This window comes from Haliotis cracherodii, unplaced genomic scaffold, assembly GCF_022045235.1.
Source record: "Haliotis cracherodii isolate W230 unplaced genomic scaffold, xgHalCrac1.p SCAF_16, whole genome shotgun sequence".
Lineage (NCBI taxonomy): Eukaryota > Metazoa > Mollusca > Gastropoda > Lepetellida > Haliotidae > Haliotis > Haliotis cracherodii.
The window spans coordinates 17,909,954-18,054,132 of NW_027266271.1; the positions used below are offsets into that span (position 1 = coordinate 17,909,954).

Below are 144,179 nucleotides of genomic sequence, written 5' to 3' on the forward strand. Positions count from 1 at the left end.
AGTGCAAACAACTTGACGTCACAAATGTTATATTTGGGATAACACTTTCTTAGTAAAGTACAGATTCTCGTACATTTTTTGGATTGAGTCCCATCCGTTCTAAATGGCATTGTGTATTCATAGCTTTCGGCCATGGGAGCCGTGCCAATTTACACTTGTCAGAGGGGTACTCAAAGTACGTGATCTAGACTACCATTTGTCGGACTTTCATTTTTCTGGAAGCCTCGGTGGCTGAGTGGGTTAGATCGCTGACTTTGTGTGCTGGCGATTAGGTGCCTGACTCTGGCAAGTGTGGGTTCGAATCCCGGACGGGACTCAACCTAAAAAAAGTACCAGAATCTTTACTAAGAAAGTGTTATCCCAAATGTAACATTTGTTACATTTGACCACTTTCTAAATGGTATTCATCACTTTACGTTACATCGATACATGTTTTGCTTCTGATCTTTCGTAAAACAAAGAAATTTAATAAAAATGTAATAAAATGGATATTGTCGGTTGACATCAGTCTTTCAAAGGTTTCAGTTATTGGTGGGTTTATGATTGGCTAAACATTCTCTTCTCGGTTTTGCAGCTGTCACATATCAATAATACATGTAGTTCCTCCTCAACTTAACCAATGCCTATGACCCACGAGCACCCCCCCCCCCCCCCCCCCACCCCCCCACCCCCCACCACCACCACCCTCCAAACCCCACTTAATTTTTTTAAAGCCCATAAACATACTAAACATGATTTTGAATGTTAAGAAAAAAGTTGGGACGAACTTGTTGTTACAGCCTTTCAAAGTATGGTACCCCATATCGCGTTTTCGCCCGGTTTTGCCGTATATCACTTGGGGGTATGATTACGTTTTGGGTTGTCATCTCACTAGTGATCCACTGATCTTCAAGTGTGATATACTACTGGAATCCATATATAAATACCTCTCCAATGAGGTATCAATAATTGGTATTGAGTGAATATGGACCAACCCATGGCAAATCGAACGTCATACATCCCGACGAAACTAAATTCTTCTCGCAGAAACCTTTAATCCGGTATATGTTCTAGGTACGTGTGCCTGATTCCACTATAATCTTCTAACACATGTTCCAGTACATCTCTTGAAGTACTTCTTAACATGTGATGTTACCAGGTGAAATGTTTTTGCACAATTTGGAACAAATTTACTCTTATAGTGTCAGAGTAGGATACCTAATATTGCATTCTCGGATTAGCTACATCGGAACAACGCTTGGATGTATGCTCAGGATTTGGCTTGTCATCTTGTATGTTATTCCCCGACCTTGATGTGTTATATGCCATAGGAAACCATATATAAACACCATAATTTGATGTAGGCTGATTATTGATCTACTTTTGGACAATCGTATAGAATACTTCTTGACAAATCTGATATCACTCACTTTTGTATGCATATAAGAGGTTCACAGCATAATGCTCGAGTCGATTTCAGAACTTTGAATGAAATGGACCTATGTGTAACATATTCAAGATGGCAACCATAAAGCTGTGCAAAAAAACTGTTCATAATGTAAATGTTATTTATTTCAGCAAATATACAAATCAATTTCTTGGAGGCAGGCTTGATATTTTGAAAAAATTTGCCATTTCAAGTTGAGTTTCAGATGTTTTAGTACAGCTACTAGTTAAGGTGATTTTGCAGGGGGCACCACCGAAGGTAAAAGACGAATTCACTTACTAACATTTAATTCATACATCACTTAGCTACTTAAGTTTCCAATTTACAGAAAATGTCCAAATGTGAATCGTCCAAATCGTATATGAATGGCTTGAAATGAACAGGGACTATAACAGAAATAAATCATATTCCAATTACATACTTAAGCCATATAAATCCAAAGCCGTACCTAAAAAAATTCTTATATAAGATGCCCATGTGCCATCCAAGGTTTTATTCGTTTTATATGCATAGTGGTGAATTCTTTACTGAGGTAGCTTAATCAGTTTGCACCAGGGCCCACTTGCACAAAGCGATGTTAGCACTAAGATGATGGTAACTGCAATATTTTAACATACGCTTACAATAGTTGTGGCGCTAAGATCGCTTTGTGCAACTGGGCCCAGGACATAACTGCTCTGGATGTATGATGATAGCGCATGGAGGCTATAGATTACCGATGTGAATAATCTTCTCAGAGAATCATAATGCGTTATGTACAAAATATATAAAAGGTTATCAGTGTTGCCAAGGATTCGACAAGATATGTTTGAGAGTAACTTAATTCAGGCATCACCGTTGGATATTATAAATGGCTGATATCACAAAATGATGTCGTAGGTTGGGACTATGTGGCTTCAGATATCCAGTCATATTGACCATGTAATTTCATACGTGTCAGCAGATGATTTATCTGCTATGAGATTGGTTGTAAATATCATTTACCCAGTTTCGGAGCACGAATGATTCATGATTGTACCTGTTGCCATGAGGGCGACCTTTCTTCCGAGTGTCCACTCGGTTTCATTTTGCAGGAGGGTTCGAATCTCGTTTGGCCCCGATTATGTTTCTAGGTATGTTTCCCGTGCTCGTGGGTTTCACCGAAGTGGTCTGAAACCTTTCCTCACACATTAAGCTGACACGCCGCTATATAACTGGCATACTGTTAAAAGCCAACTCACTCACTCATTTTGCAACACAACGTCCAATAGTGAGTGAGTGGGTGAGCGTGGTTTTACGCCGCTTTTAGCAATATTACAGCAATATCACGGCGGGGGACGCCAGAAATGGGCTTCACACATTCTAACCATGTCGGGAATCGAACCCGGGTCTTCGGCGTGACGAGCGAAGGCTTATTAGAACAAGTTTATTAGAACGACATGTCGGTGAGGAATGCCAGTCCTGTTCATATCATCTCCCCGAGGCAAGAGCATTAACTGACTTTTAAAGACCCGTTTCCACCCTTGCCGAACTATGCTGGAATTCCTGGGCCCGATCGTAGCGCCACCAGTGGCTATTACGAGTTATGTCCCTTCTACCTGGAAACTGGACTTTTATAGTCAGTTAACTCACTTGCCTCGGGAAGATGTGTTCATATATACATTTCAGTTGTATCATAAACCCTGTCATAAGACTATCAATAGATTGTGTCTGCTGTTGTTCCCAAATTTCAGCCAAACAACTTTTTGAGTTTTGAAGCCCAATTAGTTTTACCCTAGGACATGTCTATTGTACCGGAACGGCCTAAGACTGGTCGATAATAACTTGTGGGTAAACTACTATAATATGTATGCTGCCACCAGTCACAAAATGTGACAAATAAATACCAGAGCTTGGAGACGAGGTTTAGCGACAATATATCACAAGGATCAACAAAATTACCTTTGTCGAAACTAGCGAAATTCAGAAGGCTCACACAACAAGTAGGTAAAGTTCAATAACGAGTTTATTTATTAATCAATGAACTGAAAAATCTTGCACATGGTCTCGAGGTCGCGTGTCGCGATACGGCCTCAGACCACAGTTATCCCCCCTAAGTTTTACCAAGAACCGGAAGGAAAATAGGAGAATATAGTACCCTGTTTAAATGGGCTGTTCAGCCTGTGGCAATTTTTTTGGAGTGATTTGTGATAGCTGAAATGAAAGATAAGACATTGTAGTTTGCTCAGTTTTTGTTAGCCCCTATCTGTGACGGTATTGATTCCAGCTTCCCATGGTTTGACCCCAAGTTGAAGGCCGTTGTGTGTGTTTCGGCTCGAAACTTCCGGTGAGCATTGTTGACAGTGGTTACTGCGAAAGTAAGGTGGTAAATGCTGGCCGAAACTTGGCGTTTTAAGTGACAAGTGGCAGGCTGGTCAGCATGCAACAGGAGAACAGTCTACGACTGATAATAATTATGGTGGGCTGTCATGTCACTGTAGATAGCAAAGAAGGAAATTAATTGTGGTCTGAGGCCATACCGGCTGTCAACTGTACTGGAAACAGCCGTCGCTCGGCACTGTCTGTCACATCGTGGCTCTAGAATCCGGTACTTGTCTGTATCCATCCTACGATTAGTTTTTCTGAACTGTTAAAACAATTAAACTGTACAATAAACTTTGAAACTTGAAAGTGTACGAACTCTGCTGCAACCGGAACTGGATCCATGTCATGTAAACAATATATACCGGAAGTCACGTGACCCGGGATGAATGACAATGAGGTCACACCTCCAAGAGCTGTCAAAGTGCAATATATCAAAGTCAGCATGAAGTCAAATCCTAATTAAACCATGGAATTAAATTATCGGATGGATTCTAGAACTATCACCGTCAACATCGTTAGATAAAAAACCTTGACTAACGGCATCATCTCGCAACTTGGTAATGTGAACATTCCGGTCGGAATGACCTCAGACATCTACATGTATTGAAATACAACCAATAGCAATGCCCCACACCCCAGCACCATACATTAAAATTGGCAGTACTTTGATTTAAAAAAAATTGAAGAAAACATCATATGGGATAGGTTTAAGTCTTGATAAACTTCCTAAAATACCAAATAAAGCTCTTTTGGATTGCAATATAGCACTATCAAAGTACATATTCCAAGGGAATATTCAGCTGGAATGTTTCTTTAAACAAAAAACAAACAAACAAACAAACAAACAAAATATATTCCAAGACATATTTCCAGAGAAGGCCATGCTTAAATATGTATACGCGGTAACACATTCGATAGGAGTTTTCCTAAACTACCACTTCTCCCTTTTAGAAAGGACACCTCCATTTTTGAATACATCAGTCTTACTTTTATCTAGATTAACACTAAGATTATATTCATTACAATATTCCCGTAAGGGCTTTGCGGTCAACCCAGTACCTTTGAGAGATAAAGGTTTATCGAGGGACGCTGTAGCCAGTGTGAGATAATGGTTTGCGAGGGATGCTGTAACGAGTGTGAGATAATGGTTTGCGAGGGATGCTGTAACGAGTGTTAGATAATGGTTTGTCGAGGGATGCTGTAGCGAGTGTGAGATAATGGTTTGTCGAGGGATGCTGTAGCGAGATCGAGATAATGGTTTGTCGAGGGATGCTGTAGCGAGTGTGAGATAATGGTTTATCGAGGGATGCTGTAGCGAGTGTGAGATAATGGTTTGTCGAGGGATGCTGTAGCGAGTGTGAGATAATGGTTTGTCGAGGGATGCTGTAGCGAGTGTGAGATAATGGTTTATCGAGGGATGCTGTAGCGAGTGTGAGATAAAGGTTTATCGAGGGATGCTGTAGCGAGTGTGAGATAATGGTTTCTCGAGGGATGCTGTAGCGAGTGTGAGATAATGGTTTGTCGAGGGATGCTGTAGCGAGTGTGAGATAATGGTTTCTCGAGGGATGCTGTAGCGAGTGTGAGATAATGGTTTGTCGAGGGATGCTGTAGCGAGTGTGAGATAATGGTTTGTCGAGGGATGCTGTAGCGAGTGTGAGATAATGGTTTGTCGAGGGATGCTGTAGCGAGTGTGAGATAATGGTTTGTCGAGGGATGCTGTAGCGAGTGTGAGATAATGGTTTGTCGAGGGATGCTGTAGCGAGTGTGAGATAATGGTTTATCGAGGGATGCTGTAGCGAGTGTGAGATAATGGTTTGTCGAGGGATGCTGTAGCGAGTGTGAGATAATGGTTTGTCGAGGGATGCTGTAGCGAGTGTGAGATAATGGTTTCTCGAGGGATGCTGTAGCGAGTGTGAGATAATGGTTTGTCGAGGGATGATGTAGCGAGTGTGAGATAATGGTTTGTCGAGGGATGCTGTAGCGAGTGTGAATGCTTCAGCGACTGAGAGATAATGGTTTGCCAAGGCATACTTCAACTTCATGTTGACTGTATAGTGTATATGTATATGGAATTTATTGCGTTTGTTTGATGTTTAACGCCGCACTCAGCAATATTCCAGCTATATTACGGTCACATTACTTATCAAGAGACAGGCAATGTTACTTATCCATTAACAACAAGGAGTGGGCTAGTGCTTGAGAGACTATCTACCTGTTAATATAATTTCTCTAACCAGAATAAGCTTACTAGACTGTGACATAGAGACAGTAATGCTTGTTTTATTTGTTGTTTATCTCCACACCCAACAATCTTACAACTACATGACCGCAACCTGCAAATAATTGAGACTGATCAGACAAAAATAGTGATCGATATTTTGAGCAACGATCCAAGTAAGATGACACGCAAATCAACCAAGTCACCGAGCCTGACCACAAGATACTTTAAGTCGCCTCCTACAATCAACATAGGTTGCTGGGACCTATTCGAACCTTGAATCCCCACGTGGTTTATTGACGTATGAGCACGTGGGTGATTTGTACTACTGTTGCATCCTGTAACTTGATACTCTTAATACACGTTTTATGGCTATGATGAAATTATACATCACGTTTTTCACACTGCACACTGTTAAAGCAATATATTCGTTAATTAAATCGTAAATGTCATTCATAAATTTCATAATTTCAAAGAACGTCATTACCTTTTAGTTTACGGTGAACGGTGTCATTAGGAAAATCAATATTTGGTCACGTTATAGACCTGTTGGTGTGGAAGGCAGGTCGATAATAAGTGAAATAAATTTAGTCAAACTTCGTTATCCTGAACTTGATTATTGAGATAATGGGAGACTTGCACCAAATCCATTTTTTTTGGAAGGCCGCGATGTTCCAGGAGCGACTGAGAGAAATAAGCGAAGCTGCTTTCCTCGCCATCTTTCCTATGGAGCTCTGGGCCCCGTTCCACAAAGCGATCTTAGCGCTACGATTGTCGTAAGTCAGTGTTAAAGTGAGAGTGGGAGGTACGATCGACATAGCGCTAAGATCACATTGTGGAATGGAGCCCTGATGTACATGATAAACAGGGGCAATAAACAAAAGAAACAGATTCAGATTTTTGGAGGCTGGAGTGATGCTGTAATATGAGAGGCACGGTCTGGTAGTTTGAGTGAGTTAGTGAGTGAGTGAGTTGGGTTTAACGCGGCTTTTACCAGTATTCCAGTTATATCGCGGCGTGTCAGCTTAATGTGGGAGGAAAGCCCGAAGTGATGCAGATCTCAGACGTTCGGTGAAACCTTCGAGCACGGGTATGGTGCTGACAAACCTAGAAACATAATCGGGGCGAACCGGGACCATTGGTGCTGCCCTTCTTGTTGATCTATTTCTTTGTGCATTAGGGTCTCGGATTGGCAAAAGCTAAACAAGGGACAAGTTTAAGATACATTTCGGGTATATCGATGATCTGACATCTTTCAATAATGGTCAGTTAGCCAATTCCCTGTACCCATCTGTACTAGAAATATATAAGTGACCACTGAGACCGCCGATTTTTGTTTCATATTTAGATCTATGCATAAAGGTTCAGAGTGACAAAAATCTCTCCACAAGACTGCATGCCAAGAGGGATGACTTAAACTTTCCGATAGTCAACTTTCCCTTCATATGGTGCGAGATTTCATCAGCTCAAGCCTTTGGTGTTTACATTTCGCAACTTTTGAAGTACAATGTTCTATTCCACGAAAATTTCAAAACGCATCATTTTTTAATATTCTTGTTATATATTTTTTTATAGTTATTATTATTATTTTTTATATATTTTTTTGTGTGTGTGTGGAAAAAGCACTGTACGACTTTTGCCCAAACGTCGTTTGATCAGGGGTTCAGTAAAGCTTTAAAATTATGTCCGATGCAATCTCCTATTTTGATTTGTACCATGTTTACCATTTTGACGCGGTTTGTCAGGTGAACACTTGACTTGCCTCTGCATGTGTTTGTGACGCATGTCACTTATGGAGCAGGATGTTCTCACACTTTCACATTCGTGAACGCCTGGTATCATAACTTTTTGACAGTGAACACCGTTTGAAAGTGATTAATAAACATATGCTCGAGATATCGTTGGAATCGTATAATTGACTCTTTTTATGATGTTTACCAAAATACTTCAAAATGCCTGTACCATATGTTCATGTGTTTTTTTTCAGGTGAACAATTAACTTGCCTTTCCATGTATTTGTAACGTGAGTCACAGGATACGCTCACCTTTTCACGAACATCTGGTATTATCACTTTTTGACAGTGAGTCATAAACAGGTGCTCATGATATAGTCGGAATCGTACAATCGACTCTGTTTTTAGCAGAGATTTCTGTTGAATATGGAAAGGGTTTTGTCGCTTTAATTATTGTCTAACTTGAAATTCATTTACAGCGCTCTAAAATATGTTTCATATTATTTTACATTTTTATAATCTCGAATGGATTCTGATTATCATTAATTATGGATTTATTTCATTCCCCCCAGTTAGTGTATTGTGTTTGTTGTTTAAGACCGCACTTAGCAATATTCCAGCTACATGACGGCGGTCTGTAAATAATAGAGTCTGGACCAGACAATCCAGTGACTGATATCATGAGCATCGATCCGTGCAATGGGGATGACATGCATCAACCGAGTCAGCCAGCCTGACCACCCGATCCCGTTAGTCGCCAAATACGACAAGCATAGTCCCCTTTTGGGGTTGCTGAAGACCTATTCTACCCCGGATCTTCAAGGGTCTAGTGTATTGCCCTGAGGTTAGCAATACATCTAATGTATTGTGAGGCTAGATGTATTGCCAGGTGAAAACTAGTGGTCACATGTTTCTGGAAGTGTGACCAATATCGTGGATTTACGAACCTGCCAATGTCATAAATCAAGGTATTAACATGGACAGGGATATACCCGTGTAAGTTTACCAGATCGGTCCGATCTCTATATAAATGACACTGAATTAGTGGACCTTTATCAGATATAGTCATATTCTCAGCACTGACTATATTCCGCCGTCGCATCCTGAGATGAACCGATACTACATCTGCGCTTTGATGCTGGTGATTTCGGGTATGTATAAAGGTTTACCTACACTAACATAGGGTATATACTGTTCCTACATTTACATGTTTATATTCATTCGGTTTTGCTAAAGGTGAGCTGTGGTGAAAAGGGGGGAATCGAACTAGTGTCTTCGGCGTGACCAGCGACTTTAACCACTAGACTACCCGACCGCCCCTTTCATAGTTAAAGGTACGCATGTACTCACCATTTAAAATAACAGCGTAAAAGATTATCTTTCGCCATTTCTTGAAAATGATTAAGAGAACTAACATCCGACGGATAAAGTGTTAATGTGTTTGCCGTCTGCGAGCGGGGGTAGTCGACTGTAAATATAAAATGTCATCGCCAGAGCATAATAACAGTCTCGATTATCCACCGAAAAAGATTCCATTGCTAGACTTGTTTCAACCACATATAGCCGACAAGTAGACTCTTCCATTGAAGGGGGCACGGGTGGCCCAGTCGTCTAAGGCGCCGCATTTCGCTGTGCAGAGTTGCGTCCCTTGGGCAGAAACCTATGATTGCGGGTTCGAATACCGGTTCGCCCCGATTATGCTTCTAGGTTTGTCAGCACCATACCCGTGCTCGTGGGTTTCACCAAAGTGGTAAACGTCTGAGACCTGCATCACTTCGGGCTTTCCCCCCACATTTAGCTGACACGCCGTGGTAATACTGGAATACTGTGAAAAGCGGCGTGAAACCCAACTCACTCACTCTTCCATTTGAATGTTTGTTTGTTTTGTATGTTTTTTTGTTGTAAAACGCCGCCTTCGGTAATATTCCAACTTTATGACGACGGTGTGTAAATAATCGAGTCTGGAGAAGACAATCCAGTGAGCATCGATGCACGCAATTTGGATACGATGACATGCATCAACCAAGTCAGCGAGCCTGACCACCCGATCCCGTTTTAGTCGCCACTTACGACAAGCATGGGTTGCTGAAGACCTATTCTTCCCCGGATCTTCACGGGTCTCAATTGGAATGGTAGATATTGCAATATACATACAAAAAGCAAAACAAAAATTTCTGTTTATTACCTCGTAATACAGTGATGATGTTATTTACATATTTGACACTTTGGTCAGTCTTCCCAACACACAAAGGGTACCAACGCCCGCTTCCAAGGCGCATCTCCTTGTTTAAAAGATATACTTTTAAAAGAACGCAAAAAGAGTTAACGCTCGGGAGCTATACCACTCTAAATGGACGGGCGATTTCTGACACGAAACGTCTTTTAAAGGTGGCTTTTGTAAATTCATACATGCTGATACTTTTGTACAAAACATCAAGTATTTTCTACACATAAACATCCATTAATGATTTTACTGACAGAGACTTAGTGAAAAGGTCAAGGTCAACGGGATCCCAAGACGTGAAAGTCACTGCTCGAGATGAATTGATCATTATAAAACCATTGTCGGAGAATCGACCTGGGACTCGATAGGCATCCAGCCAAACATACGGGGCGATATGATCGGCCACAAGCATCAGTTGAAATTCTGTCTCAGACAGTCTAGTCACACCGGCTATCTGAAAAAAAAAACCACAAGAAAATACCAAATAATTAATTGGTTATCACATGGTTAAGGTATTAGGGGCCGACGCTCATGTTCCTGAGAAGAGAAAACAGCTGGGATTTTATCGAAAAAGAAATGTGTATAAAAGATTGCCTCAAAAACACAATTGTGCTTCTGAATTTTGTAAATGAAATAAATTAGCAGCAACAAAAATACATTGTTGCAAGAGACCCGTGGAGATCCGGGGTAAAATTGGTCTTCAGCAACCCATGCTTGCCGTAAAAGACGGCTAAGCTTGTCGTAAGAGGCGACTAATGGGATCGGGTGGTCAGGCTTGCTGACTTGGTTGATGCATATCATTGTATCCCATTTGCGTGGATCGATGCTCATGATGTGAATTACTGGACTGTCTGGTCCAGACTCGATTATTTACACACCGCCGTCATATAGCTGGAATATAGCCGAGTGCGGCGTTAAACAAGCATTTAGGCTCAAAAGTTTTGATTAAAAAATATCTGCAGCTGAAGATGGGTAGTCTCCATACAAATAGTGAAGGGCTGGTGATTACCGGCTAATAAACTAGTAACTCGTGTTATGAAACGAGCACACTAAACAACAATCTATTGTTTCCGTGACATGATTCCTTCATCTTTCCCTCTGTCTCTCAATCCTCAAAGGTTCAGCACAAGTTGTTTAAAATAAAAGCATATGTCATCTGAAGTTTACGGATAAAACAATATATGAAATGCTGGACTTTAATATTTGACAGCATGTGTAAGATTTGTGTTAATAGTCTTACTCGTGTTACTAGTACAGTAAACTACGGTTATAACGAACACGCTTATAACGAACTAACGGATATAACGAACTAACTTTTTAGTCCCGACTGTATGCTGTAGTTATGCTGTATATATGCTTATAACGAATTACGGTTATAACGAACTAACATTAGTAGTCCCTTTGAGTTCGTTATAACCGTAGTTTACTGTATATGGAAAGAGCACAATAAACAACAAGCAGTTATATTACAAATACATGCCCACATTCGTGAACATCTTGTATCATTACTATTTGATAGTGATTCATGAACATATGCTCATCCTGGAGCCGGACTTTGGCAATGTTTGTGGCAGATATTTCCTATGATTATGGAAAGGGTTTCGTCGCTTTTATTTATCTGTGAGAGATATTTGCTAAGACCAATAAGCCGATGGTCTAAATCTCATGAGTAAGGGATCTCAGTTTGTAGGGATTAACATCAAAATGTTAGAGAATGAATAAACCTTGATAGATAGTATCCACTGATTTTCACTCATGTTTCTCAGTTCACAGAACGTAAGATACCTTCAGTTGAGCTTTGGCAAGTCCCTTGGCATCGAAGTAATTGCAGATAGGTGTGAGCATGAAGAATTTGTTGATGTCACTGCTAGGGTTGTTCAGATAAATGTAGACAAAACAGCTGTGGTCATCCGGACAGTTGGCCTCCGTCATCATGGAGTAGACATCTTGCCTGAAGACTGACTGCGAGGACTGTGTCAACTGCAAAGAGTGAGTGAGTGAGTGAGTGAGTGAGTTGGGTTTTAACGCCGCTTTTAACAGTATTCCAGTTGTATCACTGCATGTCAGTCTAATGTGGGAGGAAAGCCGGAAGTGATGCAGGTCTCAGACATTTACCACTTCGGTGAAACCCACGAGCACGGGTATGGTGCTGACAAACATAGAAACATAATCGGGGCCATCCGAGATTCGAACCCACAATCATAGGTTTCTGGCGTACCCAAGGGACTCAACTCTGCACAGCGAATCGCGGCGCCTGTGACGACTGGGCCACCCGTGCCCCCCCCTCCCAACTGCAAAGAAAAGTAATCAGGTAAATAACAATCTTGTTCAGTCCACCACACAGCTAGGAGAATAGTGTATACATTAATATAGTGTATTTCTACTACAGTCGTTAAATTGCGCAGATATGGTGATTTTAGTGATTTTTAAGGTTTAAAAAATGTAATCATCTTCCGAGCCAAATTATAAAATAAAATGTCAAGGCCTGAGAATAACCATCCTCGATTATCTGACTCAGAAGGCAAAACACCTGTGTAAACCACATGAATTGATCACTGAAAATCAGTGATGACACCAGGTGCTCGCCGAAAGGGCAAGCACAAGGCATAATTTGCAAAAATAATGTCAATCTCATCTAAATCAGATCTTAGATCTCGCTACCGCTAAACAAAGATCTGAGGACATCCCATTGGGGGTCACGTCAGAACGACCTTTCATCCGACCAATCAGAGCGTCGCTTACCAGATCATGAAAGTGACAGTTGGAATGTGATTCCCGATCATGCAGCCTCGAAAACTTTAATACGGGGTATTCCGAACGATAGTTACGGGCATTACGACTGAATCCATACAAACTTGACCTTCTATTAGCCATCCCAGATGTTCTTCTTAACAGTTTTAATTTTTTTAATCGGGAATAAGTCAAAATTTGTTTCGAATCGTCGTCGCTAGTTGAAACTAGTTTCGTAAAGCTCCAGAAAGCTGCCTTCTGATTGGCTAATGTCGATTTCTTGTCTGTCATTTCATTGGTCGGTCGTCAGCACCATACCCGTGCTCGTGGGTTTCAACCGAAGTGGTAAACGTCTGAGACCTGCATCACTTCGGGCTTTCCTCCCTCATTAAGCTGACACGCCGCGATATAACTGGAATACTGTTAAAAGCGGCGTTAATCCTAACTCACTCACTCACTCATTGGTCGGTCAAAATTCGCGAAAGGTCGTTCTGACGTGACCCGTAATGGGATGTCCTCAGATCTTTGTTCAGCGGCAGCGAAAACTAAGATCTGATTTGAATGAGATTGAAATAATGACATGGATGTTGCCTGACGACGCACAGCAGTACTGCTTAACCTATGTTTACATACGTGTAGCCATTACTGTGTTCTACAGTCAACATTACACATTAGGTTCTAAGCCTACGTTGAACCACGTTTAATCTTTAATATTTGTGAGTGAAGTGTAGAGTTTTCAGAACAACCTCTTCCTACCTTCAATGTTATGTTCCATGTCTTGAGAGGGGTGAAGCTGTCCCATCGGTACATCTGGATGTACAGTATTCCTGAGGTGGCTTCAGTTGTCTTCTTCATCAGATGCACGGCCTCGTGGTTGGGGAAGCTGGACTGGAGGAGGCTGGTGGTCGCAGGGATGAAGACGTTCATGCCGGTCTTGGTGTCCTTGTCCTCGGTCAGGGGGATCTCGTCCACCACCATGTAGATGTTGAGGAAGTTGCCGTCCATGAAGGGGGAGATGAGAATTGGGGCAAAGAACTTCCGAGCATAGTAGTGCAGCATCTTCCATTTGCCTTTGTAGTCTTAAGTTTAAAATAGAACTTTACTCGACTTCTACTCGTGTTGTAATCCCGAAGCTTAGGGTATATATAACACCTACGAGAGAGTATGTTCTTTATAGGTACCATAATAACTACACACTGGCTGTAATATGTTATGGGATCTTCAGAAAACAACCAAGTTGCTGGTAGTTTCGTAGCATTGCACTATAACACTGATATTTGTTCGAGTTGTATCTTACATTGAAGCTTTTGTCTTTGTCACATCGAATTATGTAAGTATTGTGCACTGGGGATATGTCATAAGGATGTTAGAATACAAACCATATAATTTATATAAATCCATCCGCTTAGATACTGGTAAACATACAGGACTATCAAAGGATCTTCTTTCATAAATGTCACAATAACACGTCCTGACATCTGGGGATGTAGTTCCTAAGTGGAACAATGTAAACGTATAGAATGTGTATGTTGAACGCAAAACCCACCAATACCAGCCCATGTTGGTGCCTGCCAGATGTCATTGAGCTGCCAGTAGAGGGCGCCCATAGTCTGTCCCCGCCCATCTGACGTCATGTCATTCTGCCAGCGCCTGAAATGTTCTGTGGCAGTCTGCACTGAAACTGCCTGGTTGATCTGAAGTTGAAAACGGACCCAACATAATTCACTGACCGACAGGGAGCTCGAGTTTGTAACTAAATGTAGTCATAGCACTGACAGCTATATCCACCACAGTTCAGGTGTGTATTGTCACGACACTGATAATTTAATGTGAGCCATTCCCTGGAACCATTCGAATCTTTCCACAACAGGTATTCATATAACAATGATTACACCTCGAGACATCGGTACTTCCTGAGCTTTGTTGAACAGTGATGCCTGTTTGTCACGTGCACCAATAATTCCTGCATGTCTGTATGTTCCAGTGATGCCTGTTCATAAATATAAACCAATATACCCGTTTGTATGTACTAATTATGCCTGCTCGTCTGTATGTACCAATAATGCCTCTTTGTCTGTATGTGCCAATAATTCCTGCTGTCTGTATGTCCCAATAATGCCTCTTTGTCTGTATGTGCCAATAATTCCTGTTGTCTGTATGTGCCAATAATGCCCCTTTGTATATGCCAATAATACCTGTTTTCTGTATGTGCCAATAATGCCTCTGTCTGCATGTGCCAATAGTGCCTGTTTTCTGTATGTCCCAATAATGGCTGCTCGTCTGTATGTACCAATAGTGCCTCTTTGTCTGTATGTGCCAATAATGCCTGTTGTCTGTAGGTGCCAATAATGCCCCTTTGTATATGCCAATAATACCTGTTTTCTGTGTGTGCCAATAATGCCTCTGTCTGCATGTGCCAATAGTGCCTGTTGTCTGTATGTCCCAATAATGGGTGCTCGTCTGTATGTACCAATAATGCATCTTTGTCTGTATGTGCCAATAATGCCTGTTGTCTGTAGGTGCCAATAATGCCCCTTTGTATATGCCAATAATACCTGTTTTCTGTATGTGCCAATAATGCCTGTTTTTCTGTATGTCCCAATAATGGCTGCTCGTCTGTATGTCCAAATAATGGCTGCTCGTCTGTATGTTCCAATGATGCCTCTTTGTCTGTATGTACCAATAATGCCTGTTGTCTGTATGTTCCAATGATGGATCTTTGTCTGTATGTACCAATAATGCCTGTTCATCAATATGAACAATAATGCCTGTGAGTCTGTATGTGCCAATAATGCCCGTTGTCTGTATGTACCAATAATGCCTGTTGTCTGTATGTACCAATAATGCCTGTTCATCAATATGAACAATAATACCTGTGTGTCTGTATGTGCCAATAATGCCCGTTGTCTGTATGTACCAATAATGCCTGTTGTCTGTATGTACCAATAATGCCTGTTCATCAATATGAACAATAATGCCTGTGTGTCTGTATGTGACAATAATGCCTGTTGTCTGTATGTACCAATAATGCCTGTTCATCAATATGAACAATAAAAGCCTGTTTGTCTGTATGTGCAAATAATGCCAGCGCGTCTGTATGTACCAAATTGTCTGAATATACCATTAATGCCTCTTAATCTGTTTGTGTATACACGACTGATGGTACGTTCAAAACATGACTGATGAAATGTAACACAGTGTTTTTTTTAGATATATAGAGCATAGTGTATACAACACGTGTGACAAAACCTGTATTGAATAAATATTTATATTCAATATCAATCCACCAAACATCCCACCTGGGTCATATAGATCATGTCCTTGAACCTCTGCTTTGTATCTGGGTTGTTTGGCAACTGGAAATGATATTTTATTTCATTCACCATCTGTTGATTTCCTAGAGAGAGAAATATTTTCGAGCAACACTTTGAAGTGATTTCATGGCTTTTCATTGGATAACCAAGCAATTTTGTGTGTGGCTATGTTTCCATAAATCTAGAAAAGGTGAAGGTCATAGCCTTTTAAGGACTACTGTTTCCAGATTGGCTGATAAAAGAGTGGGCGGGGTTTGTGTTACAATGTTGACCTGGTCGATAGCACGGAATTTGTATCGTTACCTTCAGAGATTTTAAGTTAATGATTAAATAAACAGAGAGTGAAGTTAATTTTGTTGCCTTATTTATTTAATAGAAGTGACTTCAATGTTACAGATGAGTACGCGGATTTCCACAGTGTGGACACCGTTCTTTCACATGTATACCTCTATTAGCGCAAAATAGATTGAAGACAATTTCTTAAATACATTAATGACAGCATCACAATACATGTTAGTTTACAATAATGTACCACCAAATGTACCACCAAGTTTCTGTACCAAAGAATAATTATGATCCTTAAAGCAACCAAGGAAGGACATGCTTACCCTTTTTAAGAACACCTGGTGTCATCACTGATTTTGAGTGATCCATTCGTGTAATATTCTGGGGTGCTAACGGCAATACATTTATGACAGCATCACAATACAGGTTAGTTTACAATAATGTACCACCAAATGTACCACCAAGTTTCTGTACCAAAGAATAATTATGATCCTTAAATCAACCAAGGAAGGACATGCTTACCCTTTTTAAGAACACCTGGTGTCATCACTGATTTTGAGTGATCCATTCGTGTAATATTCTGGGGTGCTAACGGCAATACATTTATGACAGCATCACAATACAGGTTAGTTTACAATAATGTACCACCAAATGTATTATCCATTCATTTAATACCTTGAGGTGCTACCGGCAAAGAGGGGTTGGGGGTTGGGTGTATGTCTACCCTTTTTAAGAACACCTGGTGTCATCACTGATTTTGAGTGATCCATTCATATATTTTTCAGAGCTATTTTGTCCTTTGCGCCAAACGGAATATGTTTTGATGGATAATCTAGACTGGTTATTCTCTTGCATTGACAATTTATATTTTATTCACAGAAAGTATTTAAGACAAGTTGAATTAAGAACACATGCTGAAGACGGAATCGTACCATGGGTTGCTTTTAACTACTCAAAATCAGTGATGACACCAGGTGTCCTTAAAAAGGGTAAGCATATAAACCCCCAACCCCCTTGCCGGTAGCAGCCCAGAGTATTTTGCCGCTTTTAGTTAGACGTGGGTCTAAGATTCCCGGGACGTTGCAACTCGCTGTGCACATTTGCTGCTTCTCTCGTGGTTGCTAGCATCTGCTAATTATGAGTTTGAATCCAATGTTACACTTGATTTAATCTGTGTGTCAGCACCATGCCCTTGCTCGTGGGTTCTACCAAAGTGGTATACGTCTATGAGTTCAGGTTCATATTCTATATACCTTGAAGTGACTCACAGCCACTTATTGTCGCTGTTAATGACTGACTTACAATAAATTTTGCAATACTGAGTCATTTGTACACACCCATTTGGCGCCAATGAATAACGGTTGAATTTACAATGTTACAGTCCTGAGCCTCGTATCACAAAACGATCTTAGCGCTACGGCGATCGTAACTCTCATACTTTAACACAGACTTTGTGGGACCCTGGAATGATCGGGTCTTGTTTATGTTACTTATAATTCCTTTATGTTAAGAAAACATGCATTTTGTTTGTAAATATGGATGTGAGTACGCCCTATAATTGTTACTCCTAATAACTGGACGTTTACCTTCATGATTTGCATGATATATCTGCAGAACAGCATGTATTGATCGGGGGCAAGGGTGGCCCAGTCGTCAAGTTGCGTCCCTTGGGCACGCCAGAAACCTATGATTGTGGGTTCTAGTCCCGGTTCGCCCCGATTATGTTTCTAGGTTTGTCAGCACCATACCCGTGCTCGTGGGTTTAACCGAAGTGGTAAATGTCTGAGACCTGCATCACTTCAGGCTTTCCTCCCACATTAATCTGACACGCCGTGATATAACTGGAATACTGTTAAAAGCGGCGTTAAACCCAACTCACTCACTATAGTATGGATCACGTTCGAATGAGGCATCAAGAGAAAGGTGGCTTGATACGAGGGTATCATCTGATCAGATCCTAAAATGTTGCAAGGTCTCTGATCATGGTCTTGGCAGTAAATTGAAGATGGAATGTTGCTATCATTTGCCCTATTCAAATTTCCAGATGGTACGTCTTCAGTGACAACATCAATGTAATACTCACCATCAGGGTGATGGTTTCTATACAACACCATCTGCCCCGAGTAATCAAAGTCGGATGGGTAAAAGACATCCTCCAATGTCTCAATGTCACACAAAGCCTCGGTACCATACTCTGAGGCCAGCCTGGGGATAGGGAATGGCTCCACGCTCCATAGATCGGCAGTGTAGTTGTAATAGTGGACTTGGAATGGACAAAAAGACATTCAAAGCGTTTTAGAAAAGTGTTTTCAGTGTGTGTGTGGAATGTTTATTTATTTACACTTATCCTGATGAGGAACATGTCCTGGCTTAATACTTGGACAGGGAAGGGAGAATTCATTATCCTTTCCCGAACACCTGGTGTCATCACTGATTTTCAGTGATCCATTCATACAATTTCACCGCTGCTTTGCCTTTTCCGCCCAGTGGAACCTATTGAATGTATATAGGATTGTTGAGAAACCCTTTCATTCTCCTCGACAGGAGTACTGCTTTGCAGCGTCAGCCAACAAACATACATTTACTTTTTTGTGCAAATTGTGTAAGTGGCGATGCTACCGATAGGGCAGGACATGCTCACCCTTTTCGCGAACACATGATGTCGCCATTGATTTTCATTGATCCGGGGGCACGGATGGCCCAGTCGTCATAGGCGCCGTGATTCGCTGTGCAGAGTTGCATCCCTTAGTCACGCCAGAAACCTATGATTGTGGGTTCGAGTCCCAGTTCGCCCCGATTATGTTTCTAGGTTTGTCAGCACCATACCCGTGCTCGTGGGTTTCACCGAAGTGGTAAACGTCTGAGACCTGCATCACTTCGGGCTTTCCTCCAACATTAAGCTGACACGCCGTGATATAACTGGAATACTGTTAAAAGCGGCGTTAAACCCAACTCACTCACACACTTCAGTGATCCATTCATATAATTTTCAGCGCTTTTTTGCCCTTTACACCCAGTGGAATCTGTTCCTGAGAGTAATCGATACTGATTGTTCTATGGCGTTGACGTTTCAGATTGTTACCTTCAGTGATCTTCCATTTTCTGAAGTTTTATGCTTTACCTTAAGCCGATAGGCCTTGAAATAACTGTAATACTGTTCTACTCTTCAAAATGACATTTAACTCACTTAATCTGTCTCCAGTAGGTGGACGATTCGTCTGAAGGGTCTCAATGAGCCGTGCAACGTTCCGTCCTTAAGGCGTGCCAGAACCTACTGATCCTTGGTATGACAGCACCATAAGTGTTAAACGTCTATGGCCTGAATCACTTTGGGCTTACCTCCCGATTTATATGTCAAATCCTTTTATAACTGAAATATTTTTCAAAGCGGTGTTAAACCCAACTCACTCACCATCCCCAAAGTGCTCATCTTGAGGGTTTTTAGCCACCCATCCTTCTCGCTGTGACTCTTTCCCATCACTGGGACACGAGGTAACGTATCCTCGAGAAGGATCCTCATGGTCTACAATCGCCTTTATTGTCGTTACATACAATGTGACATAGTCCTTGAGGTACCTCTCCAGGTTCTTTAGACGATACCTTTTAATGCAACAAAACAGAATGTAGGTCGTCTATTCAATTCTTGCTTGGCCATCTGTCTTTTGGACTATGCTAATAGGAAGATTTCGTAGATTTAATTCTTCAAATGGACACCTCATATCATCCCATTCTTTCCTATTTCCTTCCATCTCACAAAAGGTTTGATTATCAAACTGCCTACAAATACTAAATTGGGTGTGAATGTTATCATTTTAAAACATCAAGATAATGAATACCATCTAGTACCTTCCTACACTTACAATACTGAGTGAAAGAGGTGAGGTGAAATGGGGTTTAACGTCGCGTTAAGATTATTGCACTTATATAGCGACGTGCATGCACGTGTGTGTGTGGCTGCTTGCACCAGTCCGGACTACTGCCGAGTTTTTAGTGCTAGCCCACTGAAATACTGAGTTTTAACATGAATACCCCATTCAGACACAGTATACTGACTCCAAGCCCACCATTCCTTGTTTTAGCCCCATAATGCCAAGCATCAGGCAGGGTAACAATAAGAACCATCTTTTGATGACGCAGCCGGGGATCGAACTCCCGACCTTCCGCTCTCCGGTGGGACGTTCTACCACTAGACCACGGAGGCGGCCTCACCGAGTGAAAGAACAAGATCTCACCAGTTAAACCTGACACCTTCCTCGCTTTCATTGTTGCCCGACCATTGGATAATACATGGGTGGTGTTTCAGGCGCCGGATCTGCAATTGAACACAATCAATTTCATAGGGACCATGCTTTGGTGGGGTTGGGGTTGGGGTTGGGGTTGGGGGTGGTGATGGGGATGGGGATTGTTACACTTTATGCAAATGGCGTGTGAGGCGGGGTTACCGGTAGAGCAGGACATGCTTACATTTTCGCGAACACCTATTACGCCAAATGGACAGATAATTGAGACTAATAATTTTCTAGCGTTCACGTTTCATATTATCATGATTATAGGGGCCTGAACTATTTTTAAATAATAACATGTTCTAGAAAACACCAAATATATTTGGCTGGAGGAAATGAACAAAACTGAAGAAACGACCGTAAAATTGTTGTTTCTAAAAAGGCACACCTGCCTTCCGAATATTAAATTGTCGGTCCTTTAATAGACATAAAATATGTGAGTAACTCAGACTTCATATGAATATAGGCCATGATAGGGTAGCCTTGCTTTGTTAAAAGGCGCCGAAGGCTGGGTTAGTACAATACTTGAAGCCCTTTCTCTGTGTCCTCTGTCTAACGATAGCATGATATGACCTAGAAACATGCTGGGAGAGTTAGTTCGGAAAGACACTCTATGTTACACGTATAAGTTAATGAGTCTAGTTTTACGCCGTTTTTAGCAATTTTCCAGCATTATCACGGCGGAGGACTCCAGAAATGGCCTCGCATTTAAGTAAGTGTTTTAGCAGCATGCCATGATGCTTTATGAATATTAACCTGTTATGTATTCTAAGTTTGGCTACCTGGTGGGTGATCTCGTGTGACACGGTATCAAGGAATCCTGGAGTGGCAGGGTATGGGACGTCACTAAACATCAGGTCATGCCAGATCAAGATCCCAAACTCGTCGGCCAGGTCGTAAAAATCATCTGATTCATATATCTGAAAATCAAATGTAAAACATAATCTGTGTCATAATCATAGTATATCTGAAACACTTGATATTATGCGTTAATGTTAAGCAGGGAAGATCGTGAATCTATTGGTGAGTTTCATGTCTCATTACATCAGTATGTTTCACTGTTTACCTGTGAAAAACTTACCCCAATACCATTGATTCTGATTGCGTTCATGTGTACTTCTGCTGCCGACTGGAGAAGACGTCGTAACCTTTCTCTGGTAACAGTTTCCAGAAAACTATCAGCAGGAATCCAGTTTGACCCCTTGAGGAAGACTGGTAGGCCATTAATCCTGAAGTAGAATGTTAAACCTGAAAACAGAAACCAAACAGCAATCAACCCTTTCTGATTTTAAAAATCCTAATAGATAAGTATGTCCTGCCCTACCCGTATAAATCTGAACAGATCAAGTATTGTCCTTTTAGACCTCGACGTCAAGCTACGTTAGGTATTTGACTACATTGGCATCATGGACATCACCTTTCAGTTGATACATACTCCACTCTATATACGTGTTGCGAATATGATTATATGTTTCTGACTGAGTTTAACAGTTGCCTAGACATAACTCACCCTAGATATTGTTGGCATTTGATCCAGTGTCTTGTCAATATGTATCATACATAACGTCAACGCCAGAGAATAACCAGTCTCGATTATCTGCCGAAACAGTTTCTATTGGGCGTAAAAGGGAAAATAATGGTGAAAATTATATGAATGGATCACCGAAAATCAGTGATGACACCAGGTGTTCGCGAAAAGGGTAAGCATGTCGACGTCCTGCTCTACCAGTAGCGCCCGCCACTCACACAATTTGACTAAAAAGGTATAGTACGTGTTTGTTGCCTGACGCCACACATCATCACTCCTGCCATGTGACAACTCCACAGGGCCAATGATATTCTCATTGACCTAACTTCTTTTTAACACATTCCACTAATTCAACCTCAATTGGTTGTTATTTTATGTCTCAACTTTGTACACAACTATCCCACACGACAAACTTAAGGAAAATCGAATTTTCTCATCTTCCCGAGGCAAGGGAGTTAACTGACTATAAACGTCCAGTCGAGAAACTCGACTTGTATAGTCAGTGAACACCCTTGCCTCGGGAAGATGTAATTTCGTGACCCATGGGGCCCTTTGTTATTGAAGGTGGGGATCAGAATTACCCACCAGAACAAGAAACAAGGAGACCGGTGAGACCGCCTGGTCTGTTTCATGTTTAGATCTTTGCATAAAGATTACAGAGAGGGAAGAGGATGACTTTCCCATAGTCAACTTTCCCTTTATGTCGAGCAATATCCCACCAGCTCCAGCATTTGGTGTCTCAATCTCATCACTTTTGAAGTCAATCAAACAAAGATTTCAAAGAGCGACATACGACACTTGCTCAAAAGTTGTTTGATGAAGGTTACAACCTTCAAGGCCCCAGTAAAGCTTTCAAAACGTTTTGTACTAGAAATTTCAGTTCCAAATTTGACACTGACAAGAATAACGTCCGATGCCATTCCCTCTTTTGGCGTGTATCACAAGTAGTTACATCTCTCTCTTTAAAGGTTCTCAACACTTATTCTGAGAAAATATTATATGAAATATGGTACTTCCCCAATGATAACATCTATGTGAAATTGGGTGATAAAACATGTACACAATAAGGGGCATCACTATAGGCACCAGGTGTGCTCTCCTTCTTGTTAGGATTTCTGCTCGGATTATCTGGTGTCCCCCGCCGTGATATTGCTGGAATATTGCTAAAAGCGGCGTAAGACCATACTCACTCACTCACTCACTCTGCTCGGATTTGCAAAATCAAAACAAGGGAGTTTAACTTAATCTTCAGGTATATTAATGATCTGATATCGTTCAGTAATGGTCAAATAGCCAAATCCCTTCCATTGATTTACCTCCCTGAACTAGAATTAAAGATTCCTGTGAGACTACCTCATCTGTTTGATATATATATATATATATTGAGATCTCTGCATAAAGATTCAGAGAGGCAAATAACACTCCACAAAAGTGCATGACAAGAGGGATGACTTCAACTTTCAATATTCAACATTCTCGTTTTGTCGAGCAATATTCCAGCAGCTCCCGCCTTTGGTGTAAACTGTTCACAACCTTTGAAATATAATCTAACATGCTCTTCCTACCTTGGTTGTTGCCAACGCATTCCCCACCCACCTTGTTTCTTGGCATTACATTCCCACCCACCTTGGTTGTTGCCAACAGGATCCTGCACCAGCTCTACAGTACGGAATCCAACCCGACGTTGTTTGTTGGACACCTCGTTGTTGCTGGTGAAGGTGACGTTGACGGTGTAGAGAGGCTGGCTCCCATAACCATTTGGCCACCATGTGTCTATACTGTAACTCTGGAATTGTGGAAAAGAAGTCATAGTGATGCCGGCATCGTACGAATGATTTTTTTAATAAATTGATTGATTGTTGTTTCTTACAGTTGGTTGGTTGATTTGATTTGATTTGATTTTTTGATTTTTTCTAAAAAGAATTCTAATTTTTAAAAAAAAAAAAAATTTTTTTTGGGGGGGGGGGGGGGGGGGGGGAGGGGGTATGTTTAATGCCGCTTTGAACTAGCATCATATGAAGTAATACCGCTCTTAAGTATCGTCTTGGTGTTGAGTGAGAGAATGTGATTATGTGATTTATAGAGTAAAGAATATATATGGGCGACCTTTGACGGAATGTATTGACGGAATGAACATGTTATTGTATTCTGATGATATTCAAAATCAACCAGAGTGTTAATATGTACGACGTGAAGTTGCCATGTAGGTAAATCTGTTTTCCTATGCGCTGACCTCAAACATTCTTAGGATATTCCCTCACTTCGTTAATGTGTTTCTTGCAAAGCAACCAAACCATTATTACTTATTCGCTAAGAATTTTGTGGTGAAAAATAGTATTTTGACAGGGCAATCATATCACAGAATATTCAGTGGAATGATTTTAGCAATACGGCGTTTAATAATAATATGGCTATTTGTTAAGCGCAAAATCCACACCACCGAGGGACATGCTCACTGCGCAAATTCAGCATATGTACATTTATAACAGAGAGGGGATAGTAGGATAATAAAAACATAGCGTTCCAAAAGGTACGTGTTGAATCCGGACCTAAACACAGTTTGGCTAAGTGATACTAGGTGCACTTTGAGGCTGAAGGAAAGGGAGTTCCATAGAGAGGCACCAGAGAAGGATGGAGCACCAAAGGTCTTTAGTCTGTATTTTGGTACAGACAGGAGAAGATGGTCATTGGATCAGAGATTTCTGGTAGATCTGTATCGGAGAAACATTTCAAGATAGTATGTTAACCATTCCTTGCAAATGCCCTTTGCCATTTTACTCACTGGTGGAATCCTTATGCTGTATGAGACAGAACAGTTGCTGGGAGTGAGGGTCAACGTCTGTGACATCGTGAAAGACGTGGCGGCGATGCTGGTGTCCAGCCTCCCGGTCACTGAACCTCCACTCACATCAAAGTACACAGACATGTTCACTGTCCACTCTCCGGTTGATTCTAGATGTGTCCAGTTTCAATGTAATGGGTGAATGTTAGAAAATAACTACATTGTTCTACATTGTATTCAGCCATATTGTACCATCATTACACAGTGGGATATGTGAAGCTCTTACGATGTATCCAGACTATTCATTGGATAAAAACTTGACAGTATATCACTAAACGTCTTTCATCTAACAATTTTCTCATTTCATGTTCATCGTTTTTTCTATGGAATCCTAGGGTGGACATCGTCGCCCTTCGAGAAACCAAAGCGCGACTACGCGACAGTGTCCCTTCCAGCATTCCATAGTTTTCATTTTTTGTTTGCAAGTTGAAAATAAGATTTAATTGAGTCTTTTTTCTGGATTCAATTGCCTAAAATCGTATCTCAACAGTAACATTCAAATGAAATTATACCCATACTCATTGCAAGATTTACAGATTAACAATGCAGAAAATTGTTTCAATTTGAAAATTAACAGCATCTATCTCACCCATTGCCTACAGCCGTATACTGATTGCTGTATGAACAGATTGGAACAATATCTATTTACCTCTAACAGGTGGGATGATGGCTAGCTCCCTGATAACAGCTGTGTTGTATGCCTGGATATAAATGTTTCGCCTGGAATACACACAGCTTACCATTAATTTCCAAATTTAAAAAACAGCCGCAGATGAATTCGCCCATACAGCTTTCTTAACAACAGCAGCGTTCGTTCTGGCAATCTTTGGGCACATCAGTTAGGAATATATTAGAAATATGTATGTCCAAAAGGAGATGAAAATGTTTTTATTCACAACAGTGAATCTGCGAGCATCGTCTCCATAAGGAATGAGTGTGTATTGTTTTACACCGCTTTCAGAAATATTCCAGCAATTTCACGGCGGATGACACAATGTCTTCACTCATTGTATCCATGTCCGGAATAGAATCCGAGTTTAAGGCGTGCCGGGCGAACACTTTAACCACTAGGCTACCCCGCCAGCCCTCTCCATAAAGAGATGAACAGACGTGAAGCTGTTTGAATCCCTAATCGGTATACATGAAGTCAATACATGGCTATTAACCAACCAATGAAAATATATATAATTCATTCCAATCAATCGCACAAGACGACGTACATCTGATACATACTTAACATAAAAGATTTTCTAACAGAATATTTATATTCCCCAAAAACACTTTCTCCTTAGACCGAACTTTAACACGGCTTCTCTAGTATGGGTGAGTGAGTGAGTATGGGTTTTACGCCGGTTTTAACAGTATTCCAGTTATATCACGGCGTGTCAGCTTGTGTGAGGAAAACCCGAAGTGATGCAGGTCTCAGACATTTAACACTTCGGTGAAACCCACGAGCACGGGTATGGTGCTGACAAACCTAGAAACATAATCGGGGCGAACCGGGATTCGAACCCACAATCATAGGTTTCTGGCGTGCCCAAGGGACGCAACTCTGCACAGCGAATCACGGCGCCTTAGACGACTGGGCCACCCGTGCCCCCTCTCTAGTATGAACAGATCTGGATCGGACAAATATTTTCGATAGGTCAAAGTCGTCATCGTATGATTAATAACACAGTATTGCAAGGCCTTTTGACAGTTACAGTTTTGAGTGCGAGCATATACTTTACCACTCACCATATTCCCTGTGTCGGGAAACAAGGTCCGAAATCCCATCCGAAGGACAACTGAGCCTTCCTGATAAAGTTGACATGACATTCTCCACGTGAGGTGACCGGGCAGTTGTTTGGGATTAAATAGGAAGACGCATTGGCCCTCTCTTTAGCCGCCAACACAGCTGACTTAAAGTCGATCCTAATGGTATTGCTATTTTCCTAAAAATCAAGAAATTGGGCATCCTTTAAACAATTATGTCCAATTGTTGGACATTTTAACATCACACTTTTGTTAATATATGCAAGGTGCTTTGAAGAAGGTAAGGTGAAATGGGTTTAACGAACGTTCAAGATTATCGTACCTTTATTGCGACGTGTGTGTGTGTTTGTGTGTGTGTGTGTGCGTGCGCGTGCGTGTGCGTGTGCGTGTGCGTGTGCGTGTGTGTGTGTGTGTGTGCTTGTACTAGTCCGGACTAATGCCGATTTATTTTGTAGTGCTAGCCGACTGTGATACCATACCGCACTCCATAACATGGATACCCCAGACACAGTATACTCCGAGCCGACCAGTCCTTGTTTTAACCCCTTAATGCCGAGCGTCAGACAGGGTAACAACAAGTACCGACTTTTAATATCTTTTGGTATGACGCGGCCGACGCTCTACCACTAGACCACGGAGGCGGTCTGCTTCGGAAGGAGTAGATTGTTGAAGTAATATTATGTTTTAATGGGATCTTAAATTTGCTGCTTGGGGAAATTAAACAAAGGTATTTTTCTAGCGTTTAGGATTATTTGGTCTTACCTTAGCAACTTTCTTGATGTCGTAGATATATTGGACGAACATATTTTCTGACATCCCGACTTTCTGGTCGTTGATGTAGACGGTTGAGATGGTGTCCAGGCCGTCACAGACAAGACGAATGGAGCCAGAATCTAAAACTTCAGAACTTACTGGAACGAAAGGGACACACAAAAAAAAGATTTTGGAGCATGAATGGTTTGCATTGCTACACAAGCGGAATTTGGATAGCTAGGAAGCTAAAAGTGTATCAGCAGTTACTCACTTTCAAAGGCCCGGGTGTATGTCCAATCCTCTAACGCAATCCATCGAAGTTTCACATCATTATTTCGAAAGAGGGGGTCCGGAATTATTTTGTTGTCATGCAGGGCTGTGTACATGTTTCCCGGCACCTTGGCGGGAATGTTGTAGGCTGGAGGAGAGAGCGAGCGAGTGAGTTGGATTTTAGTAATATACCAGCTATATGAAGGCGGTGGACACCAGAAACGGCCTTCATACTGTATACCCATGTGGGGAATCGAACCCGGGCCTTCGGCGTGACGAGCGAACGCTTTCACCACCAGGCTACCCCACCGTCCAACTTGAGTAGATAATCCTGGTAAATATACACAGATAATGTACAGAAATATGCATAGTTGTATATATATTCTATATTCAAATCTTGTATGGGTTATTTCAGTTTGCGGGGCGGTCGGGTAGCCTAGTGGTTAAAGCGTTCGTTCATCACGCCGAAGACCCGGGTTCGATTCCCGACGTGGGTACAATGTGTGAAGCCCATTTCTGGTGTCCCCGCCGTGATATTGCTGGAATATCGCTAAAAGCGGCGTAAAATCAAACTCACTCACTAACTATTTCAGTTTGCATATATCCAAAATTTGCATATCTTGTATATTTTGGGAAATCGCTCATTTTCGTGCCGTGTATGTTGTTGCTGAAGCAATCTTCCATTATAAGTCAACTGTGAGGTGTTATACAATGCCTCATAAATCAACATAACATTATAGCTGATTTTTCATCTATGATACCACAGTGTATGATTTGTATATTCTATGTGGTTTAAACTCTATAATGTTGACATCGTCAATAATGTTGTGTACACCATGTTCGACCGTAGAGAGAGATATTTGTTATCTTCTTGTCTATAGATACTTTATAGATACCAATGTACTCGGCTAACTTGCTTACCGGGCTATATGGTCTGGTTACTTGGACAGCAATATCACCAAAGAAAATCATCGTACTGTGCAAGTCTGTCTGTAGTTACGATGAATAGCGTCCATAATGACACAGACTAGACAATACTTCTTGTCCGTATCACATAGGAGCAATCGTTTTTAAATTCTATCTTTTTGGAACATGTTTAAGTGTCTTTTTGTCAAATTAAAAACGTCTGTAAGCTTTGGAATTTGTCTTTTCCACGTTTTGTGAAACCATTTTGAAGAAAAGCTGCACTTTCTGAAACAATGTCTTCCAGTTTCATGTCGAAGGACGTCTCGTTAATCATTGGTTTGCCCAACTGAGCCACAATGTATAGTACTGTAGAAATGTCAGGGCGTGTCTGCTTGTGATAGGGACTCTAAGAACCTTTGTCATGAAAGTGTGATTAATGCTTTCTTTAGCCATTATAAGTAGTGGACAAAAAGGATGGAGACTAGAAGACTGAAGGTGCGTTATCACACCCCGATCTATTGGGTGGTGAGGTTCGCTGACTTGGTTATTGCATCGTATCACAGTTGCGTAGATCGATGCTCATTGTATCAATCACTGGATTGTCTGCTCCAAACTCGATATTTTCAGAACGCCGTCTCATATGGAGTGTGGCGTTAAACAACAAAGTAAAAAGGATGGAGATGAGAGCATGTCACGTCAATATTCACAATTGTTTCTCTCACCCCCAGCAGCATCGCGGAGTGTCCAGTTTCCTGTCAGATCAACCTTGACGGACACACAGACAGTCACGCAGACAGAGAGCAACAGACAACTGACATCCACGGACATTTTGAGTGTGTGTGATAACACGATCGGCTCACAATAATCGGCTAGACTGTGATCACATGATATCTAGTTCAACAGAACAACCGTTATCACACAACTGTGTCCGACCTAATCAAAGTATGTCAAGGTGGACAAGTACCCGTGAAGATCCGTGTCAGAATACGTCTTCAGCTGCCCATGCTTGCCGTAACAAGCGACTATGCTTGTCGTAAGAGGCGACCATCGGGATCGGGTGGTAAGGCTCGCTGACTTGGGTGATGCATGTCATCGTATCCCAATTGCGTAGATCGATGCTCATGATGTCAGTCACTGGATTGTCTGGTCCAGACTCGATTATTTACAGACCGCCGTCACATAGCTGGGATATTGCCGAGTGCAACGTTACAAACAAACAAACAAAAAAATCAACAGAAAATAAATTCAGCAAATATGCTGTCGGTGGAAATTTGATTCAGGACACCAAACAGTAAATGTCATTGTCAGCTGGCTCGAGTTTAATGACATTGGCCCATTAAGCAATACCATGTCACAAGTTAGGCCATGTTGATGAAAACAGTTCAAAATGTATTCTTTCGGGCATACAAATGTTTGTTACATTGAAGAAGGAGAAAATTGATGAATTAGTAAAGGAAAACAGTTCATAATGTATTCTTTCGGACATACAAATGTTTTTTTACATTGAAGGAAGAGAACATACATGAGTTAGTAAAGGAAAACAGTTCAAAATGTATTATATCGGACATACAAATGTGTTTTACATTGAAGAAGGAGAATATTGATAAAACAGTCAAAGAAAGGGTTCCAAAGAAAGGGTTCAAAATGTTTTCTTTCGCACATACAAGTGTTTGTTACATTGAAGAAGAAGAATATTGATAAAACAGTAAAAGTAGAGTTCAAAATGTATTCTTTCGGACATACAAATGGTTTTGTACATTGATGAAGAAGAATATAGATGAAACAGTCAAGGAAAGAGTTCAAAATGTATTCTTGCGGACATACAAATGTTTGTTACATTGAAGAAGAAGAATATTGAAAACAGAAAACAGTTCATTACACAGCAAAAAATTATACAGCACATTACACAAATACACGTTACATGCAGTGTTAAATTAGTCTGGATATACAACTTTTTTCAAGATGTAATTTCTCAAGATTGTTGCATGCTTTAAATAAAGGGACAAGTGTAGAATAGCGGTATCATTTCTAGAGGTCATGAAAGAAGGGACTGCGATTTCTGGTGGTTTAAAAAATACATTTTGGGTGTATAATGAACTCTCAAATCACAAAAAAAGTTGACACGTAAAGATAAAGTGAATTATATACTCTATATATTTTTTACATAACATACATGTTCTCTCATTTTCATTGGTACATATTTTTCAAGCTTTATTGATCATTAATTCTGATAAATACAATCTACATCTGAACCATTAACCACAACCATTGCAACCATAAACAAGAAAATATCAAAATAATTCTATATATTTTAACTGCTTTAATGAAAATCTTCCCGTAAAAGCTTTTAACTTTGTTGAATAATTAATACTAAAATAATACTTTCTTGAAACGTTATTAAACATAAACATCCATCAAAGATTTTGTTTTCAATGATTGTTTCACTGTGTTCAGATCAACAGGGTCCCAAGAGGTGAAGGTCACCGTCCGAGAAGGCGACATCATAAGGAATCCATTGTCAGAGAATCTGCCGGGGATGCCGAGTGCATCCAACCAAACAAATGGAGCGATGCCAGGAGAACCAACAGTGACTGCAAACTCTACGTCGGATATCTTCGTAACACCAGTTACCTGTGAGATAATTGCGAAAGAAATATCTTGTAAAAACAATAATACTGCTTAAAAAACTTAATGGTGAACGAGAAATACATAAGTAATATGTGAATTTTGGTAACGGTTTTTTTTTCTATTTATTTTACACAATACTCATTATTTTACCAGAAGCATCTTCGGTGGTATCTAAGTAAAGCTTTCTAAAAGGTTCATGGTAAACATGTGGAGGACAAACTTGATGCATCAGTGACAAGAAGAAATTCCTATTTCAACTGGTACCATATGAACCCATGTTTGTTTAAACGAACACTTGACTTGCCTTTGCATGTGTTTAGGACGGGTGCCAATGATTCTGCACTTTGACAGTGATTCATAAATACATGCTTATAATATAATTGGATCGCTACAATGGATTTCTTATGATTAAGGATTTTGTCGTTTTTTCTAATTTTAAAGCCTTTATTATGAACCACATTTTATCCACTCTGGACCAAGGTTTTATGTATGAGCCACGTGCAGATCCGGGGTAGAATTGCTTCAGAATAGGGTCTTCAGCAACCAATGCCTGTTGGAAGAGGCGACTAAAGGAAACAGGTGGTCAGATTTGCTGACTTGGTTGATGCATGTCATCGTATCCCTTTTGTGTGGATCGATGCTCGTGATATCAATCCCTTGATTGTCTGATCCAAACTTGATTATTTTCAGACCGCCGTCATATAGCTGGAATATTGCTGATCGGGCGTTAAGCAATAAACAAACAAATAAACAAACAATTGATGTAAGAGTAAAACCCCAAAGGGACACAGATCTGCATTTCACGTGGAAGAAACAGCCACGAGTATGGCGCCCAATATGAGTATGGCAGGGACCATCTGGAACATGCCCCCGAATTCTTTTCTGAAAAGAATCCTTACAACGTACCTTAACTCCAGGTTTGCTGAGTCCAGTGACGTTGTTGTAGTATGTGAGTGGGAGGTATGCGTTGATGCCGCTATTTAGCTCATTGAGAGACATGTAGACAAAACAGCTGGACCTGTCTGGACAACCGGACTCCCTCACCAGAGAGTCAATATCTTGCTTGAAAACTGACAGGGATGATTGTGTCGCCTGAAACCAAAATACACTGTCATATTCAAAATAAAAAATATTAAGCAATATTACAGCTATAAGACGGCAGTCTGTAAATAATCGAATATGGACCAGACAATCCTGTGATAGACATCATGAGCATCGATCTACGCATTTGGGATACGATGACATGCATCAACCCGATCCCGTTAGTCGCCTCTGAAGACATGTTCTGACCCGGAATCTTCACGGGACCATTACTATACGTATTTATTGTAATCAGTTATTGCTAGTTCCGTCAAAATAATATTAATCAAAAAGTAATGGGGTGTTAAGCTGTGCCATTAAGTGTGAATTTGTAGATTTCGTCAAATGTTGACACAATTAACGATATAATTGTTGATGGATACTTATATTTCACCTTGTATGTAACGTTCCATGTCTTGAGAGGGGTGAAGCTGTCCCATCGGTACATCTGGATGTACAGTATTCCTGAGGTGGCTTCAGTAGTCTTCTTCATCAGATGCACTGACTCGTGGTTGGGGAAGCTGGACTGGAGGAGGCTGGTGGCAGGGGTGAAGACGTTCATGCCGGTCTTGGTGTCCTTGACCTCGGTCAGAAAGATATCGTCCACCACCATGTAGATGTTGAGGAAGTTGCCGTCAATGAAGGGGGAGATGAGAACGGGGGCGAAGAACTTCCGAACGTAGTAGTGCAGCATCTTCCATTTGCCTTTGTAGTCTGTAATACAATTAGTTCGCCATCGTCACATCAACCTCATCTACTCATGGTAATAAAGTACACGGGTACAAGTTTCCTAACTGTGTCCATTATTTATAAACCGTACCATTTACTCCAGATGACATGAACGTGGATGCCACGTGGACCTGTCACAGATCACAAATCATGTACAGTTCAAAAACGCTGGCGGATGAGAGTAGTTGGATGGATGAGTGCACTTGGAAAGGATCGACTCCATGCGATTTTCTAGGGCGTTGGTTCTGCCCCACACTGGGACACATCTTATACGTGGTGTCCCCTTGGGGAGGTGACCGTAATGTAAAATTTCTTTTAATCACAGAGCAACGATGGTAATATGATTGCAAATGTTCTATGATACCAATGCCAGTCGCCATTGACAACAAGAGTCTTTTCCTTATTATTCGCCTTTTATACTAGTATGTGAAGCTCTGTGGATTCTGTTTGAATAAGTTTCTAGATGCTACAAGCAGCAAATATAATGTAACGTCACCCAGGTAGGATTAACTTGAAATGTTCAACCAATAAAAAGAAAGGACATATCACTCACCAATACTAGCCCATGTTGGTGCCTGCCAGATGTCGTTGAGCTGCCAGTAGAGGGCGCCCATAGTCTGCCCCCGCCCATCTGACGTCATTTCGTTCTGCCAGCGCCGGTAGTGTTCACTTTCAGCCTGTACCGATACGGCCTGGTTGATCTGACAGAGAAATATACATCATGAACTGTGGGATATCTTTCACCATCAAAACCAATATACAACGCACGACCCTTGAAACCTTAATTCTAAAAGCAACACAATCTAAAGCGCAATCTGCTGTGACGGAAATGTTTCAATAAAACCGGAAGTACATATGACGTTTCATTAAGCTTTACAGAGGCAAGGTGTTTTCTAATTTAAAGTTTTTCTGTATGAGGCTTTGATTTCCACAAAATGGAAATGTTTTCAACACTGGAGGTAGTGGCATTAAGAAATCTTATCTTATCAAAGTAGCGCGGTGAAGATCTACAGGGTGGAAAGGTATGCTGGCTACAACATAATTAATAAAAACATAGTCAACACACACAATTGTTCTCATCAATGCCAGATTTCCAGGTTTAACATGACCCGCACGACGATGAGAAACATTTGTTTTGGCTTCCACGGGTAGTTTCTGATGCGGGTGGTATTTATACGACCTTGACATTGGCAAGGATGCTGTTTAAGTCATGTTCGCCTCACTCACCTGTGTTAAGTAGATGATGTCACTGAATTTCTGTTTTGCATCTGGATTAGTGGGTTCTTTGAAATGTTGGATAACTTCTTTGACCATCTCACTATTACCTGTAAACAATAGAAACAAGGACATGGAACGGACCACGGTGCATCGTCAGTGTATGAGTTCTTTTCCATCCCCAGCGCCATTGTATGTAATGCATGGATTTCATATGTGTACGAATATCAAAAGTGAACAAGGATAATATTTTGACCATGTTAAGATTTGTTTTCAGAACGATGAATAGTGTGAAGACTTTACAGTTTCATTTGATGACATTTTATCAAGTTGTCTTAATAGGGACAAGTTTTATGAAGTACGACATCTCGCTGCTAGTGTTACTGATTTGGTGCCCTGTTAATGAATATAAAACGTCAACAGCCTTGTTATCCGCCGAAACAGATTCGACTTGGCAAAAGGCAAACTAAAGTGAATGGACCACTGAAAATCAGTGATGACACCAGGTGTTTGCAACCAGGGAAAGCATGTCCCGCGGTCATGATACATGCTTCAGAACTAAACCTTGTAACTCTGGCTTTGTCTCTTTATGTAAGTCATTTATATGAGTAAAGTATAGTCAGTAACACATTGGTTATAGTATGAGCTGAAACAAGCCTTAAGGAGTGATCCCTAAATTTTCATTTTGTCATTAAAGATTTGAGATACTTGTGTAAATGACGCTTCTTAAATGAATTGATACATTTGAAACTTGGTGCTGCTTTAAGAGCTCAAATAAAATCATCAATATAATATTCAAAATGTAAAACTTTATTTCCTTCGCAATAAATGTTTTGACAAACTATAGTGAAAGTTAATGTTTGTGGCGTAATGTTAACACAACTGACCAGAAGGGTGATGATTCCTATGACTGGACATTGGTCCCCAGTAGTCGAAGTCCCCCGAGTCAAACACATCTTCCAGGGTCTCGATGTCACACCAGGCCTGAATCCCGTATTCCGAGGCAAATCGCGGTATCTGGAATGCTGAGTCGTTCCACAGGTCGGCGGCATAATTATAGAAGTGAACTGTTTGTGGAAATACACGTTAGATCAAGACACTGGAACTGAAGGTCAATACATCATTGTCGCATGGCACGATCGTACAATGGTATTCTATGCAAATGGACACGGGACCCTGTTAAATCAGAAACACAATCTGCGTTCACATTCAGGTCTGGACCCTGTTCCACAAAGCGATCGTAGCGCTACGATTGTCGTAAGTCTATGTTAAGGTATGGGAGTTACGATCACCTTAGCGCTACGATCGCTTTGTAGAACGGGCCCCTTAACGATAGCAATGCTGGAGACTGACAGCATACTGTAAACGTTGAGGACGTTGCGTCAGTTGACCTCTGAACGAACTTTGACAAGTAAATCTGCGAGAAGTATGTGGGTTATTTGGGAAATCAGCTGTCCGCTTTCTAAAACGATTCAGCTGCTTTCGTGTTTCAATCGAGAAGGACATTTCGATGTGTACATGTAGAAGTGAAAACCCCACACATATCACAACTATTCCTTCGATGGGACTCCCTATTGGGTGCAGCTGCCACGGCGCTCAGAAACGACAGGATGGATAAAATATCCAGAACACTACAACGGCGTCACGATACTTTCTACTTTCGGAACATGTCGTTGAAATTCGTTTTCGAGATACAATGAAATTAATGCGTCTCTAAATTAATGCGACTGCTGAACCCTGTTCAAAAGTGCGACTCAATATTATTGCGACCTTCCCCCGCCCCTAGTGGATTTTAAGAGAGAAAATGACTCCCATGAAGTTAACCCGAAACATAATCCAGGAAAGAGCACCGCTTTATTTGCGCCGAGTGGAGTACTACTTCCGATAAAATACCTCACCGGATTTCCATTACGTAATGCCTCGTTAGTACTTCAAAACGCACGTGGTTAGTTTGTTTGTACATATTTTCAGGAGTATACTTGAAAACAAATACAATTAGCAATACCCTAAATCAGGTGTATAAAAAGCCATACCTATGCTCCAACTAAAAGTTCACATACGAATACAAAGTTTACATGAAACGGAACAGTAACCAATAAGCATCGTAAAAACACAAGTCTGTCTTAGCATTGACTTACTGTCGCCATACAATTCGGACTGAGGGTTTTTAGCTACCCAGCCTTCCTTCTCTGTATCCTCGCCATTACTGGGACTGGATGACAGATACACACGAGTCGGGTCTTCCCTGTCTACAATAGTCTTGATCGTTGTCACGTACAACTTGACGTAGTCATCGTAGTAGCGCTTGTAGTCATGGAAACTGAAAGTAGCAAGACCTCCATTGGCAGAAGTTTGTTTCTAATCTTCAGTGAGTGAGTGAGTGAGTGAGTTGGGTTTAACGCCGCTTTTAACAGTATTCCAGTTATATCGCAGCGTGTCAGCTTAATGTGGGAGGAAAGCCCAAAGTGATGCAGGTCTTAGACGTTTAACACTTCGGTGAAACCCACGAGCACGGGTATGGTGCTGACAAACCTAGAAACATAATCGGGGCGAACCGGGATTCGAACCCACAATCATAGGTTTCTGGCGTGCCCAAGGGACGCAACTCTGCACAGCGAGTCGCGGCGCCTTAGACGACTGGGCCACCCGTGCCCCCTCTAATCTTCAGAAAGGAGCAAGTGGCTCATGTTGTATGGCAAAGGAAACATGTTTTAGACTTTGGAACATTTTAGATTTTGCGAGTCAAAGTACAAAACTGAAATGGATATTGGTATGTTAATCTCCATTAGTGATTACAACCACATCATGGATGATTGAGCTTAATCTCGAAACTAGATCGTTTATTACCATATGGTACTCTGCCTTTAGATCTGAGTACAGAAGAGAACCTCTACAGAACGTTGCGTCAGTTGGCCTCTGAGCGAACTTTGACCACTTAATCTGCGAGAATTATGTGGGTTATTTGGGAAATCAGCTGTCCGCTTTCTAAAACGATTCAGCTGCTTTCGAGTTTTAATCGAGCAGGAAATTCCGTACATGTAGAAGTGAAAACCCCACATATAACACAACTATTCCTTCGATGGTACTCCCTTTTGGGTGTAGCTGCCACGGCGCTCAGAAACGACAGGATGTCTGAAGTATCCAGGACACTGCAACGGCGTCGCTATACTTTCTACTTTCGGAACTTGTCGTTTTGGTTCGTTTTCGAGATACAGAAATCATATACTGTATAAAATGCTTCGCTTCATTCGTACGGATAATTTGGAAGCATGGACGCTGAATTGGCTGTCTAGCAAGTTCACCCGACGCTACGTCCTATGGATGTGTCATCGGATCCTGACGCAGAGAATCGTATCGGTGTAAAATATCTGATTTGAATGAGATTGGAAAGAGTTCCCACATCACTTGATCGTACAAAAACACATTAAAAAGACAGATGTACTTATACCCAATGTCAATCAATATACTGAAGTAGAAATAGTATAAAACTGTAGAAATAAACATATAGTGAAAGCAACAACGGCCCCAATAGTAACTGCACACTGCCAGTGTATAGATATCTGAAATAAGATTCCAGTCTTACTTAAAAAGTTTCCTGTTTGGGATCAGGATGCAGGCACATTTCAAGAGCTCTACGGTCTTTGATGTAAATATATAGCAGCCTAGTTAAGGTTAAAGCTAACATCACAATTACCCACCCGTGATCTCGGAGGCCTATCTCCATCTCGTTGTTACCCGACCACACGGCGATACAAGGGTGGTGTCGGATACGCCTCAGCTGCGGAAAAAAGCATCATATTCATTCGCTCAGCATTTCACACAAGTCGGTATCCAGTTGTCAATACGACTGAGAGTCCACATAGGATCAGATCATTGTGTGCTTGTTTTACCATGAGCCTTGCCAATGTTTAAAACATAGCAGCCTCAAAACCATTTCTATAATCATAATAAATATCTACTAAAAACAGGGTCCACAGTTTGATTCCAATTATATAATGAAAATTTGTTTATGACCAGGTGTTCAAGAAAAGATGGTATCCAGCCCCACCTATGGGACCCGTCACAAACACATGCAAAGGCAAGTCAATTGTCCCCCTGTAAAACACGGAAACATAAGGTATTCCAAATAACAAATGACGCCTACAATGTCAATGATCCGTTAAATGCGCCTTCCACATGTCCACCATGCAGCGTTTTGAAAGCTTTACTGTGTCCTTGAATTTTGTAACATTGATCAAACCATCTTTGAGCAAGAGTCTTTGAAATCTTCGTGGAAGTAGCATGCCCAATTGCACCTCAAAAAGCTGTGAAATGTAGACACCAAAGGCTGGTGATATTTGATAGTGATTCAGAATCACAGCTCATGGTACAATGGACTCTGCTTTTAGCAGAGATTTCTTATGATTATTTACCAATATTAACAAGTACCGTCTTTGATAAGACGTTTTCATGTGTGACATGTTATCCTAGAGAAAGACTTAAATTACGTCGACTAGAAATAAGTAAAATATTAAATACAGACCTTAATTACTATCAATATAAATAATGATCTTAAAAACGAATATGACGAATCCCAATTTCTCCCGACCCAACTTGTTTTCGCCTTTTTCCCCCCTTTGGATAGTTTATCGTTAAGATGACATACAAAGGTTAATCGTGTGTGAGAGTAACGCACACCAGGTGTGACCCCAATGTCTGATGTACCTGGGGGCACGGGTGGCCCAGTCGTCTAAGGCGCCGCGATTCGCTGTGCAGAGTTGCGTCCCCTGGACACGCCAGAAACCTATGATTGTGGGTTCGAATCCCGGTTCACCCCGATTATGTTTCTAGGTTTGTCAGCACCATACCCGTGCTCGTGGGTTTCACCGAAGTGGTAAAGGTCTGAGACCTGCATCACTTCGGGCTTTCCTCCCACATTAATCTGACACGCCGTGATATAACTGGGATAATGTTAAAAGCGGCGTTAAACCCAACTCACTCACTCACTCACTCTGATGTACCTGGTGTGTAATCTCTTGTGACACAGTACCAAGGAAGGCTGGTGTGGTTGGGTAGAAATGATCACTATACATCAGGTCATGCCAGATCATGATGCCAAACTCGTCCGCGAGCTCATAAAAATCCTCTGATTCATAAACCTGTAAAGAAAATATCACAAACAAAATTAAATACAGCAAAACATATGTCCAGCTTTTAGTGCCAATGTACAAACCTGGGCCCATTTGCAATCATAGCACTACGACTATTGTAAGCATTTGTTAAAAGATGGGAGTTACGATAATCTTACCGCTAAGATCGCTTTGTGCAGGTGGGCCCTGGCAATGCTAAAAGGTAGTCATAATTTCAAACATAAACTTTTCCATATTTTCTGTTTTGTACAATATGCATCAAAGGTATTTGAGAAGCTATGCTATGCACTCTGCATTATACATTTATACCTCCAAAAACATATCAACGTCATATCTTTTATAAACTAACTGCTTAGCTAATGATTAACACGAGAAACTGGAGACAATTATAAAAAATACCGGTGACATCGTTCATGTATAATGCTTCTGGTGTCAATTGTACACACGTCATATTATTTCTTTCTTGTATATAGTTTATTCATATATTGTTTGTCAATATATTTGTTTCGGTAGTAACAACATGTGTCAGCCATTGTACTAACCCCTCCTCCCCAAACCCTCATTGAGTTGATGTGGACTTCAGTAACTGATTGGAGCAGACGGCGCAGTCTTTCTCTGGTAATATTTTCCTGAAAACTGTCCGCAGGAATCCAATTTGATCCCTTGAAGAAAACTGGTATGTCGTTTATCTTGAAGTAGAATGACAAGCCTGTGAAAAAATAACAACGTACTAGGACAAACTTACTCATCAATTACCAGTATCAACATGACATCGTTCTGACCCGTGATGGTCCGGGAAAGAACAGGTCTTCAGCAACCCATGCTTGTCACAAACGGCGACTGCTTGTCGTAAGAGGCGACAAACGGGATCGTGTGGTCAGGCTCACTGACTTGGTTGATGCATGTCATCGTATCCCAATTGCGTAGATCGATGATCATGATGTCAATCACTGGAGTGTCTGATCCAGAATCAATTATTTACAGACCGGCGTCATATAGCTGGAATATTGCTGAGTGCGATATTAAACAACAAACAAACAAACAACATAACATCGTTCAATCTTGATTTACCGATCACATGGCAATGATCACTGTGACGTAACAGAAAAGAGAAAGAGAGTGAGTTGAGTTTAACGCCGTTTTGAAAAAAGATATTTCAGTTATACCAAGGTGCGTCAGATTGATATGACAGGAAATAAAAGCGACAGTCCTTTCCATAGTTCCAATGTATTTCAAGCATTTTGAATTTACATTGGGAGGTTGGCCCAGTCGTCTAAGGCGTCGCGATTCGCTGTACGGAGTTGCGTCCCTTGGTCACACCAGGGTCCACTTGCACAAAGCGATCTTAGCACTAAGATGATTGTAACTCCTATACTTTAACATAGGCATACGATAGTCTTAGCGCTAAGATCGCTTTGTGCAAGTGGATCCTGAAACCTACGGTCATGGGCTCGAATCCAGGTTCACCATGATTATCTTTCTAGGTTTGTCATCACCACGGCCGTGCTCGTGGGTTTCACCAAACAGGTAAACGTTTGGGACCTGCATCACTTTGATGGTAAAATGCCGAGAAAACCGAAGCCATCACTTTGCCAGTGTACCGAACAGATTTTACCTTCTTCGGGGGAGGAGACGTTAGATGTGTCTGCTGCTTTTAGTCTCTCCAAGTGAACCCAAGACTCATCCATGGTTACAAATCGTTCAACAAAATCTGCTGGATCAGCTTCAAAATGACGTTAATTCTCACGAGATATGATGAACCACTGCTTTGGAATGCCAATTACATGTTCCATTTGTGGTTGGCTGTTGTTAAAACAACCCTCTTCCTCCTTGCGTGATTTCTACATCAACCTTGGACATTGTTAACAAGTTCTCCATCCATCTCGTTGTCTTCAAACTGCCAACCGTATTGGTTACTGATCACTCTGGTACTTGCCGAAATTGTTTTCTGCCAACACGATACATTCTTCGTCATATTTCGCATCCACATTGCCAACACATCCCCCACCCACCTTGATTGTTGTCAACACATTCCCCACCCACCTTGGTTGTTGCCAACACATTCCCCACCCACCTTGACTGTTGCCAACACATTCCCCACCAACCTTGGTTGTTGCCAACAGGATCCTGCACTAGCTCTACAGTACGAAATCCCACCCGACGTTGTTTGCTGGACACCTCGTTGTTGCTGGTGAAGGTGACGTTGACGGTGTAGAGAGGCTGCCTCCCATAACCATTTGGCCACCATCTGTCAATTTTGTAACTCTGCAAATGACACAAACCCAAGACATTAACACTTTGTATTGTCATGAGGACAACAGGTCAATCCTACGTCAATTGTTCCTGAAATGAATTGCAGAAGTAAATCGGCGGGGGACACCAATATTATGGCGGGGGACACCAGAAATGGGCTTCACGCATTGTACCCATGTCGGGAATCGAACCCGGGTCTTCGGCATGACGAGCGAACGCTTTATCCACTAGACTACCCGACCGCCCCGTTAAAGTCAGAGGCGGGGCACCCAGTAGACAGACCCTGTGTGTTAATCTAACAAAACACTCATCTACTGTGATGCGTAATCTTTAGTGATTCGAGCGCACGATCGGTAGTTCGCGTCATACCAAACGACGTACAAACGACAAACAAGATGGAATTTGTTGTTACCCTGCCTGGCGCTCGGCATAAGGGGATTAAAACAATGACTGGCCGTCACGGAGGCAAGATACTGTGTCAGATTGGGGTATCCATGTTATCTTAGTGTGTTAGCAGTACACAACCGGCATAGGACCGAGTGAGTGACCACACACACACACACGCATGAACGTCGCTATGCTGAAGGCGACGTTAAACCGCGTTTACCTCAGCCGATACTTACGTTCGGGACTGAGACTGAGAAGACTGATGAATTGTTTGTTGGTGTGAGAGTCAGTGGCATGGACTTCACTGCTTCTGTGCCAACAACGTTGAGGGTGAGGACACCCGACACAGAGCCCCCGCTGACGTCAAAATACACGCCCACATCCAGCATCCACGGTCCTCCCGCTTCTAGAAATGTAAGAAACACAGTTTGTGTCAGAAAACCGTGCAGACAATGCACATTGTAGCTTTTATGTTACCTCGCCAACAGATCCATGGTCACAAACATTCCCAAAAGTGACATTAAAGTAAAATCCTATTAACTCTATTAAACACTAACGGTCAACGCCAGAGAAAAACTATTACTTCCAGAGCCAAGGGAGTTATCTGACTGTAAAAGTCCAGTTTTCACTTGACTTTAAACAGTCTAATTCAATATTAAAGACCTATTGCGTCTTCTCTAGCTTTGACGTTTTGAATTTAAATATAAATGCTTTATAAAGTTATTTTATGGTTTCATATATTTGAGTGTTCATTTGTTAACCATCTTCCTTTAAACATAGACAAGTATTTGAGGAGGATCCCCCGCCTCCCTCTCCCCCCCCCCCCCCCCCCCCCCCCCAACCAACACACACACACATGTATATACATGTATAGTTCGACCCTTATAGATCAACTAGGCATGGGTCCAAAATGGTCTCAATGGGCGTGTGGTTTCAGATTTTCAGGTATTTATTCTAGACATGAATCTGGCCCCTAAAGGATCTTATTGAAAGGGTACCAACTCCCAATTGCCAGTCATGTAACCCAACTGTTACGGCTTTAAGCAACCAGTTGAAATACTAACCCCTAACCTCGAAACACTAATTTCAGTGCACTGCCATCTTCCGGAGGCAAGGGAGTTAACTGACTATAGAAGTCCTTATCGTCAGTTGACTCCCTTAACATGGTGCACCGCTCGTTTTCTTACAATTCAATACCTCTTGTCGTTGCAACTGAGAGTTCACGAATCACGGCAGATTTGAAAGCTTGGACGTAGATACTTTTCCTACAAGGTAACAAGGAAGGGAATATAGTAATGGTTCTTTGTAATTAACTGAAGGCATACTTACAAGTTGACTTTCATTTCTAATTAAATCAGAATTGTAATAAGGGGTAAAAATGACATTTCTTATTTTCTGTAACTATTTGGATCGCCGCTATATGCCCATGCACCTACAATGGTAACTGATTCACTCACAAATAGCGATTCTCTCATATCTGTCACCGAGGCTTCACCTTTTGCAATTAAAGAATGAAACAAGAGCAAAGTTTGCTTGTCATTTTAAAAAAGTACCTACAAATGCAACAGGATACAACTGTGAATAGTTTTCAAGAACAAGTAAAGACGTTAGTATAGCCTCTGAGCATATATAAAACGTATTAAACTTAACCTTTAGCAAATTATACCGAAACGAAAACAACATTCAGATCCACAATTTCTCAAGTAACATTTTCCTACTAAAGTTACTTTTAAAGTGGAAAATCTGTTGACTATTCCCAACATATGTAGCCTGGTTAATACATTTGTATAAAAAACGTAAACTAAAAATTAGAAAGACGCGGCCTCGTAATTAAACTTACCATATTCCCTGTATTGGGAAGGTAGGCCCTCAGTTCCTTGTGCTTACCATATTCCCTGTGTTGGGAAGGAAGGCCCCCAGTTCCCTGTGTTTACCATATTCTCTTGTTGGAAAGGAAGGCCCCAAGTTCCCTGTGCTTACCATATTCCCTGGTTGGGAAGGAAGGCCCCAAGTTCCCTGTGCTTACCATATTCCCTGTGTTGGGAAGGAAGGCCCCCAGTTCCTTGTGCTTACCATATTCCCTGTGTTGGTAAGGACGGTCCCAAGTTCCCTGTGCTTACCATATTCCCTGTGTTGGGAAGGAAGACCCCCAGTTCCTTGTGCTTACCATATTCCCTGTGTTGGGAAGGAAGACCCCAAGTTCCTTGTGCTTACCATATTCCCTGGTTGGGAACGAAGGCCCCCAGTTCCCTGTGCTTACCATATTCCCTGTGTTGGGAAGGAAGACCCCAAGTTCCTTGTGCTTACCATATTCCCTGTGTTGGGAAGGACGTCCCCAAGTTCCCTGTGCTTACCATATTCCCTGTGTTGGGAAGTAAGGTCCCCAGTTCCTTGTGCTTACCATATTCCCTGTGTTGGGAAGGGAGGCCCCTAGTTCCTTGCGCTTACCATATTCCCTGTGTTGGGAAGGAAGGCCCCCAGTTCTTTGTGCTTACCTAATTCCCTATGTTGTGAAGGAAGGCCCCCAGTTCCTATACCTTACCATATCCCCTGTGTTGGGATGGAAGGCCCCCAGTCCCTTGTGCTTACCATATTCCCTGTGTTGGGAAGGAAGGTCCCCAGTTCCATGTGCTTACCATATTCCCTGTGTCGGGAAGGAAGGCCCCCAGTTCCGTGTGCTTACCATATTCCCTGTGTTGGGAAGGAAGGTCCCCAGTCCCAGCTGAAAGAACACTGCTCCTTTCTGATCATGTTGACATGACATTCTCCGTTCTGTACCTTGTTGGGACAATCGTCGGGGATGTCATAGGCAGAAGCATTGGCCTTTTGAGCAGCAACTGTTACAGCAGACTGAAAGTCGATGCGGATAGTGTTGTCTCCAACCTGGTGAAACATAGCACAGATAACGAGTGAGTGAGTGAGTGAGTGAGTGGGTGAGTGAGTGAGTGAGTGAGTGAGCGAGTGAGCGAGTGAGTGAGCTAGCTAGTTAGCTAGCTAGCTTCACACATTGTACCAATGTCAGGAATCGAACCTTAATCTTCGTCGTGGCGAGCGAACGCTTAAACCACTAGTGACGAGCTATTGAAAATTGTGATTGTACACAATAGTACAAAATGTATGTCCTGTCGTTCTCGTTATTAATTAAAATTCGTACTCCACATCCATAATGTCCACACAATCCCCAGTTTTTATTGCCCGTAGATAATGTCAAACTCATACTCAATTTCCATCATGGCCACCCGATACCCTTTTTTCTTTATAGGTTCACAGCCTGTATGGGCAATCAATGACACGAAACATAATGTTAGCAAACTTACAAACAAAAAGTGAGAGAATGGGAAATTTTCAGCAAAATTAGCATGCGGACTGGTCAACAGCTTGAGTGTCAAATATAAGGCCGTCTCCTTGGTGTGTTAGGACATTTTTAGGATAAGAGTATTATTATTTGTTCAGGGTAAGATAGCATAAGGCTTAAAAAGGAAGGTTTCTCGGGCATTGGCGCGTCATTTTAAATCCTGCGCACTGTTTTTTATTGCCAACAGATATATATGATGTATACTTTATTATCAATACAATAACATAACATTGTATTAAACAGCCCATTGTAACGTTTTTTCCAGGTGTGTTTCCTGGCATTCTTGGTAGAAAGAAGAAAAAAAATAAGTAAATAAATAAAACCTACCTCCTTCCTCGCGTTTGAGAAAAATGTGCCCGAGAAACTTTTACTTTGATAGGCATTTAGAATATATACTGAGTTGCATCATCTCTAAGACATCAATCAAGAAGGGTTTCATTTCAACAATGGTGGTGGGATTGGTCAGGTCATGAGTGAATACCCATATACAGTGAAATACATTTATAATGAACACGCTTATAACGAACTGACGGATATTACGAACTTAATTTTTGGTCCCGGTCATTTTCTGTATAGATGTTGTATATATACTTGTAACGAACTACGGTTATAACGAAGTAAAATAAGTCGTCCATTTGAGTTCGTTATAAGTGTAGTTTACTGTAGGTAAATAAAATGATAACAATTTGGATGGAAATAGAGTGGTTGTCAAGTTTATGTTCTTAACAAGTGTCACAAATATTCTAACCTTGGCAGCTTGTTTAATGTCGTAGACATATTGGACAAACATGTTCTCTGATGTCCCGACCTTCTGGTCGTTGATGAAGGCGGTTGAGAAGGTGTCCAGGCCGTCACAAACAAGATGGAGGGCAGAAGCTGCCAGGTCATCTGAACTCACTACAAAACATCAGATGTAGTATTGACCTCAAACAATACACCAGATGTAGTAATGAACTCAGTAAAATACATTACATTTAGTAATAACTTCATACAATACATCAGATGTAGCAATGAATTCATACAATACACCAGATGTAGTAATGACCTCACTAATATGTATGCGATGTAGTAATGACCTCATATAAAACATTGGATGTAGTAATGACCTCACTTATATAAATTCGATGTAGTAAAGACATAATACAATACACCAGATGTAGTAATGACATCACTAAAATACATTCGATGAAGTAATGGCCTCATACAAAACAACAGATGTAGTAATGACCTCATTCAATACACCAGATGTAGCAATGACCTCATACAAAACAACAGATGTAGTAATGACCTCAGGTTTTTTCAGGAACGTTTTATCTAAAAACAAAAAACAAGTCGTATTTCTGTAAATAATGCCGGACTAAGATGCATGCAAATGGTAAGTGTCTTTATGTTTAATATGTCATATATTCAAATTATCTACCTTATATATCTAAAATTCACCTTTTACATTTTATAACGTATTATGCCCACAGCTGATGCATTGAGAAATGATAATCCTTCCACCGTAGATTAAAATCGATCATCGGACTGTTGTTTCGTCATCAGTTTTAGGAACTAAACAGTGTCTTATTATTGATATATGTTGTGCTATTTTCTTTCATGTTAGATCACATGGTCTTACAATCAGTTAAGTGAGTGGCTCTCGTTAGTTCTGCTCTTACACTGAAAGGTGCGTGTGTACGTCCAGTCTTCTCGTCCAATCCATCGTAGTTTGACATCGTTGTCCCGGTACAGCGGATCTGGAATCAGCTTGTTGGTGTACAGGGCTGTGTACATGCTGCCTGGCACACTGGCAGGAATCCTCTCACCTGGAACAACCACCATTGTTGCAACACAGGCGAGGCGAAGAACGCAAACAATGCTTGATGGTTGCACTGTTTCAATAATGTGTTTACAAAAGCTTAATAAATGTGTTTATATGAGGTATATAAAATGGTTTAATTCGTTTGTTATTGGATCTGAATTTTCTTTCCTCTACACAGAATCCTTGTGCTTATACGAATCAAACAAACCAGTGACTGAAAACATGAGCAGTGACTCACGCCATCGAAGCAACTTGATACGTCATCAGCCATGTCACAACCCTCCATTTCTACATCGAAAATTCTATGGAGTATCTGTTCTTTATACATTTGTCATAAAACGACGTGCAATGTACAATGCAGTGAAATAGTTTGTTTGTTTGTTGTTTAATGCCACACTCAGCAATATTCCAGCTACATGATGGCGGTCTGTAAATAATCGAGTCTGGACCAGACAATCCAATAACTAGATCAAGTGGCCAGGCTCGCTGACTTTGTTGATGTACGTCATAGTATCCCAATTGCGTAGATCGATGCTCACGATGTCAATCACCGGATTGTCTTATCCGGATTCGATTATTTACAGACCGCGGTCATATAGCTGCTGGAACGTTTTTGAGTGAGGCGTTAAACACAACAACAAAAAAACCACAACCCCCCCAAAAAAAACAACAACAACAAAACAAATAAACAAACATAAGACAAACATTCTCAAATTGACAGATACAAACACCACTGCATTCATATCATGCTGCAGATTTACTTAGTGGGTATGTTAATCTATCGTCGTGGTCAGACTAAGCAAATATAGATCTTGGTCGTATGACTTCGTGATAAGTCTAACCTGATTGTTATCTTAAATATGTTATTGTGTCAAGGCTACTTCAAGAAGCTGTTATATTAATCTGGTATTCCAGAAATGATTTTGAGCGAATGTTACACTGGGCGAAAAGCACATTCAGAAATAGATTATATAAAATTAATTATCTATGTAGGAACCAGAATTTTACACGACGCAGAAATGTGCGTCCAGTACGCAGAAATGTATGGAATGGACGCAGAAAATGATTTAGTGCGTCCTCTTGACAAGAAATATAAAGGTCCTGTTACTAAGGCAATTATCAAATCTGACAACAGTGCATCTTTTTATTACTTTACAGGACCCTCTTTTGTCACTTTTATTTATAGACCCACCAAAGAAATTATTGAATTTCGATGTTACTAATTCTGATACAGCATTTCTGCTCTCATTTCTTTAAAAAAAAAGTAATATCACTCAATATATTACAAAAAGTCATTTAAACTTTCCTATTAACTATATTTGCTTCAAAAATAGGTTCCGTTTAACGGGTCAGTTGCTTTTACGGGAAAGACGGAGTAGACTACAAAATATGACAAATGTAAAGATGAAACACGTCAGTAACTTATGCGTATCGCTGTAATCGATTAATAGAATGTTTGATCTGGGAATCTATGCCGTTCATAATACAGAAAAAAGGAAGCGTGAATAATAATGAATAATGGCAACAAAACCCTTGATTGTACGATTCCGACAATATCCCGAACATGTGTTCATGAATCACTATCAAATAGTGATGATACCATGTATTCGGAAAAGGTGAGCGTACACCATGGTTAGCTCCCGTCACAAACACATGCAAAGGCAAATCAATGAATCAATGAATGAGCTGTTACGCAATGTATTGTAAACACTTGCCGTGTGTCTTGTATAAGACTAAAGACAATGACATCTATCAAGAGTGCTCCTCACCTCTACCATTGCTCAGAAGAGTCCAGGTTCCATTCAGATCAATAATGGTAGCACGAGAAACCGATACAAGAACAGCAATCAACGTGCAGCTGAAAACCCCCGCCATCTTGTCATGTGATAGTCAGTCGGCTTATCGGTCGTATCTACAAGTCATGTGACTTCCATGGGTGATTTCATGTAAATATCGCTTCTATTGTATATCGGGACGGTGGGGTAGTCTAGTGGTTAAAGCGTTCGCTCGTCGCTTTAAAGACGCGGGTTCGATTCCCCACGTGGGTCGATATATGAAGCCCATTTCTGGTGTGATATTGCTAAAAGCGGCGTAAAACCATACTCACTCACTCGCTCTATTGTACATCACAGTGATTTAAGTAGATGTGTTTTAACACAGTTCAAAGTCATGTAGGTTTTTTTTGCTTCAACACAAAAGCATTACAAAAGATTTCATTTGTAATTATTTTTGTTTAATTGTTGTTTAACGCGTCACCCAACAATAGGCTTGATGTATGACGGCGGCCTGAAAGGGAATTCTAGATCAGACAATCCAGTGATTGATAGTATCAGCATATGAACTTACCAACAATCCATAAAGTCGACTCGTACAACAAGCATAGATTGCTGGGGACCTATTTTAATCCGGAATCCCCACTTGAGGCAGATCTGTTCGAGAACAAGTGAGTGAGTGAGTAGGGTTGCCTCATGGTTAAAGCGTTAGCTCGTCATGCCGAGGACCCTGGTTCGCTTCCCCACATATTCGGGTGTCCCCCGCCGTGATATTGCTGGAATATTGCTAAAAGCGGCGTATAATCATACTCACTCACTCACTAACTCACTCACTCCATGTGTACGTTAACGGAAATGATAGGTGTATATATCTCAGTAAATCGTTGATCTCCACAACTGGGTCAAAAATTGCATACACGAGTTATCGCAAAAGGAAATACAAACAGTCATATTCTTAACAAGAACTGTTTTCCTTTATAAGATTATATAGATGGAGTTGTTTTGTTGTAGCAAGGGTTGTTATTTGGTGTTTCTTTATCTTAGTACAGTTCTCAACTTGCTGGCATCAGTTGTCCTCCTTGAGTGAGTGAGTTTATTTTAACGCCGCTGTCAGCAACATACCAGCATCGTGCTGATCTGGACAAGCCAGTGTCTGAACGCATCCACAACGATCTGAGCCATGGCATGATGCGACTCAACCAGCGAGAGTGAGTGAGTGAAAGAGTATGGTTTTACGCCGCTTTTAGCAATATTCAAGCAATATCACGGCAGGGGACACTAGAAATGGGCTACACATTGTACCCATGTCGGGAATCGAACCCGGGTCTTCGGCGTGACGAGCGAACGCTTTAACCACTAGGCTACCCGACCACCCCCAACCAGCGAGAGTTTAGTCACTCAATTTCAAGAATGAGATAGAGTCTGCTGGGGACCTATTCTAACCTGTGGTTCAGGGCGAGTTCTGCTGTTGGTCAGCATAAGGTGAGGTGAAATGGGGTCTAACGTTCATATATATATATTCATGATTATTTAATATAAATATGCGGAGACTATATATATATTTTTTTATTCTATTTTATGGTCTCTGATATATATGTTTATGTGTGAGTGCGTACGTTCGCGTATGTGCGCTTGTACTAGTCCGGACGTATGCTGGTTTTAGTGTTTAGTCTACCGATATAAAATGCCTCGGTTTAAAATGAATACTCCGCTCAGACACAGTATACAGTCTCTGATTCGACCAGTCTTTGTAGTCATTCAAGGTCTTTTGGTATGAATCGTCCAGAACTGTCAGAGATAAGTGCCCCTTTAACGACAGCCATATGGTCAGTGTGAGTGAGTGAGTTTGGTTTTACTCAGCTTTTAACAGTATTCCAGTTATATCACGGCGTGTCAGTTTAATGTGGGAGGAAAGCCTGAAGTGATGCAGGTCTCAGACGTTTACCCCTTCGGTGAAACCCAGACGGGTATGGTGCTGACAAACCTAGAAACATAATTGGGGGGAACCGGGATTCAAACCCACAATCATGGTTTCTGGCGTGCACAAGTGACGCAACTCTGCACAGCGAATCGCATCGCCTTAGACAACTGGGCCACCCGTGCCCCCCACTATATGGTCAGACCACAGGGGCTTGTAACGCCAAAAAAATGGCAGCTACAAGATAAATGGTCACACCTTTTCTTTAGTATACCGACACTTGTAGCTGCCATTGTTTGCATTACAAGCCCCTGTCGGTCAGCCGCTCTATCCACAGAGGCGGCGTTGATGACGCCATCAGTTAACTGCTTGACAACATTTCGAAACATTTCAGGTTAAATGAATACAGAAGAAGTTTGTGATAATCATATATTTAATAAAACAATACTTCAAAATTTCAATTAACAATTGTAGATTAAGTTTGCATGAGATCAACAGTAATGTATGTTTGAATATCTATTTAGCGTCTTTATGAACATTGATATAATTCATAAGATATACACTGAAGTAAAGAGTAAGGGATCATAAATATATTTGGGGGTATTTTTGTAGTGAGTGAGTGTGATTTTACATCGTTTTTTATCAATATTCCAGCAATTTCATGGCGGGGGACACACATTTTACCCATGTGAGGAATTGAAACCAGTTCTTTGGCATGAGGAGCAAAGGCTTTAACCACTAGGTTACCCCATCGCTGGTATTTCAAAGATTGAGCACACAATTTCATAAAAATATTCCCCAAACTATTCATGATCTCCAATATTTTTGGGTAAGTATACTGAAAAAGACCTTGTCCTGACAGTAACTGTCATGGTCATCAACTGTGTTTACTTGATGTGTGAAATCTAAAAACATATTGAAAAGTAACAGTTAATTTCACCTCAACTGTCACTCAACATGTATATTGGTTTCAATGTGTTTTCAACATAAATAAATAACAGCAGAATTATTTTTATTTTTAGCTTTGATGAAATTTTGACAAGACCACTTCCGTAAATTATGTAGTAAGGATCCATTCCTATATTCTATAAAAAATATATATGTGATACTTCTGATATGGTAAATACATTCTAAATGATGTTTACAGATTTTTACAGAAATAAAATGTTTTGATGTAGCTGTGGTGGGATGTGGTTGTCAACAAATAAAAAGTATTCAACATGTATATGAAAACTTGTCATCTAAAATATGATGAACATTTCCGGTCTTTGAATGTCAATATACACCCACTCAAAAGAAGTTGAGGACTACCTGATTCTTTCAAATTGCTACAATTATTCTGTTATGCCATGACAGTCGGTTGGCTGGTTGTTTAACGCTGCACTCAGCAATATTCCAGCTATATGACGATCTGTAAATAATCAAGTCTGGACCAGACAATCCAGTGATTAATATCATGTGCATCGATCCACACAATTGGTAACGATGACATGCATCAACCAAGTCAGCAAGGCTGACCGCCCGATCCCATTAGTCGCCTTTTACAACAAGCATAGTCACCTTTTACGGCAAGCATGGGTTGCTGAATATCTATTCTACCCCGGAATGTTCACGGGTCTATGCCATGACAGATTAACTACAGTAATATGAAAGAATCAGGGTAGTCCTTAACTTCTTTTGAGTAGTGTGATGACCAAAATGATTATTTATGTTTATGACTGTATGGCACTTAAATATCTTTCCTGAACAAGAACAAGGTTTTACTGAAAGCACATAACAAGATGCTTTTAACACAACAATAATAGTACAATCATTTATACCATTAAGGGGAGCAGTGGGAGAATAGGTTTCACGGAAAGGTGAGGTGAAATGGGGTTTAAGGTCACGTCAAAGATTATATGCAGCGACCTGCATATTTGTGTTTGTGTGTGTTCGTGTGTGTTCGTGTGTGTGTGTGTGTGTGTGTGTGTGTGTGTGTGTGTGTGTGTGTGTGTGTGTGTGTGTGTGTCTGCTTGTACTAGTCTGGACTGATGATGATTTATAGTGCTAGCACACTGAGTTTAACAATGAATACCCCACTCAGACACAATATATTGATTCAGTGAGTTTGAAACTAAAGTTTATCTACATATGAATATGTTTTTTTTCAATTCTACAGAAGGTTGTGAACTTTGAGGCAGATCTGTTCGAGAACAATTGAGTGAGTGAGTGAGTGAGTGAGTGAGTTGGGTTTAACGCTGCTTTTAGCAGTATTCCAGTTATATCGCGGTGTGTCAGCTTGATGTGGGAGGAAAGGCTGAAGTGGATGCAGGTCTCAGACTTTTACTTTGGTGAAACCCACAACCATTGGTATGGTGCTGACACACCTAGAAACATAATCGGGTTGAACTGGGATTCGAACCCACAATCATAGGTTTCTGGCGTGCCCAAGGGACGCAACTCTGGACACGAATCGCGGCGCCTTAGACGACTGAGCCATCCATGCCCCCAGAACAATTTAGTGAGAGTTCCTGCTGAGACTGAAAGACGGTCTTCCTGGCAGAAAGTTCAGGGATAATGTCTGTAGGATATTTGCAATAGGAAGAACTTGATTTGGAATTTTAATAGAAGCTGTACATGAAACAAGACAATGATTTCGAAGTTGTGTAAGTGTCTAAGGTACCACTCTGCCGTATCTCCCCTGCAAGAATGGCAACGGTGATTTGTACTCATGTGAAAAGAAGAACCAGACCGATTCACACATTCTTCTTGGTACGATTATTGTCACTCTATGCTCAAATATGGGAGCAGTGAGCATGGTTCTCCTCAGTGTCTGTGTGTCTATGTGTCTGAGTTGGGGATTCAAGTTAAACTCTGACTGGTATCTCAAACTGCAGCATGGCATCTCAGTGGGCTAGCAGTATAAAATTGGCAGTGTCCATCACCTATTACTTACTTATGATAACTTAAGTACTGGCTTTCATACCATCAGTGCTAAGTACTGTTTAGTGTTGGCTTCCATTGTTTATTGCTAATCACCTATCAGCGCCAATCATCTGTTGGCTTCCCTTGTTAGTTTCTACTCTTTGTTATTTTCCATCTTTTGTAATCTTATTAATTTTGTTGTCCTTACGTGTACATATATATATGTTCTCTGCCTCATGGTATTCATTCACCTGATGAAGGAGTAAGCATATACGTTGTGTTCCTCATAATAAAGAAGTTGACATACATATATTCTCTTCCCTACCACTATACATATTGTATTCTGATCGTATGGTATTGGGGGGATAGTCTTAACACGACATCGCAATGTGGTATCATGTTTAAACAAACTTTGTTTATAAGCATAATAATTTGTAATGCTAAATTTATACAAAAATATTTTTATTTGTCTTAAAACAGTATTATAGCTAAAATGGATAGAATTATCATTAAACCGTCCACATGTTATCAAATATGAGCGGGCCACTGTAACTTAATAATGCCCTCATATTGCTTGACGACGGGTCATTATTACGCCTGTTGCTAGGTGACATCATAGGACAGGGATAGGTGACAATAGTGATGTCATCTGGTTTGTTCTATGACATTTCAATATTTGATAAAGTTGGTCAGTGACATTAGTGTTGATTGCAGTAAATGTTTCAAAACCGATATTGTTGTTTCTTTTTATTTGATAACAAATTCCATCCATTTTAGCCATAATAACGGTAACGCTATTTGTCAGGGCAGAAGCCCTCGGTCTTTTCAACTGCCCTCCTTCGTCGGGCAGTTAATGGAACACACTGGGCTTCTGCATATGATAATGCCCTGAAAAATAGCGTTACCCTTATATTATCTCATTTTCATGAAAACTGAATATCCATTAAAGATTTAGTTTTCAATGATCTTTTTACAGTTTCCAGGTCCACAGGGTCCCATGAGGTGAAGATGACTATACGAGAAGGCGCCATCATGAGAAATCCATTGTCAGAGAATCTGCCGGGGATGCCGATCGCGTCCAACCAAACAAATGGAGCGATGCGATTAGATCCAACAGTGACTTCAAACTCTGTGTTCGACATCATCGTAACATCAGTTACCTGCAAGCCAAATGGGAGGAAACGTGAACGTGGTGAAATGGAGTTTAATGTCATTTATTATCCATAGGGTTTGAAATAACCAAGTCCATAAAAATCGTTTGCAAATATCACTTCACGCACACCAGTGTATGGTTTACATCATCTGGCTGCCATTGTTGACGTTATTCGAATTCTATTGTGATGTAAGTTCCGAACGATGTTACACTAGAAATGACGTCATAACTGAAGATTGTTGACTTTATTCGACAATTGTGGTTTTCTAAGATGGCGGTCATGATCAGTGCATTTTTCTGAAGGTGAACTAAGGGATTAAGAAATAATTACACTCGCGTGTGTGTCAAACTGATTTTACGAAACTTATGTAATAATCTCTATGTTCAAGTTTATTTTACTCACACAGTGAAGAGCACTGTGCAATTGTCAGTGTGTCTGCGCTTGTACTGATCCAGGCTTATGCCGGTTTTATAGTACTAACCTTAACCCTGCATTCCCACACTACAGTTTAGCATGGAAAACCCCAATCAGACACATTATAATGATGAGCCGACCAGTCCATGGTTTATCCCCTAAATGCGGAGCTAACATCCTCCCCCATATAGCCTGAGTGAGTGAATACCCATGTCGGGAATCGAACCCGGGTTTTCCTCATAACGAGCGAACGCTGTAACCACTAGGCTACCCGACTGCCCCCATATCAGTCTGAGAGCACAACATACCATTACTTGAGCCTTGGCGAGTCCAGTGACGCTGTTGTAGTATGTGAGGGGGAGGTATGCGTTGATGCCGCTAGCTGGGTCGTTCAGGTACATGAAGAGGAAACAGCTGGACCTGCCTGGACAACCAGTGGCACTCACCAGAGTGTCAATATCTTGCTTGAAAACTGACTGGGACGACTTTTTCAGCTGCAAACCAAATCGCACTGTCTTCAATAAATTCAGGTAGTTTTTACACCTTTATCAGATTAGGAGTCTTATGTTTGTTGTTTTATGCCACACTCTGCAATGTTCCAGCTATATGATGGCTCAAGGATTGTCTGGCACTCATCAAACCTTGCCCTTGTATTGTTTACAGGTAATATTGAGATGATAGAAGAAATAGTCCTACATTTCAACGAACCCATTAATCCAGATTACAAACAGAAATTCAGTGACATCATCTACTTAACACAGGTTAGTGAAGTGAATGTGATGAAAAATTGTTTTCTGTTTTATTGACATACTCAGACAAATTCCAGCTATACAATGACATCCCATGGATAATTGAGCCTGGACCAAACCAGGGATTGATATTATGAGCAACATCCCACACCATTGCTGACACACGATTAACAAAGTCACTGATCCTGACCATCCGATCCGTTATGGGGATATCAAGTTAGAACTGATCCTCAGCAACCTATATTTGTCATACACGGCAACTTAATGATGATGAAGTGAATTGAACCAAGCTCCGACACCACCCACATAAGCGGAACTCCCCGGTTAAAAGCAGATTGAACAAGATGAAAACTCTCCATATGTGGCACAAAGCACAGCACACTTGTCTGCCTGATTGTCTGTGTCAGTGATTGATGTCATGAGCGACACCACACACACCGGCTGGATCATTATGCGTGAACTTCTACACACACTCACAATCTGATATAACAAAAATCTGAGGAGGCACAGGTGTCCCAGTCTAAGGCGCTGCGATTTGCTGTGCAGAGTCGCGTCCCTTGGGCACGCCAGGAACCTATGATCGTGGGTTCGAATCCCGGTTCGCCCCAATTATGTTTCTAGGTTTGTCAGCACCATACCCGTGCTCGTGGGTTTCACCGAAGTGGTAAACGTCTGAGACCTGCATCAATTTGTGCTTTCCTCCCACATTAAGCTGACACGCCGTGATATAACTGGAATATTGTTAAAAGCGACGCTAAGAATAATCTGGTGGGTCATAAAGAAAAGAGATTACATTTCTACTAGGGCTGGACGGGTTACTCGGGTACTCGGGTCGGGTGGGTACTGAGTAGGATCCGGGTACCCATAGAACTACCCGGACCCGTGGTTAGTCACGTGATATATTGTTTAATGACAAAAAATATCTGGAACTCTATGGTTACACTACAAGTTACTAATGTTCGTGTTTCTTTCTGATTATGCACCCATTCCTTCTGACTTCTCATGTGGTTGAATAAAGATATAACTTAAGTCGATTTCAGTGTATGCATGACCAGATTGTTCAATACATATATCTAAATACGTTTTGCCAGGGCTATGGTAAAAAAATTCCCAATTGGACATTTTGTACCCATTTCTTGAGTACCACAGCGGGTACTCGGGTAGGGTCGGGTAATAGGGGTGTGGGTACCCGGGTAGTAAATTGGGACTTGTCCCAGCTCTATTTTCTACTACTTGGTAAAGTGTCAACAACACTGTGGACTTGTTCACCTTGTATGTCACGTTCCATGTCCTGAGAGGAGTGAAGCTGTCCCATTGGTACATCTGAATGTAGAGAACTCCTGTGGTGGCCTCGGCTGTCTTCGTCATCAGATGCACGGCCTCTTCGCGGGGGAAGTTGGACTGGAGGAGGCTGATGAAGCTGGTGGCAGGGGTGAAGACGTTCATGCCGGTCTTGGTGTCCTTGACCTCGGTCAGGGGGATCTCGTCCACCACCATGTAGATGTTGAGGGAGTTGTCATCAGTGAAGGGGGAGATTAGAACGGGAGCGAAGAACTTCCGAGCATAGTAGTGCAGCATCTTCCATTTGCCTGTGTAGTCTGAGTTTGGACAATAAAACAAGTATTTATTGAATTTAACTTGTCTTAGACTTGTTGTTATGTTAATTTTGAACCCTGCTAAATCCCCTTTTGAACATAATTCAACATTTCTGTCAAATCCAGTAAAGGATAGCTATAATCTGAGAAAAAATAACGCCAGGACGTTCAACAGCAACAAAACTACAGACATGTAACTGACCTATGCCAGCCCATGTTGGTGCCTGCCAGATGTCATTGAGCTGCCAGTAGAGGGCGCCCATAGTCTGTCCCCGCCCATCTGACGTCATGTCGTTCTGCCAGCGGCGGTAGTGCTCACTCTGTGTCTGTATTGAAACAGCCTGGTTGATCTGCGAGAGAAATAAAGATTTCACGAAGTGTCCAGAATGTTGCTTTAATATAAAAATCAATATAACGTATTCGACGTAATAAGCGCCCCGCTCTAATAAGCGCCCATAGCGATAATTGATTACATATTAGCTAGTGAACAATCCCAATTAGCACTCCTTCTGATTGATCAATGTACACAACACTTTAATATTCACGTATAATACGCAATCGTGTGCTATATGCACCCTTAATTATGGCTAATTAAATTATGGAAAAATATATCTGTCGTACATAAACATTTCAGGCTGTCAGCATAAACCACGAAATTTACAATCTTTCAACTCTGTTTTTTCCACCAAAATAATATTCTAATAAGAGCCCACTATTTGTAATTTCGAGAGCGCCCTGGGCGCTTATTACGTTATTACGGTATGTATGACTGTTAGGATTCCCCACTGTGATAATGGAATCTTGAGAAGTGTGGCATAAAAAACTCAAACTCACTCACTCCAACAACAATAGTTCAGCAGGCCGGTTAAATGAGCTTGCTTTAAGATTTTGTCATAATGTTGACCATCACTTTCAAATATTGGTTATAAAACCAAAGCGACCTTTGGAAAGTGTTTGAGGTCATGTCACGGGTCAAGATCAAGTCAATGACACTTGATACATGTCATTCTTACTTTCCTAGCTAGAGGAATATGACCTGTTGAAAAGTTGAACTGCTTTAAATAGGAATTCTCTCAAACTGGAATGAGTGGGAAAGCAGGGTTTTACGCTGATTTTAGCAATATTCCAGGAATATCCCAGATATCACCAAGCATCGGCTTCACGCATTCTACCCATGTGGGGAATTGAACCCTGACCTTTGGATTGATAGGCAAACGCTCCAACCACAAGGCTACCCCACCGCCCCAAACTGGAATGATATCATAAAACCGGAAATGAAATTGCATAAAATGTCTTTATTTAGGTAGCACGTCATGTACGGGTTAGTATTGGTCTTCAGCAACCCATGCTTGTCCTACGAGGACACTAACAGGGTGGTCAGACTGTGACCTGATTAACACATGTTATCGTATCCCAATTGCGTAGATAGATGCTCATGATATCATTCACTGGTCCAGACCCTATTAACAGATTAATAGCAGACCACTGTCGTATAGCTGGAATGCAGCATTAAACAACAAACTTTCAATTATTAAAAAAGCAAGTGTCATGGGACTTTTAGGTGGAAGGTGTCATATGTTTTGCAGCCTGACTTTAGATTGGAAATGCTGTTATGTTCCCAATTATAGTCTGGAAGGTAATTTAAGGTACCGACGTTTACCTTCCAGACTATAGGCTAGCTAGCTGGGGGCAAGGTACTTTAAACTGATCTGAGGATTGAAGTTTTCCAATTCAATGATAAGGACATCAGACTGGAAGTGCATAATGATTTGCAACATGGGGTCTTGAGAAAACAGCCATGATGAGGCAACATCTGATTTGCTAACTTGCTACCTATCTTCTAATTAATTGTTAAGCATAAAAAAATAAACTAGTTTCATGTAAGGAAAGGATGTTGCATGCAGACAGACAAGCGTGCAGGCAGACAAGCAATCTGCTATTAACCAGACAAGCATGCAGACAGACAAGCGTGCAGGCAGACAAGCAATCTGCTATTAACCAGACAAGCATGCAGACAGACAAGCATGCAGGCAGACAAGCAATCTGCTATTAACCAGACAAGCATGCAGACAGACAAGCGTGCAGGCAGACAAGCAATCTGCTATTAACCAGACAAGCATGCAGACAGACAAGCATGCAGGCAGACAAGCAATCTGCTATTAACCAGACAAGCATGCAGACAGACAAGCGTGCAGGCAGACAAGCAATCTGCTATTAACCAGACAAGCATGCAGACAGACAAGCGTGCAGGCAGACAAGCAATCTGCTATTAACCAGACAAGCATGCAGACAGACAAGCATGCAGGCAGACAAGCAATCTGCTATTAACCAGACAAGCATGCAGACAGACAAGCATGCAGACAGACAAGCGTGCAGGCAGACAAGCAATCTGCTATTAACCAGTCAAGCATAGAGACAGACAAGCGTGCAGGCAGACAAGCAATCTGCTATTAACCAGACAAGTGTGCAGACAGACAAGCATGCAGACAGACAAGCGTGCAGGCAGACAAGCAATCTGCTATTAACCAGGGAGTTCCGCTAATGTGGGTGGTGTTGGAGCTGATGAGGCCACATCTGATTTGCTAACTTGCTAACACTCTTCTAATTAATTGTGAAGCATAAAAATTAAACTAGTTTTAGGTAAAGAAAGGGTGCTGCATGCAGACAAGCAGGCAGACAAGCAGGCAGACATGCAGACAGACAAGCGTGCAGACAGACAAGCGTGCAGACAGACAAGCGTGCAAACAGGCAAGCGTGCAGACAGACAAGACAGACAAGCGTGCAGACAGACAAGCGTGCAGACAGACAAGCGTGCAAACAGGCAAGCGTGCAGACAGACAAGACAGACAAGCGTGCAGACAGACAAGCGTGCAGACAGACAAGCGTGCAAACAGACAAGTGTGCAGACAGACAAGCGTGCAGACAGACAAGCGTGCAGACATGCTTGCAAACAGACAAGCGTGCAAACAGACAAGCGTGCAGACATGCAGACAGGCAAGCGTGCAAACATACAAGCGTGTAAACAGACAAGCATGCAGACAGGCAAGCGTGCAGACAGACAAGTGTGCAGACATGCAGACAGACAAGCGTGCAGACAGACAAGTGTGCAAACAGACAAGCGTGCAGACAGACAAGCATGCAGACAGACAAGTGTGCAAACAGACAAGCGTGCAGACAGACAAGCATGCAGACAGACAAGCAAGCAGACAGACAAGCGTGCAGACAAGTGTGCAGACATGAAGACAGACAAGCATGCAGACAGACAAGCTTGCAGACAAGTGTGCAGACATGAAGACAGGCAAGCATGCAGACAGACAAGCATGCAGACAGACAAGCGTGCAGACAGACAATCTTGCAAACAGACAAGTGTGCAGACATGCAGACAGACAAGCGTGCAGACATGCAGACAGACAAGTGTACAAACAGACAAGTGTGCAGACAGACAAGTGTGCAGACAGACAAGTGTGCAGACATGCAGACAGGCAAGCGTGCAAACAGACAAGCAGACAGACAAGCGTGCAGACATGCAGACAGGCAAGCGTGCACACGGACAAGCAGGCAGACAAGCAGGCAGACAAGCAGACAGACAAGCAGGCAGACAAGCATGCAGACAGACAAGCAGGCAGGCAAGCATGCAGACAGACAAGCGTGCAGACAAGTGTGCAGACAGACAGACATGCAGACAGACAAGCAGACAGACAGACATGCAGACAGATAAGCGCGCAGACAGACAAGTGTGCAGACAAGTGTGCAGACAGACAAGCGTGCAGACAGACCTGCAGACAGGCAAGCGTGCAGACAGACAAGCAGGCAGACAGACAAACAGACAAGCGTGCACACAGACAAACCGACAAGCAGGCAGACAGGCAAGCGTGCAGACAGACAAGCAGAAAGACAAGCCTGCAGACAGACAAGCGTGCAGATAGACAAGCAGACAGACATGCAGACAGACAAGCGTGCAGACAGACAAGCAGACAGACAAACGTGCAGACAGACAAGCAGACAGACAAGCGTGCAGACAGACAAGCAGACAGACAAGCATGCAGACAGACAAGCGTGCAGACAGACAAGCATGCATACAGACAAGCGTGCAGGCAGACAAGTGTGCAGGCAGACAAGCAATCTGCTATTAACCAGACAAGCATGCAGACAGACAAGCATGCAGGCAGACAAGCAATCTGCTATTAACCAGACAAGCATGCAGACAGACAAGCATGCAGACAGACAAGCGTGCAGGCAGACAAGCAATCTGCTATTAACCAGTCAAGCATAGAGACAGACAAGCGTGCAGGCAGACAAGCAATCTGCTATTAACCAGACAAGTGTGCAGACAGACAAGCATGCAGACAGACAAGCGTGCAGGCAGACAAGCAATCTGCTATTAACCAGGGAGTTCCGCTAATGTGGGTGGTGTTGGAGCTGATGAGGCCACATCTGATTTGCTAACTTGCTAACACTCTTCTAATTAATTGTGAAGCATAAAAATTAAACTAGTTTTAGGTAAAGAAAGGGTGCTGCATGCAGACAAGCAGGCAGACAAGCAGGCAGACATGCAGACAGACAAGCGTGCAGACAGACAAGCGTGCAGACAGACAAGCGTGCAAACAGGCAAGCGTGCAGACAGACAAGACAGACAAGCGTGCAGACAGACAAGCGTGCAGACAGACAAGCGTGCAAACAGGCAAGCGTGCAGACAGACAAGACAGACAAGCGTGCAGACAGACAAGCGTGCAGACAGACAAGCGTGCAAACAGACAAGTGTGCAGACAGACAAGCGTGCAGACAGACAAGCGTGCAGACATGCGTGCAAACAGACAAGCGTGCAAACAGACAAGCGTGCAGACATGCAGACAGGCAAGCGTGCAAACATACAAGCGTGTAAACAGACAAGCATGCAGACAGGCAAGCGTGCAGACAGACAAGTGTGCAGACATGCAGACAGACAAGCGTGCAGACAGACAAGTGTGCAAACAGACAAGCGTGCAGACAGACAAGCATGCAGACAGACAAGTGTGCAAACAGACAAGCGTGCAGACAGACAAGCATGCAGACAGACAAGCAAGCAGACAGACAAGCGTGCAGACAAGTGTGCAGACATGAAGACAGACAAGCATGCAGACAGACAAGCTTGCAGACAAGTGTGCAGACATGAAGACAGGCAAGCATGCAGACAGACAAGCATGCAGACAGACAAGCGTGCAGACAGACAATCTTGCAAACAGACAAGTGTGCAGACATGCAGACAGACAAGCGTGCAGACATGCAGACAGACAAGTGTACAAACAGACAAGTGTGCAGACAGACAAGTGTGCAGACAGACAAGTGTGCAGACATGCAGACAGGCAAGCGTGCAAACAGACAAGCAGACAGACAAGCGTGCAGACATGCAGACAGGCAAGCGTGCACACAGACAAGCAGGCAGACAAGCAGGCAGACAAGCAGACAGACAAGCAGGCAGACAAGCATGCAGACAGACAAGCAGGCAGGCAAGCATGCAGACAGACAAGCGTGCAGACAAGTGTGCAGACAGACAGACATGCAGACAGACAAGCAGACAGACAGACATGCAGACAGATAAGCGCGCAGACAGACAAGTGTGCAGACAAGTGTGCAGACAGACAAGCGTGCAGACAGACCTGCAGACAGGCAAGCGTGCAGACAGACAAGCAGGCAGACAGACAAACAGACAAGCGTGCACACAGACAAACCGACAAGCAGGCAGACAGGCAAGCGTGCAGACAGACAAGCAGAAAGACAAGCCTGCAGACAGACAAGCGTGCAGATAGACAAGCAGACAGACATGCAGACAGACAAGCGTGCAGACAGACAAGCAGACAGACAAACGTGCAGACAGACAAGCAGACAGACAAGCGTGCAGACAGACAAGCAGACAGACAAGCATGCAGACAGACAAGCGTGCAGACAGACAAGCATGCATACAGACAAGCGTGCAGGCAGACAAGTGTGCTGTGCAGTCTGCCACTTGTGAAGAGTTTTCATCTTTTCAATCTGCTTTTAACAAAGGAGTTGAGCCAAATATGGTTGGTGTCGGAGTTTGACTCAATTCATCATCATTAAGTTGCTGTGTATGTAGAACATAGGTTGCTGAGGACCACTTCTAACTAAACGGATAGGATAGTCAGGATCAGTGACTTCGTTAATTGTGTGTCAGCATTCCCAATGGTGTGGGATGTTGCTCATAATATCAATCTGTGGTTTGTCTGGTCCAGGCTCAATTATCCATGGGATGTCATCAGCTGGAATATTGCTGAGTGTGGCAATAAAACAGAAAACAATTTTTCATCACATTCACTTCACTCACCTGTGTTAAGTAGATGATGTCACTGAATTTCTGTTTGTAATCTGGATTAATGGGTTCGTTGAAATGTAGGACTATTTCTTCTATCATCTCAATATTACCTGTAAACAATACAATGGAAAGGTTTAATGAGCGCCAGATAATGTATGGATACATAATAAATCCGTGCAGTTAATGATAGATGTCAGGTTTCTGAAATAATAATGTCCTGAAAACTAGCGCTACCCTTATGATATTGCAAATTATGCTAAAATATAATATTTTATCCTGTAACTATAAACTGACCAAGAGGATGATGATTCCTGTGATAAGACATTGGACCCCAGTAGTCGAAGTCCCCCGAGTCAAACACATCTTCCAGGGTCTCGATGTCACACCAGGCCTGAATCCCGTATTCCGAGGCAAAGCGCGGGATGCGGTAATTTGAGTCCTTCCACAGGTCTGAGATGTAGTCGTAGAAGTGAACTGTTCAGAGAAAAAATACAAGTTGCTCAAAACATAGGCACTAACAACATCGTATATTTATCATGTTTATATACATATCCTATCTCACATTGTGCATTTTTATCCTTCTTCTTTGATCCTGGTGTGTAAACGATCCTAGAACAAAGCTTCCTGCTTCAATAAACACCTCACCCCAACACATCCCGTTCATCACTATGGTCACCATCTTAACTCTCTGAATGCCAAGTTTTTTTTCTGACGCACATTTTCCTAAGAGCGGAAAAGTGAAGGTTGGGCAAGAATTGTGCTTAAGCGGCACGGGATCTACCTCTGGCTATAAAATTACGCAGAGGTGGAGAATATTAAATTTCCTTTTTGATGGTGTAAAGTTAACTGTAAATATTAAACCAGTTTCAAAAAGATACACTTCTAAGTGTTGTCTGACTTTTTCTGCCTTGAAAAAACAGTTAATTTCTCCGCTTTTTATTGTACACCGATAAAAGTACTGTGCGACGATTTTTAAAATTTATTTACGGAAACTGTGAGCGAACAAAATACTGCCTAATATCTGAACGACATAACTATATATCAAATGGAGTTATATGCATATGTAAAACGACATACATTCAATGCCAAAAATAGTATACCGTATATGACGAAAACTGATTTTTCTCTATGACATCAAAAGTCGACAGAGAGGTTACACACGTACAAAGAAAAGGGGGCATAGGATAATATATTTTCGTGGTGTTTTGTTCACGAGGAACCAAACTATTCCAACACAAATATCTATAAACAAACTGTATACATTTAGTTATAAAAAAACCCCATAAGAAATGATGAAATCTTACTTTATAAAAAAGAGGTAATAGAGATATGGATAACTTAGTCCTTAGATTCCAACATTCTCCTGAATGTGTAAGTATAATTAGACTAATGTTGCACCATTATTATTATCATCAAATGTAATGAAATACCAAAAAGATGACACCATTGGTGATATAGATGAATAACCATGGCGCCATAGAAATTCCAAATAGGTGCACTATCCATTGACACTGCATCCCAAGGAATATGAAGAGGAGGTAACGACGATGGTCTGGATGAATGGGGACGTCTCCTGGGCGATTGATGGTGCAAAGTTTGTTTGTTTGTTGTTTAACGATGCACTCAGCAATATTCCAGCTATATGATGGCGGTCTGTAAATCATCGAGTCTGGACCGGACAATCCAGTCATTGACATCATGAGCATCGATCCATTCAATTGGGATCCGATGACATGCATCAACCAAGTCAGCGAGCCTGACCACCCAATCCCGTTAGGTGCTAAGTAACACAATGGACAGTGAGGAAGACGACATTGCGGACATTGGTTGTTGAAAAAACACACACCATGGCAGTCACTGCAAACGGTGTGAGGGTCACGAGGAGAAAAGATACATTTGAAATATTTGCAAGATGGGCATAACGGCTCCCTAACCCTTGTGTTATGTGTCTATAGCAGTTGTAATACGGAGACAGGTAAACCTCACCAAAAAATTATCCAATATTCTCTTGTGATCTAGTACGTCCGCATAAAGCGATTAGACAGAGAATGAGGGTGCGGTGAATATCAGCTGATCAGGTCACATTGGGTCGGGCCGCACAGGATTGCAGTGGTGGAGATATATACTCTATTTTGAATTTTTTTTTTTTTTTCAATTTAATGAAACACACTTATTAGCTATGCTGTATTTTGAAAACGGAAGCGTGAAAGTCAAGGAATATATATATGACATGTTTATTTTGATGACTTACTGTCGCCATACAGCTCGGAGCCAGGGTCCTTGGCTACCCAGCCCTCCTTCTCGGTCTCCTTGCCATCACTGGGGCTCGATGACAAATACAACCGTGTCGAGTCTTCCTTGTTGACGATAGTCTTGAGCGTTGTCACGTACAACTTGACGTAGTCATCGTAGTAGCGCTTGTAGTGTAAGTGGATGCCATACCTGAAATCCACATGACTTCAATTGTCTGCAAATGTCTGCAGTTGTCTGCAATTGTCTGCAGTTGTCTGCAATTGTCAGTTTTAAGAAAGTTTTGTTTGTTGTTTAACACCACGCCAAGCAATATTCCAGCTACATGACGATGGTCTGAAATTAATCGAGTCTGGAGCCAATTGAAAAAGGGAGATGGAATGGGATACCTATTTGTGAAAGAAAATGTAAACTGTGTTTTATTGATGATATTGGAGATGAATTTCACTATATTTTTAAATGTCCATATTTTACTTAAGAAAGAATTTTGTATATCCCACCTACATATTCAAAAAGACCTAATATGATTAAATTTCAAAGACTTTTCACTTGTAAAGAGATATCTGTATTAAAAAACCTTTGTAAATTCTGTAAATATGTAATGCAAATTGTAAAATCTTCCAGCTAACCACATATCCGCTATTATAATGTGTATTTTGCTGTCATTTTGTACCTCATATGCCGAGGATCTCGGCTGAGCGTAATAAAGTTCTGTTCTCTTCTGGAACAGACAATCCAGTGATTGACATCATAAGCATAAATCCATGCAAATGAGTATGGACCAGACAATCCAGTGGTTGACATTATGAGCATCAATCCATGCAATTGAGGTGCAAATGTGTTACCAGGTCATGCGATCAACCAACTCACCGAGCTAGACCACCGACCAACAAGTATAGGATGTTTGGGACCTATATTCTTACTTTGAATCCCCATTCCATCAGAGTGAATGTTATTACATGGGCTAGAAAATAAGCAGTTGTAAACTTGGTAGTTTGACCCTGCTTTCATTCAAGCATGTTTCTACATTCGATGTATATGTTTCAGGTTACTTTGCAAAATACTATCAAAGAACTGACTTCAATATTTTTTGCATTAATGGAGGTATAAATGTAAATATTTGTGTGCAAACTATGTATACAAATTTATACAAGTGTGCACACTGTTTTTTTCATTAATACCTCCATAAATACAAATACCATCTTCCCGAGGCAAGAGAGTTAACTGACTATAAAAGTCCAGTTTCCACCCTTGCCGAACTAGGCTGGTATTATGGAGTTACATTGCAAATACATACTGAAGTCAAGTCTTATAAGTATGTCAACAATAATAACTTCACAGACTGCTTACTTAATCGTTAACACAAACAGAACTGTAGACAACAGTACGAAATCAGTGACAACATTCAGCACTATAATGCAGATCAAGTGGGAAACAGTAGTCTGTTTGTGGGCATGGCCTAATAATTTGGTATTGCTTGGTTAACCAATCAAATGCCACAAAATTATGTGCAGTTTATTTATTTAGTACTTGTTTCATAATATACATCACCAGAAAGTATTTTATTAAATGATGTGATTTCAAAGTGTGACCATCAGGTATCAGGAAGTTATTATAAGTTAACGAGTATAACTGCTGTTACTATATACCGTCATCCATTCATCATCAGCTGCTCTCTCTGTTACTAGAGAGGGTGACAGACTGATGGAGGAGGAGGGTAGAAGATCAGCTCATTCATCATCTTTTCTCGTTCTTCTTTATTTTCTTAATATCAAATATGTAAAATATATTTCATCGAAAGTGAACTTCGAAAAAGGAATCATGATCAGAAATTGGTGTGGGTTTTAGGCTGCTTGTACTAGTCCTGACTAATGTTGGTTTTATAGTGCTAGCACACTGAGATACCATGCCGTAGTCTAACATAGATTACCCACTCACCAAGCCAGCCAGTCCTTGTTTTATCCCCTTAATGCCAAGCGCAAGGCAGGGTAACAACATGTACCATGTTTTAACGTCACTTCTTATGACACAATCAGGGATTGAACCACTAAGCTTCAGCATGCCAGCAGCCACTCTACCCATTAGACCATGGAGTGTCAATTCAAAAAGTTTGTTTGATTGTTGTTTGTTTGTTTGTTGTTTAACGCTGCACTCCATTATTCCACCATTATGACGGTGGTCTGTAAATAATCGAGTCTGGACCAGACAATCCAGTGACTGAAATCATGGAAATCCATCTCGAAAATTGGAATACGATGAGATGCATCAATCAAGTCAGCGAGCCCGACAACCCGATCCCGTTAGTTGCCTCTTATGACAAGCATAGTCGCCTTTTACAGCAAGTATGGGTTGCTGAAGAACTTTTCTCAACCTGGATCTTCCCCTCGTATGATATATGGAGCCATCAATAACGGATTAACGGCAGATTCTACATAGAGAATCTCACCCGAGTGTCTTTTGATATCAAATATATCAACACGAGTTGATAAAAGTGGAAAAATTCCGAGGCTTGCCGAGATTTTATTTATCATCCAACATCATGCTTCCAACTTTTTCAGTTTGTAGACAGTAATTAGCAGTGTCTTCAGTGTAAAAAATACTGCTAACCGCTTCAGTAGCAGAGCCATTTGTGATGTCATTTAATTGTGACGTCATGATAACCAGTGACATCACAATGGTCTACAAAGCATTGTGATGCAATTTCATTACAGCGATATCTACAGTGTAGATATCGCTTGATCACATCCAAGGACATCTCCTGTGGGAGCCAGTTTTGGATGATAAATGTCACTCTCATACCCACCAGTCCTGTCTTAGTCCTTTCTCATTCTCATTATTTCCTGCCCACAGTACTATGCATGGATGATGCCTGATTCGTCGAACCTGTGGATAAACGCCAGCAACATGTCATTCTAGAATGCACTGTATCAGCGAATAACACCCATCATTTTTTTCACATCAGCTTCAATTATCATTATTGTCGGACAACCGACAACTACAGTGGAATCGGTACACTTTGGAATTCTGGGTAAATATACAGGTCTCCAGCAACCTGTGTGTGTAGTTGTAAGAGGCAATTTGATTTGTATATTTGGATAGGGTGGTCTGGCTCAATGTCTTGGTTGATTACATGTCTTTGTATTAGGGCTGGGACGGGTAACTCGGGTACTCGGGTAGGGTGGGTACTGAGTAGGAACCGGGTACCCACCCTAACCGGACCCGTGGTTAGTCACGTGATATATTGTTAATGACAAAAATCATCTAGAACTTCCACGGTTGCGCTGTAAGTGACTAATGTTCGCATTTCTTTCTGACTATGCATGCATTCTTTCCGACTTTATATCTTTGAATGGAGATAAAACTTCAGTGTATGAATGACCAGATCATTTTATATGAGTATCTAAATACATTTTGCCAGGGCTATGGTCAAACTATTCCTAATCGGACATTTGTACCTATCTCGTGAGACCAACAGCGGGTACCCGGGTAGGGTCATATAATAGTGGGGTGAGTACCAGGGTAGTAAATTTAGACTCGTCCCAGCCCTACTTTGTATCCTAAATGCGTCGATCATTGGATTGTCTGGTCCAGCCTGAAGTATTTACAGACCACTGTCATGTATTGGAATATTGCTGAGTGCTGTGTTAAACAACAATCAGTTGAATCTGTCTAAACCAGACATGCAAGGACAGGCAATTAAAGTCTGGCTGTGACAGCTCTCTGACTCTAGCAGAGAGTTACCCCTGTTTCAGAGCTCTAGACAGGCTTTTGCTTATTCGTGTATTTTACCCAGGGGTTTGATTGTGATAAGGTATCCACAAGTTTTCGAGGGTATTCAAAGTTTTTGTACCCACCTGTTTCTTGACATATGGGTAGTTAAACTTGAAAACCTGTTTTGTAACAATCCGGGTAAAAACTAAATGTGTGTGTGTGTCCAGATTTATCAGCTTATTCATTTATAAAAATGTTGTGCTCTGGTGTGTGCTATATGTTATCCTAGTGTGTGATATATGTTATCCAAGCGTGTGATGTATTTTATCCTAGTGTGTGATATATGTTATCCAAGTGTGTGATGTATTTTATCCTAGTGTGTGATATATGTTATCCTAGTGTGTGCTATACATTATCCTAGAGTGTGCTATATGATATCCTAGTGGGTGCTATATGTTATTCTAGTGTGTGATATATGTTATCCTAATTATCCTAGTGTGTGATATGTTATCCTAAATATCCTAGTGAGTGATATGTTATCCTAGTGTGCTATATACAATATCCAAATGTTATATACTTTATCCTCATGTAGTGTGTGATATATGAAATCCTAGTGTGATATATACGTTATCCTAGTGTGTTAATACATTATCCTAGCGTGTGACATATGTTATCTTAGTGTTGGATATATGTTATCCTAGCATGTGATACATGTATATGTAATCCTAGTGTTATATATGTAATCCTAGTGTTATATATGTTATCCTAGCTGATATATGTTATCCAAATGGATATAGGTTATCCTAGTGTGTGATATACATTATCCTAGTGTGTGATATATATCATGTATATTATCCTTGTGTGATATGCATTAGCCTAGTGTGTGCTATATGTTATACTTGTGTGTGACATATGTAATGTGGGTTATATGTTATTCTAGAGTGAGATACATATGTGCTGTATGTTATTCTAATGTGTGATGTATGTTATAAATCCTTGTGTCATACCTGGTGTGTGATTTCTTGTGACACGGTACCAAGGAAGTCTGGAGTAGTGGGATAGAGTGCGACACTAAACATCAGGTCCTGCCAGATCATGATGCCAAACTCGTCCGCGATATCATAAAAATCTTCCGATTCATAAACCTGCAAAGAAAATATGCCAAACAAAACTTAAATACATAGACTAAAAAAAGGCATATTGCACCATGGCACAAAAAAAATTACAAACATATCTTATTCCATATTCTTTGATTTGTATATATACATGAAGTAATTTAAGAATTTAGGCTGTGCATTCCGGTTTATATAATTATATCTCCATAAACGCCAACAAATAGTGAAGACAATTTTTACAAACTAACTGCATACCTAATTATTAACTCAAGAAACTGTACACAATGATACAAAATCAGTGACATCATTCAAGGCAATAACACCACACTGCCTACTAAAGTTTCCACTAGTGGGCATTGCAATTCTTTTTCCGTTTATCGAAAAAAGACGCAAAAATAATTGCTTGATTAGCCCAACATGGATAAGTTGTAACTTTTTTATTAACTAATAATATTATACTTGCCCCTCCTCCCCAAACCCTCATTGAGTTGATGTGGACTTCAGCAGCTGATTGGAGCAGACGGCGCAATCTTTTTTTGGTAATATTTTCCTGAAAATTGTCCGCAGGGATCCAATTTGATCCCTTGAAGAAAACCGGTACATCGTTTATCTTGAAGTAGAATGTTAAACCTGTGGAACAATGTCAGGGTCATTTTAACATTGTAGTGTAACACTGCATTCAATGCTACGATATGAAATGAAGCATTCTAAGCTCTTCCTGTTTTGGGGTTCTGTTGTCGGTAAGATAGAAGTGACCTTGACCAAGCCATCACACTATACTGTAAAGCATTGAAAACGCAAAAAGTGAAATTAACGCAAAACCAAATTTTATATGCTGTGTACTACAATTACACTCAGATAACTTAGTTCCACATTAGAAAAAGACAAGTGTTATTGGAATTTTAATGCAGAGGAAATGGAGCACACGAGGGTTCCCAAGACAAAGTCAGTACTGGGTATGACCGTCTCTGGTTGCATTGCATGCCACACAACGCCCTCTCATGGACACTATCAGTCTCTGGATAACAGTTTGTGGTATCCTACGCCACTCATGTTGCAGGACAAGTGCGAGTTCTCTAACGTTGGCAATTTGAGGTCGACGTGCAATGCACTGTCCCAGGTCCTTAGGTAGTCCCACAAGTGCTCCAGGGGCAATAATGCAGGCCGTGGCATAACAGATCCGTTATTCTGTGCCAGGAAGTCCATAGAGGCACGTGCTTTATGTGCTCTGGCTTTGTCCTGTTGGAAAGTATGCAGCTCTTGGTGTTGCAGAAATAGACCACAGCGTGCATTAATGTGACCTATGCATACATGGAGCTGTGTTCTGTGAGGAAAACTGATATCGCCCCAAACAATCACACTTCCGCCTCCCCATCGATCAGTCTGCACAACACAATCATCGTGATAACGTTCCCCACGGCGATGCCATACCCATATACTTCATTCGAGTTCCTGACAACAGTTTTTGAGCTTCCTTCACTTCTAACCATGGGGTATTTTCATTGTTCTTTTCCAGCTATCAACTTTTTATGGATTCACGTTGGTGTGTTTTCAAAGGGGTCAGTATATATTTACAATAAGTGGGAAAGTTGTAATTCCTATTTGGAAATTTTTGCTGAAATTTGCTGCAGACTTCGCGCCGAATATCAGCCTCGGAGCAGGTCTAGATAAATCCCTGAATTTCAATATAGTCCTCGCTATCCAAAATGCCACAAGAATCTATTTTGCAAGCAAGCAAGTCTCTTGATTTTAAGCAACGTACTGTAAGTGTTTACCAACACATTTCAAATAACGGTATTCTACTGCTGGGGATTTTAAGAATGCTTAACACAACCCCACCCACCTGAGTTGTTGCCGACAGGATCCTGCACCAGCTCTACAGTACGGAATCCCACCCGACGTTGTTTGTTGGACACCTCATTGTTGCTGGTGAAGGTGACGTTGACGTTGTAACGAGTCTGGTTCCCATAACCATTCGGCCACCATCTGTCGATTTTCTCACTCTAGATATGGGACAAACAGACAGCCAGTCAGGTCCCAGCTTACATCATTCTGTCACATGATCATTTCCTGTCCTACAGATGAAGGTCTGTGCCTCTGTCTGTCTGTTGTCTACCCCACCCCACCCACTCCCCATCCCCCCTTGATAGGGTACATAGACGTATACACTCATTATTTAATTTTGCAAAATACTTCTCATACAGTGTGTAACCATATCATCTCCCTTCTGTTCAGCCCTAGATTTTCCAACTAAATCTCCAATCTTACTTCAGCACAATTACAATTTAAATCTAAATGCAGTTGCTTGTTTCTATCAAAATTATATATTTTCAGAGACTATGCATAGTCTAAAAAACATGTAGCCTCCCTCTTTAAATTTTGTACAATATTTCTCATACAGTGTTCATTATCCAGTACTAGAAGCTCCCGCCAACTCCGGAACTTACGCTAGGAATGGTGATTGTGAAGTTGGATGAACTGTTTGTTGGTGTGAGTGTCAGTGGCATTGACTTCACCACCGATGTCCCGACAACGTTGGTGGTGAGGACGCCCGACACAGAACCCCCGCTGACATCGAAGTACACGCCCACATCCAGCATCCACTCTCCCCCCGATCCTAGAAATGGACAAGACAAGGACAGTGGGTGTTTATCAGGTACAAATAAGAAGCACAACATTTTGACATCAGATTCGATTATTTACAAGGGGCAATGATACAATTTGTTTGATAGGCATTACTTAGAAGTTGACGGATGACAAGATAGACCCAATTTTATGGATAACACCTTCTTTAATACTGTAAAAAGCGACATTTCGGTATAGATCCTGATACCGTTGTCAAGCAAGTCTAATTAATGATGCATTGCTGTATAACGTAATAGCTGGTACCCACAGTTTGATAAAATCAAGCCCATGAAAGTATGACAAATTACACAAAACACAGGAATTAGTGTTTGTTTGTTGTTTAACACCGCACTCAGTAATATTTCTGCTATATGACGGTGGTCTGTAAATAATCGAGTCTGGACCAGACAATCTAATGATTTACTTCACGAGCATCGATCCACGCAATTGGGATACGATGACATGCATCAACCAAGTCAGCGAGCCTGAACACCCAATCCTGTTAGTCAACTTTTAACAGGAATTAGTGATGTATTATGGTAAATAAATCTTAGAGTGAGTGAGTGAGTGAGTGAGTGAGTGAGTGAGTGAGTGAGTGAGTGAGTATGTTTTTACATCTCTTTCAGCAATATTCAAGCAGTATCTCGGTGGGTTACACCACAAATGGGCTTCACACATTATACCCATATCGAGAATCGAATACGGGTGCTCGGCGTGGACTAGGCTACCAAACTGCCCCAAGAGGCATTTAGTCTGTAGACTGATACTGTGTGTGGACAAGTAAGGGTTAGGAATATTTTGACATGCACTTGGTGCATGTAGACATAACTATTAGGTTGCACTTTTCATTAATAGGTGCAACTGGTGCATGTACATTGTATGTACAGCTAAATCGAGCTCTGTACACAGATCTTTCCCCTGAATCACTGCAGTACACTGGTTTGTCTTACAATACCTCTTGTTGTTGCCATTGACAGTTCACGGATAACTGAAGTATTGAATGCCTCGATATAGATATCTTTCCTAGAAAGAAAGAAGAAAAGTTAATTCATTCTTTCAAAAGACCATGTATATACGTATTTGTCTCATTCATGATATAACAATGTATTTGACTGAGAACATGGAACGATTTAGTGTTTCTCCAATGTATCCATCTTCCCGAGGCAAGAGAGTTAACTGACTTTATAAGTCCAGTTTCCACCCTTGCCGAACTAGGCTGGAATTCCTGGGCTCGATCGTAGCACCACCAGTGGTAAATAAGAGTTATGTCTGGTCTAACATGTCTAAGCCTCTCCTATGGACCAATCAGATTCCACCTCTCGCATCACTTGCATTTGTTTCATATTCCCTGTGTTGGGAACGAAGGTCACCAGTTCAGTGTGCTTACCATATTCCCTGTGTTGGGAAAGAAGGCCCCCAGTCCCAGCTGAAAGAACACTGCTCCTTTCTGATCATGTTGACATGACATTCTCCGTTCTGTGCCTTGGGTGGACAATCATTGGGGATGTCATAGGCAGACGCATTGGCCTTCTGTTCAGCAACCTTTACAGCAGAGTCAAACTCAATGCTAATTGTGTTGTCCCCTACCTGAAAAATATGACAAAGAGTTAGTTGTTCTGTGTTCTTCATGTTTTCTCAACCAATTACCATTTACATAAGACACACCACTCAAGATATCTTTTGCTTAATTTTGACAGAAATGTATTTCTTTCCAAGTGGAATACATGACTTTAAATAGTTAAAATGTTAGCTATGAGGAAAACCAAGATGGCCACCAAAATGGCAGAAAAGAAAGCAGATGTCTTTGACCTTGTGGAACAGACAGGTCAGATGAGATCACTTAGTTTAAAAACTCATAAATAGACAAGAGAGAAAACATAATTCTGTTACATGAAAAACATTCCTACCTTGGCAGCATTTTTGATGTCGTAGACATACTGGACAAACATGTTCTCTGATGTCCCGACCTTCTGGTCGTTGATGAAGACGGTTGAGAAGGTGTCCAGACCGTCACAGACAAGATGGAGGGCAGAGGCAGACAGGTCTGCTGAACTCACTACAAAACATCAGCTGTAGTAATGACCTCATACAATACATCAGCTGCAGTAATGACCTCATACAATACATCAGATGTAGCAATGACCTCATACAATACATCAGATGTAGTAATGACCTCATACAAAACAGCAGATGTAGTAATGACCTCATACAATACATCAGCTGTAGTAATGACCTCATACAATACATCAGATGTAGTAATGACCTCATACAAAACATCAGATGTAGCAATGACCTCATACAACACATCAGATTTAGCAATAGTCTCATACATCAGATGTATTAATGACCTCATACAATACATCAGATGTAGTAAGGACCTCATACAATACATCGGATGTAGTAAGGACCTCATACAATACATCACATGTAGCAATAGCCTCATACAATACATCAGATGTAGTAATGACCTCATACAATACATCAGATGTAGTAAGGACCTCATACTATACATCAGATGTAGCAATGACCTCATACAATACATCAGATGTAGCAATGACCTCATACAAAACATCAGATGTAGTAATGACCTCATACAATACATCAGATGTAGCAATGACCTCATACAAAACATCAGATGTAGTAATGACCTCATACAATACATCAGATGTAGCAATAGCCTCATACAATACATCAGATGTAGTAATGACCTCATACAATACATCAGATGTAGTAAGGACCTCATACTATACATCAGATGTAGCAATGACCTCATACAATACATCAGATGTAGCAATGACCTCATACAAAACATCAGATGTAGTAATGACCTCATACAAAACATAAGATGTAGTAACGACCTCATCAGCTATTTTTGTGCTTCTTACATATCACATGGAGTCTGTGTTCTTATAATCAGTTAATTACATGGCTCTCGTTCGTTCTGCTCTTACACTGAAAGGTGCGTGTGTACGTCCAGTCTTCTCGTCCAATCCATCGTAGTTTGACATCGTTGTCCCGGTACAGCGGATCTGGAATCAGCTTGTTGGTGTACAGGGCTGTGTACATGCTGCCTGGCACACTGGCAGGAATCCTCTCACCTGGAACAACCACCATTGTTGCAACACAGGCAGGGCGCCATCAACTGTTACCTAGCAGCATTTGTAGCTCACCTGGCTATGTAGCTCACCTACATGTGCTTGAACATTTTCAATCCCATTAAAATCAGATCTTGGTTCTTGTTACTGCTAAACAAAGATATGATTGGTTGGTTGGTTGGTTTGTTGTTTAATGCCGCACTCAGCAATATTCCAGCTATATGACGGTGGTCTGTAAATAATTGAGTCTGGACAAGACAATCCAGTGATTAATATCAGAAGCACTGATCCATACAATTGGGATTGATAAGATGCATCTACCAAGTCAGCGAGTCTGACCACCTGATCCCATTAGACGCCTTTTACGGCAAACATGGTCGCCTTTCAGGGCAATGTGAAGCCCATTTCTGGTAACCCCCGCTGTGATATTGCTGGAATATTGCTAAAAGCGGCGTAAAACCATACTCACTCACTCACTTTCACGGCAAGCATGGGCAGGCAAGGGTTGAGAACAAACTTTGGTGAACTGTGGCCAACCAATAAAATGACTAACAAAAAGTCGACATTAGCTAATCAGAAATCAGTGATCTTCCACTAAACGGCATGCCAGACAATGCTTTGAACAATATTTTGGCAAAGTTTGATTCAAAATTTGAAAACTGATCCATAGAACATTCTTGAATGTCTCACAGATGTCAGAGATTGTATGGCTGTATTTCCCGCGGGCTATACAAAGTCTCTGCTGTTAAATTTTTTATCCCACTGAAGTGAGAGATAGATTTGACTGAATTGGTCGCACTGTCAGTAATTGTTACTCGGATTATGTGTTAACCTTTTCAAGGTAACATGACCAGAAAACACATTTTGACTGTCGGTTTGCTGATCTGGTAAGAGACGATTCTGACGTGACCCGTAATGGGATGTCCTCAGATCTTTGTTCAGGAACCAGGATCTGATTATAAAACACAAACAGGTGAAGGCAATGTAGCATTGTGGGTTGGGTGACAAGTATGGAAAAGTTGACAGAGAAAACTCCAACCAGAGTACGAGGAGTATGAAGCCTTTTATTAAGTGATTTTGGTTTGTTTGTTGTTTACCGCCGCACTCAGCAATATTCTAGAAATGACGCGTTCTGTAAATAATCGAGTCTGGACCAGACAATCCATTTATTGACATCATGAGCATCAGTCTACACAATTGGGATACAATGACATGCATCAACCAAGTCAGCGAGCCTGATCCCGTTAGTCGCCTCTTTTTGACAAGCATAACTTACTGATGACCTATTCCCTCCCCTTATCTTTACTGGTCTATTGTTAAGTTAAGATTGAATGAGTATGTTATGCTGCTTTCAACAGTATTTTTGTAACACACAGTGTCAACTTCGTGTTGTGCCAAAATCCTAAACTTAGGCTAGTTGTAGACAAGTTCGCACTTCAGTGAAATTTACAAACTCAGGTCAGTGCTGAAAACCTAAGGATCCTAATCATGCATTTCATTCTCAGCTCCCTGGGGAGTATACAACCTAAGCTACCTGTGAGGCACTGGAAGGTTACACTTCCATCTCATCCTACTGGGTACCCATACACTGCTTGGTGAACAGAGGCATATTTTGATCAATTTTAGTCACATTGCTAAGGAAAAAAAACCCATGCGCTACATGTGCTTCAGTGTGGGGCAGGACTTTGGCCTTGTCTCAGATTTGCCTTTCCAACTTGCCATTTCTTATCGGAAGCATAACTCTGTGAACTGTCAGCTTGCAAATCTCACAGGTGAGGTCAAACTGACATCTGTTTTCCTGGGATCATGTGAGAAAATCTTCCTAATCTCATATGCTCTATTTTTTTCATTTGTTAATCAATGCTGAAGTCAAAAATATTCCTGCCATATCATGACAGCTTCAAAATAACTGAGTGGACCAGACAATTATGTGATTGACATTTTGACCTCTCCGATACCCTCAGGGTACAAAGCCACATAATCAATGACGTCACCTACCTTGACTATCCAATACTTTCAACTTATCTCTTATGACAAGCATAGGTTTCTAGGGACCTCTTCTAACTGGGAATCCCCATGGCAACTCGTTAATAGTACCACCACCACCTGGGATCCTGAGACCTTTACATTAACCAACCCCGGGGATTTTGCAAATATTTCAAACTAAGTGACTTTGGCAGTCAAACTGGGGGAAATTGTTATTTGAATTCAAAATTGGGATATTTTAAAGTTGACATTTTGTCCCCTTTTTTCATTAGGAGGTATTTTAACTTCAATCAGCACATTAGTGTCAAATCAAGTACTGAAACCTAATCAATCCTCAATATCATGTTTACTGGTGTTGTTATCAGGGAAATAGAAGTTTCCTCTACAAAGCCAGAACATTAGTGATAACTACAGAACATAAATTTAGAAAATGTCCATTCCAATTTGTGATTGTTTGCTGACATTTGCTGCAGACTTGGGGCTTGACATGACCCTATGAGCAGGCTAGATAAACCCTTGAACCCTAATGCTAAACTGTCATACTTACAAGAACACACATTAAAGTAAAGGGACGGTGTGTGTGTGTGTGTGCTGCAGCAGTTATAGTAATACCCCTCTCAGACACAGTTTACTGACTCCGAGCCGACCAGTCCTTGTTTTAGCCCCTTAATGCCAAGCGCCAGACAGGGTAACAACAAGTACCATCTTTTAACATCTTTTGGAATGACACGGCCGGGGATCAAACCCCGGACCTTCCGCTCTCCGACGGACGCTCTACCACTGGACCACGGAGGCGGTCCACTGCATTAGGACCCACAGACTTTAGAAACTGCAGGCCCTGACTAAACACCTCGGCCCACTTGAAAAAAACTGCAAAGTTCTAATTGTGACAAATAAATCAACACGTTATTTCACTGCAGGCCATAAGGACCCATACGACTTTGAAACTACAGGCCTGACACGAGCCCTACCTGCCACTGGTCTACGGGCAGGCGCTTATTTTGAACACTGATACCTACTATGTGCGGCAAGATGTTTAACTGATAGGAAATAAGGTGATTAGAACTGCAAAACTACCCTGTAGTCATTTACAAAGCCCTGGAAAAATGGCCCCTTGGCCTTGGATCCCCTTAATGATCAATCAACCCGAGCTTTAGTGGATATTATAGTTTCTATAGTGGTTCCTAATATTCTTCATACAAAAATGTCAAGAAAGCAGGATGAAATGGTTTAGTGTCAAATATTCTGGCTACTGGAAACTGGCCTGGAACATTCATACAAGCCACTTTCACCCGCTATATTTATTCAGTAATGAGTCAAAAGCAGACTCACTGTTGTGGCGTCACTTCCCTTGCTTATTCCTCCCTCGTTCCTTACTATATGATACACATTATCCTTACTGTGTTCCCTACTACACTTGTCTGTCACAAAATCACCCAACAAATTATTTAATACCATATCATTCATGCATACCCGCGAGTTCAAAGTCTGGCGCCTGACTCCTGGAACCGTTTTCAGTTCGCGCCATATTGGCTCATTCCTCACCACTTGGTATCTAGTAGATTACGGAATGGGACGAGAGTGACAAATGGCATCTGGATCATTCGTAAGCATCGGTAGACTAAAGTCAAGAGAAGTCATGCCTACCTGTAGGCATTCAACCTTTTTTGTTTAGTTGTAATGGCTTAGGCATGACGAGGTAAATTTGCACTTAGTTACACAGTAGCTCAGTCAGTTAGCTGTAGGGCTTACAATCCAAATGTCGCTAGTTCGTGTCCGACGGACTCTCACAAAAACTGTCTTTGAGACCAGTGACATATGGCAAGAGATCATCCTCACAAGAAGTTGTGGTACTGTATTCTAAAGGTGCTCCTAATATATTCTGAGAAAAAGATTTCAACAGCTACCACACACAGTAGCACACGTCACTCGGTCTATAAAACTCAAGGTCTTATTTCAGTCCATGTTTACTAACATACCCTAAACTCGGACCTTTATATAACTGACTAGATTATGGAAGGAACTTGTAAACACCTCAGCTGTTTACCGTTACTGGCGTTAGTCTGAATCTCTGATGACAGCCCTGCATTACGTGTAAAGAGAACATTTTAGAAAGCACGCATGTTTCTTAAATATGAAGAGTACATCAATGAATGTCCCTCACCTCTAACATTGTTAAGAAGAGTCCAATTCCCAGACAGATCAACAACATCGGCATATGAAACCGACACAAGAGCAGCTAACAGCGCACAGCTGAAACCTCCCGCCATGTTGTTGTCATGTGACAACCAACCCAGACTCACACTTTCCAGGTCATGTGACTACCATATGGAGACTTCACATGCACATTCCATCTATTAATAGAATAATCATTTATCAGTGTGGTGTGCAACCATCAAAGATAACGCACTACGGTGGAATAAAATGTACTTGAAAAATATACATTATATATTTATATAATCTGAATGAAAACGGACTTTCTGTTGAAAAGTCTCGTTTATTCATAATTTATAATGAACAAAATGTACACTAGCTATTTTTTGCATATTGCAGCTATCTCACAAATACATTTTTAAATTCTCCAAAAGAAAATATCGGTGACAAAATGTCATCGAGATAAAATTACTGGTTTAGCACGGCGTAGTTTCGATTGATAATTGTTTCAATTTTTTGGGGTACAGCCACAGGCCCTATAATATGGCCTCTGGTACAGCTATGTTTTCCTGTGGTTGACCACGCCCAAGTCGGGGATCAGACAGACGTTTGGAGGAGACGTAATGATTGCATAGTTTGCACAACACTGTTAGTCTGGATTTTGTGTGGGCGTTGCATAGCGCCGTTCTTACAACCTTTCACACCTGGACGCTCTCCTCTATTCCAGGTAGAGATCATATAAAGTATTTTTTGATCATGTCCAAATAACACTCTGTTGTTTTCATAGTTTGGAGACTATAATTATGCCACAGGAACTCGTTTGTGGTCAATAACTAAAATATAAACCCCCATATATATCAATATATAGCACTTACTTATTTCCATATAGGGGGTACATATTTTATTTACTGACCAGTATGTTCCTGCGAATTAATAAAAACGCTTGTCTTGCCTTTGATCGACTAACAAGACTTAATTTTTTTTCAGACTTAATTTTTTTCTTATGAATACCACCCCTGGTCTCGGAGATGAACGTATAGTACAGAAAAAAACAGTTGTTCAATTTTCTTAATAAAAATATAATAAAAAGGAGCCCAGAGACTCTCTTCATTTTCAGATACTGCAGTAATCTAGACTTGCCAAACATTATAGACTTGCATGGGCTGTATTTGATATATTTGTATCAGGGTCTGTATGACACACTATGCCTTTGACTCCCAGGTGTTCAAAGTTGATATATTTTAAGGGCGCTTTATAATCCTTCAAGTAGCTTAGATGCGGAAGTTACTTCCCTTTGAACACTGCGAAAATCCGACTTTCCGCTATGACATCCAAAAGTATTATCCTGTGCTTTTCTCGGTAAGAAAGAACGACAGAAAACACTCGAGCCCCTTAATATATCGATGGATCAGTTATTAGAAATCCAACTCGGGCTTTCTAGCCGTTGGTGTTATCACGGGAAAATATCTAAAATTGCATTATACAGGTTTAGAAACCACAAATCATGTCAAGAACGACCAGTATGTTATGGTAGTTTTGTAACCGCGATCCAGGTCGTAAAAAACGTGATAAGCACATTCATGCTACGTAAGTCTCTATAATTGATTTATTTATATATGTGTTCACTTAGAATAGACCACGGTCTGACTGCATTATTTAGTTCGCTCATGTATTTTAGATCAACAGTGTACAGTACACATTTCATCAGAAGATAAAATGTGCACATTGACCTTTGATCAATGAAGACAGAGTTATGCCCCTTGCTCCATTCATTCACAAGCTGATCAATAGTACATGTATTAACAATATTTTTTAAGTAAAAAAATTATAGTAGCCATGGTAACATCGCATTAAAGAATAAATAAGTTGAAAACTATGAGTCAACCCGGTGTAAAGTCTGAAAGTATATCCCCCCCACCCTCCCCACTCCTTCAAAGTATACCTGGGTAGATTCTGGGAGCTCACAGAATCTAACCCCCTTTCCCAGAATCAAACCCCGGGGTTATACTCTGGGAGTTGCCAGAATCTACGTCGGGTTATAACTATAAGCTAGGAGCTCCCAGAATCTACTCCAGCCCTGTTGATTTAAACATTTTTATTTTACGAATGTACATGAAGTTTTCTTTTTGAGGATGCATCTAACTTGATCTCTCCTGGTCAATCTTACCAACCTCCATGAACACTTTAACGTAGTGATAAATGTCCAGTGCGATTGAAATAATTCACGAAATCATTGGATATTGGTTTTCAGAATAAAATTGCTGTCATATTTTATGTTAGTTTTCACTATTTGTTATTGATAATAATATGAAACTCTGACTAAGACAATGACATTTGCTTCGTGAAATTTATTACACCTATCTGACTATATTTAGAAGAATAAGAATGTAAATGGACAAATAATTAGATGCTTTTAATGATGTGATGTCTTGTATAGAATATATTCTTGATACTGTGATACATGCCTCCCCAAACAAAGGTACTTACAGACACAAGTGCATACTTATAATTGGTTTCAAAATGATTTTATATGCAATAAAAAGTAGGTAGGTCTATTCACAAAGCATGTTAAAGCTTATTCAATAACAGAAGTGTAAGACATTTCCTCACACAATTCTCAACACCAAATTTCGAACTTACAAATTGATGATGACTACTGAGTTAAAGTCAATGTGATTTGTAAGATATTTCTTATTAGTTTAAACAATATTTATTTCTCCTTTGCATGTATAAAACAACATTTTGAATTTTTGGATTTGATAACAATTTATTATTATCTACACCAGGGTAGATTCTGGGAACTCCCAGATTATACCCTTTGGGGGTAGATTCTGGGAAAGGGGGGTAGATCCCGGAAAGTCCCCCAAATCTACCCTGGGGATCGATTCTGGGAGCTCCCAGAATCTACCCTGGTATGTTCTGAAGGGTGTAGATTTTGGCAGCTCACACCGGTCTTCATTAAAATTGAAAGTTTATTAACTGAACTAACACGGCAGAAATGTGATTAACTAATTGATTGTTTCTTTCTTTGTATTCTTCAATTATTCAATCCAGGACCCAGAGCTGCAGATAAGCAGCATATTCGTGTAAAATCCCTCACCCCCCCAAAACATATTCAAAACCCAATTACTTTCAATTAACTTGCATACAGGAACGGCTGCATTAAATGAAACGCTCAAATGTATGAAAACAGCACACATAAATACCCAATGAAGCTTTTTCAGCATGTGTACAAAGGAGCTAATTACCGAAACATAATTATAAGATACTTTACTTTCCGAGTCAAGCGTATATTTTAAAAACAGTTATATACATCTAAAACCTTATTTCATTTTTTTTAAAATCTTAAAATGTTTACTAATTTTGGGAAAAATCTAATAGAGTGATGAACAGATGAGTGAAAAAATATTAGTTACCCAATGAAAAATGTAAAATCCCAATTAAAATAGAAACCCTAGAGTAAAAACTCAATTGCTCAAAAAGTTATCTTTTGCTCTGGGACCTACTGTGTTTTGTAATGACATGATCATATTACTATGATCCGATTGTTCTTACAGCATTGCTCAGCAGATAGGCCATGGAGTGAAGCGGCAGTTTCCCTCTCCACATCAGTGTGTTCTGTCATTGCCTGGGGGAATCCCCTATGAAGCATTTGATGGCAAAGGTAAATCTACTAGATTTGAGATGATGTTTGAGTATTCCAAAACTGTGTTGTACTGACACATCCATTGATCAACTCATCAAGGGGGGTGTGCTCATCCCCCTTTTTTTAGGCATCCTTTAATAAATTGTTTGAAAACGTCATGTAGTATTGTTTGTTTGTTCGTTTGTTGTTTCATAGTGCACTCAGCAGTATTCAAGCTATGACGGAGGTCTGTAATAATAGTCTGGACCATGCAATCCAGTGATTGATATGATGAGCATCAATATTAACAATTGAGATATGGCAGGCATCAGCCAAGTCATTGAGCCTGAAGACCTGATCCCGTTAGTCGCCTCTTACAAGCATGAGTAGCAAATTATGGGATGGAGTGGTCAGGCTTGCTGACTTGGTTGATGTATGTCCCAAATGCGTGGATTGATGCTCATGATGTCAATCAATGGATTGTGTGGTCCAGATTATTTACAGACCGCCGTCATATAGCTGGAATATTGCTGAGGGCGGCGTTAAACAAGAAATAAACAAACCAATTCTCACCTGGATCTTCACAGGGGGTATACCTCTTGGATGTTAATCAGATGTTTAGTGCACCTCCATTCTGAAAAAACGTATACATTCTTGTAAAACTGTATACATTCTTGTAAAACTGTATACATGCTTGTAAAACTGTTTACATTCTTGTAAAACTGTATACATTCTTGTAAAACTGTTATACTGGCAGCCATTATTCCATCTGTTATGCAGACTGACTAAATTATTCAATATTCCCTTGTTGTGCCTACCGACTGTGTCTCTCCAACTCTGCATTTTAGTAGCAAGGTTCTAAAACTTGTACAAATTGTATATTGTAGTTTTGACAGAGATGATTTTTTGGTGAAAATTTACTGTTTTTGTTTTGTGTTTTGTTTAACATTACACTCAGCAATATTCCAGCTATATAAAGTGGTCTGTAAATAACCAAGTCTGGAAAAGACAATCCAGTGATTGATATCATGAGGATGGACCCACTCAATTGGGATACGATGACATGCATTAACCAAATCAGCAAGCCTGACCATCCAATCCCAGGGCATTAAACAACAGAATATATACTACTCAAAACAAGTAAAGACCCAAAATTGGAAGGCTGTGTTGCAATTCCTCCAGCCGTGACAGATTACTTTGTCATTAGAAAAATCGTGCGTTCTTTAACTTGTTTTCAGTAGTATATTTTGGACATGTATTTATTGCAGCCCATGTGAAACCATGGCACGTGTTGAACCTTGTCGAGTCAGGGCGAGCGCTCAGTTTCAACCCAATACCTCATGACGACCGGTCCTACCTTGACTTCCATAGGCTTTACGATCATTACTTGGCATTCATCGCATCTGCACGACTCGAAATCCAGCCGGAGATGTACGGGTATTCTGTCGCCAAGAGTCCCCTCCACTTGAACAAGGAGCTCCTCTACCATGGGAACTCCTCGACAAACCTTGAAACCAGAGTGACTCAATCAAAAACTGGTCTGCTTCTTGCAAGCTGTCAACAACAAACAGTTTCGGTTTCCAAGGAAACCCGCCGTCCTGCAGCACTTCCTGACTGGTGGAAGGAAAAATATTCAAAAATCAACATGACAGGAAGTGCTCTGCGTATGGAACCATCACCACGTCCCAGCCAATCAGAGATCAGCTCATACTCACTGACAGTACAGCCAAGTGATACGGATACGTATTTCCATGTGAACTGGACAGGTTATTTAAAATTTTGCCTGGAGGCTTTTGCAGGGTTTAAATATGAAATGGAGAAGTCAGCTAATGTGCTGGAACTGTATCGACCTGTGAAGGTTGCGGAGTTAAGTTATGTGAAGGAATGCAGTCTTGGGGACACTCTGAGAGTGGACTTCTGGTCAGAGCCGACGTCAAATGATAAACTAAAGTTTGAAATCAGAAACTCTGAAGATGAGGTTGTCCTGTATTGCTCTATTGAATATTTCTCCAGGTCTGAATTATGATTTCAGCTTTCAGATTCGTACACAGCATTGTTCAGTGGTAATATTTGGAATAGGTGGAAATCAAACAATCTCCAACAAATGATAATATGTGGATTAGTACAGGATCTATGAAGACCTGGGGTAGAATAGGTCTTCAGCAACCAACGCTTGTCGTAAAAGGCAACTATGCTTGTCCTAAGAGGCGACTAACGGGATTGGGTGGTCAGGCTCGCTGACTTGGTCTATGCATGTCATCGTATTCCAATTGTGTGGATCGATGGTCATGATGTCAATCACTGGATTGTTTTGTCCAGACTTGATTATTTACTGACCGCCGTCATATAGCTGGAATATTGCTGAGTGCGGTGTTGAACAATAAACAAACAAACATTATTAGCATAGTACCATATTTCCTCTATTTGATGTCTCCTTGCAAGGCAGTTACCCGGTGTCTATACTGTTTAATGCTGGCACAGTGGCAACTCAGAACCTTACCGAATCCCAAGTGCTACAGTAATACAAAGGGTGCATTTCCAGGAGTGAGTGAGTTGGGTGTAACGCCGCTTTTAACAGTATTCCAGTTATATCGCGGCGTGTCAGCTTAATGTGGGAGGAAAGCCCCAAGTGATGCAGGTCGTAGACGTTTACCACTTCGGTGAAACCCACGAGCACGGGTATGGTGCTGACAAACCTAGAAACATAATCGGGGCGAACCGGGATTCGAACCCACAATCATAGGTTTCTGGCGTGCCCAAGGGACGCAACTCTGCACAGCGAATCGCGGCGCCTTAGACGACTGGGCCACCCGTGCCCCCCTGCATTTCAAGGAAACCGTCATTATTAATCACATGGCTTCTATTTATTGGACAGTGCATATGACCCAACATAAATTAGGGGCGTGTGTGTATGGGATTCCCAACGTCCAAAAGAGGAATATGGTATATCCCATTTACAAATATACAAATTTCTGATTTTTTTTTCCAAAACATGTTTGTTCTTGGCATATTTCATCTATCTCTGGTACTCACGTTTGTTATTATGTATTAATCTGATTCTGAAATATTCACAATGTTAATATGAATAATTGGATTTATGTGTGATATAGTAACAATAAACAGATCCCATTAGTTCCTTGTTTTCTTTCTTTGCTTGACTGACCGAAATTGATTGATGGAAATGTTGTATAACATCACTCTTCGACATGCAGCTTCTATCTCCACTGGGTCATGTCACTCTAGTAAGGTTGAAGGTATATTCCCTAGGCAAGAATGTCCACCAGACCATATCAAAGTTTTCCTGAAACTAGACTTTGATTTTGGCTAGTAGACACTCTTGGAAGGAAGGGTTGTACATGCTAAGGCCAAAGCTCAAACCTCAGGATAAAAAAAGCATGCCATGTCACTGTGTTCACCTAGACATGTAGTCCTGTTTACAATCTCCTCAAAGACAGCATCTTAATAAAATTTCTGTCAGCACTGGAACATCAGATGTACTGGTGAAACCAATTAACCAACAATGTCAAAATTTAACACGCTTGTTCTCAATGACACCAATTTGTCTGAATTTTTAAAAAACTGACTTTGAATATGACCGCCATAGCAACCACATTATTTGTTTGTTGATAAATGCAGCACTTAGAAATATTCCAGCTATATGACGGCGGTCTGTAAATAATCGAGTCAAAAAATTCCACTGACATCATGAGCATCTATCCACGCAGTTGGGATACGATGACATGCATCAACCATGTTAGCAACGCTAACCTCCAATCCAGATAGTCGCCTCTTATGACAAGCATTGTCGCCTGTTACGGCAAGCGTCCAGATGAACCAGCACTTGTTTCAGATTCACTTGAAAAATAACAAAAAACAATAATAAATTTAACATTCATTTATTTAGACCTAATATCACCTGGCTAAATGCCAGACCGTAAATCTAAAGCTACAGACAAATGCTATGACATATGCAGCATGCATCACAGACTCACAAACACTGAAATGTTTAGAAGATTCATGAACCTGAACCAGACATCCACGACTCCATGGACACAAAACAATCTTAGCGCTAAGACTATTGTAAGCCTATAGGATAGGAGTTAGCGCTAAGATTGCTTTGTGCAAGTGAGCCCTGGTTAGATAATGCTGCAGTTGGAATATCCAACCACAGCAGCCAGACACCATATTCGCCCTAATGAGAAAATTGAAAAAGGGGCTGCTTATTGAAACCAGTTATTCATTTAAAGTTGGTTTCCAAGAAAGTCAGTGTGATCTACAAGTTACTTGGCATTAAATAAACGTCTTCTGTGCTGTTTTCTGTAAAATGTGGAAAAAGATGGACTGCAATGTCATGTCATGTACATGTTAGGGGGTGCTTATGAAGATTTTTTACAGACTGGTCTTGAAGTAGGGGGCTTATTCGAGAGGTTCTTAATATGGCAACTATGGTACAGTGAACCTGTGCTGCAGGAACCAAATTGTCACTATCCTTTTTGCAAATAGTTTCCATACTTGCTGAGACAGCTGTTTCCTGTCCACCCTCCACTGAAATTAATTTATTATTTATTATTAAAGAATTTAAAATAATGAATAGTCATTATGTATTTATTTTGAAACATGCATAACCACTGTCACATTGGAACAATATTATTCTTGTGTCTTTTATTCTTTAAAATATTTCAACTGAAATTGTATATTTTCCTATTTATGAAGTAAAATGCATAAAATATATATACATTGTTGAAATGGCAAATTTTGGCTCTATCTAGTAAAATATATTCATCTATATCACATTCTTTGAGGTAGAATACCTATAATATGTACAGACCAAGTTATACACATCATATATAAATAGAAGTTTATAAAAAACTGAATGTTATTTGAGGTAAAATATCACGACTTCCTTTCATGCAAAGATATGCATCAATACTCATTCTCCTGCTGCACAATAACTAATATAATGTTTCTCAGACATGGTAAGAAGCCTTACCAATCTCTGTATACTCTGCAAAAAAAGAAATGCAAAAGTAGTAAAATCTGGATCTGACAGTGTGAAAATCAACTGTTCCATGTATGCCATATGGAACCTGGGTCAATGACCATGTATGCCAATTTTGAACATTCAATTACCATCTGAATATTTATATGATATATAAAATATACATCAAAAATATCCTTGGCGTTTCTTTTTTGGCAGAGTATATTAGTAATGTGCAAGGTCATTTCTTAATAAGCCAAGAGCATTAGAGTTTTATTATAACATATTTTTGTATAAAGTTTTTTGATATGCCAATGCTTATTTGCTCGTTTTGGTCTAGTTCAGTAACTTCGGTAAGATAACATCATATTGTATGTTATATGTAAGTGAACAATCCTAAAGTATTGTACATTGTGGCTAACTTCTTTTCTTGTGCTATACAACGCAACCAAAAAGAAATAATTTAATCTATTTTTAAAAGGGACCATTTAATATTCTTGTGGTGGGGCAAAATTTTGTTAGAGACAGAATATTTTCTCTAAGGGCACAATTATTTATTTTTTTGGTAAAAGTTTTTTTCTGACCCAATTTAAATAAATATAATCCAAGGCTCCTGAATTATTAACGGTCAGTCCCAACAATTCAAAAGTTATAATTTATCAGTTTTCAGTTTGCAAAGAGGGTAAACCATTTTTTATGTCACACATATAAGATACATTTTCAGAACAATAAAATGCTATATTACAAGAAAAAGATAAAATGCTATATCTATTTAAATACGTTTTTTTTACCAGCAACAATATTAATGTATTTTATAGAGTAAAAGTATCATTTATACTTATCCTGACTTTTAATCTGACTCCTTTGCTTATCTCAACTCATTTTCTAAAGTTAGTGGAAGTTTCCTGAACTGCGTTCCCGGACAACAGAAATAACCCAGCTCACTCGAACACACCCCTGGTCTGGGCATGTGCACCGGAACATGAGTCAGGATAAGGTAAAACTGCATATATTATCTATTTTGTTTGGTATTTTGGTAATAAAATTCAACATGCAAAATGTTTTTGGCACAAAAGTTATTAAGATACAATCCATGCATAATGATACATTTTGACTTTTTTTTACTCCTTACATGTAGATCTGTTCCTTATAAATGAACTGCTTTAGGACTAGAGCACCACATTTATAATTATCACAATGTTATTTAATGTTTGCACCCCATTGCTTTTTCATCTTGAACCGGGCGTGGAAGCATGTTGCTTCTTCCTTCATGGTCGTTTCACTTAGTCACACTATAGTATGACTCACATTAATCAGATAGTCCATCTTGACTGTTTATGCTATAATGTGAAGATGGTCGGAAGTCTCGAGTTGTCACACGTCTCAACTCTGGATAGAGTGAACTCCCATTTTGAGAGTTATCTCCCTTTGGTTTAGAGTTCTCATCTTCTGAAGCACTGCTGTTCAAAGAGGAATTTCCACTCGTGTCTACATCACTGGTTTCTATAGATACAAAACTGTCCGCTGACAAAACGCTGTCTGAGAGAGCACTGTCACATGATGTGTTGGGAATGCTGATTGAGAGTCGTGCAGGTGATTGTTGAACGACTCTGAAACAAATGGAAAAAGTGACCGTTGAAAATAGAGTGATTGACATGGTTTTAGCACCATTTTAAACAGTATTCTAGTTATCATGGTATGCTTACTGTGGGAGGAACTATCAGATGTTTAAGGGTATGATGCTCAAACCTAGAAAGATAATCAGGGCAAATCAAGATTCAAACCCATGATCATGTTTGAACTCGGCACAGCAATTGGGCAGCACCCTAGACATCTCATCTTCCCGAGGCAAGTGAGTTAACTGACTATAAAAGTCCAGTATCCACCCTTGCTGTACTAGGCTGGTATTATGGAGTTACATTTTGGCTGGACTAACGAGTCTATGCATAGTCCAATCAAAATCGCACCCGATATCGAAATCAGATTCGTAAAGTGTCATGCAGATTTCGGTTGACTGCAGGATTCGCAAAGCATGTGCACCGCTAACTCGTTGTCAACAGATATTTTCTACATCTTTTCATGTTTTTAATCAAGGTGCTCACGTGATTTGATGCACTTCGCGATGTAAGACTCGTTCGATCACAATATAGATCTTGATTAGCGATCAGATCGTCTTGACTGGGCGCCACCGTTTTGTTTGAAGCAAATGCAAGTGATACGAGAGGTTGAATCTGATTGGTCAATAGGAGAGGCATAGAAAGGACATTACTCATAATAGCCACTGGTGGCGCTACGATCGAGCCAAGGAATTCCAGCCTAGTTCGGCAACTCTCTTGCCTCGGGAAGATGTAGACGTCTGTGCAAATTGGTGCCTTAGAAGACTGGTCCTTCCGTGGCCCCCAAAATATGGTGAACTGACATGAGGATCATAAGTGAGGATAAGCAGGTATAAGATCCATAGGCATCAGCTTCAGTTAGTGAGCTAAAATTATTTTATGTTGTTTTTAGCAATATTCCAGCACGGACACTTTGTACCCATATAGGGAATCGAATCCAGGTCTTTGGCATGAGAAGCGAATGCTTAAACCACAAGGCTACCCCACAGCCAGGAATAAAAAACCAAAGCATCATAGGGGTCGACCATTTCAGGGGAACCTGTAGATAATCCTGTAAAGTCTTGACAATCCAGTGGTTGATATTAAGAGCAACAATCCAGTGATTGATATCATGAGCAACAATCCACTGGGTTACACCAACGCACCATCAACTGAGTCACCACTCAATGCATTTGGTTTGCTAGGTTGCTAGGGAACAATTAAACGGGAACCCGGATCCCCACAGGGCCATTGTTTCTTATTTGTTTATTAAAGTCTGTAATTTGTATATTAAATATTCTCACCTGTCCACCTTCTTCTTGCCACCTGCCTTCCACACACTCTGAATGTATTCCTCTGTCAGTTTCCCGGAGATGAAGTCACTGATGTCCCTCCCTGTCAAGTCTGTCTGCAGGAACAGGTGCAGCACCGAGTCAGACAGGTACAACTTTTCAGCAATCACACTGAAAATGGGAAACAGATAGTCAGTGAGGAACCATTTCATTACTTTTCAGGCCTGCAGTGACCCTTAATCCTTGGGGATCCCCCAGATACCCACTTTTGGTTAAACCCTGAAGAAACATTACATTCTTGCAGAGGAATGCATCATGACTTCAGGTCTACCATTCCCTAGGCCCTCAAAACTACAATGTGGGTACCAATTCATGTCATGTTTTATGCAATACTGCCCAGTAAGAGCCCTGGGCCCAGGGTATATATACTCCTCAGAGTTGCTAGGACTCTGGTTGCATGTGGTTTCTCCATAGGCAAGTGACTTTCTTCAAAATACATATGCCTCTGTACTCTGGTACCTGGTGGGATGAGACGGTAGTTTTAATGTTAATCTATGCCTCACAGGCAGCTTGGGTTGTATACTCCCAAGGAAGCTGAGAATGAAAATTGAGTACACACTGATCCATTAGGGTAATAACAATTTCTAGTTCAATGGGCATACATTTGGTGCATTATAAGTGGAGAATTTTTAATATGAAGCAAATACATACGTGTTAAGGAACTTTTCAAGGCCTTCCCGTCTCTTCTGGATAAATTCATCATCAAATCTCTGTATGAAGAACTTCTTTGGTGGTAAATCAGGAGGAGTTCTGCACAACAGAAGCAATACAAACATACAGCAAGAATGTTATAGAGACTACAATGCAATATACTCATTTTATGGATGAGAAACTTTCAGAATCATAACAGGAATAAGATGGTGTTTCGACACTTCCTGTCCTGTCATTTTCTCATATGTATGGTGACCCAATAAATTGTTGATGTAGCCTCCCTGTGAATTGACCTAAAGTAGGATGTCCCATAGAAGTGATGTAGCCTCCCTGTGAACTGACCTAAAGTAGGATGTCCCACAGAAGTGATGTAGCCTCCCTGTGAACTGACCTAAAGGAGCTATGTCCCACAGAAGTGATGTAGCCTCCCTGTGAACTGACCTAAAGGAGCTATGTCCCACAGAAGTGATGTAGCCTCCCTGTGAATTGACCTAAAGGAGCTATGTCCCAAAGAAGTGATGTAGCCTCCCTTTAAACTGACCTGAAGTAGGATGTCCCACAGAAGTGATGTAACCTCCCTGTGAACTGACCTAAAGGAGTTATGTCCCACAGAAGTGATGTAGCCTCCCTGAGAACTGACCTTAAGTAGGATGTCCCACAGAAGTGATGTAACCTCCCTGTGAACTGACCTAAAGGAGTTATGTCCCACAGAAGTGATGTAGCCTCCCTTTAAACTGACCTAAAGAAGGATGTCCCACAGAAGTGATGTAGCCCCCCTGTGAACTGACCTAAAGTAGGATGTCCTACAGAAGTGATGTAGCCTCCCTGTGAACTGACCTAAAGGAGCTATGTCCCACAGAAGTGATGTAGCCTCCCTGTGAACTGACCTAAAGTAGGATGTCCCACAGAAGTGATGTAACCTCCCTGTGAACTGACCTAAAGTAGGATGTCCCACAGAAGTGATGTAGCCTCCCTGTGAACTGACCTAAAGGAGCTATGTCCCACAGAAGTGATGTAGCCTCCCTGTGAATTGACCTAAAGGAGCTATGTCCCAAAGAAGTGATGTAGCCTCCCTTTAAACTGACCTAAAGAAGGATGTCCCACAGAAGTGATGTAGCCTCCCTGTGAACTGACCTAAAGTAGGATGTCCCATAGAAGTGATGTAGCCTCCCTGTGAACTGACCTAAAGTAGGATGTCCCACAGAAGTGATGTAGCCTCCCTGTGAACTGACCTAAAGGAGCTATGTCCCACAGAAGTGATGTAGCCTCCCTGTGAATTGACCTAAAGGAGCTATGTCCCAAAGAAGTGATGTAGCCTCCCTTTAAACTGACCTAAAGAAGGATGTCCCACAGAAGTGATGTAGCCCCCCTGTGAACTGACCTAAAGTAGGATGTCCTACAGAAGTGATGTAGCCTCCCTGTGAACTGACCTAAAGGAGCTATGTCCCACAGAAGTGATGTAGCCTCCCTGTGAACTGACCTAAAGTAGGATGTCCCACAGAAGTGATGTAACCTCCCTGTGAACTGACCTAAAGTAGGATGTCCCACAGAAGTGATGTAGCCTCCCTGTGAACTGACCTAAAGGAGCTATGTCCCACAGAAGTGATGTAGCCTCCCTGTGAATTGACCTAAAGGAGCTATGTCCCAAAGAAGTGATGTAGCCTCCCTTTAAACTGACCTGAAGTAGGATGTCCCACAGAAGTGATGTAACCTCCCTGTGAACTGACCTAAAGGAGTTATGTCCCACAGAAGTGATGTAGCCTCCCTGAGAACTGACCTTAAGTAGGATGTCCCACAGAAGTGATGTAACCTCCCTGTGAACTGACCTAAAGGAGTTATGTCCCACAGAAGTGATGTAGCCTCCCTGTGAACTGACCTAAAGGAGCTATGTCCCACAGAAGTGATAAAAAATCCATCATGAACTCACCTGATGGGGTGGTGTGTCTTCAACTGTTTCCTGAGCCAATCAAACTCGGAGAATCTGCGTCTCACAGAGGTATGGGGTAGACTGAAGGCCTTATGAGCAGTCTGGAAGCACAAGTCACACATACAGGGCACTTTTGCAACAGAATGTAGAGTCGAGTATGAAAAGTCCTACACAAATGCAATCTTTAAGTTATAGATTTATTTATATAATAGGTATTGAAAAATTATTTCTGATAAAGATCAGCTCTGAAGTAATGGAAAGGCTCATGTAATTGCCATGATTCATTCATAAGTAATAATATCCAAATTTAATTTTTGCAACCAGAAAGGTTCCTCATAATGCTTTATCCAATGCGACCACAAAACAACTTGATAATGCTGTTTATATGAAGCATCTGAGGTGTACCTGTATAGTGATGTCATATGTGGTGTATCGCCCCTCGTCCCAGGTGTGGTGGGTCACAGGATTCAGCACACGAACCTGTGGCAGGGGACACTGAAATAGAACAAACACATCATAGGGTGGAATAAACAAAACACATCATAGGGTGGAATAACAAAACACATCATAGGGTCGCATAACAAAACACATCATAGGGTGGCATAACAAAACACATCATAGGGTGGTGAGTGAGTGAGTGAGTGAGTTGGGTTTAACGCCGCTTTTAACATTAATCCAGTTATATCTATCAGTGTCAGCTTAATGTGGGAGGAAAGCCCGAAGGGATGCAGGTCTCAGACGTTTACCACTTTGGTGAAACCCACAAGCACGGGTATGGTGCTGGCAAACCTAGAAACATAATCGGGGCGAACCGGGATTCGAACCCACAATCATAGGTTTCTGGCGTGCCCAAGGGACGCAACTCTGCACAGCGAATCGTGACGCCTTAGACGACTGGGCCACCCGTGCCCCCCTCATAGGGTGGAATAAACAAAACACATCATAGGGTGGAATAAACAAAACACATTATCAGCTGATTATAGGGTGGAATAACAAAACACATCATAGGGTGGAATAACAAAACACATCATAGGGTGGAATAAAACACATTATTATGCCTCAAGTCAGAATGATGAGATCTGATTTGTCCAAGTGATCCTGATAAAATACTGTGTAGCCCACCTTGGAGGGTAATGAATTTCTCAGTGGGGGAATAAATCTCTTATACCCCGCCACAAGCAACACAGGCAGCTCATGGATTTCTGAGAGACAAAACAAAACCCTTATACCCTGCTTAAAAGCGAAAAGCTGCACGCTTTTTCTGAGTCAATGAAAGTCATGTGACATACATTTGTGCTCAATCAACAGCTGCTTTCTATCAATTTTGAAATTGGGTTAATTCTTTAAAAATGCCACATTTAAACATTTCCAAGATCAATTTGTCTGGTTCGTAAAAAACCTAACACAGGATGCATAAAACCCATGTACCCCTCGTGATCGTGCTACAACTGATATTATAGGGTGGAATAACAAAACACATCATAGGGTGGAATAACAGTGTAGCAGGTCAATATTATTGTCACTATTCTGTTATTCTATTCTATTACCGTATATGACCGCGTATAAGCCGAATTTTGAGGACCAGAAAAAAGATTCTGTAGAAAGGGGTCGGCTTATCCACACTAATTTTTCAGATCGTGATCTGTCAGAAACATCGCCTGAATGACGGTCCGATAGATTACAAATTCCCGAAAGTTTGGAAGTTGCCTGATTCTGCTAATCTGCGGGTCATATCATTTTCTTTCATATTTCAATGGTCAAATTAACACCTCGGCTTATCTACGGGGTCGGCTTATCCGTGGTCATATACGGTATCTGAAACCTGTCCCTGGTGTACACACCATGATGAATACAACACACACACATTTGAAGCTGTATTTAGGTGTGTATCACTAACCTCATGTATCTTTACATGAATGATAATAATCAATGAGGCATTTATACATGAAATTATCTATGTTCCAAGAGACTGATGATATGAAAGTGTTTGGGTTAATTTAGGTTAATATAATAATTAAATGCAACCAGATTTAGCATTGTTTCATGGTTTCAGCTGTTGTCAGGCCAAGTTACTGGTAATGTAATACATATTGATCAGACACAAGATGGATACACCTCATACTCATACAATAACTGTAGCAATGAACATATATATGTGGCCCAGTTGAAACAAAGACAAGTCCTAAGGTCTTTTAACTAATGACAAAACTGTTGAATCCAACTTTCCAATCCCACTCACAAATAAAGTACCCAATACACATTACCTTGTCAGCCATGATTACAGATAGTGAAAGAGTGTCGAAGCACAAACTATATGAAACCAAAACCTGCCTGGACTGTTTAAACCCTCACCAAGATGTGAGCAATAAGTTCCTGCTCATGGATCAGCGATTGTTGGGAAACCCCACACTATCTCGCTAATAGTCACCCTATGTCAACAAGTCAATTTGTACAAGGGTTACTGTAGACTGGGCTACACATGTCAAGTCTTCTGGATGTTTCTGGATATCATTAATTTATAAGTCTGTAGTAAAGTGAACGAAATAAAAAAGATAAATAAAAAAGTAAGAAAAAGGTTTGCCATTCCTTGCAGAGACGTGACCTGTGTCATGGTGGTAAAATGAAATGAGGAACTATGTGGTTGTGCTCTATGACCCTGTATCAAGCTCCGGCACATGATTGATTAACATTGCACCAGGAAATTGAAACTAATTAGACGAGCAGTTCTACAGACATGTACAGGGCCAGGTTACTCTGAAAAAGCATTGAACAAGTCAAATATATCTATTCACAACAAAAATCTTTCCCTGAAATGTTAAGTAAGGATAATATATATGGACGAACAACTTCCGAATTATTTTGGTATAGGGTCTAACGCTGTTATCAGGCAAGTGCTGCTCCTAATTGTAATAAAGAAGATGTTCATCCATATATTGTATCCTTGCTTAGTACTTCAACTACAAAGTGCCCCAACCTGCAATATTAGTACATACCATGCTAAAATCTATCATGATGAAAGCACTTAACGATATCCAAGGTATATGTGCTTGAGATAGCACGTCCTGTATTGGTGGCTGCTCATGGGGACTGACACTGATAGTCATGTCCCATAGCTACTAGTCAGCTGATCTGTCACATGTGTCTCGGGTTGGATCAATTGTCCCATATATACACTTGGAGTTGATAACTCCCTTATTGCCCACTAAATATTGAATATATGTTCACAGGTTAAAGACCATGGTCACCCCACTCATGATATATGAATTACTCAACAATTTTCGAAATCTTTATTTTTTACGTTTCCATGGCAACAAGATGGACAAGATGGTTCTGTGAGGGTAGGGTTCGTTTCCAGGGCATAACTCATAAACCTATCAATATTTTTCATGAATTCACAATGATCATTTGCTTGATAACGGTGTTAGAATCTACACCGAAACGTCGCCCTAATTGTAATAAAGAAGTTGCTCATCCATAACAATTTTGTCTTAGTTACCATTCCAACTTCTAAATGCCACTCAAAGAAGTTATTTTCAAGCCTGTATGAACCTTGGCAACAGCTTCAGTACCAGATGCTTTTAAGATCTGGCATCAACTAATACTTGCTATGAATCCCTCCACAGTGTTGTTTTTGTACAAGCCTTCATAAGCTAGACGCTTTACAGGGTTTCATTCAGAATCTATGATAGTGACATGGCTAGTGATAAAAAATTTCAAATGGGGTAATGATATAGACGATTGTCCTTTAATTAAGACTACAAACTCTGAGGGGTCTTTATGTCTTTATGTCATATGAAAATTACCATGATCACTGCATTAAAATATTTACTGAAAATGTGTTGTCTTTGGTTGTTAATACACGTATGTAAATATGGCCCAAATATATTCCTATTCCTATCATAACCATATTGATTGCTCTCTTCTCTTGGCACATGCTAAGCACAGTCATTATTTGCAAAGTCACCTACTTGAAAGTGACCTCGTGGCTTGAGCTGATATGTGAGTCCAGATATAGGTGTAAGAACTGTATGTAAACATTCCACACAAACACAACTCCCATTGCCTTCTTGATAACACAGCAAATTTCAACCACTGATTTTGTCAATGAGCACTGCTTGTTTAGCTTTTATGTTTCTATATACCTACTCGTCTGACCACCATAACATAACAATCCAGTGAGCATTGTGTAATCCAGAAATATTCCAGCAATTTCACAGCGAGAGACACCAGAAATGGGCTTCACACATTGTAACCATGTAGTGAATTGAGTGAGTGAATAGGATTTTAAGTCGGTTTTAGCAATATTCTGCAATTTCACAGCGATATTATAACGAACGGCTGATCGGGACTAGAGTTTGACATTAGAAGTGAGTGAATGCTGTTTGACTGCACAGACAGCAATACTCAACATTCTACAACAGTATCCATTCACCGAGACGACCAGTCCTTGTTTTATCCCCTTAATGCCGAGCGGGGGATACCAGAAATGGTCTTCACGCACTGCACCTATGTGGGGAATTGAACCCAACTGACAATCAAACACCACATGACCACCACATTTAACTGCCCGTAATTAAGGTTGCATATAACCCACGAGTGAGTATTATACACAAATAAATAAGTCTAGTGAACATTGATCAATCGGAAGGGTGCTAATTTGGGATTGTTCACTAGCGAATATCGCAGTGGGCGCTTATTACGTCGCATACGGTGTATATATATATATATATATATATATATATATATATATATATATATATATATATATATATATATATTATTGAAAACCAATATCATCCATACCTGTTTACTGCCTCACATACAATCTGAACATCATTATTGTCCATATATAGAATATATAATTGTGGTATGTATCATTTACATTTGAACTGTCATTTCATTATTTCCCTTGTTGGGCATTATACAAACAAACATGTTGTATTGGCATGACAATGATTGAGGAAACTTGTCTATCAGCCGACAGTACATTATCACACAGGTGTGTAACTAAAGTTGGCAGTCGTATTCCATATCACATGTGACTATTCCCCAGGTCACATTGCTTGACCTGTCCCATGACTGAAGTGATACCTGCCCTGTGAGCTGTATATAGCATTTGATACAACATTTCACAACGAATGCTCACTGCAATGAGATTATCCCCATAAAAGCAACACAAACCCTACATAAATGGAAGGCAGTAAATTTTGACCTCATGGGAACAAATATTTCTGGTTAAGATGTACTGGTTCACTTGAAATGATTTTAACATTCATCACTTAATGATCAATTATTGTAGTTCCTTTTAAGATTATAACTGCATTATTGATATTCAAAACAGGAGAAATTCCTGAATTTGTTAAATAGAAATGGGTTGACTGCAAAACAATTTGTAGTTTTTGATGACTACATTTTCTTTTTTGGTCACATTGTTTACCTGCCACAATCATATATTAGAAAATAGACTGTATAACCATAGAGAAAAATCATACTTCCTCAGTTTTAAGTATGTATGCTATGCTCAGGGACAGATCCAGGATTTAAATTATGTGTGTGTGTGTGTGTGTGTGTGTGTGTGTGGGGGGGGACAACGCAGAGAAATCGCAAAAATGATAATGATATAAATTAATTCACAAACACGAAATGAAAACCATTATCAATTTGTTTACGTACGACCAAAACATGTTATCATAGAAGGTAACTTTTTTAGTGTGTGTGTTTGACATAAAAAGGGGGACTGACCACCCAGAACCCCCTCTTCCCCTGGATCCGCCACTGACACTTGATTGTGTCGCATGTTTATGGGCCACCATTGTATGGCAGGAGTAGTGCTGGGTTGCGGCTTTAGGCAACAAAGAGTTTGTTATGCAACATAAGCGAATGGCTGGTGCTACTGGTAGAGCAAGACATGATCACCCTTTTAGCAAACACCTGCAGGGCATTGAAGGGTAACACATGGTCTGTTAGCCCAAGACTAGTGAAAATCCAGAGAATGTTACTGTTAAGTATGCATACATAGTGTTCAGTCAGTATTGTTGACAGCTGCATACCAAACTCATTCACTGAATATAGCAATGGTGATTTTTAAAAAGTAGGGAATTAAAAACATGATTTTTTAAAATTAAGTAACAATGTTATGCATGGGCGGATACAGCTTTTTTGAAAAGGGGGGGGGGGGGGGGGGTGCACAATTAAGATCTATTTATTGTCTTTGGTGGTAATTTATACAGAAATAAAGATTTTTTTCGAAATAAAAGGGGGGGGGGGGGTGCGCACCCCCGCACCACCCCTCTGTATCCGCCCATGTTATGGTTACTGAGAGACAAGTTTGAAGACAATCTTGTCCAGTGTAAAACATGTTACATGTTAAATTAAAAATATATACTAAATTAAAATATATACGATGTAGGGTCATTTAGAATTTACAACACTGTCATCGTTTCTCTGAAAATAATAAAGTGTTATAATCATCCATCATCCATATTATCATATCCCAGAGCACTTTACAAACAATGTTTCTAACATCAAAACAATCAATGTACAATATCTGAAATAAAGTTGTTGTCACAGATGATGATACGATGCCACTATTTCTATCAAAATTATATATTTTCAGAGACTAAGCGTTAGTCTACCTACACCCCACTTCAACGCAGTTACATAGATGGAATATTGTTGAGTGCAAACAAACAAAACTGGATCCAAGGACTTGCCTATCAGCATGAAAATGTTACAAAACAGTTATTCCATTTGGATAGTATGTTGGTATTTTTACAACTGATATATCGCTAATATAGTTTGGCATTATTAGCGTTTAATAGTTCCTTAATGAACAGATAGGTCGAGTGATATTTCTTGGAATGAGTTAGTTTCGCACTACGTAGTAGCACTAAGTACATCTACACCAACAGTGATCAGATCGGGAACTGTTGTAAAACTGGGTGACCTAGATAGTGAGATACGAAAATATGTCTTACTCTGTACCAAATCACTCTCAGATTATTCTTTCACATCAACCACCAGGACACAAGGCTAACGCCGATACTGGTCATAAACACAGGTTATTTGCATAACTGAAAACAACCGATTCACATCGACTACAACTTTTGTCTCCAAGTTAGTAGGTATATTGCTCCAGCTCTCTTGGGATGTGTGGGTTCGTGACCATGTTGTCTACTAGCCTTGATATAATAGGTCGTCATTTCCATTGCACATTGTGAAAAGATCTCGTTCAACTCACGATTTTTTTCTTCCAAACCATTTTGTTGCGTTCTGGTTTACTTTCTATCTGACAATACTTGACCACAACTGTCAACAACCCGAATGACCTGTCAGACGATGACCCCCCATTCGTGACCAACTCGTGTTATTCCGGGACAAGTCTTCTTGCAGGTTACGGAAAGGGGCGAGTGGTGACGAATGGATGACCCCCGTGTTTTTAATGACGCAAGATACTACTACTGCAACAACTAATATTATAGCTTACTTTTAACTTACACATTTCTCTATGAACCATTTTTACCAGCTAACATACCTACATTATGGTACAAAGATAACTATTAACATTTTGAAGGAATGATTTCGTTTGATGATTATAACACTAATATATATGCACTCGTTTCGTTTCGTTAAATATGAATAGTTAAAGGGAAGTTAGTACATACTTCAATCACGTGATACTCATTCATAGCTTGATTTTCTATTTTTAGATCACTCGCGCGCATTTTTATAGTTTCCAATCTCCCCGTTTTCGGTGCTTAAATATATATGTTTTATTTGTTGTTGAAATATCTATGTAATGTGGGTAACTGATGTTCACTATATGAAACCCCGAGCTGAACCAAATTTCGCACGATGCACGACTTTTGCATAATATAACAACAACATTGTGGAATATGCCTTTAATAGCCTTACTCCAAGCCTATACATCCATGGGTGAAGTCTTTGAAAGGCATTTTGAAGTAATACACGTAAGGAAGAAAAAGTATGGATGTCAACTTCTTTATTTTGACAAACACAACCTTTTGGAGTATATGCTTACTCCTTCAATCAGGTGATAAAGATCACCTAATCCCTAAATCCTAAAAATATAAGAATTTTAGAATGCTCGTCAGTATATTATATATAGTTATTTAGTTATATATGACTGTAAATATATACTGATGTAAATGAATAAGAGAACCCTTAGAAATCAGTGCACAGTGTTATTATATCTTCTTGCCGATTGAGAGATTTTGTCTGAGATGTTGACTTTGCTATATGATACTGCGATGTTGTTGTGCTGGATGTAAATAATAACGTAGCTGTAGTTACGAAAGATAATCCAGTAATTAAACACTTACAGAACAATACTTATCTTTAATGTCAATTATATAATGTATGCTATTTCTTATGTCACTTTCAATACATGGTAATTTGTATCTGTATCATGTTTGGGAGAGGCATTCAGATAAGCAAAATTTGCTTGTTTGCAAATCCCTTCACTTTATGGAAAGAAATATGTTGTTATCACTTTTAGTTTTAGACACTGTAAAATTATATGCTATCATGGGTTCCTAGCCTTGCCCACTAAATACGCATTGGAAACAACGCATACACCACCGACTTAACGCCGACAAATTCGCCAGATTTATATCCGACAGCCCGAGATGTTGTTGTGGCTATCATACGGAAGATGCACTTCATTTCTTTTTTTACGTGTCCCTTAAACAGTACAGTAAGGCAAAACATGTATTATTTCGTAAAAGGCTACGTTTTAAATTCAATTCTAAATGGTAATTCAAATTTAACGACAGTAACAAATCTTGAAATTTTGAAATCGGTGCACAGTTTTATTCTATCTTCTTGCCGATTTAGAGATTTTGTTGAGATGTTGGCTTTGCTATATATGATACTGCGATGGCGTTGTGCTGAATGTAAATAATAATGTAACTGTAGTTATGGAAGATAATCCAGTAATTCAACACTTATAGAACAATACTTATCTTTAATGCCAATTATACAGTGTATGCTATTTCTCATGTCACTTTCAATACATTGCTATTTGTATATGTATCATGTTTGGGAGAGGCATTCAGATAAATTAAATTTGCTTATTTGCAAATCCCTCCACTTTATGGAAATATGTTTATATCACGAAACAACGCATACAAACACATTTCAACATTTGATTCTAAAATTTGTTGAAATCAAATGTTCTGACAGTAAAGTCTATTTCCGTATATATTTCATTATTCCCTATTTTCTTTCCTTCAGCATATATGCTGTTGGAGTAATAATACCGAGGTATCATATTAAGTGATTGGGCTCCTCTCTCTGCGAAATGCACAGGAGTCACATATAGGAGTCTATTACCCTACACGGGGCCATTATGTTTGTTTTAGTCTCCCATTACAGCTAACCTTTTCTCATTTGGCTGCAAAAAGATATTGTTTTTGTGTTGCAAAAGATATACAATGAATAATATATTTATTATATTCATTCCTATGCGTTGAAAAGGCGATGGATGGTAATGGTAGAGATTTAACGAGCGCTTCCGGGGGGACCTGATTTCGCACTCGGGAGATGAGTGCTCACCGACTGACTGACTGACTGACTGACTGATATAGGAGATTTAACGTGCGCTTTCCGTTTGTAGCACACGGGCCTGACCGGGCCATTTAGTGTATTGCGAAAAGGGCGAAAGTGGTGTGTGCAACCCAAGAGGGAGCTTTTAGGGGTTGCATATATTGAATTTTTGGAATTTTTAAATCTGGAATAAATGCCGAAGTAGGCGCTCACCATCAGATTTGACATGAAATACCCAATGATGAAAGGACAAGCTTAGATGATAATTGTCATTGACACGCGTATGACAGGTGAGAACGGTGATGTCACTACGCAATCTGCATGAGATTATACAGCGTAGCGTTTCCTGGATACCGTGCAGTGTATATTCAGTGTCCTCGTTCACGTGACAAGACACTAATTTGCCTGGTTGATAAGTCGTCAGCGACTGTACTTGACACCTGCGGGTTTAATTAGTATGTGATTTTAGAACTCATAGGTCTAATTAGCATGTGTCTTCAACATTTTTCAGGTTTAATAAGCATGTGACTTTAGCATCTGTAGGTTTAATTATCACGTGACTGTAGCATCTCTATTTTTTAAACTAGCATGTGACTTAAGCATCTATAGATTTAATTAGCATGTAACAGTATCTATAATTTTAACTAGCATGTGACTTTAAATAGTACCTATAGGTTTAATTAGCATGTGACTGTTGCATCTATATTTTTAACTAGCATGTGACTTTAGCATCTATAGATTTAATTAGCATGTGACTTTAGCAAACATAATTTTAACTAGCATGTGGCTTTAGCATATATAGGTTTAATTAGCATGTGACTTTAGCATATATAATTTGAGTTAGCATGTGACTTCAGCATCTATAGGTTTAATTAGCAGATTACATCACCTGTTTCGTTAATTATGGAAGCAGATGCTAATAAGGTATAGTTAAATAATTATTTAGCATTTTTGAATTTATTTTGCTTAATGGGTGTGTTAAGTTGTGCGTGACTTTCCAGTGACTATAACATATATGCACACGGTCCTGTACAAATGAGTGAGTGAGTGAGTTTGGTTTTACGCCGCTTTTAGCAATATTCCAGCAATATCACGGCGGGGGACACCAGAAATGGGCTTCACACATTGTACCCATGTCGGGAATCGAACGCGGGTCTTCGGCGTGACGAGCGAACGCTTTAACCACTAGGCTACCCGACCGCCCCCTGTACAAATGATGTCCGGGTGAGGACAACACATGCATGCTTGTCGCAAGAGGCAACTAACGGGCTCGGGTGGCCAGGCTCGCTGACTTGGTTGATACATGTCATCGACTCCCATGCACAGATCGATGCTCATGATGTCAATCACTGGATTGCATGTCTGGTCCAGACTCGATTATTAACAGATCTCCGCCATATAGGTAGAATATTGCCGAGTACGGCGTTAAACAACAAACAACAATACCGCGAAGTTCGAGCTAGGCTATTATAAGAGGACTTATATCACGTTTCACGATACCGTCTCATTTCCTTGTCATCATTGTCCTGCACCATGACCATGGAATATATTTATTCTATGAAAAGGGGGCACGGGTGGCCGAGTCGTCTAAGGCGCCGCGATTCGCTGTGCAGAGTTGCGTCCCTTAGGCACGCCAGAAACCTATGATTGTGGGTTCGAATCCCGGTTCGCCCCGATTATATTTCTAGGTTTGTCAGCACCATACCCGTGCTCGTGGGTTTCACCGAAGTGGTAAACGTCTGAGACCTGCATCACTTCGGGCTTTCCTCCCACATTATGCTGACACGCCGTGATATGACTGGAATACTGTTAAAAGCGACGTTAAACCAAACTCACTCACTATTTTATGAAAAAATAATAATCTAGAAATGCATACAAAAGCATGTCTAGCCAGCACAAGCTAGCTCTATTCCACATAGGGAATTTTTGTTATATTTTTAGAGTCAAGAAGGATATTGTGTAATATAAGATTTGAGAGACTAAATGTTAGTCTATTGTCATCAGTGCTTTGTGTTTATTTATATCTATTTTGATTTGGATCTTAAAATAGAACATGCTTTGAAATTCACAAAAATGATATCATTATGTATACCATAAGTGACACAGTAGTGGCGATCGGTTAAAATCCCAATGATATCCATATCAACATAAACATCATGCTAATCGATTGCAGAAAATATTCCAAAACTGTCGCGCAATATTATGTTATTAACACGATTAATGCAAGGAGGAAATAATCGACTGGTTTGTTTATCGACCAGCGTAAGCGCTACAGCCGGATGCCCAGTCTAAAGGCGCGTTTTTCGAGCACCAACACTCGCGCTTTGAGTCGCTTGGTTCTCAAGAAAAAGATCCAAAGCAACATGCAGCGAGTTGGATGTGAGCCAAGCAGGATGAGATATACAGCTGGTTTAGTGTCAACATATAAGGAGTGTCTTTGTGAACAATCACATTGAGGTCTTTTGATATTTTCAGAGAGTTCAGAATGAGAACGGTGAAAATGGTTGGCCCTTGCTGCCCAATGCGCATTTTGAGATTGAGGCGGCAGGTACAGAGAATAAAGGTACGTACGACCTTTGTTTAAGAAGATCTAGACAGGCAATTTAGTGAAATATAGGTAATTTTGCGCTAAAGTAGCAATTTTGCCAAGTTTTTGATTGTAAGAATATCAATACAAGTCACTGCCACTGCTGATAAGCCTATAGTTCCACGTGTAGTTATTTCTCTCCTGTGTCAAATGTAAATGTATATTGTCCAGTGATATTGAGCTCATGCATGTTGAACACATTTTCCCGGGATTTGAAGAAACCAAGTTACATATTTCAGGTCCTTATGGATACATTTATTCCACGGAGGGGCAATATTTTCACTAGGAAATTTGTAATGAAACTGAGCACTTGGAGAATCTGAAGGGGTCGTTGTCAGCACAGGCACTGTATACAGAAATGTACCCTAGCCAAAATCAGAATACAGACACATAACCTAGAATGAGTCCATCTAGCTTACATATACGACATTCTATGGATGCCAAACTGAGAGAAATTTGACATGGCAGTACTGATACAAGTATATTTCTCTCGGTATTTCCTTACCATAAATGGATCGATCGAGTCAACCCCTGCCAACAACCTAGTCATGTGTTCCGTGGTCATTATCAATATTGCACACATGTGAAATGAATAAACAAGCTGATTGTCAGTGCTGAAGTTATAATCTATATATTGTATCCTTTTCGTTCAAGGGGGTAGGCGCTGTAAGGTGACGACGATGGTGCTATGGCTGTTGCGGTTGCTAGCCTTGCTGAGTTTGCTGTACATGTTTGTGTGCTCGCTGTCACTGCTCACATCAGCATTCCGACTGCTTTGTGGTAAACTAACAGGTACCGTCCCATGTCTTATGTTTTTGTCTGGTGGCCTCGCAGTACATATCTTCCCGAGGCAAGGGCGTTGACAGACTATAAAAGTCCAGTTTGTTGTTGTTTAACACCGCACTCGGCAATATTCCAGCTATGTGAAGGTGGTTTCTAAATAATCGAGTCTGGACCAGGCAATCCAGTGACTGACATCATGAGCTTCGATCCATGCAATTGGGATACAATGACATGCATCAACCAAGTCAGTGAGTCTGACCACCAGATCCTGTTAGTTGCCTCTTGCGACAAGCATAGTCGCTTTTTATGGCAAGCATTGGTTGCTGAAGACATATTCTACCCCTGATAAAAGTACAGTTTCCACCCTTGCCGAACAAGACTGGAATTCCGAAGTTACATTATGGCTGGACTAACAAGTCTATGCATAGTCCAATCACAATCGTGAAACCGAACAAGAAATCAGGTTCGTAAACAATATGGATTTCAACATGCAGATTTCGGTCTACTGCAGGATTTGCAAATCATGTGTTCTGCCAACTTGGCGTCGACAGATTTTTTGCAAATCTTTTCATGTTTTTAACCAAGGTACTCAAGTGATTTGATGCACTTCGTGGGGTAAAACCCGTTTCATTACAGTATAGATCAGATTGTTTTCACTGGGCATAGCCATTTTGTTTAAGGCAAATGCACGTGATACGGGGGCGGTCGGGTAGCCTGGTGGTTAAAGAGTTCGCTTGTCACGCCGAAGACCCGGGTTCGATTCCCGACATGGGTACAATGTGTGAAGCCCATTTTTTGGTGCCCCCCCCCCCCCCCCCCCCCCCCCCCCCCATGATATTGCTGGAATATTGCTAAAAACAGCGTAAAACCATACTGCAAGTGATACGAGAGATGGAATCTGATTGATCAATGGGAGGGACATGAAAAGGACATAATTCGTAAAAGCCACTGTGGCCTGAACGACTGAGCCTTGAAATTCCAGTCTAGTTCGGCGAGGGTGGAAATTGGACTTTTATTGTCAGTTAACTCCCTTGCCTCAGGAAGATTCACAATGCATGGGTTGTCCAGTCTGATAAAAAGTATGTTCTTGGTTACCTTACATACTAAATCGCCAGCACAAAGTGATTAAGACTACCAGTTGTCAGACTTACATTTTGTGGAAACCTCAGTGGCTGTCTTTGTGTGCTTGCGATTAGGTTCTTACTCTGAGAGTGTGAGTTTGAATCCTGGATGGGACGCAACCCCCAAATTCTATAATTTGTACTGTTTGTAGTGTTATCCCAAATATAACATTTGCTACATTTGACCACATTCTAAAAAGCCTAGTGTATTTACAGTTTAGAATTGTTTTTCAGCGACCCATGCTTGTTGTATGAGACATCTTAATGGATAGTGCTCACCAACTTGGTTTAGGCCATGTCAACATACAATATGGCATGGATCGTTACGCACAATATAGATCAGTGGATTGTCTGGTCCAGACACGATTTTTTTCGGGACCCTATCATATAGTTGGAATATTGCCGAGTGTGGCATTGGGGAAACAAACACGCTATATCATTGTAAAAATGGACTTTGTGAATCAGATAAAGAATCAGAGGATGATACATTCCTTTTTAGTGTTCAATAGTTATCCCCTTCTCAGCTCTAGCAGCCTATATTCATCCCCCTCTAGCAGTTTACACCCACCCTCTTCTCATCTCGAGCAGATTGTGCCATCCCCTTTTTCAGGTCTAGGAAATTCAGTCACTTTTATGGTTTTCAAATACTCAGGGCTCATTAACTTATTTACCACATACGTAACTTTATTTCGTGGACTAGACATGAAAATGGAAACCTCAACAGTCAACACAAAAATAGGAATTTTATCTATTCTAAAAGTAACTCACAATAGATATTTGTACCCTACTCACACATGAAATTCAAAGAGGGACAGGTCAGCCGAAATTGCATAGCCAGAAGGCGAACTGTTAAACACTTAAAGCATCAATAACAACTATATGTTATTCCATCTGTTACCCGACTTCTCCTTTCTATGTTACAGGAAGTGTGTTCTCAAACTCCTCACTGCTCCAGAACCCTGTGACAGGATTGATGATAGGTATCCTAGCAACAGTTTTAGTGCAGAGCTCCTCAACATCAACTTCCATTGTAGTTTCCATGTTTGCATCAGGAGGTATGTGGTTGTCTGAGTGATAGAATTTGATTTTTTTTAACTTCTCCTATGTCACAATTTTCATATCTTCTTTGATCTTATGTGGAAACCTGTTTGAACCATGTTTCCAGCTTCTAGAACAAAAACATTCACCCAAACGCTAAAGCATCTCCATGGTTGCAACCAACAACTGGGTCAATTATGTGCTCCCGTGCATGGTAAGCGTGCTCGAGCTGATCATGTGTGTATCTCTGCCAACTCATTCTCTTTCAAGAGATATGGGGTTCGAGTAATTGAGGTGTGGGGATGGTCGAATGGGCATATCATGTGTGAGATAGGATAAGTATGATTCAATTCCTATCTCTATTTACTTGCAGTCATTACAGTACGGAATGCAATACCTATAGTCATGGGTGCAAACATCGGCACCAGCGTCACCAACACAATTGTGTCAATGGTTTCCCTGAAAGACAGACAGCAGTTCGAGAGAGCATTTGCTGGCGCCACCGTCCATGACATGTTTAACTGGTTGACTGTCATCATCTTGCTGCCTGTGGAAATTGTGACAGGTAGGGAGACAGGGCGATGTCATTAAAATAAGATCTTTTACTCTGATATGATCACTCTGCCTGAAGATCTGAACCCCGCCATAGGGGAACTTTCTCATCAGCCGTCGCTATATGGCTGAAATAATGCGACATTAAATTTGTACTCACTCACTTTTATCAGCCAGTCTGTTGATGCTTCAAGATTCTCAGTCAGAGTGAAGTTTTCAGACCAGCGTATCTTGATTTTTGTGTCTGAAAACAAAGTAAAATGACCAGTTCCAAATGCAATTAATAAAAGCCAAACCATTTTGTTATTGTTGATATGTTATACGCCCTGTGTTTCTGAGCACCATGGCATCTATACCCAAAAGGTAGTGTCATCGAAGGACTGTTTATTCTGTAAAGATTTTCTTTTGTTAATAGTCAAAGTTCTAAACCAACGTGTTATAATGAAATAAAGACAAATCATTTCAGAAAGCTGACATCTGATTGGCTCAGAAACCCATACGTACTTCATTTAGATTGGAGGGTCATAGTTCACTAAGGGGTTCACCTGACACAGCCTTCAAGGGGGTGTGGTGAAATCATCATTCTTGGAGTACAAGATGTTAATATCCCCTGCCACGTAGTGGAAGGGGATATAGGAATGGGTGCTGTCCGTCCGTCTGTCCGTCTGCCTGTCACATTTCGTTTCTGGAGCAGAACACAAAAACCATGAGGGATATCTTAACCAAACTTGGCACATAGATAGGTCTTGTGCTGAACTGGTGCCTTTTGATAGTTTGGGATTTTTGAAAAAAATATTTTTCGACTTTTCATGGCAACGACTTTGACTTAGACTGAAAATGACGATAGTCCTCGTTTCTGGAGCAGATCTTGAAAAACAATCAATATTTCTTCACCAAACTTGGCACATTAATAGGTCTAGTGGACATTACAACAACTAATTACAAATACAACTGTAAATGCATCTTAATATATTCTTGTCAACCATACTCTGTACTTCACTTGCTTGATAACGGTGTTAGAACCTACACCCAAATGTCGCTCCTAATTGTAATAAAGAAGTTATTCCTCCATATGTCTCATCCTTACTCATTACAAATACAGGTATAAACTGCAGATGGCAAAATAACACCAGCAATAGTGAGTGAGTTGGGTTTAATGCCGCTTATAACAGTGTTCCAGTTATATCACGGCGTGTCAGCTTAATTATGGGAGGAAAGCCCGAAGTGATGCAGGTCTCAGACGTTTACCACTTCGGTGAAACCCACGAGCATGGGTATGGTGCTGACAAACCTAGAAACATAATCGGGGTGAACCGGGATTCGAACCCACAAACATAGGTTTTTGGCGTGCCAAAGGTATGCAACTCTGCACAGCGAATCGCGAACCCGTGCCCCCAACACCAGCAATAACTTTTATAGTGCTGCAATTAGGCCATTACAAAAAGGTCCAGTGAACATAGTTCACAGGAGCTAATGCATTGCACACAACCGGACATGTCATATTGGCGGGGGATATGAGTATTTCATGCTTGTTCCTTTGCAACCAGGATCTGCACCCGTACATTGCTTATGATATGTACGTTGGTTGCAGTTCTTTGGCCATCAGGGGCGGTCGGGTAGCCTAGTGGTTAAAGCGTTCACTCGTCACGCCGAAGACCCGGGTTCGATTCCGACATGGGTACAATGTGTGAAGCCCATTTCTGCTGTCCCCCGCCGTGATATTGCTGGAATATTGCTAAAAGCGGCGTAAAACCATACTCACTCACTCACTCACTCACTCACTCACTCACTCACTCTTTTGCCATCTGTTACTTTTGTCACTTTTAGCTTATATTTAGAATATTAACTGTACCCAGCCCTTCAATGGGATAAGAAGACAGATAGTTAGACACACAGTCACTATACAAGTGCAATAATATTAAACGTGATGTCAAACCACACTTCACCTCACCTTCATGCGCCCTTTCTTCTCAAAGGTTATCTCTTCCGCCTTACGCAAAGTATCATCAGCACCAGTGACCTTCACACCTACACGACAGGCAAGAAGGACATACTCAAGGTCATCACACGACCTCTCACTGACCTCATTGTCCAGGTACGGTATTCAGTCATGTTTTCTGATGTTTAAACATAATATTAGTAACATAAATACCCAATGTAGCCTTTTCAGCTTTTGTACTTGAATATCTTTACACATCTTATTTGGGGTGGTGGGGTTGCATAGTGGTTTAAGCATTCGCTCGTAACACCGAAGACCTGGGTTCGATTCCCGACATTGGTACAATGTGTGAAGCCCATTTCTGGTGTCCCCCGCCGTGATATTGCTGGAATATTGCTAAAAGCGGCGTAAAACCGAACTCACACAAATTATCAGTGAAGAGTTACATAGTTGGACTTTTAAAGATTGACTGAATTGATGGTTATATTACATTCTAGATGTTCTCATCTAATATGTAGGAATATTAAGAAAGATGTAGCAATAATTGATCTCATTCTGAATATTCTGTCAACAGGTTGACAAGAACGTGATACTGAAAATAGCAGAGGGATACACTGAATATGAAAATAAGAGTTTGCTGAAGGTATGTATTGCCTACAGATGTTTGGAGGGTCCAACATTTTTTAATTGAATGCCATGGTTGCCTTTAACTGCTCATAGGATTGCCTAGCCAATTGAATCTTGAATTCTGACTGGATTTGTGTTGTTTTCAAGAGTCTAGAAGGTCTACGGTTCAATGCCCAGTCGCATCATACCAAAATACATTAAAAGATGGTACTTGTTGTTACCCTGCCTGGTGCTCGGCATCAAGGGGCTAAAACATGGACTAGTTGGCACGGAGTCAGTATACTTTGTCTGAGTGGGGTATTCCTGTTAAACTGCGGCTCTGTGTCTCAGTGAGCTAGCACTATAAATCGGCATCAGTCCGGACTAGTACAAGATACAAGAGCACACACGCGCACAGAGCTATGTAAGTGGAATAATCTTGGACACGACTTTAAAGGTAAACCCCATACACCTCACCTTCTAGAGTCAGATGAATTGATTCTGCTGTTCAGGATGATTCATCCCATAGTTGGTTCTAATGAAATGATACTAGCCAAACTCTGTCTTTTAGTGTCATTTCAGACAAAACAGTGTTTGGCAGTGACACGAGGAATGCCATGTGATTGTGTATAGGAACTCCTTCAATTTGAGGATTATTCAAATTCAACAGAAAGTCTACCGCTATTGTAATTTCAATATTTATTTCAATTTATGTTTTACATTAATAAATCACCAATAATAACTTCTCAGATTTATCAATAACATGACAACAATGAGAAATCAATGACATTCGAAATGTGTGAAGCCCATTTCTGGTGTCCCCGCCGTGATATTGCTGGAATATTGCTAAAAGTGGAGTAAAACCATATTCACTCACTCACTCAATGACTTTCGGTGCAATCATGATGCAAAACATGCCCCACCCACTCAGCCAATCTCAAAGCAGTAGTCTGTTAGTGGGTGTGGCCTATTTTATTTATGTTTTTGAAAATGGGAATGCAAAACAAATTGCATGGTTAGCCAATCAAATTCCATGAAAAACCATAATGTGGTAGTTATGAATATTATATAGTGATGAGAACATGGATGTACAAAACTGTTTTTCACTCCTCAGGAGTTCTGCAGCTTCCGTGATGTGACAACAGCAATGAATGTCACCCATGGCAATGGAACTGTTACAGAGCTTCAGAACACACAGGAAGTGACAGTGGAGAAATGTACGTAGTTTTTTGGTTTTACATGCAGGGAGAGAAATGTTATCTTTTTTTAAGTATGTCAAGAATGGACTTATAAAGATGTTGATATGTTTGCTGTTGGAATTATGGCTGCTGACAAGCAAAGATTTGATCCAATTCTAGCCTTGTTATCAGTTGTATTTTTTTTTTAAATTGTCCCCTTTCCTTTTCTTTGAGATTTGTTATCTCCTTTTCAGCTTTGAATCCCCAGGTATATTTTGTGAATATTTTGTGAAAAGTGTGTTCATATGGTCCTTCAATTCCATCCTGGTTAGAGTGAGTGAGTGAGTGAGTGAGTGAGTATGGTTTTACGCCACTTTTAGCAATATTCCAGCAATATCACGGCGGGGGGAACACCAGAAATGGGCTTCACACATTGTACCCATGTCGGGAATCAAACCCGGGTCTTCGGCCTGATGAATGACCGCTTTAACCACTAGGCTACCCGACTGCCACCTCCTGGTTGGAATTTGCCCTCAGCAATATATGCTTGATGTAAGGGGCGACTGATGGGATCGGGTGGTCAGACTCACTGACTCATTGTATCACAATTGTGTAGGACGATGCTCATGATGTCAATCACTGGATTGTCTGGTCCAGACTCCACCTGTACAGACCTCCATCCTATAGCTGGAATATATTGAGTGGCGTCAAACAACAAACAAACAAGGAGTGGTTGGCTTTAAGACCAGTATACTGAGGGGTATCCATGTTTATACTGGACACGCACGCACGCACGCACGCACGCACGCACGCACGCACCACACCACTCGCACCACACCACACTGTCGAACTTACATATTACGCTTCAAGCATCGAAAAATGAAGAACATGCTATAAATAGCCAAACATTCATTACAGAATTGACTTACTAATCATCCCAAGCCTTTCTGTAATAATTGTTGAGGCTTATCTAAATAAGACTTCTATTAATCCTAAACTGACTTAATTTTCAGGTTCTGCCCTCTTCAGTCATCTAGGCCTCACTGATATACAAGCAGGTATAATACTCCTAGTTGTCTCCCTTGTTCTCCTCTGCGGATGCCTGGTTGCCATGGTGAAACTGCTCAACTCCATCATGAAGAACCACGTTGCAACAGCAATAAAGAAAATGGTGAACGCTGACTTTCCTGGGAAGTGTTCCTTCCTGACTGGCTACGTCGCCATCTTGGTCGGTGCTGGTCTCACCGTCGTTGTACAAAGTAGTTCTGTCTTCACGTCAACACTGACACCGCTGGTGGGCATCGGAGCTCTCGAACTTGACCGTATGTATCCTCTAACCTTAGGATCCAATATTGGAACCACTGCTACCGCCATTTTAGCAGCTCTTGCATCCCCACCAGAGAGACTTCCAATAGCCTTACAGATAGCACTGTGTCATTTCTTCTTCAATGTCTCAGGGATCTTGATATTTTATCCCATTCCCATGCTAAGACGGGTTCCTCTGAGGTTGGCCCGATTTCTAGGTAAGACGACAGCGAAGTATCGGTGGTTTGCCCTGTTTTATCTTTGTCTCATGTTTGTCCTCGTGCCGCTGTGTGTGTTTGGGTTGTCCTTTGCCGGATCAACTGCCATTATCTCTGTTTTGTCTGTCGCAGGTCTTGTGACCTTGTTTATCATAATCATTAGTATCATGCAAAAGAAACGACCAAAACTGTTGCCAAAGAGTATGCACACTTGGGACTTCCTTCCCAAGCCCTTGCGCTCATTAGAACCATATGATGATATTATCCAGACAACTGGTTATGCTATCACAGGGTGTTGTAAGTGTTGTGTTGCTTGTGAGAAAACAGAGTCAGTAGATACAGAATCACTTGACCTGACCTTGATCTCGGGGTCAAGCTCACCCAATAGCAGTTGGTCATCTACTTCGTCTTCTGACAGTACAGACTCTGCAGCATCTGTGACATCATCCACACCATTGATTGTGTAGTCGTATAGGGTTTGTGGTAATATCAGTTGGGTAATTGAGAAGTTTTGACTGCCATGTAGGGAGGTTAATGTGGAAATTCATGCTGGTCTGCTAGCCCGAGACTATTTAATTGTGTCAGGGACAAGTAAATATCAAATGGTGTTAGTTCTTATTGAGTAGTAGCATTTGAGGGCTATAATTCCGAACCTGTTCTCAGTGCTCTATTTTTGCTACAACTTGGAACGGAATAAAAGTGACTGAATATGTAGTTATGGTTAACAGCTGGACTTGGGGATTTATCATCTTGACAATATTTGGCCGCAAGTCTGCAGCAGTTGTCAGAAAAAATGTCCAAATGGGAATGACAAAGTTCCGTGAATGTTAATATAACTAATGTGATGGCTAAGACCCAAAAGAAGAAAGAGGCTTAATTTGAATTCTTGAATTGAATGCATTTTTAGAATGCAATGTTAATATACCTCTGAAAATAAGAATTTTAAGCTTTCTTTCCAAATTTAAGTCTTAAAGTATTGTTTGACTTTCAGGATTGTATCATGTTTCACAGTATTTTGCAATCAAATTGTTGTTGATATGTTGCTAGATCTGTCAATTGTGTTTTATATATATTTTATTCTTCTTCTAACGCAAGTATGTTCCTCGTCACTTGAAACAGAATCCTGAAATATCGTGATGATCAATTAATGAAGATCACTACATGCGTGGTAATATTTATCAAGGGGAAACTAGCCATTCCATCGATAAGGAATATTACCTATGGTAATGACAGATTGCAAAGTGAGCTTTTCAAGAAATGTCCGTTTTTGATAAACATCATTGTGTATTGATCACAAAAGTGAAAGAATCTTGAACGCGATGTTAAATCCCATTTCAACTCTCCTTGTTCTGCCGCCACTGGGTGTTTGTAAGTCTCTTCTCGAATAACTGTTAGTGTCCTGGCTGATACCTATTTGTCAATGCCCGTGTCCTCCACATGACTGTCTTCTGCAGAGCTCCAGATAAGCTGCGTAACTGCGTAAAATACGCATCAGAAATGAAGAAATACACAGTAAAATATAATCCAAGCGTATCAAATACGCAACGAACATTACAGATACGCTACAAAAATAAAACTTGTGCGTATCATCAAAATATTGTGAAGTAACCCTGCGTATTCGATTACCAAATCAGCAACCTATTTTGAAAAAAAACGGGCATTCCGTCAACCTTGCCAAACTCCACGATGACAGTTACATCATGATCATTTGCCATCACACTTTCTTGTGGAAGTATTGTGGTATTTTTTAGTCCTATAAAGCTCTCGAACCCACACGACACCAGTTTGCAGGGACTAGATGAATAGTGTTTTTAAATATTTAACTTAAATACCCACATGTGTAAAAACTAGTTGGTAACAGAAATTTGAATACGCAGATAGAATTACTGATACCCAATGATTTTAAAATGCATGGGTAAAATACCCACAACACCAAAAGCTTATCTGGAGCTCTGCTTCTGTGTCTTTACCTAGCAGGCTGGTTGATTGTGTGACCATATCTCGATCTCGACACCAGATAAAGTAGAAAATATGACATTTCTTCAGGCAGCTTTCGCCATGTCACACACTGGATGGATGTTTTATAACTTCACTGTGCATGACAAGAGCATTAAACTGTCTTACGACTACTCAACTACGACTTAACAAGGTTAAATTTTTTAACTTATTCTCTCCGTATTGCATTTACTGCTGTTTTTGACAGAGAGACGACATGTCGGGAAACAACAATACGCTCGTAAATACCGTGACGAGAGCCACAAACACGAGCGAGAAACGTTACCAATTAACAATAGAATGAAGTCAAAGGTAACAAACCAAACACAATAAATAATAATAGCAGACTTTTGTCGTAGTAAACAACACAAAGTAAGGATCATATAAAGCTTTAATATTTCCATGAGGGATACAGATTCGTCCGTTCCGTGTGGCTAACAAAGCAGTTGTGTGTTTTGACGTGATGTCATGACTTACGGGTCACGTGCCGACTGTGGGAGGGGGCGCTGCTTCCTGGACAGATGGAAACAACTTTCTTCAGCAGCTGGATCTCACACAGTTCGTCTCTCTGTCAAAGACAGCAGTAAATGCAATACGGAGTAATGCAGGATGAGTATACAAATGTAAAAAATATTTAGATTTTACTAATCTGTTAGTCTTACGACTATTTATGTAACTAGATTAAGCTATATTACTAGATTAAACTGTTTAGTCTTATGACTACTCATATAACTAGATTAAACTGTTAGTCTTACGACTATTTATGTGACTAGATTAGGCTATATTACTACAGTCCATTTGACTCCAAATGAGAACGATGAATTGCAAAATAACTCGAAATCCAGAAAAGTGTTTGAAACATCAATACGGTACTTGACCATGAATACCCTGTACCCAACAAAATCTGAATTTTGTTTATTTTAAGACCCGTGACGGATGAAGTTCTTTAAGAAACTATCATGTAATGTTGTATAGAAATGTGTACATGACATATAGGGGCGACAAACCGTTGAAGGCACAGCGCAAGCACGCATGCACTGCATGTTCTGTGGTAGGGGAAATGACAGCATTAGAGGGGCCGTCTCATGATAATTTCAGTCGCAATCTGACTCGCTCATGCCATATAGATCTCGTCATCGGAACTGCTGGTGCCTGAACCGACTGCCACTATTATAGGTTGGACTGTTGCTGGCCGTAGTCCATCTCGTGAACAATAACGTGGCTCTATTTCGTCAACGACTGTGGCAACACATCGCCTCCATGTTTCTACTGTTACCCGACCAAGGGATTTGTTCAATCGTCCAACGTCACCCTTGACGATGCCCCATACCAACTCGATTGGATTCAGGTCGCAATGATAAGGTGGCAGTCATAAGACAGCGTGACCCTGACCCTTGATGTAACTGTCAACTTACACGGGGTCAGGTTTCATAGTTTTGATGATTTCATAGAGCTGTGGTTTCGTCGCTCGAGAAGGAAAGGTAATGTTCCTCCGTTGCATCCAAGTAACAATGTCTCCTTTACGGTTATTAGAGGTTGGAGTCTTGCTTTCTGGATCCTGCACACTATGATACGGTGCATTGTCCATGACAATGAGAGACTTGGTAGGCAAAGCAGGGACTAATTTATCTTTCACCCACTCCAGAAATACATTGCCGTTCATTTCTGTGTGGTAGTCCCTGTTGTCTTTGGCCTTGGCTCTAAAGACAAGGTCACAGTCTGGGAGAAAACCCTGACTAGCAGAACCAGCATGGAGAACTATGAGTCTTTCACCCTTTCCCATTGGTAACTTTCTACCAGACTCCTTACAGTCACCACTGGGTACCCACTGACTGCTGGCTGTGTGTGACGCATTTACCCATGTCTCATCTAAGAAGACGGGCTCATATCCTTCTTCACGTTTCTGCTTGATGGTATGAAGGTAATGATTTCGGAGACGAACAATGTCAGACCGTTCACACAACACAGCCCTATTTTCTCCAGTTATCTTTTTGTATTTGTAACCAAATGTATGCAACAGTTGCCATAGTTTGTACTTTGTAACACGTAAATCATGGTCAGTTTTTTTCAAAATTCTTAGGGACAGGTACTTATTTTCTGAGTGCAGTTTAACAATTGCACGTCTGACTTGATCCCTCTGAAAACTCTAATTTATCAACCTTGCGTGGTTTTGACATGATCCCTACCTCCTTGACCTGACTAATTGTATCTCGTCGACTAACATACACTTTTCTGGATTTCGAGTTATTTTGCAATTCATCGTTATCATTTGGAGTCAAACGGACTGTAGATTAAACCGTTAGTCTTATGAGTACTCATATATTGCCATGGCCACCAGCGTGGCCAACGGCAATTCGCAGTTGGCGCTGCTGGGCTGAGACTGCTACCACTGTCTGGCCCCCACGGTAGCATATTTAAATGCTACCATTGCTTGGCAACTACCACGCTGCCAAAAGCAACTACTGCTGCTGGCCTAAGTCAGACTACCGCTGCCCGGCCCCAGGTAGCCGGCCAAAGCAGATACCACTCCCTGGCCCAATTAGTAAAACCATTGTGCGACTACCGCCGCAAACCCAACTGTCAGCTACCGCTTAACAAGACGACTTCCGCCGCCGGGCCCATATATGTGGCAATTTCCAATGTAAGTTATTTTACGATAAGCAGGTAAGCAGGTAACCCTGGAAAGGTTCCCGCTGAAAAGCAGGTAGCTTTAAGCACGAGTATTAATTTGGAAGCAAGTTAATTTGTTACTAGCAGTGTAGCCCACAAGAACCCCGCCACAATGCACCAGAGTGCTACCCCACACCCACGGCCACACGATAGGCGGAGATAGCATTGTTGCCCAGCTTGCCTATGTTCTGAAAAGAAACACTAACCTGTGGAGATAACATCCTTACTGGCGCAAAACAAGTGCCAGGGCATGCAATAAATTGTCCGTAAACACACACAATCCTTTGTCACTGAGGTGGACGCCCTCCCAGGCATACCAGGATCTGGATCTGGGGATGTGGCACTACTGTACCGCCGAGCTCTTTGACTCAATTGGCCAGTCTGCCGTTGATATTCTTCCGCATCCCCTCGATCTTTAGTGGATCCCCTCCATCGTGCCAGTAGCGCCTGGGCAGCATTGAGATACGATGATCTTGGTGTCAGGAAGCTGGAGTTGTATCCAAAGGATTGATGCCACCATGTCAAGGTAGAGTTGGCTGCCCTTGACTGAACACACGTCGTTGGAGCCCAGGTGAATGATGAGGGCTCTGGGGCTGCGCCGTGTCGCCATTCCCCCTCTTGCCAACCATAGCATCTTCGGTTGGTTCGGACTGGAGCCCTTCCGGAACAAGTACTGTGCCCTGGCCATGTAGCTGGATCCCACCATCCATACTGTAAACAATAAGAAGTGTAGTAAGTACCATGAATAGACTATTTGAAATTAATTGTGCAGCATTAAATTTGTTGGTAAGCGTATGTAAGCAATGTAGCAATCAGACTTCCACCTGCCGTATTGTTGAGTGAGGTGTTCCGTCACCTCGTTCATGGCTGCTGATGTGGCTGCTCCAATGCTGAAGGAGTGCGAAGAATAGCAAGCCGTGTTTATGTTGTTGTGTGCTAAGGCCTTTTTTAGGAGTGCCTGGAATTGGTACCTTGTAACGGGGCACGACGTTAAACCAAATTTCACCTCACCTCACCATAGTTTCCGGTCTTGATACAGGTCTAGGTTCCTTTGCATTGCTGGCATCAGGCCTGGAAGCTTCTGGTATATCTTCAGTCAGGTCTGATATTTCTCGACCAGTTGCTTCTAAGTCTGTTGGTGTGTCACTTGAGGTCACACCAGTTGGTTCAATGACTTGTGCCTGTCTGCTGGTGGTGCTTGCTCCCTTTCTGTGGATGTGCCACTCGTCTGTCTGGTGAAGTCCTTCCTTCCCATGAGATCTTCTGGAGGGCCGTCGACATAGAAGGTACATGACGCTGGTAACCCATCTTCTTCTGAGCAATCAATAGGTGTGCATAGCTCTTCCACCTCTTCTTCAGCTCTTTCTACTTTGGATGCAGGTGCCAGGTCTTCTACTAATGTCTTGGAATCCAAGATCTCCCATCGATGGACAGGTTTTTCTTTTTCGCCATTTAGGGACTTGACAAGGTAGATGCTGGGCTCTCTCCTTCCAATAACCTTGTAGGGGTCTGCGCTCCACACATCCATTTTCATTATAGAAAGAGGACTTGACTTAACATGGAATTATAATTGCAAGAAAGTTAAGTGAAAATTACGAAATATAGTAAGGAAATGTAAAAGTTCCAAAATATCAGAATTCGACGAAGATTAACAAAGTTTACATAGCTAATTTGGTCACTTCAAACTCTCTTCACACGAGGATGGTACTGCCTCTCAGAAGCGTTTGAGCTGAAACCTCGAGAGAGCATCGCCAATAGTGTTAGTAGTAGAACAGACATACTTTGCCTTAAACAGAATATTATATCTGAGGCACTGCAGGATTAGGTGGCGGAGTAGACTCATCACTCTTGGGGCCTTGGTAGACTGTTGATTATTGCGACGATGGCTTGGTTGTCGCAGTAGAAGAGGACTTTTTTGTTTGCAAGTTGCTTGCCCCAAAGTTGGATGGCCAGTGTGATGGGGAACAGCTCCAGGAGCGTCATGTCGCATTTAGTTCCATTCGTCACCCACCGGGTTGGCCATGTGCCACGACACCATTTGCCCTGCATGTAGGCCCCAAAGCCGGCCCCACCCGCTGTGTCTGAAAACACTTGGAGAAAATCGCTGTCTACCCATTATTGATCCTGAAACACTGAAATGCCATTATAACTGGTGAGAAATGTTAACCACATTTGAAGGTCTTCTTTGACCCAGTTGGTAATCCTAATGTGGTGATATGGTTGCTTACCTTTGCTAAGCAGGTCAATTAGCCTACGACTGAATGCCCTTGCCATTGGTATAGCCCTGCACATAAAGTTAAGCTTGCCTATGAGGGACTGAAGGGCCCTTTTTGTGACCTTGATGTTACCTGTCGACAGGATGTCTTGGATTTCCCGTCACATCCTTGATCTTGGACACTGGGATTCTGATCTGCATTGCATTGGTGTCGATTTCCAGCCCTAAGAATGTCAGTTTGGTCATGGGGCCCACTGTCTTGTCGTGCACAATATGGACCCCAAGCTGTACTAGTGTATTCATGCATCTGTTAAGGTTGTCTGAGCAGTGGCTGGTGCCTACTGTGCCCCCCGTTAGGAAGTCATCCAGGTAATGCATGATCTGGCACGTTGGTAGATGGGATTGCATGCACCATTGCAAGAAGGTACTAAACGTTTCAGATATGGCGCAAGATATGGAGCAGCCAAATGGTAAGCATTTATCAAAATAGAACTCACCTTAGAATCTGATGTCAAATTTTGCTAGTAGTGCTCCCTTTCCCAGTTGTTGAACCATATGAGTAGCTTCATCAAATCTGGCATACACAACGGAGCAGGCCTCTGTGTCTATGAAGTCGTTTCTAGATTTACCCCTGGGATAGGATAGATGGTGAATTAGACGGAATTCCTCCACATGCTTACCCAGATGCTGACCATAGCCTGGCTGCTTCTTGGGCACCAGGCCTATTGGGGATACTTGGCGGTTGTCCAGGGGGGTGTCCTTGAAGCAGGGGGGTGTTCTTTTGTAGTTTTTGTTTGACGTAACCTGCCGTGTCTTGGTGCGTGGCTGATCGCAAGTTTCGTGCCAGGCGACCATTGCGGCTTCCCTGGAACTCGAGCTTAAAACCAAAGCTATAACCTACCCATAAATAATTTGCATCTCTGTAATTGACCTTAGCATATTGGTGTAACCAGGGTGCCATTTCATTGAGATCCAGGGGGGAAGGGGCCATTGAATTTACCTCTCTTGGCGGATGGTTTGCTGTTTGGGATAGGTTGATTTGGCTTGTATGGGGTCTGTTTGATCCCATTCCCTCGAAAGCAGGTCCTAGAGCTGTGGGAATTTTTGCCATACTTACCGCATTTATGAGTGTACTTAGAGTTGAGCCTGCTACAACCAAATTTATTGAAATCCCAGCATACCTGACTGGCGATATCCCCCTGTACGCGTGTCATTGCGCCCCGTCCGCCTGACTCTGGTTGTCGTACCGGCTGTGTGACCATGTACTTCAGCCACAACTCCCCGTCGATGCTGTCCCAGCGTCGTGAGAGGTCCCTCGACATTCTGTGTCGGAATTGTTGGTCGTAGGTTGACCAGGCATCCCCCCCCGAATCAAAGTGCCGCCATTCTTATGGTTTCCATGTAGGACAGCAACCCCTGTGTTGTGCGGACCTCGGAGTGCCTACTAACATAGATATACATGAAAATGTGGAAAGCTGGAGTCCAACTTGCCAGGGACAGGTGCTTTGGTTGCCGCTTTATTGGTTTAAAAATGATCTTACATGAGGAATCGTACCATCCTCGTGGCTTTCCTTGTGTTTGGTAAGATTGTGCTGAGGTTGACAAACTCGCCATGCCAGATTTTTTCCCACACCTGTTGTTAGACGTGTGCGTCTATTCCATCAGCACGGAAGGATAGGGAATCGCCGTATCCTGCGTTCTGATTGGCTTGCCAAGCGGCGTCACCGTCAGCCTTGTTGTGAGCATCGGCGATTCTCCCTATGTTTGGTGAAATGGTGGGAGAACTAAAAGCAAGCCTTACCTGTTGGTTTGCGCTAAACAGGCCAGGCGTTGAATGTTCCAGCAACTGGAGTATTTTTTCCAGTTGCTCGTTTACCTGGGTAGCCGAGTTGGCAGCCTGCGCAGCATTTACGAGCTGTGCCAATTGCACGTTAATTGTGTTGCCACCTTCGATATTTCCGTAATTGGAAGACTCACCATCAGCTGTTGCCTCCTGTATAATGTGTACTCCCTGGGTTTGTCTCCTGGTTGTCCTGGCCTGCTTGGCTCCCCTCACAAGCTTGTGGTTGACGGCTGCTCTTCTCTTGGGAGGCATCGCATAAAATTGAGTTGATAAAGGCAGTAGACAACAAATGGTAAATGGCCCTGGGATGAACTTGGAGAGTGGAGTGAAATAGATTTGATACAATGAGAGATGTAATTAAAGGTATTTAAAGAGTAAATCGTAAAAAAGGAAAGCTATTAGATACAAATAACATGTGCGTACTTGAAAAGATCCGGTGCGCGAATGTTCTACAAATGCACCTGTCACAACTATACTGTAAAATCAGTTTCGCCAATAGTTTCTTCCAACCTGCTTCTGGATCAATCTTTCTTTTTTGCCTAACTGATTTCTCATTGTGGAATCTTTCCCGTAGCTGGAATTTTATTTCTGGGTCAACTGGCCACTACCACAGGCTCCTGCAAAGCTGCTATAACCCTGTAGGGAGTAAACCAGTCCAGGACCGTGATCGCATCGAACGTGAGGTGAGGGGGCCATTGAATTTACCTGCCTTGGTGGCTGGTTTTCTGTTAGGGAAAGGCTGATTTGGCTTGTATGGGGTCAGTTGGACCCCATTCCCTCGAAAGCAGGTCCTTGAGCTGTGGGAATTTTTGCCACACTTACCGCATTTGTCAGTCGACCCTGCTACAACCAAATTTATTGAAATCCCAGCATACCTGACTGGCGATATCCCCCTGTACGTGTGTCATTGCGCCCCGTCCGCCTGACTCTGGTTGTCGTACCGGCTGTGTGACCATGTACTTCAGCCACAACTCCCCGACAATGTTGTCCCAGCGTTGTGAGGGGTCCCTTGACATTCTGTGTCGGAATTGTTGGTTGAAGGTTGACCAGGCATCCCCATCCCCCCCGAATTGAAGTGCCGCCGTTCTTATGGTTTCCATGTAGGACAGCAACCCCTGTGTTGTGCGGACCTCGGAGTGCCTACTAACATAGATATACATGAAAATGTGGAAAGCTGAAGTCCAGCTTGCCAGGGACAGGCGCTTTGGTTGCTGCTTTATTGGTTTAAAAATTATCTGAGGAGTAGTCGTACGCCATGGTAATCGTACAATTTGGTAGGATTGTGCCGAGGTCATCAAACTCGCCATGCCAGATTTTTTCCCTCACCTGTTGTTTGACGTGCGCGTCTATTCCATCCGCACGGAAGGATAGGGAATCCCCGTATCCTGCGTTCTGATTGGCTGGCCAAGCCGCGTGACCGCCGGCCTCGTTATGCGCATCGGGGATTCTCCCTATGTTGGGCGAAATGGCGGGAGAACTAAAAACAAGCCTTACCTGTTGGTTTGCGCTAACCGGGCCGGGCGCTGAATGTTCCAGCAACTGGAGTATTTTTTCCAGTTGCTCGTTTACCTGGGTAGCCGAGTTGGCAGTCTGCGCGGCATTTACAAGCTGCACCGATTGCGCGTTAATTCTGTTGCCACCTTCGATATTTCCGTAATTGGAAGACTCACCATCAGCTGTTGCCTCCTGCCTAATGTGTACTCCCGGGGTTTGTCTCCTGGTTGTCCTGGCCTGCTTGGCTCCCCTTACAAGCTTGTGGTTGACGGCTGCTCTTCTCTTGGGAGGCATCACGAAAGGTCGAGGTGGTGAGTTGGTATTCCACAAGTGTAAAAATGTCCCGAGGTTGAAGTTTGGGAGTAGAACGGAATAAATGCGATACGGAGAGTTCTGAAATAGGTGGTATTCAAAGCGTAATCGGCGAAATGGTCGCGATTGTGTAAATGCAATACGGCGAGTGTTGGAATAGATGGTATACAAAGCGTAATCGGTGAAACGGTCGTGACTGGGTACAAAGGAAATGTACAAAGCGAAAGCGATTAGATACAGTGAACGCGTGTGTACTTGAAGAAGGACTGTCCGCAAATGATGGATTAACAAAAGGCGGGATGATGCTCGTGTGGGAATATTCCCCGGGCACGGTGCAGAGTGGTGACCCGGGGGTGATTGAGTTACGAGGGGTGATTGGGTTACGGACGTAATTAGCCAATGGTTTGGATACGCGCGATAAAGTCATTTAGTAGTTAGTACTAAATGTAAATACTTGGAGGTTGTCCAGGTGATGTCCTTGAAGGGGCCTGACATCCTGCCAAAGTCAACTTCCTTTTGTAGCTTTTGTTTGATGTAGCCTGCTGTGTGTTGGTGCATGGCTGATTACAAGTTTTGTGCAAGGCAACCTGTGTGCCTTCCCTGGAACTCAAGCTTGAAACCAAAACCAAAACCTACCCATAAGTAATTTGCGTCTGTATAATTGACCTTGGCATATTGGATTAACCAGGGTGTGATTTCATTGAGATCCACGGGGGAAGGGGCCATTGAATTTACCTTTCTTGGCGACTGATTTGATGTGAGGGAAAGATTGGTGGGCTTGTATTGGGTCGGTTGGACCCCATTCCCTCGAAAGCAGGTCCTACAGCTGTGGGAATTTCTGCCACACTTACCACATTTGTGAGTGTACTTACATTTGTGCCTGCTACAACCACATTAATTACAGTCCCAGCATACCTTACTGGCTATGTCCCCCCTGTGTCATTGCGTTCCGTCCACCTGACTAGTCCATAAGAACCCCGCCACAAGGCCACAAGGCACCACAGTGCTACTACCCCACACCTACGGCCACGCAGGGGTGTGGCACTATTGTTCCGCCGAGCTCTTTGATGCGGTTGGCTAGCCTTCAGTTAATATTCTTCCGCATTCCCTCAATCTTTATTGGATCCCTGGCATTGTGCCAGTAGTGCCGGGGCAGCATTGATGATATGATGATCCTGACGTCAGGAAGCTAGAGTCGGCTGCCCTTGACCGTGCCAACTGCAACCAAATTTGTTTAAGTCCCAGCATACCTTACTGACGATGGCCACGTGTCATTGCGCCCAATCCACCTGACTGACTGCTTGTCGTACTGGCTGTGTGACAATGTACTTCAGCCACACCTCCCAGTCAGTGTTGTCCCAGTGGCGTAAGGGTCCCTTGACATTCTGTGTCGGAATTGTTGGTCGTAGGTTGACCAGGCATCCCCCCCCGAATTGAAGCGCTACCGTTCTTATGGTTTCCATGTAGGATAGTGACCCCTGGGTTGTGTGTACCTCGTGCCTTCTAACATATATATATACATGAAAATGTGAAAAGGTGAAGTCGACCTTTATTGGTTTAAAAATTATCTTACCTGAGTATAGCTACCAATGGGCAGTCCCAGTTCAATAGCGTTAAACATACAATACCAGCACGAACTGAGCAAAACATGTGTAGATGTAGTATTTAAAGTGCTATTGACCTAGTTCGAGATGCACTCACTGCATATATATATATATATTACCGTTTGCCTGACTGCCAATCCTAAAAGCAATTGTGATCATGGGAGCACCACTCAATATCTTAAAAAGCGCATGCACTTTGCAATTGTTTTGATTACTGTTATATTCTTCATCGCCGAAATGACGTGCTATCATTGTGATTCTATTTCAACCATCGTTTGATTTTTTTTCTTGTCCTTGGCATAATTAGTGATATCGGGCGAGCAGACTTGTATGAATTTTCGGAGGCTGTAGATTATGAAGGCAAATATAATATATTTGATGTCATTTATTGGAAACATTAACCCCAGTTGCTCTACACAAAACAATTAACTACATTTCCATTATGTGGAATTGTCCCATATAGTGTTGATTTATTTTGTTTGAAAAGGGAACAGTTTACTGTGATTTGTTATTGGAAATGAATTGGTTAAGCCTTCATTCAGTATGCAAAATGTACCATTTTATGTGTGTGTATGTCAAACAGTATTATTTGGTGCTTTTGTTGAGACATGCATTTATCATGTTCAGGCACTCCTTTTCAGTGACCATTCATTATCAGAGTGAGTGAGTGATCTAGGTTTTATGCTGCTTCTAACAGTATATCCAGTTATATCATGGCGTGTTAGGTTAATGTGGGAGGAAAACCTGAAGTGATGCAGGTCTCAGGTGTTTACCACTTTGGCGAAACCCATGAGTACCATCTTCCTGAGTCAAGGGCGTTAACTGACAATAAAAGTCCAGTTTCCACCCTTGCCGAACTAGGCTGGTATTATGGAGTTATATTTTGTATGGACTGACGAGTCTATGCATAGTACAATCAAAATCGCGCTTTGAAATCGAAATCCGGTTCGTAAATTGTCTAACAATCGCAGAAATTGCAAAGCATGTGCACCACTAGCTCGTTGTCAACAGATATTTTCTATATCTTTTCATGTTTTTAATCAAGGTGCCCACATGATTTGATCACAATATTTGGATCTTGATTATCGATCAGATCGTCTTGACTGGGCGTTGCCGTTTTGTATTAGCAAATGCATGTGATATGAGAGGTAGAATTTGATTGGTCCATAGGAGAGGCATAGAAGGGACATAACTCGTAACAGCCACTGGTGGCGCTACGATCGAGCCCAGGAATTCCAGCCTAGTTCGGCAAGGGTGGAAACTGGACTTATAAAGTCAGTTAACTCCGTTGCCTCGGGAAGATGATGAGCACAGGATTGTGCCAAGAAACATAATCAGGGCGAACTTGGATGTGAACCCACAGTCATAGGTTCCTGTCACGCCCGATCTGCAACTTAGCAGAGGAAATTGCTCATCAGAAATGTTATATGCATTTATATCTTATTTGTATGTTTTCTTTTGTGCGAATTGGAAAACCAGCATATATCTGCTAATGATCTATCTCCACCTGACTGCTGACTTGCCATACTCATCTTTTACCATGATCACTGGGTATTTTTATTTGCCCTGATTATTTGTAATATTTTATTGAACTTTTTTTATGTTGATGGCTACCAGCATCCATTTTTCAACCAATATACTTCTCTCTCATGTGATTTGTATTTATCTCACCTGAATATTTTAGCATTGTTTGTCTGACAGTCATGATCTTCATATTTTGTCACATCTCTAAAACAAGGACGATAGAGCACGATGTTGCATGGAAGATTGATTACTAATTGCTAATTGTGAACCAAATGATATTTGTTTAATATAAAAAATTATATAAAAAACAATGGAAAATTGACCATAGTTCTCTCTGAAAGGGCAACTAAAGGATTGTCCGGAAATATAAAAATACAACTTAAAAGAAGTTAAGGGCCACCTGATCCATGCCATGGCCTATAGTAATTTGAAACTTACATGTGGTCTTAAACTTCTTTTGAGTAGTATATACTGGGGGCAGCTGCCCTTTGAACAAATAATCAGTTCATCTTTGTGTCACATGTACCCTAGGAAGTTGAGAACACTCTATGCATGAAACCCTTTGATTATTTGAGGCTTTGAGCATCTTGAATACGGAGTCCACTCTGGAAGTGAACAATTCTCATTACATCATCTCCAAATACTTTCCAAAATGAAAATCACAATATACAAAAAAGGATTCATCTACAAATATTTTTGTTTATTTATTGTGACTCCCTGCCAAATTACCATTGAATAAATACATGCACTTAATCATTTGTTTGTGTAAGTATTATAGAATGACTGTTGTTATCATTGTTGTAATATTGGACATGTTATTATCAAGAGTCAATATAAAACTTATCCACTGCAAGAGAGATTCTGTAAAATTGGTCTGGATTTATGTTACTTAATGCCCCGTGGCAATGGCTTGAGGCCTCTTTTTGCTTCTAATTTTACTTTTTCCAATATATTAATTGTTATTTTGTATAATTCATTCAAAAATCAAGGATTACTGCATTTGTTTCCCAGAGATTTAGGTCAATCCTTGCAGTGGACAGTTCATATTGACACTTTATCACCATTTTTCCGTGTTCAGCTATGCTTTGTACTTTTTGCCATATTTTGCAGTATTTGTGCTTTTTTGCTATATTTTTACTGAACATATCTTAATTTTTACATGTATTTATTGTGCTCCTTTCAAGTTTTTATAATAAAAGTATTTATCATGAATTTTTTTATGTATTTCTTTGTTGGTCTTGATTAGACGTCCTTCCCAGTGGATCGTGAAGATTCAGGTTAGAATTATTTTCAAACTGTTCTTCAGCGACCCAAGCTTGTTGCCCAAATGGTGATCAGATTAGAATTGGTCTTCAACAGCACACACTTGTCGCCAGATACGGCCGACAGCATTGGGTAGTCAGGTTCACTGATGTTTTTTGTTATCCAAATTACATAGATTGGTGCACATGATGTCAATCACTGGATTGGCTGGTCCAGACTGATGTTCCTGGGGTGCAAGTTAATAGTTTAATAGTGGATGACTGTTGGATGATTGACACATTTTTGGATGCTTTAACTCTGATGTTCAAACCGTGAGTGAGTGAGTGAGTGAATGTTTAACCAAGTTTTCCTGCTACATCACATCTGCCTCTAATTAGGTCTGGACCAGGCAAAAACATGACTGAAAACATGAGCAAGGACACACTGGTGAACAAGGTATTCCATCGTACTTGGTAAGTAGATAAGATGCAAATCAGGTTGTAAAAGCCTTCAAATTGCCCTCTTGATGTCCTCCATCTTCCAAGAAACTGTCAAACCTGCCAGACTGCCTCCCTGGTCTAGTGGTAGAGAGTCCGCCTGGAGAACGGAAGGTCCGGGGTTCGATCCCTGCCCTCGTCATACCAAAAGACGTTAAAAGATGGTACTTGTTACCCTGTCTGGTTATCAGCATTAAGGGCTAAAACAAGGACTGGTTGGCTGGGAGTCAGTATACTGTGTCTGAGAGGAGTATTCATGTTAAACTGCAGCATGGTATCTCAGTGTGCTAGCACCGTAAATCGGCATCAGTCCACGCACATACACACACACGCACACACACAGCCAGACATGGGATATTGGCCATAAAACCATACTTAAATATATTTAGAAGAGGTTGATTTCATCAGTGATCATTCTATCAACCACTGTTTTCTACAGAGAATGGACCGAGGATTCGTTGTAATATTGTTGACAATCTGGTTCATAGTCATTTTCTCAGTGAATCTGTACACCTTAAAAGTGAAATGCATGTCCTGGTGATGCTCCTTGGCCCTTCAGCACCATCACCATGTTCCCAATTTAGCTGATAACCAATGTAGTCTAGAAAGCTATTTAAAACGGTGTTAAACCCAACTCGCCCACTCTTAGATAGTGACGACCGCCTCCGAAGTCGACAGAGATCGAAAAGTCGATGGTTCAATCCCCGGCCGCGTCATACAAAAATATGTTAAAAGTTAGTACTTGTTGTTACTCTGCCTGGCGCTTGGGGATAACATAAGGACTGGTCGGTATACTGTGTCTGAGTTGGGTATCCATGTTAAACTGCGACATAGTATCTGAGTGTGTTATCACTATAAAACCGGCGTTGGTACCGACAAGCGGCTCGCCTCGCCACGCCTCGCGACCAGTGAGATTGGTGATTCCATGTGAAGGTGTAAATAAATGTCGGTACTTGGAACTATCAATATGATTTCATAATGTTAATGATTCCTGTCTATTCCCAAACCTATACATTGATGGTTTAATTGAACCCTGTAAGTAAATGCCCCGGTCACGTTGGTACGCGGCTGTCCTCGATGAAGCGCACATAAAATCTATCTAAAGCTATGTATGTTCATCGTACATGGCAGTAGAGCTCGTAGACAGGTGAGAGTTTGTGAAATACGACTGAACTAGCTCATGTTTAATCAGCTAGTCTTCATACTGCACGGAATGTATGTGCATCTTGTATTTGTGATCCGGGTTAGAATTTATCTTCAGCAACCCATGCGACCAACTGGATCGGGTGGTCAGTCTCGCTGACTTGGTTGATACATGGCATCGTATCTCAAATGTGTAGATCGATGTTCATGATGTCAATCACTGGATTCAGTCATACTCGATTATTTATAGACAGCTGTCATCTGGTTTGAATATTGCTAAGTGCGATAAAAACATACACATCTGTCGTCGGCTAGGACAACCGTGAAGATGTTGTCCCGGATAACTAACCATATTTGAATATATGAGTATTTTTAGATTGTAAATAGGACTGACGTGGCTATGACCCGGCACTAATGTACATTTAGAAACCAATGACCTAGCTTAGGAAACTGTTTCTCTTGTGCATTATTGATCTCACTAACGTGTTCACTTATGCTTCACTGTATGACGTGCTTTGTTACATGTTGTGTGTTTTGTGGGAATGGGTGGGGGTGGGGGTGGGAATGGGTGGGGGTGGGGTGGGGAATAGCTGTGTTGTATGAATATATTATCGCATGGTTTTTACATGCTTATATTATTCCGAAATAAAAAAAAGAGGGTAGTATGAAAATACGCGATTTTTTTACTTTGCCAACATAGTGTCAGTATTCTTATTCAATTTATGAACTGTTGACATAAAGGAATATATTTTAGCCCTGGATATATGTGATATATTTGAAGTCCCACCATTCAAGTGAGTGAGATTGGTCTAACCCCGTTTCAACAGTATTCAAGTTACATCACGGCGTGTCAGCTTAATGTGGGAGGAAAGCTAGTGATGCCATTTTCTGATGTTTACAACGGGTATGGTGCTGACAGACCTCGAAACATAATCGCCCGACCCTCTATCCATATGACTTCAAATCAGAGGTAAAAGAAACAACATATTTCTGGTATCCCCCGTTCGGCAGATATACAATTTGAATAATCAAACATCACAATCTGCAATCAAGATATACAAGTTCTATGTGTAATTTACCCTTTGAACGCGAACAATACACAATACACCAGTACGACTGGGATCTTCCTCAGCCGTTAGTATTGTGGGTGAATCAATAGTAATTTGTCGCCCTGAATGATTCAAGACATGTTTCCAATATAAGCACAGGCCAGCAGTTAATTGCCCGGACCTTCATCCACAATGACCACCGGTACGTCACGGAACCGTCAGTTCGCATACATTCCGAGGGCTGAACGTGATAGTATTCGTTTCTCTGACGTAATTGAGATCTACTCCAATCTAGCAATAACATTTTTCTTAATTTAACAATTTCCAGTTTGAGTTTGTCACAAAGCGCTTCGTTGACCCATCCTCAGTACCCAGGGGGATTATTCTCTTCGTTGTTCCAAACATACCCCCTGGGCCTTTCTAGGTCTTTGGGAACACGATAGCCATGCTTGTACTGAGTTAGTCCAACTTATTATACACACGCCTCAAGATTAATCATTATACACAACCTCTGAATCTCTGACAGCAGATATTCCTGTTCCACTACATTGTACATCGTACCTGTGAAGATCCGGGGTAGAACAGGTCTTCAGCAACCCATGCTTGCCGTAAAAGGTGACTATGCTTATCGTAAGAGGCGACTAACGGGATCAGGTGGTCAGGCTACCTGAGTTGGTTAATGCATGTTATCGTTTCCCAATTGGCCGTCATATAGCTGGAATATTGCTGAGTGCGGCGTTAAACAACAAACCAACCAACCAACCAACCAACCACTATAAGTTGCAGCAGGATCCCTCGGGTGCATGGGTTTTAATGTGTCCCGTATTAGGTTATACACCACGAGCTGGAGCCGGAGGTGAGTGGTATCAAACCTAACATGAAATCGATCCCAATTGCGTTGATCGATGCTCATGATATTAATCACTGTATTGTCTGGTCCAGACACGATTATTAACAGACCACCGTCATATAGCTGGGATATTGCTGAGTGCGGCGTTAAACAACAACCAACCAACCAACCAACCACTATAAGTTGCAGCAGGATCCCTCGGGTGCATGGGTTTTAATGTGTCCCGTATTAGGTTATACACCACGAGCTGGAGCCGGAGGTGAGTGGTATCAAACCTAACATGAAATCGATCCCAATTGCGTTGATCGATGCTCATGATATTAATCACTGTATTGTCTGGTCCAGACACGATTATTTACAGACCACCGTCATATAGCTGGGATATTGCTGAGTGCGGCGTTAAACAACAAACCAACCAAATCTGTATTCTGAAAGAGGTTGTAGTGTTTCGTGTTATCTTCGGCGAGCGTTTTATTTGACAACTGATCCATATTTCAAATTATACAATTCTTAATTTAACATTTTAGCTATGCCCCGTGGGGAGTCCGTGTTTGAATGGGTCCCCAGCAATCTACGCTGGTCGTGAGAGGCGTCCAAATGGATCATGTGGTCATGCGATATTTACGACACGGAAACAAATTCTGCTGATAATCTCTCGTTACCGGATACAATGAATATGATTTTAATAACTTTCGGATATACCGACTGTTGCAGATCACCCACTTGTCCTTCGTTTAGCGTTGACAAAGCGTCATCGTCATCGTGACAATACCAAGACTGACGCCCATGTTCCTCGTTAAAACTATCAGATTTATCTGGAAACGTTTAAATTGCCATAACTGTTACCGGGAGTGCGTTGTTAGTCAGTGTTATTATCTGTTATATTATACATGAATTGCGTTACAGCATTCAAAACCAGTTCAGACTTCCGCATACTCTATACATAGCTGTTTACAGCGGGCAACTGCAGCATCATTGTAAACTTCCCGATGTGTTGTCATGCATGATGTATTTATGCGGGTTTCGAAATTACGTGTTTCCTTCAACGTTGTCATTATTTACGTTTATATACAATCAAATTTCTAGTTGAATGAAGGCCTTGATTGTGTTTCGTAAAATAGCCCAATGACAACACATTTTAAGAGTGAGTATGGTTTTACGGCATTATATGGCTTTTAGCAATATTAAAAGAATATAACGGCGGAGGACACCAGAAACGGGTTTCTCACATTTTGTCCATGTGGGGAATCGAACCCTGTCTTCGGCGTGACGAGCGAACGCTTTAACCACGAGAGTACCTCGCCGACCTACACCTTTTTAGATAAGTACAAATACTGATTAACCCTCGCACAGATAGTAATGTGCAACAAGAGCCATGTTTTACGCGTACTGTGAGCTAAGCTAAGCCAGCAGTTTTCGGGGTTCGAATGACTTCTTATAAAGTAGGGGGTCACAGGTGACCCAGTCGCCTCAGGCGCCGCAATTCGCTGTGCAGAGTTGCGTCCCATGGGCACGCCAGAAACCTATGATTGTGGGTTCGAATTCCGGTTCGCCCCGATTATGTTTCTGGGTTTGTCAGCACCATACCCGTGCTCGTGGGTTTCACCGAAGTGGTAAACGTCTGAGACCTGCATCACTTCGGGCTTTCCTCCCACATTAAGCTGGCACGCCGTGATATAACTGGAATAATGTTAAAAGCGGCGTTAAGCCCAACTCACTCACTCACTCTTGTAAAGTAGTAAAGGGGTTAAAGATACCCAATTGCTTGTGCACGGATTAACCCTTAATCGAGCCTGTGTTCTGGTCGTGTGTTCGAGTCCCAGATGACTCAGATTATGACCCCTGGTCTGACTGGGCCGTGTCGTGCTCATTGGATTCAACTAGTGGTAAACGTGACCTGAGTCATTTCGGGATTTCCTCCCACATTAAGCTGACCCGTCATGATAAAGCTGAACTAATGTTCAAGGATGCTAACCTCCGGTTACTCACTTAAAGAAATTATTGTTTGTTTGTTGTTTAATGCCGCACTCAGCAATATTCCAGCTAGATGACGTCGGGCTGTAATAATCGAGTCCGACCAGACAATCCAGTGACAGACATCGTGAGCATCAATCTACGCCATTGGGATACGATGCTAAAAAATGTCAGCAAACCTGACCACCCGATCCCATTAGTCGCCTCTTACGATAAGCATAGTCGCCTTTTACGGCAAGCATGGGTTGCTATTGCTGTGAGCCCGAGACAAACTCCCTTTGTCGCTTATAGTAAACTCTTCAAACATACCATCAAAGAAAGTAACAACGTTTTTGTTAATATACAATGTGGTTTTTTAAATCGGAATATGAAAATTAGCACAAAGTTTTACTCATTATTGAAGCTGTTTAGATCATGAAAGGTTATTTGTTATGTTAAAGAAAATATACACTTGCAAATTTTGATTTTACAAAAAATGACAAACGTTATCAAAACGTCACAAGGCTGGAAACAGTCGTCGAAACACTGTCAACTAAGCTCCAAAACACAAGTATGATACCTGTAGCAAACACATCACCACCGAATGACCATTTCTTGTTCGTTTCATTTAAAGCCACGACATGTGTATATTTTCTTTTACCCGGCAGTGTATTTGTGGGTAATGTGTGTAATGTATGATTGTGTGTTCCTTTGGATTAAAATGAAACCGTAGAGGTTGACACGGTCTGAGTGCCTGACGTCCATCCTCTGACCCTTGTTATCAGTAACATTAAGTACCATCTTGATTTATGCGCGTGATACAATGAAGATACAGTAAGTAAAGGTTTGACAGTGTTGACAAAGAGACTTCAAGAGCTCTCTCCGTCTTCATTTAAGGATATGACTCTCCGCTATCTTAAATTGCTGAAGGAACCATCACCCTTGAACTTAAAGAGACAACCATCTATACATGGTTATTATACATCGAGACGATGTACAACGGGACTCTTGAGGGTGTTTGTGTGGCCAGTCCAGGATGTTTGAGAGCCCTTGACTCAGGTCACGTCATAAAGTTCTTCCGGGTCAGTTCATTGAAAGTGAATATTGGTTTGGTCGAAGGAGTAATTACCCACCTTGAAATAACCCCTGTTTCAGCTAGGTACAGTTCCCAGGGTGTCGTTCCACGAAGTGATCGTAGCGCTAAGATGATCGTAACTCCCATACTTTAACATAGACGTGCGACAGTCGTAGCGCTGCGATCGCTTAGTTCCAGCTTTATTCCAGCTATATGACGGCGGTCTGTAAATAATCGAGTCACGACCAGACAATCCAGTGATTGACATCACGAGCATCGATACACGCAATTGGGATACGATGACATGCATCAACCAAGTCAGCGAGCCTGACCACCCGATCCCGTTTGTCTCCTCTTACGACAAGCAAAGTCACCTGTTACGACAAGTGTGGGTTGCTGAAGACCTATTCTAACCCGGAATCTTCACGGGTCAAGATCGCTTAGTGGAACGGTACCCAGCAACCCTTGTTGGTCGGAAGAAGGGCTTTACTGATCGTGAGGCCAGGCTCTGTGACATGGTAGATGGCGCCATCGTAAACGACGACAGGGGTCGTCGCTCATAATATCAGTCACTAGTTCTCAATATGTACTAATCTGTACAAGAGGGGTGATTTCAGTTTTCATGTCGCGAATATTCCCTTCATGTAGACCAATATTCCCCAGCTCTAGCCCATGGCGTCTACATTTCTCAATTACTTAGGTACTTTAAAATTAGAGCTTGTGAAATTTATTTAAATTTCCTGATAAGGCACAATTTCCTTACATGATTTACCACATATTTGTATGACAAATTGTGTTAATTTGCAAAATATTACGATAAAGTAAGTGAAATTCACTAGCCACATTAAGAAAATGTGCACGGAGAAAATATAGATATAAGGGCACACCGTCAATATATGAAATAAAGGTTTGAACACAGCAATTATTGGAGACATTCAAACGCCCATTGATGGGGGCCTATAGACGTGCAATGTGTTACTGCACGTGCATCCTGTGCAGCTGTACACAGCATGTGCAACTCAAAATTCGCTGTCACTTTGGAAAGCATGATCTGTGGTCATTCAAAAATTCAAAACTTCTCAGGCGCAGACACAAGCATATCACAAGCAAATCATGCCAAGATTGACAGCTGCACAGCGTCATGAAGCCATTGGAATGATCCGAGCGGGAATGAGGCAACAACAGGTGGCAACACATTTCCAATGCCATCGTAACACGATATCGGCATTGGTGAGGCGTTATCAGAACACAAATGACGTTGCCGACCACCCACGTTCAGGACGTCCCCGAGTAACGACGCCAAGACAGGACAGATGGATTCGAGTTACACATCTCCGACACAGGTTCCAAACGGCAGTAACGACGTCCCAGACAATTCCTGGACTGCGCCGTATCCATCCCAACACTGTCAGGAATCGTTTACGTCAGTACAGGATTCGACCACGACGCCCTGCCATACGTCCCATCCTGACACACCGTCATCGAGTCAACCGTCTAAGATGGTGTCGAAATCATGTTTGCCAACCTCGAATATGGTGGAGAAATGATGTCTTTACAGATGAATCGAGGTTCAACATTTCCTACAGTGACGGGCGCCAACGTGTCTACCGGCGTTTGTGAGAACGTTATGCACGCAACTGTATTGTGGAGAGGAATCGTTTTGGAGGTGGTTCTGTGATGATTTGGGGTGGGATAACAGCACGGCACCGAACCCCTTTGGTGGTTGTTCAGGGCAGTCTCACCGGTGTTGGCAACAGAGATCAGATTCTGAGGCCTGTGGTCATTCCTTTCCTGTAACGTCATGGCCCGGGATTGACATTTCAACAGGACAACGCTCGTCCTCACACGGCTCGGGTCGCAATGGATTTCCATCACCATAACAATGTCATGTTACTGCCATGGCCTACAGTTTCTCCAGATCTCTCCCCAATGGAGCATGTGTGGGATGAAATGGAGCGCCGTCTGCGTCGTCTTCCACATCTTCCAGATAACGTCCATGACTTGGCACAGGATTTGAGGAGGATATGGCAGGCCATTCCCCAGGCCTTCCATGCCCATTTGGTGGACTCCATGCGTCACCGATGCACTGCTGTGATTCACGCACAGGGTGGTCATACCCGTTATTGACTTTGTGACTTTGTCGTATGACCCCCTACTCCATTTTGATCTTCTGACGTCATCGTAACAGATATTGTTCAGGTCCAGTTGACATTTTCTTATGGTCCGATCATTCAGCTGCTACAGCATCTGCATCATTTTGTTCTTGCTGTGTTGTATTTCAATCCAGAATATATTTTCTCCGTGCACAGTTTCTTTATGTGGCTAGTATATCAGACTCGATGTCCCTTATGGGCCACCGTACAAATGAGACTGTTATCAAAGCTTCACGAATAAATGCATCGTTAAGTCGTTCCAGACATTTTATGGCAGACATTGAGAGGAATTTAGTAAATATATCACGTCGCTTGTCAGCATCATGCGCGATGGTGTCTCATGCTATGACCTTTACCTACAAGGTGATGTCACGCCTCACCACACACTATCCCTTACAGTTCGATGAAAACTGTGTCAGTGACGGGTGATATCGGCAAACACCTGGAGTCATCACTGATTTCCAGGGATCCATTCATATACAATTCATCACCCGTTTTCCTTTGACGTCCATTGGAATCTATCTCTGCGGATAGTCGAGACGGATTATTCTCTGGCCTAGATGTTTAGAATTTCTGGTCCTCGAGTATTTACACACCGCCGTCATATAGCTGGAATGTTGTTGAGTGCGGCGTCAAACAACAAACACGCACGCGCACACGCACGCACGCACGCACACGCACATTCACAATACTGAGCAGTGGCCCTTGATGAGCAGTGGTGGATATAGATTTGGGTATCTGAGGGTGACCAACCCTCCCCCCTTCTCATATTACAATTCACCCAAGTGGAACCCCCTTAATTGATCCGAATGACGAGGTCCAATAATATTGTGTTATACATGCGGGTACTGCTTTGTTGTATTATATTCATGTTGATATTACTTTTGTTGTGTCACACATGTTAACATTGATCTTACGTATTGACCATGCTGATATTATTAAGCACGATAACCGTTACACGAATCTATCAGCATCTGACCTACTTGGTCGAAAAGCCGATTGCTGAAGAAATCCTTATTCACTTCTCAGAGAGGTTTCCTGACCAACCATTCATAAGCGTATGTAGTCGTATGACGTGAATACTTGCGTAACTTACAGACATGGCACGAGGTCCACGTGAGACGCACATGCTGCACGTGTGACAATACTTTATTTACGACCATCGTGCCCGGTTAATTACTTCCTAGCTGGGAAGCACCACTCGTGTCGTGAAGTGACAACGTATGTCACGATTTTAAGGACATGATGTCGTATGAGACTGGAATTGTGGATTTTCGAGAGTGAATATTTTTACGATCATTGCTTCAAGATATATACGATTGGAGAAGCCCATCAAATTCGAATTTTTGTCACGTTTAGTTTCGGGACACCCTCCGAATTCAGCAAACATTGTTTTTGCGTTAAACCAGAAGCAAACTATTGTTCGGTTATTTACGGGAGATCAGGACATATAGAGGGAGAAACCTGGAGCTTCCTACTATTTTACCAATATATGTGGCTTAATACATATCGATGTGTTCGATAAAAAAGAGAGCGCAAGATAGCGCTGGTGTGCTGAAGATGCCGCACTCTGCAACATTCCAGTTATATGACGGCGGTCTCTAAAATACCAGTGATAGACATCAGTGAGCATCGAACATCAGTGAGCATCGATCTACGCCATTGGGATACGATGCGTCAACCAAGTCAGCGAGCCTGACCACCCGATCCCGTTACTTGCCTCTTACGGCAAGCATGGGTTGCTTAAGACAAATTCTAACAGAATGCGTGTATGTGGTGTACTGTGTTAATCTCACGAACTCCTCCAGCATATCCACTCATCGCTTGTACGTCTTCCACGAGGTCCATCTTCTGAGAGCATTTCGTGGATCATTAGAGAGTGTATATGTGAAAAAAAATTGCTTAAGACATGATTTGAAACATCAACGTTAGCTAAGCCATCGCTCTCTGTTTCAACGTGCAATACACGCAGAGAATGCTGGGTTCGTATCCGTCCTTGAAGCATACTCAACATGTAAACAAAGACAAAAATACTAAATCATTAAAAAAAATCACATAATAACACAACTAAACACAACCCGTTAGAACCGGTTTTCAGAAACCCATGCTTGCCGTAACAGGCACCTATGCTTGTAAGAGGCGACAAACGGGATCTGGTGGTCAGGCTCACTGACATGGCTGATGCATGTCATAAATTCATGCTCATGATGTCAATCACAGGATTGTCTGGTCCAGACTCGATTATTTACATACCGCCATCATGTAACTGGAATATCGCTGAGTGCGACGTTATACAGCGAACACACAAACTAACCAAACACACATTGTTTTCAAAATTATTTGTACTAAAATTACTGCATACTTATTTATACAAACAATTTTCGAAATAATTTGGGTCTGGTAGTGCCTTCTTTGTTATTTATGTCATGCTTTAGTTATTTGTTTCCCCATAAAAAGATTTATCTGCGCATGAGCAATCGATCACGTGTTCCTCTCTCAGACTATTTCTGTCATTAACATGTACTGGTATCCCGTGTGTCGTGTCATTGTGATCTATCTAATCTAATTGTCTTCGGCTTAAGAAAAACAAGAACGGGTCCCGAGAGGGCCGACATTTTCTGACTTGGGCTTGCGCCAAGCAATTACTCAACTTCGAACACTGAGCGTTGCCTGGATATCCTAATCACGAATGCGTTTGACGAAGAAGGTCTAACCTCCTTGCACCTGTCCAGGTTTTGAGTGTTTTCAGAATTAACAAAATACCCACAAACCTTCCTTTCACCACAGGTGCCAGTGTAAAGGGAGATAATTGTATTTGCAACCTCTCCCGTCAGCCCAAACTGTATTTGGATGGTATACATGTTTATGAAACTATACACGTGACTACCATATGGATTAGTTATTCACCTCATCGGTAACACGAGTTTTTTGCTCTGAATTACAGGGGCGGTCGGGTATCCTAGTGGTAAAAGCGTTCGCTCGTCACGCCGAAGACCCGAGTTCGATTCCCGACATGGGTACAATGTGTGAAGCCCATTTCTGGTGTCCCCCGCCGTGATATTGCTGGAATATTGCTAAAAGCGATGTAAAACCATACCCACTCACTCTGAATTACTAGCGAGGAGTATTCGACAACGGGATTTATAAAACCGCCCAAAATTTCGTCCAGAGTATTCAGATCTATCTGAATAGCATACATTGTATTTGTCACAGTGCATGATAATGTGTCATGTGCCCGTTACGTCATTGGAGTTTATTAATCAGCACGGAAAGAGTGAGTTATTGTTGTTTGTTGTTTAACGCCGCACTCAGAAATATTCCAGCTATATGACTGCGGCCTGTAAATAATCGAGTCTGGACCAGACAATCCTGTGATTTATACCATGAGCATCGATCCACGCAATTGGGATACGATAACATGCATCAACCAAGTCAGCGAGCCTCCAGTTAGTCGCCTTTTACGGCAAGCATGGGTTGCTGTGAAGGCCTGTTCCAACCTGGATCTTCACGAGTTGAATGAGTAAATGAGAGGCATGGGTTTAACGCCGCCCAAACAGTATTTCAGTATGTCGCGGCGTGTCGGAAAGAAACGCGAAACCCATTCAGAATAAGAATATGAATAATAAATAAAAGGAATAGTTTCCATGTTGTTCATGCTGATCATTAATGCCACTCTACCAGTATTTCCTCTCACGCATGACAGTCATGCAGTGTAACATATCGAGCAACGCGGTGAGTAAATTTGGTCGTGTTACAGATAGTCCAGTGATATAACAGAGTGAGTGAGTGTACACAGCAATATCAGAGCGGGGGACACCAGAAATGGGCTTCACACATTGTAACCACGTGGGGAATCGAACCAGGGTCTTCGGCGTGACGAGCGAACGCTTTAACCACTAGGCTACCCCTGCTTTTAAGATTATTGCATTTATATAGCAACGTGATGTACGTGTGTGTGTGTGTGTGTGTGTGTGTGTGTGTGTGCCGATGTACAGTGCTAGCACACTGACATACGAGTCCGCAGTTTAACATGAATACCCCACTCAGACACAGTATACTGACTCCGAGCCGACCGCCCGATATAACAAAACGTGACACCATGAGTTGACTTGACACATTGTCACGTTGTGAGAATGGAATCCGGTATTCGGCGTGAGAATACTGCAAGTCTGTCCATGTCACCCGCCCACACAACAAAGACGTAATGAATGGATTCAAGTATAGTGATTCACTTCACTTTCCCAACGATTTCCTTTTCACAATAAGAACTATTCATGCATTCCACAAAGAACTGCAAGAACAACAACAACAACCCGTGAAGATCCGGGATAGAATAGGTCTTCAGGAACCAATGCTTGCCCTAAAAGGCGACTATGCTTGTCGTAAGAGGCGATTAACGGGATCAGGTGATCAGGCTCGCTGACTTGGTGATGCATGTCATCGTATCCCAATTGCGTGGATCGATGCTCATGATGTCAATCACTGGATTGTGTACCCAAACTCGATTAATAACAGCCAGGCTCGCTGACTTGGTTGAAGCATCGTATATCAATTGCGTAGATCGATGCTTATAATGTCAATCACAGGATTGTCTGG

The 144,179-nt window shown here is 41.3% G+C and overlaps 6 protein-coding genes across 7 annotated transcripts; 2 read left to right on the plus strand and 4 right to left on the minus strand.

Moving 5' to 3' along the window:
• Positions 1-10,164: 10,164 nt before the first annotated feature.
• On the minus strand, positions 10,165-29,438 carry LOC139463598 (beta-mannosidase-like). Its single transcript, XM_071244870.1, has 17 exons — positions 29,333-29,438; positions 27,706-27,852; positions 27,444-27,592; positions 26,664-26,860; positions 25,576-25,646; positions 24,867-25,036; positions 23,711-23,870; positions 21,638-21,804; positions 21,339-21,476; positions 20,506-20,585; positions 19,686-19,873; positions 18,357-18,536; positions 15,974-16,071; positions 14,221-14,368; positions 13,431-13,753; positions 11,730-11,924; positions 10,165-10,398 (listed from the first exon to the last, which is right to left on the minus strand). The coding sequence occupies exons 1-17, from the start codon at positions 29,436-29,438 to the stop codon at positions 10,165-10,167; spliced, it is 2,751 nt and encodes a 916-aa protein (XP_071100971.1).
• A 1,569-nt stretch (positions 29,439-31,007) lies between these two features.
• Positions 31,008-49,065, minus strand: LOC139463895 (beta-mannosidase-like). The gene is made up of 17 exons (XM_071245312.1): positions 48,960-49,065; positions 47,048-47,194; positions 46,135-46,283; positions 44,715-44,914; positions 43,229-43,296; positions 42,268-42,437; positions 41,497-41,656; positions 39,934-40,100; positions 39,263-39,400; positions 37,961-38,040; positions 36,401-36,582; positions 35,150-35,329; positions 34,275-34,372; positions 33,601-33,748; positions 32,713-33,032; positions 32,145-32,330; positions 31,008-31,241 (listed from the first exon to the last, which is right to left on the minus strand). Exons 1-17 carry the CDS (start codon positions 49,063-49,065, stop codon positions 31,008-31,010), a joined length of 2,733 nt encoding a protein of 910 aa, XP_071101413.1.
• A 5,531-nt stretch (positions 49,066-54,596) lies between these two features.
• On the minus strand, positions 54,597-81,063 carry LOC139463894 (beta-mannosidase-like). Its single transcript, XM_071245311.1, has 17 exons — positions 80,953-81,063; positions 76,659-76,805; positions 75,615-75,763; positions 75,095-75,294; positions 74,663-74,730; positions 73,530-73,699; positions 72,926-73,085; positions 71,546-71,712; positions 70,975-71,112; positions 69,060-69,139; positions 66,258-66,448; positions 64,301-64,480; positions 64,019-64,116; positions 57,899-58,046; positions 57,371-57,699; positions 55,661-55,846; positions 54,597-54,944 (listed from the first exon to the last, which is right to left on the minus strand). The coding sequence occupies exons 1-17, from the start codon at positions 81,056-81,058 to the stop codon at positions 54,708-54,710; spliced, it is 2,754 nt and encodes a 917-aa protein (XP_071101412.1). The 5' UTR covers positions 81,059-81,063; the 3' UTR covers positions 54,597-54,707.
• A 1,189-nt stretch (positions 81,064-82,252) lies between these two features.
• Positions 82,253-86,680, plus strand: LOC139463448 (uncharacterized). The gene is made up of 3 exons (XM_071244715.1): positions 82,253-82,301; positions 84,500-84,606; positions 85,836-86,680. Exons 1-3 carry the CDS (start codon positions 82,267-82,269, stop codon positions 86,591-86,593), a joined length of 900 nt encoding a protein of 299 aa, XP_071100816.1. The 5' UTR covers positions 82,253-82,266; the 3' UTR covers positions 86,594-86,680.
• Positions 86,681-88,447: 1,767 nt separating this feature from the next.
• Positions 88,448-98,174, minus strand: LOC139463905 (sorting nexin-10B-like). Of its 2 annotated transcripts, none has more exons than XM_071245322.1 (6): positions 98,064-98,174; positions 95,476-95,565; positions 95,071-95,171; positions 93,144-93,242; positions 92,445-92,603; positions 88,448-91,155 (listed from the first exon to the last, which is right to left on the minus strand). In XM_071245322.1, exons 1-6 carry the CDS (start codon positions 98,172-98,174, stop codon positions 90,855-90,857), a joined length of 861 nt encoding a protein of 286 aa, XP_071101423.1. In that variant the 3' UTR covers positions 88,448-90,854. The 2 variants fall into 2 exon arrangements, with proteins under 2 accessions (XP_071101423.1, XP_071101424.1); XM_071245323.1 differs by lacking the exon at positions 98,064-98,174 and adding an exon at positions 97,335-97,449.
• Positions 98,175-105,540: 7,366 nt separating this feature from the next.
• On the plus strand, positions 105,541-116,431 carry LOC139463599 (sodium-dependent phosphate transport protein 2B-like). The gene is made up of 9 exons (XM_071244871.1): positions 105,541-105,561; positions 107,113-107,200; positions 107,879-108,016; positions 110,052-110,183; positions 110,540-110,731; positions 112,695-112,813; positions 113,232-113,300; positions 114,378-114,480; positions 115,455-116,431. The coding sequence occupies exons 1-9, from the start codon at positions 105,541-105,543 to the stop codon at positions 116,429-116,431; spliced, it is 1,839 nt and encodes a 612-aa protein (XP_071100972.1).
• Positions 116,432-144,179: the final 27,748 nt, after the last annotated feature.

Coding starts and splice junctions, on each gene's coding strand:
- LOC139463598 (XM_071244870.1), bottom strand. CDS start 29,438: ATGTCCGTGGATGTCAGTTGTCTGTTGCTCTCTGTCTGCGTGACTGTC. Junction 23,871..24,866: donor ACAGCATAAGGATTCCACCA/GTGAGTAAAATG, acceptor CCACAATTCCAG/AGTTACAGTATAGACACATG. Junction 18,537..19,685: donor AGATGAGCACTTTGGGGATG/GTGAGTGAGTTG, acceptor GTCCATTCCAAG/TCCACTATTACAACTACACT.
- LOC139463599 (XM_071244871.1), top strand. CDS start 105,541: ATGGAAGCAGATGCTAATAAG. Junction 110,732..112,694: donor GCCTGTGGAAATTGTGACAG/GTAGGGAGACAG, acceptor TTCTTCTCAAAG/GTTATCTCTTCCGCCTTACG. Junction 113,301..114,377: donor AAAATAAGAGTTTGCTGAAG/GTATGTATTGCC, acceptor TTCACTCCTCAG/GAGTTCTGCAGCTTCCGTGA.
- LOC139463448 (XM_071244715.1), top strand. CDS start 82,267: ATGACATCCAAAAGTATTATCCTGTGCTTTTCTCG. Junction 82,302..84,499: donor ATTATCCTGTGCTTTTCTCG/GTAAGAAAGAAC, acceptor TTGTTCTTACAG/CATTGCTCAGCAGATAGGCC. Junction 84,607..85,835: donor TGAAGCATTTGATGGCAAAG/GTAAATCTACTA, acceptor TATTTATTGCAG/CCCATGTGAAACCATGGCAC.
- LOC139463895 (XM_071245312.1), bottom strand. CDS start 49,065: ATGGCGGGGGTTTTCAGCTGCACGTTGATTGCTGTTCTTGTATCGGTT. Junction 38,041..39,262: donor CACAAGAGATTACACACCAG/GTACATCAGAGT, acceptor TTTTTTCCGCAG/CTGAGGCGTATCCGACACCA. Junction 36,583..37,960: donor ATAGGCCTCCGAGATCACGG/GTGGGTAATTGT, acceptor TGCTACTTTCAG/TTTCCATGACTACAAGCGCT.
- LOC139463894 (XM_071245311.1), bottom strand. CDS start 81,058: ATGGCGGGAGGTTTCAGCTGTGCGCTGTTAGCTGCTCTTGTGTCGGTT. Junction 75,295..75,614: donor ACATCAAAAATGCTGCCAAG/GTAGGAATGTTT, acceptor CATATTTTTCAG/GTAGGGGACAACACAATTAG. Junction 74,731..75,094: donor TTCCCAACACAGGGAATATG/GTAAGCACACTG, acceptor CTTTCTTTCTAG/GAAAGATATCTATATCGAGG.
- LOC139463905 (XM_071245322.1), bottom strand. CDS start 98,174: ATGACTATCAGTGTCAGTCCCCATGAGCAGCCACCAATACAGGACGTG. Junction 95,566..98,063: donor TCATGATAGATTTTAGCATG/GTATGTACTAAT, acceptor GTTCTATTTCAG/TGTCCCCTGCCACAGGTTCG. Junction 92,604..93,143: donor CTTGAAAAGTTCCTTAACAC/GTATGTATTTGC, acceptor TCCCATTTTCAG/TGTGATTGCTGAAAAGTTGT.